General features: G+C 38.4%; 6 protein-coding genes, 1 long non-coding RNA gene and 2 pseudogenes across 7 annotated transcripts; 6 read left to right on the top strand and 3 right to left on the bottom strand.

Moving 5' to 3' along the window:
• Positions 1 to 1,965: 1,965 nt before the first annotated feature.
• On the bottom strand, positions 1,966 to 3,648 carry LOC114092942 (olfactory receptor 1L3-like). The gene is made up of 2 exons (XM_027935606.2): positions 3,621 to 3,648; positions 1,966 to 2,918 (listed from the first exon to the last, which is right to left on the bottom strand). Exons 1-2 carry the CDS (start codon positions 3,646 to 3,648, stop codon positions 1,966 to 1,968), a joined length of 981 nt encoding a protein of 326 aa, XP_027791407.2.
• A 21,854-nt stretch (positions 3,649 to 25,502) lies between these two features.
• Positions 25,503 to 26,456, top strand: Or1b1 (olfactory receptor family 1 subfamily B member 1). Its single transcript, XM_027935826.1, has one exon. It carries the CDS (start codon positions 25,503 to 25,505, stop codon positions 26,454 to 26,456), a length of 954 nt encoding a protein of 317 aa, XP_027791627.1.
• Positions 26,457 to 33,179: 6,723 nt separating this feature from the next.
• On the top strand, positions 33,180 to 35,978 carry LOC114092945 (general transcription factor IIF subunit 2 pseudogene; annotated as a pseudogene).
• A 9,322-nt stretch (positions 35,979 to 45,300) lies between these two features.
• Positions 45,301 to 46,284, top strand: LOC114092949 (olfactory receptor 1M1-like). The gene has a single exon (XM_027935633.2). The coding sequence runs from the start codon at positions 45,301 to 45,303 to the stop codon at positions 46,282 to 46,284; it is 984 nt and encodes a 327-aa protein (XP_027791434.2).
• A 14,654-nt stretch (positions 46,285 to 60,938) lies between these two features.
• LOC114094472 (olfactory receptor 1J21-like) lies at positions 60,939 to 61,880 on the top strand. Its single transcript, XM_027937654.2, has one exon. The coding sequence runs from the start codon at positions 60,939 to 60,941 to the stop codon at positions 61,878 to 61,880; it is 942 nt and encodes a 313-aa protein (XP_027793455.2).
• Positions 61,881 to 82,585: 20,705 nt separating this feature from the next.
• Positions 82,586 to 84,628, top strand: LOC114092960 (olfactory receptor 1J21-like; annotated as a pseudogene).
• A 13,638-nt stretch (positions 84,629 to 98,266) lies between these two features.
• On the bottom strand, positions 98,267 to 99,229 carry LOC114092971 (olfactory receptor 1Q1-like). The gene has a single exon (XM_027935645.2). The coding sequence runs from the start codon at positions 99,227 to 99,229 to the stop codon at positions 98,267 to 98,269; it is 963 nt and encodes a 320-aa protein (XP_027791446.2).
• Positions 99,230 to 114,315: 15,086 nt separating this feature from the next.
• On the bottom strand, positions 114,316 to 115,257 carry LOC114092981 (olfactory receptor 1f45-like). The gene has a single exon (XM_027935655.2). It carries the CDS (start codon positions 115,255 to 115,257, stop codon positions 114,316 to 114,318), a length of 942 nt encoding a protein of 313 aa, XP_027791456.2.
• Positions 115,258 to 119,552: 4,295 nt separating this feature from the next.
• LOC139701533 (uncharacterized) lies at positions 119,553 to 122,510 on the top strand. The gene is made up of 2 exons (XR_011704056.1): positions 119,553 to 119,740; positions 121,881 to 122,510. It is a non-coding gene; the product is annotated as an uncharacterized lncRNA (long non-coding RNA).
• The last annotated feature ends 13,005 nt before the right edge of the window (positions 122,511 to 135,515 follow it).

Genomic DNA, 135,515 nt, shown 5'->3' with positions numbered 1-135,515 from the left:
GAGGAGGTCAGAGCTCTCTCATGATCCAGTCACTTCTCAAAAGCCCCACCTCTGAGCTTTGCTATATTTGGGATCATATCTTCAATATGTGACCATAACGGTACCAAAAGAGACTAGGCTAAGGTGGCATTGGATTTTTGGACAGTAGAGAACTGGTTATTGTCCCAAGTATTTTTCTCCATTCAGAGCACAAATTCAAAGATAAAATTAAACTGTAGAAATAAAGCAATAGAAATGAAGTTCCTTTGCATATCAAGTCACCAAGGCCTGTGGCAATTGAAGATTCATTTGTTAAATGTACCAGTACTTTTTGGTCTACACCCGTAGCTCATAAAATTGATTTCACTCATTCTTCTTTGTTTAACCCAGAGTAGGCACATAAATCTTCTTACTATAGCAATCCTTATCAATTGATTGAAGTTGGAATGAAAGTTATAATTAATTTGCTTGTGTGTAATAGAGGAATGAAACTGAAGAGTATATCCTTTTCCCAACCCTACCTTGCCTTTGGTTCAGGATTATTGTGGCAAAATTAAAGGAATTTAGAATTTCTTTTAAAAATTATTTTATTTTTAATTGAAAAACAATAGTTATATATATTTATGAGATACAATGTAGTTTTTCAGTTCATGAAATGATGATCCCATCAGGAGTGATCATATCAGGCCAGTAACATAACTATCAAATACCATTTATTTGTGGTAAGAACATCTAAAATCTACTGCTTTTGTTCTTTAAAAGTATCCAACACATTATTAAGTATAGTCATCAAGCTGTATAATAGATCACCAGAACCTTATCCTATAATTTAAAAACTTTGAGATCATCTATCTTAGAAAGGACTGCTCCTTATCTAAAATACCATGAGAATATTTTAATTTAATAGTTAATTTTCTAAACATAGACATTAAAATACAAACACTAGGAAAGAATCACTGTCCTGAAGAAAACTGCATAGAATAATTTATCTGACTGCTTTACTAATTACATAATTCATTCTTTACATAAATTGGGAACCTCTTTTAAAATAGCAGGTACTCTGAGCCAAAAGGCCCTTACTAGTAGATCACATCCACTGAGTTCTTACTGTCTCCAGTGACTATAGGAAGCTTTTCAGATTACTTTATTTTCAGATTCCTTTATTCTCAAAAAAGATTGACAGAGAAGAGACAGTAGTAACACAAGCATCTCTAGAGAGAAGAGCACCTAGACAAAAAAACTCAGGGAGAGTTGAGGGGGTGAATGCACCTTAAGTACAGGAAGGGAAAGAAGAGTAGAGACCCAAACACAGGCAGAAGCATTGACCTGTCCTACTAACAGGCAGTTAGACTATTGGTGTAAGCTGTGGAGAGTCTAGTACTCCAGAGACCACGGCATGCAGTTCTTGTGAGCATTTAAAAAAGAGACCATAGTTTTATCATGTCAGGACCAGGAACACAGATTCTGCAGTTGGAGAACCCTTAGTTGAATGGGAAGGTGTCTTTCTTTCTTTCTCTCTCTTTCAAACGCACACATATACACACCCACATTCTGCAAAAAGTTTCTTATGGTTTCAAATAGAATAAGATGCCCAGGTTTGCATACATATTTTTCACACATGTAAATTTGTATATAGACATGTATGAAAACTCTCTTTTATGTTAAATGACCAAATATGGCTGAATTAGTGGAGAGAAATATGAAAGGATCCAAGGAAATATGGAATGAGTGAAGGAAATGTGACTTTCTGGGATGGAGAGCTATTATGAAGTGAGTCTATAATAGGACTATAGGAACAAGACATCCTAACCACAATCATGGGTGACAGAGAACACAGGTAGAAAACTACTAGGTACAACTGCAATTGATGAGTGTTTCTCCACAACAGATTTACATCAGATACATGTACATGCATGTGTATGCACATACACATACAAACACACACACATACACATGCACATACTAACACATACACACACCTTGCAATCAGGGTACATGGATTTTATTGGCCTTTGCAAAACAAAACCTATCCACTTGGTAGTTAATCTTGCTTATCAATTTCTTTAAGCCCCTTTTCATGTCTTTGTTTCTTAAACTGTAGATGAATGGGTTTAACACTGATGTCAATACTGTGTAGTTGATTGTTGCTATTCGGTCCTTGACAGTATAGCTGGACAAGGGATGAAAATAGACAAAGCTAATACTCCCATAAAACAGAGTCACCACAGTGAGATGGGAGCTGCAGGTGGAGAAGGCTTTGCGTTTTCCAGCAGCAGAGGGAATCTTGAAAATAGCAATGAGGATTCTCAGGTATGAGATGATGATACACACAAATGGAGCCATCACAGAGGCCATCCCTTCCGTCATGGCCACAACTTCATTAACAAAGGTAGAAGAGCAGGACAGTTTCAAAACAGGGTTGACATCACAAAAGAAGTGATGGATAACATTTGATGCACAGAAGGTGAGCTGATTCACCAGGAGGACATGCAGGAGGGAGTGGAGATAGGAGAAAGCAACCGAAAAGGCCAGCAGCAGGACACAGCGCCTGTGGTTCATAACAGTGACATAATGGAAGGGATTGCAGATGGCTACATAGCGATCAATGGCCATGGCTGCCAGGAGGTAACTGTCCATGTTGCCGAAGACCAGGAAGAAGTACATCTGTGCCAGACATCCAGCATAGGAAATGGTCTTTTTCTCTGATAAGAAGTTCACCAGCATCTTGGGAACTATAACGGTTGTGTAGCAAATATCAGCAAAGGACAAAATGCTTAGGAAGAAATTCATAGGGTTTTGGAGTTGAGGATCAGAGCGGATAGCCAAGATGATGAGCATATTTCCCAGCAGGGTGACCAGGTATAGGATAAGAAAGAGGGCAAAGAGTGGTTTCTGATCCTCAGGCCGAGAAGAGAGTCCCAAGAGGATGAATTCGGAGACTCTTGTCAGGTTGGACATTCCACAGGCTTGTATATACCTACAGACGGAAACATTGTCAATTAATGGTTCTTATGTCATCTGTGATGAGCATCTCCCCAACTTGTACTTATACTGAACAATTATTAATGGAGTGTTTACTCTGGTGTTCATTTATTTCCCTCTGAGTATGGCAAAATCGAAGCTGAATCGCTTACTTTAAAAATTTTGTTATTATTATTTCATTATAGTTATGTATAATATTGGGGTTTATTTTTGACATAATTATACAAGTATGGAATATGATTTGCTCCAATTCAGTTCCCAGAACTTCCCCTTCCTCTCTCCTCCTCCCCCACCCTGTTCCCCTTCCTTTACTCCATTGGTCTTCCTTCTATTTATTTATAGCTTTTTTTTTTTTTTTTTAAATTAGTGCTTTATAGATACACAGAAAGGTGAAATTCATTGAGGTATGTTTATACATGTACATAACATGGTTTAGTCAATTTCTTTTTCTTTTCTTTTCTTTTTTTTGTGGTGATAGGGATTGAATGGCCTTGTGCATGTGAGGCAAGCCCACTACCAATTGAGCTATATCCCCAGCCCCAGTTTAGTCAATTTCATTCCACTATTTCTTCCTTTTTTTCATCCTCCTCTCTCTCTGTCTCTCTCAATCCACTTCTTATGATTTCCCTTTTACTTTCATGGCATGCTCCCTGTCTTACCCTCCTTAGTTTGGTTTAGCTTCCACATTGAGAGAAAAGTTTGATCTTGACTTTTTGCGTCTGGCTTATTTCACTTAGCATGGTGTTCTTCAGTTTCATCTATTTACCAGTATTCTCCATACTTTCTCTTTTCTTTAAGGCTGAGTAAAACTATTGTGTATATATAGCACACTTTCTTTATTCATTCATTTGTTGATAGGCACATTTGCTGGCTCCATATGCAAGGGAAAGAGAGAGAGGAGGCGGGGGGGGGGGGGCAGGGGTAGAGAGAGAGGACCCTGTGGCTAATAACTGTAGGAACTACAGATGCAGACTATGAAGTGAGCTTCATGTCATCTTCTCATTGATGATTAGCAGTGTATAACTCACATCTTGATAATAAGGAGATGGCAGTGATCTCACCTAGTTTGTAGTTTGTAATTAAACAATCTTTTAATTTTTACTGGTGCTTGGGATCAAACCCAGGGACATGCACATGTGAGATAGCACTGTACCACTCAGCTATATACCTGTACAGATAAATAAATTTTTCTTTCTAATTTAGCTGTTTCTTTCCACATCATTTGCAATGGAGCAAGAGTCACCTAAAGAACATTGAAATGAATGTAAACAGCTATGATGAAAAGAAAGATGAGAGAAGAGAAAGCGAGGGGGAGGGAGTGAACTTGTGTGGTATATTCTCTCTCAAATTCACCTGCTCTTTAGTTGAAAATTCATATCCTGAGTCAGGGGAATGTGACTCAGAAGTAGACTGCGTTAAAAGAAGATTGAACTTTATAGATATAAAATATCTACATTAGGATGGACCTAAGTTAGCTCTCTTATTGGGTGTCCACTGATGACTAATTATCTCTCTGAGATCAGACATTTCCACCTTCTCACCAGTATTCTCAAAAAATGATTTCTTACCTGGAAAGGATGTCTTATCTCATGTATTCATTCCATTCTCTTCACTTCTGCTCCATGGAATGATGAGTCAAAAAGAGAACAAATCTGTGTCAACAAACAGCATGCAGAAAAGGAACCTTGTTGAGGAAAATCTCCTAGTGCTTCTTGAGTCCCAAAACTCCCTTCCCTGGCTTCTTACCATCATTCACAAGATGTAAATACTCATGGTCCCTGTGTCCCTCCTGAGAGTGTCTTCTGAGATGGTACCACTAAGTCTCTGGAGTGTTATGGGTGAGAGAGTAATAAAACAAATTCTCATTAACTGTGTGCAGAATTGTCTCCAAGGATCCAGAGGAATTACAAGTATTCTTCCTCCCCATGTGGCCATGCATCCTGCTCTTGGAACTTCCAGTTATGGCACAATCTCTGCTTAGCTTAGTGTAAATATCCAAGATAGACAGTGAATTTCTGTTCTAGCTCTTGAAGCCCTCCAAGGGCTTACCTGGGAGATACCCCAAGTAATACTGTGACAGTACCAGGCACTGATATTTGGATCCAATTTCCCCCCTGAAACTATAAAATGTAATTGGGCTTCCTTTTTAGTGACTTCATTTCTCCAAAGGACAATTACCTAAGTACCTTCTGTTCCAGCCCTCCCAAGTTTGGATATAGCCACTAGGTTAGTAGGTGTGACCTTGTGACTCTCTCCTCTTAACTAATGGTAGTGTCATGAATTTTGAACCCAATCTTATGCCACCCTTCCCTCGTTACACATTATCCAAGTCCACTGCTCAGATGTTTAATTCTCATCCTTTACTACCACCATCAGGGAAAGCCACTGGCTTCAGGTCTTTTACTCGCCTTGATTCATGGAAGCACACAGAACCCACATATCAGGGTTCCCACAATGCCATGCTGCACAGTGCCTATTTCCTGTCAATTATTGATTTCTTATTACATTCTTCAATTCAACTATTTCACTTCCTTTTATTTGTTTTCTCCAAGATTAATTGAGGTATAATTGACAAATTTATGTATTTGAACTACAATTTAAAGATATGATTTGATATACACATACCTCATGACACATCCACCACCACACATAGTTATCATTTTTTGTTGTGTGTGTGTGTGTGTGTGTGTGTGTGTGTGTGTGTGTGTATGATGAGGATATTTAAGATATATTATCTTAGCAAATTTCATAAAACAACATGATATTATTAACTATAGTCACCATGCTATACTTTATATATGTGAAACTTATTCATGTATAACTAATAAGTTTGTACCTTTTAGCAATATCTCCCCAGTTCCACCAACTCCCAGTCCTTAGGTAACTACCATTATACTCTGCTCCTTTGAGTTCAACTGTTCTGGTTTCACAGATAAGTGATATTAAGGTATTTGTAATTCTGTGTCTGGCTTTCTTCACTCAGAATAATGTCTTCTATGTTCACCCATGTTGTTGGAAATGACAGAATTTTCTTCTTTTTATGACTGGTTAATATTCTATTGCCGTGTGTGTGTGTATGTGTGTGTGTGCGCGCAAGCGCGCCACGCATGCATGTATGATCTAGATATATAATCTATATATCTATCACATATTCTTTATCCTTTCATCCATTGATGGACAATTAGGTTGATTCCATATTTTGTTGAGTGTAATGCTGCAGTAACTGATTTTATTTGAGAGATACTGATTTAATTTTTTTTGGATATATATACCCAGAAATGGGACTGCTGGATTATATAGTAGTATTTTAGTCAGCTTTTGTGTTGCTGTGACCAAAAGTCCTGATGAGAACAGCTTAAAGGAGGAAAAGTTTATTTTGGCTCATGGTTTTTTAGAGGTTTGGTCCATGGTTGACTGACTCCAAATCTGTGAGCCTGAGATGAGGCAAAAATTATGGCAGAAGGGTATAGTAAAGGAAAAAAGCACAGGACATGGCAACCATGAATAAAGGGTAAGGGGGTTACTCTGCTCATTAAAGACAAAATATAATTCCCAAAGACATACCTGCCTACAGTTGCCATCCAGTTAATCCATTCAAGCAAATTAATCCATGGATTAGGTTATATCTTTCATATTCTAATCAGTGAATCTCTGAAAGTTCTTTCATTGTCTCACACATGAGATTTTGGGGAACACCTCATATCTAAAGGTGTCCCTGGTTCTCTAAATTCATGCTCATCTCAAAATGCAAAATGCATGTAGTTCATTTCCAAGAGTCCCATACTCTTAATAGTTCCAGCATTGCCCAAAAATCCAAGTCCAAAACCTCATTTGAGACTTAGGAAAACTCTTAACTAGAAGAGTTAAAATAAAAAGCAAGTCACATATAGCCAATATAAAATGGCACAGAATAAACATTTCCATTCAACAAGGGAGAAACAGGGAATAAAAGGAAGGAGTAGGATGAAAGAAAGAGCAAAATCCAGCTTGGCAAACAAGTCCTGTAGCTCTATGTCCAGCATCTGGGGCACATAGGAATTATGATATTTTTTCCAAAGGGTTTGTGTAGCTTTTATGGCCTTGCCAGTTGCAGCCCACATGGACTCTCTTTTGGCTTATTTCTGCTTGATTCCTACAAACTTTCTTCAGCAGATATTTCATGTTACTGGAATCTCTTAGTCTCCATTGTAATTTTGTATTCTTTCTCATATCTTCATGAATCGCCCTCTCAGGGAGCCAGCAGGGATTCAAACCCTGATACACTTTGCTTGGCCTCCCATACCTTCCTTTGAAATCTTGTTGGAAGCCCCATGAGCCCATAACTTCAGCATCTGCAGAACCAGTACAACATGGTAAATGCCGAGGTCTGCCACCATCTTGATCAGTAGCCAAGTATCCTGAGATCATAGCTGCAGCAGCTGTGGCTGCCTGAACAGTTTTACACAATAAAACAACTTCCTAGACACCCCCATGGGCAAGTAGGGTGCCCCTATCTTTTCAAAGAAAATTTTACTTTTTTTATTCTTCAGCCTGAGATGGGTGTAAGTCTTGCCAATTCCTGAAATGTCCTCAATCCGTATTTTCTATTGTCTCTGTGCAAAGCACTTAGCATCTTTTTAGTGGTTGTAATGTCTTTAACTAGCACAACTTACTTAGCTCTAGTTTTACTCTCACTTTTTTTTAATAAATAAAGTTTTATTGGAACATGACCATACCTATTCATTTACAAATCGCTTGTGACTCTCACTTTTATGGCCAAACTGTAAGTTTTTAAAATCTGTCTGTTGTGTTTTCTGTTCCTGATTATCATGGTAAACTCTGCAAAAATCTGTCAGCAATATCTATGCCACTGCCTGAATGTTGTGCTGTCTTGCAGTTTCTTCCCCCATATTAATTAGTTCATCACCTTTAAATTCAGCCTCAAAGAAAGTCTCAGGTCATGGGCAAAGTGTAGGCAACTTCTTTGCTAGAATGTAACACAAATACTCTCTATCCCATTTTCAACAGTCTTCCTTCTCTGAAATCTTATGAGCACAGTCTTTACTATCCATAGTCCCAATGACATTCTGGTCTTTTGAGCATCCACCAGAATTGCCCATTAAGCGCTGTTTACAACATTATAAAGCTTTTCTAGCTAACATTTCTAAACTTTTCAAAATTCCTTCCTCTGAAAACCAGCTCCAAAGGCTTCTGAGCCATATGGTTAGTGTGTCACAGCAATAATCCCACTTCACAGTACCAATTTGTTTTAGTCAGCTTTTGCATTACTGTGACCAAAAGACATGATGATAAGAACAACTTAAAGGAGAAAAAGTTTATTTTGGCTCACGTTGCAGAAGTTCAGTCCATGGTTGGACTTACTCAGTAGCTCTGGGTCTGAGGTGAGGTGCAACATCATGGCAGAATGTTGTGGCAGAGAAGAGCAGCTCAAGACATGGCAATCAGGAAGTGGGGTGGGGGGGAGAGAAAGAGAGAGAGAGAGAGAGAGAGAGAGAGAGAGAGAGAGAGAGAGAGAGAGAGAGAGAGAGAGAGAGAGAAAGAGAGGGACTACCAAAGGCCAAAGGGCATGCCCCATGACCTATTTTTCCAGACATACCCTATTTTCCTAGAGTTATCACCCTGTTAATTCTTTCAAGTGTATTAATCCACTGATTAGTTTATGCCTCTAAATCTAATAATTTAACCTCTGAAATGATTGTCTCAACACATGAATTTTTGAAGGGTCACTAAGCCATAATAGATAATATTTTAATTAGGTGAATAGGAGGAAATTAAAACACATTGTTTAGTTCAATAACCTCTCAAATCATGGTTGACTCTCAACTTATAATAAGCAGTAACAATATTCATAGTAATACAAGTATTATATATGTATATTTATGCAACCCCATAATATATTAGCATAGGTTGCTGGTAACAGATAGGAACAGATAGTCTGTATGGTGGTTCTAATATTAGGAGAAGATGATTATATTTTTAGTATGTGAGATATTAGATATATTTTTGGCTCAGATGTTATGTGTCAGGGAAAAAGAAGAATCAAGGATAAACTGTGAAAATGGTGGATTTATTTTTCTCAATAAATCTAGGGGAAATAATAAAAAATAAATGAGGCAGTTGAATTGGATGATGTAATGCAAAATCAATAAATGACAGGAAATAAGCAGTATATATCAGGCAGAGAATAGTGCCTTCTACTTAGAGGGGAAGATTTGGTGAAGAAAATGTGAATTTGATAGACTTGGTCATGTTAATTTTGTGGTATCTATTAAATACTCAAATAGAGATGTTTTATAGGCAGTTGGATGTGTAAGTCCTGAGGCTCATGGAGAGTTTCTGAAGGTAGAAATGTCAGGAACAACAAAATGTAGATGATATTTGAATCCATGGACCTGGATAAAATTGCCTGCTAAGAGAGTATATAAAAGAAGAGTCCTGAGATGGGTAAGTAGTATAGCATTTAGAAGTCTAGAAGGCAAAGGAAACAGATAAGTGGCCATTGGTATGAGTAATGTCAGAACCCCCCAAAGAGAATGCTTTTCTAATGGAGGAGTGATTGTTCTCTCTAGATGAGAGGTCATAAATGACAATGGAATTAATTATTTAGACATGCCTCCCCCACTGTACTTACTGTTTTTATGGTGCAAACATTTAAAATTAACTTTTAAAATAATTTTGACATATATAATGCATTATTATTCATTCTAGTCACCATTCCGTGCAATACTCTTCAGCCTTAAAAGAGGGGGGTAATCCTGCCATTTTTGACAACATAGATGAACCTGGAGGACAAAGCTAAGTGAAGTAAGCCAAGCACAGAAATACAAAATGCTACACAATCTCACTAGTATGTGGAATCTAAAAGAATTGAACTCAGAGAAGTAAAGAGTAGAGTGATGGTTACTAGTAGCTGGGGAGGGGGATGCTTGAGGAAAGGGGGAAATACTGACTGAAGGGTACAAAGTTTCAGTTAGAGAGGAAGATTGTGCTTTAGGGATGAAGGGTTTTGATGAGATAAGAGAGGGAGTGCAATCAACCTTATATAATCACAGCAGAAAGAAGGGGTATATTCTTGATGCAGGAGGACACTGAGTTCCCATGTAGAAGACAGGTCTAGTGGAAAGCAGTGGAGTCAGATGTTGTAGGCAAATCTCAGTGCACGTTCCAGGACTTGTGTGGAATCTCAAAAGACCTATTCCTTTTTATAGTTTCAGTCATGCATCTGTAAAGTGGGGCAAACCCCCCTTTTCTTTTCTATAATTATACTTCTATTGTTTGCATGATACTTGAGATTTTCAATTGATAGTCAATTGAAAAATACACTGGGGACTGAAATGGAGAGAATTATATTCCAAGCATGTGTGATTAAGTCAAAATGAACCCCACTATTATGTAACTATATGCACTAATAAGTACATCCAACATACATAGATGAATGAATTTTCTAGTCAATTTTGAAGTAGACTCTCTAATACTTGAGAGGTCTCTTTCCTTTCTAGCTGAGTATCCAGACCATGAGTTGGTGGTGTATTATTCTTGTCATTTGAAAGCCCTTCCTCCTCAATAAGAATGCATTTCTCCAGGAATAACAAGGTAAATAGAGTGAAGATGGGGAAATATGTTTTACAACTCCATTTCAGCCATTGGAGAGCTGTGTGTTTAGAAACAGGCTTGTTTCAGACAGATTAGTTGTTTAAATGAAACTTGATCTTTTTTAAACTTTACACAAGACAGTGGAGACTCCCTAATACCCATGGCTGAAGGATTCCAATAGTAACAACAACCCTTAAATTGTGTTTAGTTCTTGTCAGTTCTTGTTCTAAACATTTTATTAAAACTTATATAATAGTAACAATGTTATAAAGCCAGGGTTATAATCCCTTTTGCATATGAGAAAATTGAGGCATTTATAAATTGAAATATTTATCCAAGATGACAAAGTTGGTATTAGAGCTGGGATTTCAACCTCAGCCCTGTTAGTGTAACCACTAAGTTATATGTCTTTTATGGCACTATTCCAAAATGGATTTGGAGCATGAACTGAAGAAAGCGTGTCCTATCTAGTGTCTGTCAGATGATCAGCACTCAGAAAACATTAACTCATATTTTGTAACCATTTCCTGCTCACTTATATTCCTCAGAAACTGTTCTGTCTTTGAGGAAAGTGTTCCTTTTAAATCTTGGTCAGTTTCCATGTTATCCGCCAAGTTTTCCTTCACGATTCCTATCCCTCACAAAGCATGGTGCTGGTCTGAGTCCTGAGTTTCTCTTTGGCTGCTTTGAACATAGTAGTGCTGGGACTCAAAGTGGTTCCTACTCTGTAAGAAAAACAGCCTGCTCTCACAGGTACCTCAGAGGTCTTTGACTTATTCATGGTGATTATGGGATTGCTACATCCCATAATCTACAACTTGAGTAACCAAGAAATAAAATTTATTCCCCCACACCCTTCTGGTCTCTGGGGATTTAAGCCATATCATTAATCTAATCAGGGTAAATTTTGAATTACTCCTTGATAAATTATCTGGAACTGTAGTCATCAAACTCAAGCAATATATAGATTATTTTCAAAGGAAATATGAATCCCCCCAAAACATTGGGGTTAAAGTGCTTAATTTTAAAGTTAGTAAAAGATATATGAAGAGAAAATTATAAGGCCAAATATATTTACTAATATACCAGTTTAACTGTAACACTGTAATAAAGACACAAATTCAAATAAAATATTGCAGACATATTTCACAATAAGAACACTAATTCATGGAAAAGGTGATGTTGTTTAAATGAAACTAAATCAGTAGTGGTGTCATTAGTAGCGAGGATTTGAAATTCAAGTCCAGTTGGTAATGTTAATTAGTATAGTCACTATGGAAATCAGTTTGGAGTTTCCTCAATAAAACTAAAAAGGAACTACCAAGTGATCCAACTATACCATTCCTGAATATGTATTCAAAAGAATTAAAAGCAGCATACTTTAGAGATACTACATTCCTGTGTTTATAGCAGTATAATTCACAATATGTTATAGAACAAATGTAGGTGTCATAGGAGTCCATCAATAGATGAATGGGTAAAGAAATCATTGTATATACACACACACAATGGAATTTTATTTAGCCATAAATATGCCATCTTTAGAAAATTGGTCATAACTGGAGATCATCATATTAAGCAAAATAAGCTGGAAGGACAAGTGTCTCATGTTTTTTTTTATATGTGGAAGCTGGAGAGATAAAAAGGGGAAAAAAGATTTTATGAAAATAGAGGGGAGACCATTTGGATTGAAGGAGGGGATTAGGTGAGGGAGGAAGTAAAATTGGGGAGTGAAATTGATCAAATGACATTATGTGCATGTACGAGTACACTGCAATGAAACCCATTATTCTATGTAATTAATATGCACCAGTGAAAGGGAATGTTTATTTTAAAATGGTATAAATATCAAGCTTTTGTTTCTGATAATAAAACCTGATGTTTAGCCTAGACCTTTTCAGTAATCAAACATATAAAATCAATTTTAATGTATGTCAATTAACTCTAAGAAGTTAATAAGTTGCACTGTTACATAACTCTGTGTAATCAATATTCACAATTTATTCCTTGAATCAGTAATAGGAAAACAATATCTCAATTTATCTTCATTTCAGGCAGGTGTTGAGAAACACTTCTAATTTCAACATGGAATTTGCTGGACAACTTATGAATGGAATAAAATTTTGGAAATGATTATTTCAAAATTGAGCTTACAACAAATATAAGTTTTTATATTTCTTTCCTTTTTTCTTTTAATTGGAATGTGCCCATGAAGAAATTTCCAGTGTTCGATAGATGTATTATAAAGGATGTTGGATAATCGTTTCATGTTAAAAAGTCATGTTAGATTAAAAAATAAACTGTACTGTCATGCATAACTAAAACAACAACAGCAACTGCAAAAAGACATAATTAAAACATGGGGAAGGAGCCCTTAGAAACAGAACTTGTGACCTTTGGAAAGACTGGAAAGAACTAACAAGGTCCCTTTTGCCTTTCTGTCACTTCTGCATATGAGGCCTACTTTGTGCTACCTTAAAGGACTTGGCCTTTATCTTGGAATTCCCCTCCTCTAGACCATGAAAAAATAAATTTCTCTTCTTTATAAAAAAAAAAATATTTAGAGGTTTTCAAGATGGCAGAATGGAGACCACTTTCCTGGCTGCTCCATGGAGTGAAACCAACAAGGGAGACAAGCGGCTTCTCAGCAAGGCAGGTGAACCAAAGGGTCGGGGGACTATACTGGGATTTAATAATGGGCATTCAAAGGAAATTGGAGACTCAGGAGGTAGGATATAATAGAATAAGGAGGAAATCCTGAGTGGCACAGCCACTGCCATGGCTGGGTGGAAGCACAAGCCAGAGCAGACCCTCTGTGAGATAGTGGATGGAGGAATAAGGGAATTAAAGAAACCTGTACTTTTGGGAGGCCCAAGGCATGTCTGGGTATGGAGTGTCATGGAGAGATCAAGGACGTTGCCTGGCAAACCTGGAAGATGTGCTGCACATTATCTGTGTGTGGGGAAAGAAGCTGCCATCTCTCTGGGTGACATGGGGAGGACTAAGGAAGGAACCTTTTTGAAGCCACTACACAGAAGCCAGCAGCTGAGGGGGTGGATTCCTGGAAAACCCAAGTTTGGTCTGAAATACAGGTCCAGTAAATACACACTGCATGCCATAGAGTGTGCTAAAGTGACCAGGGGAAAAATCAAACGTGGAGAGAGGTTTACATAGGGGGCAACTGGTCACAGAAATCCACCTGGCTCTATCCCTCCCCTCCAATCTGGCTGCCTGCAGGACCAGCTGGGAGAGACACATCTGGGAGGGAACTCAGAAGGGAGAGATTGAATTTGGAGTATGAAACTGAGATCAGGAAACACGTAGAAGAATAAGAATTGGAACCCCAACACATGAGTGGACCCCAGGGGAGATCCCTGGGGTAGTCTTCCAGCATGGACCAGCAAGTACTGGACACTGGAGGTGTGTGATTTAAAATCTCCAGGCCAACTGGCATTCAGCAAAGAGTCTGGAGCCCCCGTAAGCCTAAACCCTGCATTCAGGAATTCCACCTGTGGGATTACCTCTCTCACTCCAGAAATCCAGAGGACAGAGCATCACACTCGAGAAGACCCCACCTAAAACTGCTGAGAAGAGAAGCTGAGAATATTTTGAACTCCAACAGAAAGAATTCTTTAACTTTTCATCAAGATTTTTTAAAAATTCTTTTCCTCTGTTTAATTGTGACCTTAAAGGTGCCCATTTATACATATTCATATTTGTTTTTTCTCATTTCTAGCATTTTTAAAGCCAGTTATTTTTTTCATGGATTAGTTTTTTGTGAACTAGGATGTTTGATTAGCATAAAACTAAAAAGTTTTGTTTTATATTCTTTTATTTTTAAGTTTTAAAATTTTTACCTTATATATGTATATTTTCTCCTGTTTCCCTTGATTCTCTCTTTTCTTCTGCTAACAGCTAATCTCTATTGTTTTATCATTCACTCTTCCTTTAATTTTTTACTACTTCTTCTATCCTCCTCCCTCATAATCATCACATCCTATATCATTTCTGTTCTCTCCCTGTCCACTATTTGAAATTATAAACCCTTTTTCAAACTTGCTATTTTTATTGTAGGCAATCACTGATAATATTATTTCTTCTTGTTGAGATAATTAACACTGTAGATGTCATAGTGGGAACTATTTGATTTAATGCTGTATATTTAATACTCTATTTGCATTGGTTGTTGTTATTATTTGTTGCCCCCTAAACAATGAGGTACTGGAAACTTTCAGGGACACTATAAGTCCACAGGGTAGAAACTCTACTTCCTCAGATCTATACTGTTAGATGGGTAGACACACAAATAATATGAAAAAGCAAGGGAACAAATTTCCCCAAACAAACAATACAATAACAAAACAAACCAAAACAATAACAGAATCCATCAACACCACATTGGAAGAAATGTCAGAGAAGGAGTTTAGAATGTACATATTTAAATTGATCTGTGAAATGAAATCAGAAAGAAAATACAGGAAGTTAAAGATCAGTTCAATAAAGAGAGAGAGATTCTGAAAAAAAAAAAAAAACAAGCAAAAATCCTCAAAATGAAGAAAACAATAAGCCAAAATAAAAATTCAATAGAAAACATCACCATTTGAAAGACAGACCCTCAGGCATTTAAGATAAAATAAATAATCTTGAAAATGAGTTGACCACAGAGAGAAGATGTTAAGAAACCATGAACAGAACTTCCAAAAACTGTGGGATAACATGAAAAGAACAAATTTAAGATATATTGGGATAGATGAAGGTACAGAGATACAAACCAAAGGAATGCACAATCTTTTCAATAATATACCAGAAAATTTCCCAAACCTAAAGGATAAAATGGAAAATCAAATACAAGAGGCATACAGGATCCCAAATGTACAAAATTACAACAGACCCACACCAAGACATATTATAATGAAAATGCCTAACATACAGAATAAGGATAGAATTTTAAAGGCTTCCAGAGAAAAATATCAGATTATGTGTAGGGGTAAAACAATTTGGATCTCAGCTGATTTCTCAACCCAGACCCTCAAAGCTCGGAGATCCTGGAACAACATATACCAAACTCTGAAAGAATGTGCATGCCAACCAAGAACCCTATATCCAGCAAAATTAAGCTTCAGATTTATAGATGAAATAAAACCTTATATGATGAACAAAAGTTTAAAAAATTCACAACTAGAAAATCTGCACTACAAAACACTCTCAACAAAATACTCCAAGAAAATTAAATGAAAAAAAAAAGTGAAAACCAGCAAAGGTAGGAACTACACTAATGGAACAGTCATTTAAAGAAGAAATTATTTCAAATTAAAAACTGGAAATAAACCTAAATGACTGGGAATATAAATCATATCTCAATAATATCTTCAACATTAATGGCTAAACTTAAGACTGGCAGATTGAATTAACAAATAAGACCTAACAATATGCTGTCTCCAAGAGACTCACCTCATAGGCAAAGACATCCACAGACTGAAGGTGAAGGTGGGATTAAAATATATCACTCACATGGAACATGTAAACAAGCAGGGGTTTCTATCCTCATATCAGATAAAGTAGACTTTGATCCAAAGTTCATTAGAAGGGACAATGTAGCCATTTCATACTGCTTAAGGGAATTATACATCAACAAGACATAATAATCATAAATATTTATACCCCAAACAATGGAGTATCTATATAAATCAAATAAACCCACCTCAATTTCAAGAATCAAATTGAACACAACACAATAATACTGTGTAACTTTAACATGCCTCTGTCACTCCTGGATAGATCCTCCAAACAAAAATGAAATAAGGAAGCTATAGAAGTAAAAAAATACAATTGATAATTTAGACTTACCAGATATATATAGAATATTTCATCCATTAATGATTGAATACACTTTCTTTTCAGTCGCACATGAATCCTTCTCTAGTTTAGACTATGTATGTAAGCTATCACATATGTTGGCATATAATTATAATATTACTTTAATATATTTTTAGTATCCATAGGGTTATTTTGATAACCCCTTTTCCATTGACATTAGTTTTTGTTTTCTTGTTTTTTTCTTCATTAGACTTGTTTATTTTATCAAATTTTAGCTGTATTATTTCTTCTCTATTTTGTGTATTTCTGATCCTACTTTTTCTTTTCTTCTTAATACATAATTTGAAAGTAATTTGTTATTGTAACTTCTTTCTGATATAAGCATTTTAAGGTATAAATGTTCATCTGAGTATTGTTTCATCCCAGAAATCCTGATATTTTAAGCTTTTATTATCACTTAGTTCAAAGTGCTTTTTATTTATTTTTCTAGTGCTTTCTTCCTTGACCTCTGAGGTATTTATAAATGTGCATTTAATTTTGAAATAGTTGACATGTCGGGGTGGGGTTCTATATATCTTAAGATGATTGATTTCTAATGTAATAAATCATGCAGGTAACACAGTTTGCATGATTTCAAATTTATTAAAAGTAACAGAAATGCGTTTTTAATATTGATTTTATTGGTTACATACATGTCAAATTGATCAAATTGCATACTTCAAATATGTGCTTTTTACTGTACTTTAATTTCACCTCAATAAAGCTATGGGAAAATTGTAAAAAAATAATATTTAGAATTCCTTAACAGTATTAAAATGAGATGATCTCATTTTATGTTATTCTTTGTTTTAGTTTCTATGGTAAATAAAATATATAAATGCCTACTCTGGAATTTCATTGAGTTTCTGAACAGAGGTTGCCAGAGCCAAATACAGCTCTTGCTGTCAGGGAGCATAGCACAGATTTTTGCCTCCCCTGATTTAATTGCATGAGCATTGTGTCTGTTTAGTCCCACTTATATATAGCTAGGATTCAAGTACCTTATAAGTGTTTAGGAATACATTTTAATATTATCAAAACATTAATAATACATTGATTTCTATTTTTCAGAATTTTAGGCGTTTAGCCTGCTGTACAGATGGAAGAATGGATTAGTTAATTGACTATGAAAACAGATGAAATAAAGAGAAAAACTACTCTCAGTTTTATTTAATCCTACACTGTGTGGGAGGATGATTGGCAAGATCTGGCATTTAATTATGTTTGGGAATTATGATTAATGGAAGAAGGATTGTCACTAATTAGCTATTTATCCAGCTTGGTAAATTTCTTGAGTGACTTCTTTGTGCTAGACACTGGGGTAGACATTGGATTTGGAGGTGAATTCATCATAGCTCTTTCTTCCAGAGGCAGAGAATCAAGTATGGGAATTTAGTTATACAAAGTGCACCTTAGTTACATCTGAAAAATCCAAATTCACTTTGGTTGGACAATATTTATCATTATTGGATCAACAACAGTGGCATTAACAAGAAATTATTATTTAGGTCTTTACTATCTGTCAGGATTTATGCTGAACCCTTCTTACATAATAGTCTGGTATTCATGACAATCATTATAAAAAAGTGTTATTTGAAGTTTATGCATAAATAGAATGGAGCTCAGAGAGATTAATTAGTTGCCAGATTCATAAGCTTGTATTTACTTGACTTCAAAGCCTTGCTTGAGACCATTATGTCATCCTTATTCATCACACCATAGGAAGATAACCAGGTGATAACTTGTGATTTATTAGGGTAGTCTGACACAGTGTCTGCCATTTTGGGTTGCCTGGGCATTGATTAAATTACCTTCTATCCCATTAGCACCAGTGGCAGAGTCATTGGAAGGGACTTGAGATTTTAGCCTTCCCCTGAGAGTGTGTCCATGTTTTCCTGGTTTATGGGGTGGCAGGTATTGTACCTGGCCTCACCCAGGCAGCTCTAGGGGAAAGCTCCCTTGGGCCTCACGACTTATAAATGTCACCAGGCCTCACCAGCCCTAATTTCCTGGTCTGTCCCCAGTCTGCCCTTCAGCACCATGGCCAGATCCCTGAGGTCCCACAGAGGCTGGAGCTACAGAGACCAGGGTGAGGGCAGCCCCTTCTTCCAGCTTGCTTCCTCCTGACCACGTCTTGTCTTTCTCTATCAACAAGCTGTCTCTCACTCTGGACCCCACCATGCTCAACACCGTCTTTTCTCCTTTTTGTCCTCATAGCCATTTATTTTGTCCTTCCTCTTGCCATCCCTGCTTCCTTCTGTTCCTGTTCTTGATGCTCCATTTCTCACCCCTGCCTTCACTTCTCTCCTTTGCTCCATCCCACGACCCCTCCTTTCTGTTCTCCTTTTGTCCACATTCCCATCTGTTTCCCCTCCACATGGCCTTCTCCTTTCCCTGAAAATCTTAATTTCTTCCAATTGTCTCTTCCCTAATAATTTTCTTAAATTCCCATCCTCAATTATACTTCTGCCTCTTGTCATTTCAAAATTCTTCCTCTTGTTTTCCTTATGGTTTCTGAAAATCATTCAAAAACTCTCCCCCTGACCCCAGCCCTGGTGAATCCCCCTTCTCTTCTCCACTTGTGGGTGCCCTTGCATTCTTTCCACTCATCCGTTCAGTCTGCACTCTTCCTCCGCTCTGCATTCCCATTCTCACTCCCCCAGCACTTTGCATTTTTATGTTTTCTGTTGGTGTTCATTCTTCCCTCCATTGCATCTTCATTTCTGTCTTTGAAACCTCTCCATGCCTTTTAGTTGTCTTTCAAAGAGAAGCACACAAGTTTCTTTTTGAGAAGCATAGAACTTTAGAAAGGAAAGTTTAAGAGACACAGCCAGTTAACACTGAATTCTTACTTTTCAAAATCAGTTTTTGAAATTTGTCACATAGAATTTAATATACACACACATGTTAACATGCACATAAGACTCAGAGTACACCCACCATTATTCATTCAGAGTAAAACAGAGGGTAGTTTTGGTATCTCACACCCTCTTGTGGTTGGGTTACCTCCTTGGCAATCTTTTTATAACTTCAGCCCACCATCCCTGACCCCAGCTAAGGCTGAAATGGAACCAGCTCCAAAGAAGCTTCACAAGACCCTTTGCTTATATTCATCACATTGCTCATTGCTCTGTTTTGTATTTAGTTTATTCTTCTTTCTTCTCATGCTGTGGCTTCTTTATGGCAGGGTCTTAGTGTTATTTGACTTAATGTTTCAGTATAGCAGATTAATTGATCAATAGATGTATAAATAAGTGAACAATCTGACATCATATGAAACTTGTTGTACTTGGTCCAGCCAAAACTATCTTCTGGCACCCATAGGCAAATTCAGGCATTCAGAACAATTATCCAAAACTGCATCTGTTCTTTTATCTCATCTCTCAAGTATTTTCAGAGGCATGGCTTACAGTTGCCACTTGTTATTTAAAAGAACATTTGTGCTTTATAAGAAAAATAATTTTGGATAATTTCTTTATACATTACTGAAAATCAGTAAAAGGAATGGAAAAGAGATAACACTGGGGAGAATGAGGGAAAAATTAATTATTTTTAAGTATCATGGAATTTGAAAAAAATTATTACCAATAAGTTTGGGGATAGTAGTTAATAATGACATTCATTAGTGGAGAAGGAAAATGAAAAAGGTTCAGAAAAGTGGTTGTCAGGATGTCAAATGTTCTGGCCCCAGATGGCAGTTCTGCCAGTGACTAGCTGTATAACATTAAGAAACTTGCCCATCTGTGAGAAGTAATAACTTGAAGCATTGAAATATAAACTATGTCGGCTTGTATCCATCTTCAGGGAAACAGAAACCAGTAAATAAACCAAAACATACATCACAGAGAAGGACTACATACTTTGTGGTATATTCATACAAACAGCTATTTTGTAACAGTGAAAAATAAGTGAGGCACAGCTATATCCAATCATGTCAGTGAATCTAAGTAATATAATACTGAGACTTAAGTCAAATGGCTTAAAGCTTGTTGCCTTTTCATAAATTTAAATCATCTCAAAATTAATAATATTCTTTTTGAAATATCTATAGATGTATCAAATCATAGGTATATATTACCACAGACATATATAAACAAAGCAAGAGAATGACTCCCTCAAGATTGTGAGGATTGGCTACCTCAGGCAGAGTAGCAAGGGTAAGTGTTGGAGAAGGTTGATACAAGTAGATAGGAATCACCATCAGTATTCTACTGTTTGTATAGAACAGTAAATTAATGTGAGTTTAATATATGCTCTTTAAAACCAAGGGAGAAAGAGTCAAGCAATGTTTGAACCAATAAAGATGGTGCAGCATGAGCCAAACACTACAATTAATCAATCTTGAGCTCCTGAGGTTGAAGAGATACAGGCAGTGAGGAGTGCTCCACCTCCATCTCCTCTAGTCTTGGTTTTATTTATATATTGCTGTTTTTGCAGTACTGAGGATGGAACCCAGGGCTTGGTACCTGCAACACAAGCGCTTTGCCACTGAACTACATCCCCAGCCCTCTCTCTTCTAGTTTTGTTGAAGATTTCTCTCCTCTGTTCCAGAGTCCTGTGAAAACGTTCTTTCCGACTCTGCATTCCTGAAATCAGGCTGAAGTAAGAGCTGCCATCATAAGCTTACTCTAGAGCTTATTACAGCAAGACAGGGAAATGGAAATGGTAATCAGAAATGTGGGACATGCCTGGATTTAGGGAAGGACAACCTAGGGTAGCATCATGGCACAGTGCACAGGTTCCAAGGTAGTGATTCACATGTATTGGGGCCTCTTTTTGCTTTCTATAATGTGTTAGAAAATTGCTTTGGAGGTAAATCTCTGATTCTACTAGTTCTAAGATAGATGTTACCTAATTCTGGATTTTCCATGATGTGATTTAATTAACTGAGGTTCATATTATTTTGGGATGGAAAGGTGTGCTTAGAAGGAATAAATAAAAACAACCATTAGAAAATAAAAGTTCTTATGTCTAAGTGTCTATCCTTAGCTTTTCCCTATATATCTTCATAGGAAAAGCTTCAAAATATAGAACAATGTGTAGAAAGACAATGAGCTACGTAAGTCAAAACCCCAACTTTAACAAAATTTGTGTTTTGCCATTTCTGGTTTCAATACAGATACAATTAAAACTCAAGCTGCTATTTCAACCTTGGTTATGTCTTTCCTCCTTTCCCAAAGGTACCTACTACACTAAACAGTGATTATTCTCATGCATATTTTTATAATTTCATTATATATGTCTTTTTTTAAATAAAAAAATAACAGAAGCCAGATGTGGTGATACACACCTGTAATCCCAGTGGATCAGGAGGTTGAGGCAGGAGGATCACAAATTCAAAACCAGCCTCAGCAACTTAGCAAGACCTTGCCTCAAAATAAAAAAATAAAAATGTCTGGGGATATAGCTTGGTGGTAAAGTGCCCCTGGGTTCAATCCCTGGCACAAAAACCCAAACCCAAACAAACAACAAAAACACCACAATAATTCTGCATGTTAAAAAAAATCATATTGGTTATACTTTTATATAATTTTGCAAAAGGTCTTTTTCAGCTGTGTTGTGGAGACTTACTCTTATGAAAGCATGTGTCTATTTTCAAGTGGTCTATAGTATGGTAAATGACAAGTTAAAATATGTACCTACAGTTGTAGCACAATATTTAACTGAATAGTTTATCCTTCATCTACCAGGAATGCCAACCCTGTTTATACTTCTACAAATTGTTAGTTTTCAGGGCTGTCCTTGCCTGTCACAAGTCCATTTAGCTATATATCAGGTGATAATGTGAGTTTCCAAAAGCTTCAAAGCACTAACCTCATAGAGATTAAATTCTCTGCTTAGATTGCTATTAAATTAGGGATCAATAATAAAAAGACAGTTTAAGAAAATACATTTGGAAACTAAAAGTATGCTGCAAAATATTACTCAAGTTCTTAAAGGACGCTGTGGAAGGGACTCAGTGTAGACTTCTGCCAGGGTATGGGAACAATTTGCTGCATTTAAAAAATTAGTTGAGATAAAGACGCTTGAGTTTTCCTTTCTTGGCAATTATAAACCATGCTGCAGTGAACAGGAGAGTGCAGATATTTTGATTGGTGTTTCTCTAATGAGTAGTGATTTTGAGCACCTTTTAATATACCTGTTGGCCATTTGTGGATCTTCAGATCCTTTGTCCATTTTTAAAAATCAGATTGTTTTTTCTGTCAAAGGTGAGCTCCTTATACGTTTTGGATATTAACTTTTATTAGTTGTATAGTTCATAAACATTTTCTCTAAATCTGTAGGCCATCTATGCATTCTATTTTCTGTTTTCTTTGTTATATAGAAACTTTTGATGTCCCAGTTGTTTATTTGTCTTTTGAAGGATTTTGACAAGACCAATGTCAAGGAGTTTTTCCCCCTATTTTTTCCCTAGAGTTTTATAGTTTCTGTTCTTATGTTTAAGTCTTTAAACCATTTGCATTGATTTTTATGTATGGTGTAAATTTAATTTTTACTTTCATTCTTTTGCATGTGAATACTAGTTATTTATTTATTTACTTATTATTTTTAAGACTTTTTTCTTTTAATTTTTATTTATTTTTTAGTTAAAGATGGACACAATATCTTTACTTTATTTTTATGTGGTACTGAGGAGCGAACCCAGGGCCTCACGCATGCTAGGCAAGTGCTTTATCTTTGAGCCCCAGCCCCAGCCTAATTTACTTATTTTTTTTATTTATCTTTTTTAGTTATAGATGGACACAGCATCTTTATTTATTTATTTATTTATCTTTATGTGGTGCTGAGGATCAAACCCAGGGCCTCACACCTGCGAGGCAAGTGCTCTAACACTGAGCTACAGCACCAGCCCCTGATTTATTTATTTATATTTTTTTCTTTTTAGTAATACATGACAGTACACTGTATTTTGATATATTTATATAACTATGGAATATCTCTTATTCTGATTAGGATCTCAGTTTTGTGGATGTACCTGGTGTTGAGCTTCACTGTGGCGTATTCATGTATGTATACAGGAAAAGTCACATTGTTTGATATATATATGAGTCCTTTCCTTTTCTCTCTGCAATTCTTAATCCTCTTTTCACACCTTGGTTAATTTGTACTGTCTTCATGTCACCCTCCTTTCTTTTACATCTTTCTTCTGAATATGAATATTTTTATTTTCTGGTAATGTTTTTTTCAAATAGATTTAATTTATCTTTATAATGCCTTCATTATTATTATGTTTATTCCTTCTTTTAGACAATAAGCACTTTAAATATAATTTATAATTCCTAACAGATTGGTTAATTTTATGATGTTGGAGGGGGTTAATGCTATTGTTTGTTGATTGTTGATTATTGTCATAATTAGTAGATTTCATGTGTCTTTTGTAATTTTGAATAGTGAGCTTATCTCTAATAGATTTTTATTTATGGACTTCTGTGGATTGGAATCTGTAAGTCCCTGAGGAAAAATTTTATGTTTGCTTCTATAAGGTACCCCAATGTTTTTACCCATTTAAGCATATTTTTTAATGTTAATTTTCTATTTGAGGGTTTATTTGATTTGAAAATTAGCACTATCACTCTGCATATGGTAAAAACCCATAATTGGATTCCTTTGGGAGGTAATTTTTCCTCTAAATAGTGCATACTGAGAGATCTTGGTTTCCATTTCTTCTTTCTTTTCTTTTTAAAATATTTTTTCAAGTTCTTTCTTTCTTTCTATGTGGTGCTGAGGATTGAAACCATTGCCTTCCATGTGCTAGGTGGGCGCTGTACCACTGAGCCACAACCTCAGCCCTCCATTCCTTCTTTCTTAGCCCAAAGAAATCCATATAATCTCTATCTATCTGTACCTATTACAGTTTGTGTATACTCTTTCCCTGAAAGCTTAACTTTGAATGTTTTCAGTTATGTGGTGGTCTCTACCCTCCCTCACACAGGACTAAGCCCTCTTCTCCTATACTACATGGATTTTATACTCAAGCTTTGGACTCTGAAGACTGATATAGTGTCCTCTCCCAACTACCTAATATCAGCACCAGCTCTACCACCATGAAGTTTAGATATTATTTTTATATCCTTCTTTGATTATAGGCCCCTAAATTTCCCTTACATTCTTGAAAGTTCTTTCAGTTATGAATTTGAAAGGATGATTATTATGTTTTCTTTAAATGTCTATCATTGTTGAATATGTGTGTGGGTATTTCTACTGTTTAGTAACTCTTACTTCAGAGGCTGAAATTCTCAAAATAGTTAAGTATGTGCAGGGAACTTGACATGTTAATTTTGAGCACATGACTTAACATAGCCTGGACAGGGAAGTTAAGTACTAATAATGAAAATTCCATACAAGTCAGATCAACAGTTTGGATTTGAATCTCAAGTCCCCGACTAGTTAAATGTGAAGTCCCGCATCAAAAGTCTTACCGTGGCAACAGTGTGAAGACCTATTGGGGGAGACGAGTGGAGACAATAGTAATGAGGTTGTGGAAATTGGTATCGGTCAGAGATGCCAAAGCTTAAATAGTTTTATGAACAAAGAATAAAGGATGGATATAAGGAAAAACATAGATGGCAAGGAATGACTGGATGTGGGGAGACAAGGGAGGGTTCCTTAAGGTTTTTGTTTGTGCATCAGGCAGATGGTAATGATGGTACTATTTGCCAACATAAGGAATAAAGCAGAAAAATTATTTTATGACAATCTAAGGCAATTTCACTATAGAAGTCTACTACTTTTAAATAACCATTTCTTTACATGTTCTGGGTTTTAATGGTACATTATGCTCTGGACAGGTTCAAAGAGAATAAATCAGGATGGCTGTAGGATCAGGTGTGAATGGAAGATGAGGAGCTGAAGACAGTTGATAGGTAATTATTTCTTGAAGCTTGTCTCTGCAGTGAACAAAAGGAAGAAATACTGGAGAAACTGTTGTAATAAGTTAAGGGAGTGACCTAGAGAAAGAAACGTAGAGTTGAATCTAGGTCTTTAAGGACCTTGCATAACATAACTATTATGTGCACATGTTATGATCCCTAATCTCTGACCTATTGCTTTTCGACTTAAATTTCTTCCAGGAGAGCTCCTCAACACTCATCATGAGCTGTGCTCCTAATGCTTCACATTCTCCAGTCTTCTTGCTCCTTGGGTTCTCAAGATCGAGCATCCCTCACAGTCTCCTCTTTCTCCTCTTCCTGGCTATTTACCTGACCACCATATTGGGGAATGTGACTCTGGTACTGCTCATCTCCCGGGACTCCCGGCTCCACTCACCTATGTATTATCTACTCCGTGGCCTCTCCATAATAGACTTGGGGCTTTCCACAGTCACCCTGCCCCAGTTGTTGGTCCATCTGGCCTCTGATTACCCAGCCATTCCTGCTGCCCGCTGCTTGGCTCAGTTCTTTTTCTTCTATGCATTTGGAGTCACAGATACACTTGTCATTGCTGTCATGGCTCTAGACCGCTACGTGGCCATCTGCGACCCTCTGCACTATGCTTTGGTGATGAATCGCCAGCGCTGTGCCTGCCTACTGGCCTTGAGCTGGGCAGTGTCCATAGTGCATACTATGCTACATGTGGGTCTCCTTCTGCCCCTGTATTGGACTGCGGATGCCGGGGGGCATGTTCACATTCCCCATTTCTTTTGTGACCACCGACCACTTCTGAGAGCCTCTTGCTCAGACATACATTCCAATGAGCTGGCCATATTCTTGGAGGGCGGCTTCCTAATGCTGGGCCCCTGTGCCCTGATTGTACTCTCCTATGTCCGAATTGGGGCCACCATCTTACGTTTGCCTTCAGCAGCTGGTCGCCGCCGAGCAGTGTCTACTTGTGGATCCCACCTCACCATGGTTGGCTTCCTCTATGGCACCATCATTTGGGTCTACTTCCAGCCTCCCTCCCAGAACTCTCGGGACCAGGATATGGTGGCTGCAGTAATGTACACTACCATTACACCTTTGGCCAACCCGTTTGTTTATAGCCTTCGCAATAAGGATGTCAAGGGTGCACTCTGCAGGTTGCACAGACAGGGGAGAGTGGAATCCTGACCAGCTTGCTGTGGGCTGTAGTGGGAAGGTGAGGAAAGGTATGGGCAGAATTTTATCATGATTGGTTTGGGGAGATCAGAAGGAGGATTGGCCAAGATGACTTGACCAGATTTGGCCCTTGTCTGTGCTGTGCTCTGATGGAGCTGCAAATGTGTCACATTGATACACACATGTGATCAGGATGTTTATCTGCATGCCTTTATCTGCATGCCTCTGGGATCCTCCATCAGGCCATTCACCTTCAGTTATCAAAGTGGATATAAATAAGCCAGTAGGTCTTGTTAGCTTTAATTCTAGAGTTCTGAAGTAATATGAGGATAGGATTGTGGAATTATCAACTAAAACAAGGACAGAGAAGTTGGTTAGAGTGACAGTTTACTGTGGTGGGCTTTCTTGTGGGATCAGCTTGGTGCATATCAGAGAGCAAGTGAAAGACAGCAATTTAGACACACAGGGCTGGCAAGTTCACTACTTATTCCATTCAAAACAAGTAGATCCAGCAGTAAGCATGAAATGATAGTCAAGATCTTCGATTCCATATGTCAGCCCCAATTTCTGTGGGTCTGTCTCATAGTGTGAGTTTCAAACTCTGATGAATTTGAATTCTATTTTCTAATTCTATTATTTGAATTTCTATTTTGAATTATTTTCAGTATTAATTTTATAAGTAAAAACTAAAATTGAAAGTCAATGACTTTGTTGCATTAAAGAAGGATTGAGGAACTCTTTTAACAATGAAAAAAATGGCTTTGTTTAGGCTTTTGGTGGGTGGAACCTTGGCCTCTGTTTTGTTATCTCTTAATAGATTAAAATGGTAACTTTGAGCCAGATGTGGTGGTGCACACCTGTAATCCCAGCAGCTCAGGAGGCTGAGACAGGCTGATTGCAAGTTCAAGGCCAACTTCAGCAATTTAGGGAGGCCTGAAGCAACTTAGTGAGACACTGTCTCAAAAAAAAAAAAAAAAAAAAAAAAAATATATATATATATATATATATATATATATATATGGTCGAGGATATAGATCAGTGTAAAGCATTCCTGGGTTAAATCTTCAGTACCAAAAAAAAAAAAAGTAACCTTGATGCTACTCAGTTTCAACTTTATGCATTGATTTTAGTCCTTCACCCCATATGAGACAGAGAGTGACAGTGTCACTCAAACACGTTGTAATCAAGAATTTATTTTGCTGAGGATTTTCGGACATCTATAGATGCCAAGTTTTCGAGAACTCTAGAAGTCACCTTGAGAATCACCAGGTGTACTTGGGGCACCTTCAGCATCATTGAGCCAGCCAAGGTCTGGTCTTTTTTGCTTCCCTGTTTCAGAATTTTCCGACATCTGTTTCTATTCCTCTATAGATTCCAGATCCCCATACCAAGGCACTGCCTCAAGCCAAAGATCTCTCCACTCGGGTTCAATCCCTACACTCCCTTGATCCCTACCATACCATCTTCTCAACACCTCCCACCATTCTTCAACCTCTTGTAAAGTCCAGTGGTCTCATCTCACTTCTTATTCTGAATTATCTGTCTAATAATTTTTTAGGAACAGTCCCTTTGGCTACATGCCTAGCTCCCACGATATTGCACTACTCATGTCCTCTGACTTCAAAGATGTAGACCTTTACTGTATCCCTGACTGACATTTCGTCTCCTACGCTGAGTCCTCACCACATTGCCTGTGCTTGTCTTATTCTGTCACAGAACTTGTCTGCTCTTTTATTCGACATCTTTTATTCTTTCATTATAGTTGTACATACTGATGGGATTCATTGTTACATACTCACACATGCACATGATACACAAGATAAAAATGTGATTTGGCTGATATCACTCCCAATCACTCCCTCCTCCCTCCCTATTTTCTATCCCTTGATCCCTTTCTTCTTCTGATCTCCTTTTGATTTTCATGAGAACCCTGTCCCCTCCAACTTTCTTGTCCTTTTTCCTCTCTAGCTTCTGCATATGAGAGAAGACATATGACCCTTAACCTGAGTTTGACTTATTTCACTTAATATATTTGTTTCTAGTTCCATCCATTTTTTTTCTGAAAATGACAATCTAATATTTCTTTAAGGCAGAATAAAACTCCATTGTATATATATCACATTTTTATTTATCCTTTCATCTGTTGATGGACATCTAGGCTGGTTCTACAGTTTGTCTATCATGAATTGTGTTGCTATAAACATAGGTATGCATGTATCACTGTAGTATGATAACTTTAATTCCTCAAGACAAATGCTGAGGAGTGGTATAGCTGGGTCATATGGTGGTTCCATGCCTAGCCTTTTGAGGAAACTCCATACTGATTTCCATAGTGGTTGTACTAATTCACAATCCAACCAACATTGTAAAAGTATAATTTGTTCTCTCCAAAAATGTCACTTCTCTTTTCAAGTCTTCCAGAGTTCTATTACTGTACAATGACAATATAGGAAATTAAATCCTCACTATAGGTTCATTCCCATAACTCAATTTATTTCCACTACCATCACTGATATGTAAAGGTCCAATAAGTCAACCCCAATTCTTCCTATCTATCTATATCAGTGCTTTTCAGCCTTTACTGTGCATCAGAATCACCTGGGAAGTTTTAAAAAATTCTGTTGTCTGCGTCCTGATTCTAGAGATTTGGACTCAATTATTATGAGGTGAAACTTAGGCACCAGCAACTTTAAAACATCCTCCAAGATGATTCTAACACATAGCTACAATTGAGACCATTGGTCTTAATTTCATGTACTTTGAAACTCCTCCTATTATCCTATTATCAAACTCCTCCTAAAACCTTTTGCATTTGCACAGTAGCTAACTTACATAGTGCTTACTATGTGTCAGACACCATTTAAGGTTCTTTCCACATATCAACTCACTCTTTCCAACAACCTTATGATATGCTATTATTATCCTCATGAGGCATAGAGAGGATAAGTGACTTGCTTGGCCAAACCTTTGCAGTGAGTCTGTAAATCTTCTGTTCATGCAGGTGCTATATAGCCTCCCTAAACGGAACTGTACTCTCAGTCCTTATAATTTCCTCCAAGTCTCTGTCTTGCTCATATCCTATACAAATGACTACTGGGCCTCCCTGCTACCCATCTGCTCCATAGTTCATGGTGTTAACCCTACAGAGCACACTGTCAATCTGCACTTGAGCAGCCCATGTGCATCGGACTTGGAGTCATCAGGCTTTTGATGAGCTCTTAATCCCATCACTTCCTTACTGTATCACTTTTTCTTTTAACTGTATCATTTTATTTGAGTCTGTGTAATCTATGAGCCTTGGTTTTCTCAGATATTAGGAAAACCGGAACTACCTTTTCATCTAACATCTTATATGTGATTGTGCTCTGTAAACTGTTAAGTGGTAAAGAAAAGTTGCCATTATTATGGTCTATTTTTTTCATCATTTCTGAAATTAGATTAGAGTGCTTGAAGATAGAAAAGGTTATGTAACATACTTCTGAATTACTTCTTATAGCTGCTAAACACAAAACAGGTGGAGATATTTATAAGTGCTCACTGACAGCTAGATTCTTTTTTGCTGGGCGATTCAACATTTGTACAACACCGGGAACAAGTTATGTTTTTTATTTCCCCCAAATTGTACACTTTTCCTAGAATCCTGCCCCTGTACCCTGAATTATCTTCTCTGTCCTCTTCTATTGTGTTTGCTTCTTCTGTTCTTCTGCTGATGCTTGATATTTTATTAAAAATTTTTTTAAGTTGTAAATGGACACAACACCTTTATTTTTTTTTATTTATTTATTTTCATGTGGTTCTGAGGATCAAACCCAGTGCCCCATACCTGCAGGCAAGCGCTCTACCACTGAACCACAACCTCAGCCCTTGATATTTCATTTTTAAGTTAACGATTATACTTTACCTTTTTGGCAAACTTTGATTGTATTTTTAATTGGTTCTTTTTAGTTACATATAACATTAGGATTCATTTTGACATAATTATAAAAGCATGGAATATAAGTTGCTCTAATTCAGGCCCCAGGACTTCCCTTTTTCCTCTTCTCCTCTCTCCCCAAGGAGTTCCCTTCCCTCTATCCTACTGATCTTTCTGCTATTTACTTATAGTTTTTTTATTCTATTTTTTATTTTTTTTAGTTAGTGTCTTGTATCATGCTTTTCAAACTTTATGGGAACTTGTATTTCTATCAATTTTCACTTGACACCAATACTGCTAACCAGTAGGCCACACATTGAGTAGCAAGGTCCTAGTGTGCTTTATTTGATTAAAAATTATTGTACTCCCTCTCCTTGGTCTATACCCAAAGAACTTAAAAACAGCATACTACAGGGACATAGCAGCACAATTCACAATAGCTAAACTGTGGAACCAACCTAGATGCCCTTCAGTAGAGAAATGGATAAAAAAATGTGGCATATATACACAATGGAATATTAGTCAGCAATAAAAGAGAATAAAATCATGGCATTTGCAGGTAAATGGATGGAGTTGGAGAAGATAATGCTAAGTGAAGTTAGCCAATCCCCAAAAGACAAATGCTGAATGTTTTCTCTGATTTAAGGTGACTGTCTCATAGTGGGGTAGGGAGGGGGAGCATAGAAGGAACAGATGAACTCTGGATAGGGCAAAGGGGTGGGAGGGGAAGAGAGGGGGCAGGGGGTTAGCAAGGATGCTGGAATGTGATGGACATCATTATCCAAAGTACATGTATGAAGACATGAATTGGTGTGAATATACTTTATAAACAACCAGAGATATGAAAAATTGTTCTCTACATGTGTAATAAGAATTGTAATGCATCCCACTGGCATTCATTTAAAAAATAAAATCAATTAAAAATAAAGAAAATTATTGTACTACTGAACATAGGCTTTTATCAATATGCTTATTTTTCATAATAGTAATAATATTTTATATATAATTTTGCACAATACTTAATATACTGCCAAAAAAGTTTCCATGTCATTACAATGTTCCTATCATGATAATATTCATGACTTCTTAATACCTGGTGGTGGGGACCATTTAATCCATGTACAGAACCAATCTTACCTCACTCTGCAGAAAAGATTGCCAAGAAATCTTCTTCATCCACCATTTATACACCAACTCTTTAATTAGTAATTCTTACATTCTTCTGGCCACAGCCTACATGTGAGTGCCTGAAATAAACTGCTTCCAAGCTATCATTCTCAACCCTGCAGCGCATCAGAAGCATCTGGTAGCGGCAAAAACAGACTGATGTCTGGGCCTAATCCTAGACCAATTAATACAGAATCACTAGTGTGGACAGTAATGTTTTTAGAAACTCTCCAGATTCATGGCCAGGATTGGGAATCGTGGCTTTGTGCAGATATTTGACTATTAAGCCACATTTCTTTCTCTGTCCAGATACAGGGAAGGTTAAGGGGAAATTATCTTCAAGCAGGAGAAAAGGAGAGAGAATGGACTATTTCCCCAAGATTCATGTGTTAAAATCTTACTCCTAAGGCAAAGGGATTGGGAGCTGTATCTTTGGGATATAACAGAGTCAGGAAAGTAGAGCCCTCATGAATGGGATAGGTGCCTTCATGAGAAGAGGTCAGAGTGTGCTTGTTTACCTTTACTCTCTGCTCTTTGTCTATGGGAATACAGTGAAAAGACACCATCTGCAAATCAGCAAGTGGGCCCTCTCCAGACTTCAGATTGCCAGCACCTCCACATTGGCCTTCTCATCCTCTGTAACTCTGAGAAATAAATTTCTGTGGTTTGCGATGTCCGCTCAATGGTAATTTGTTATATATCTGTAGATGACTAAGGCATGCTCTAATTCAGATTTACTTTTTTAAAAAAAAAAATTTTAGTTTTAATTTTAATTTTATTTTTAATTAAAAAATTTGTTTTTTTTTTAAGGTATACATGACAGTAGAGTGTATCTTGACATATTATGCATACATGGAGTATAACTTATTCTAATTAGGATCCCATTCCTGTGGTTGAACATGATGTGGAGTTCATATATGAACATAGGAAGGTGCTGTCTGATTTATTCAACAGATTTACTTTTAATAAAACTTTGATCCCATTGTCTGTTCAGATGGTTGGGAACTGAGTGGGACAGCTACTAATTTCCTACAATAATCTCTGAGCAGGTACATCACCCTATATTTCTCCTGTACATTAATGTCGCCTCCTTTTTTTGTGACTATCATGTCCTTCCTCCATATTTTGGATTACTGCCAATCTTATTTTGGTTTTTATTTTCTTGTTTTTATTATATATCACAATTTTTGTTCTCTTTTTCCCCACCAGCTATCTAGAAGTGTATACATCTTACTTTCATTTGTTAATGGTCACCATCACATTTTTCAAAATTGTTCAGAAGTGTATTTATTTCTTTAATAATATCAAAAACATATCTTAGATGTCTTCTCACATACACTGTGAGATTTATCATCCTTTTCTTCTATCATCCCACTGTACACAGTTTTTATTTATTTAAAATGTCTCAATATTTTATTTATTTGTTTTTTATTTTTAAGTTAACAATCACACTTCATCCTTTTGGAAAAATTTTATTTTATCTTTTTTTAAATTTATATATAGCATTAGGAATTCATTTTGACATAATTATAGATTCATGGAATGTCACAAGCCTCTGTGGGCTGTGTGTGGACTGTGTTGTGCATAGCCTCTTGAGGAGATAAGCCTGGCACTGGGAATTCCCTGGGGCACCCCCCACAGGGACTGACTGCCTGATGCAGGTGAACTCCCGCCTCAAGCTCTACCTAAGATCCCACATAGCACCTGAGATGGGTATGACTTGCTGAGATGTCAATCAACCCGCTGACTGCAAGACATCAGGAAGCAAGACTTTGCCCTTGAAACATTATCCCTGCTTTTGATGTACCCCCTTAAATAAACCACCGGGGCCATTTTCTCTTTGTCCAACCCATGTGGACTAGATCTATCAGGGGCTTCACTGTTTGTAAATATATTTCTATGTGTTTGTGTTTTATTATTTGTTAATTATTTGAGATATTAAGATTTAGGGTGGCTTGGACTCCTCTGGGCAGAAGAACCCCCCATGGGATGCTGGTCATTTTCCATCCTGAAAATAAAATATAATTTGCTCTAATTTAGTCCCCAGTACTCTTCCCTTTTCCTTTTCCTACTCTGTCCCCCTATTCCCTTTCCTCTACTGATTTTTCTGCTGTTTACTTTTAGGTTTTTGGTGTTTTTTTTTTTTAAGCTGGCATCTTGCGGATATACGTGATGGTGAGATGCACTGTGATGTATTCATACACACACATGGGAAAGTTAGGTCAGATTCAGTCCTCTGTTCTTCCCTTCTCCTGTCCCTTCTCCCTCCCCCCAGTCCCTCTGTCTAGTCCACTGATCTTTCTTCTATTTTGATGGAATCACCCCTCTTCTCTTTCTCTCTCCCTCCTTTTCCCCTGATATTTTGGACTTATGATTGATATTTTAAAGCAGCTTTAGGTTTTTACAGCAAAACTGAACTGAGAGCACAGATTTCCCGTGGACTCCCTTCTCCCTTGCAGGCACAGCCATTCCCACCAACAGAGGCTCGCATCAGAGCAGGGTATTTGTCATGACTGATGAACCCACATTGAACACCTCCTCCCCACACCCGCAGTGTACATTTGGGTTCACTCTTGGTGGTGTACAATCTTTGGGTTTGGACAAATGTATAATGACACGTATCCACCACTACAGGATCATACCGGACAGCTTCAGTGCCTTCCAAGCTCTCTGTGCTCTTCCTGGTCTTCTCTCCCTCCCTAACCTTCTAATCAATCACGTATTATTCCTATTTTTAATTTTTTGAGGGATCCACATACCACTTTTCTAATGACCATGGTAATTTGCATTCCCTCCAATGGGGTGCAGGTGTTCCCTTTTCCCACATCCTCCCACCATTTGTTATCTTTTATCTTTTTGATAACAGCCATTCTAACAGCGAGGAAGAGATATCTCATTGTGATTTTAATTTGCACTTCTCTGGTTATTAGTGATGTGGAGCATCATCTAGAGTTATTGTCTGAGTAATTTTGGTACAGAAAGTTAGAGTTCTTGTCTTGGATCCAATAACCCAATAATGAGGCTTTGAGGAAAAGGAGAAAGAAATTTTATTGCTTTGCTAGCAAAGGAGAAAGGCAATGGACTCACATCATGGAGGCTGCCGTTCTTAATGCCAGGGAAACCGAGGGCTTTAAAAAGGGGACAACAAGGGCCGTTTTCCAAATATTATCCATATCTGTAATTAGTGTTCAACTTTATCTTCAAGAGAGCTGTTTTACCACTTACAGGTCTGGGGGTTCTTTGTTCAAGGTGGCAGTAAATGAAAGGACAGATAACTCAGCTTAGGATAGGAAGAATGTTGATCTTGTTTTTCTGCAATTGGGAGTGGGGGAGAAGGAGAGGGAGAAAGAAGAAGTCAGTTTCAACAAAGGCTTCCCATGGTCCATCAGCAAGGTTTACATTCAAGACATAAAGTAGAACCCTGTTACAATGTTCCTTATGAAAATCCTACGTATGTAAGACACATTTTGGATGCTTTACATATGCCATATTATTATGGATTTTGGTTTTTTAATAAAGGAATAGTTCTGGTAAAAAATTTCCATAAAAAAATAATAACCATCCCCCAGCCCTGGGTTCCCAGTATCCTGGCAGTGAGCCACTCTGGCTTTTCTCTGCCTTCCACCACCTTTCATCCTTTGCACACTCGCCCACAGCCCTCCATCTCCGAAGACCCCTGGTAGAGTACTGGGAACTTGACCTAACAAGTGCCAAGCACAACACCAGATTGTGGCTGGTCAAGGTTCCTAAATATTTGTCACAGCAGTGTGCTAAAGCCCCTGGAAGAGGTGAAGTTGGGAAATTGCGGATTGCCAAGAATCAAGGAAGGACTGAGGTGTCATTTACTTTGAATGAGGATCTTGCAAATATTCATGATGTTGGCGGAAAACCAGCTTCAGTCAATGCTCCTGGAGAACACCATTTGTCTTACAAAATGCTGGAGGACAGACATTAGCAGTATTTATTGAAGGCTCACCAGATAAACTCATTGGCAGGAACAGGGGTACAAAGAGCTGAATGTCAACCTCCTGGCAGTGAAACTATATGGGATTAAAGAGACTGCAGGTAGAAGAATCTTCCAAACCTGTAAGGTTATCACATCAACTGGAGAAAGTTGTAACAACAAATGACAAATCTGTTTCTGTTGTCAATATGATATTGAATATGAAAGGAAAAAGAAGATGGAAAGTGAGCTAGTACATGATAAGCAACATGTACTAGTCATGCTGTTTTCAGTCTTTGAGAAACATCAGTATTATAATCTTAAGGACTTGGTGGACATCACAAAACCACCCGTGGGATACCTAAAGGACATCTTGAAAGAAAATGGAATTTAGAATGTAAAAGGGATCCACAAAAACACATGGGAGCTGAAGCCAGAGTACAGGCATTATCAGGGAGAAGAGAAGAGCGATGGAGAGGCCTTAAGCCAGCAGGCAGACAGAACAGCCTGAGGGTGATGCTACCCAGCACTGACACCGGGAAGCTTGAGGAGTATAACGACTGGTCCTTTAGTTTCTTTCAGTAAAATTTTTAACTCTATAATTCCATAAAGTTTCTTAAGTGTTTTTGAGAAAGGACAAATTTAGTTATAGACTTAACTTGTATTAAACTTGTAAGTTCATGATGGGGATAAAGGTTAGAGATTAAGAGGACTTTTCATTTTAAGTGTTAACTTTTAAAATGTTAAGTTCAGGAAATGTTTGCTGAGTGAAGACTCTGTCTTTGCTGCCTCTCTGAGGAGCACGGATCCAAAGTGAATCATATAGTAAGGGAAAAAAAAAAAGGTCAACTATAGAAATCATTAAAAGAATAAAAAGCAAACTTACTTTTTCTGAAATTGTTCAAAAATCAACTTGCCTTAAAAGATGATCATATTTCATTAATAAAAGAACGTTTCAAAAAAAAAGCTTCTTTACCAACTCATTGCCAATATTGTATCATCCCTACCTCAACCCACCCCTTTTCCTATTGTTTTCAACCAAATCTCATGTTTTATGATTTTATCCATAATAAACATATGAATGTGTTATATACACACACACACACATATATATATTTAAAACCAATTCCTAAAGATAGAGACTTTTAAAAAGTCAACCTCAATGCTATTATCATAACAAAATTTTAACAATTTCTTAATATCACTAAAGGCCTCGTTAGTGTTGAAATACTCAATTTTCTCATTAAAATACAATGAAAAATTTTTTTATAGTTTAAAAAAATCATGATTCCAATAAGGTTCCCACAGTGTGATTAGTTCTTTAGTGTACTTTGTCTTTTTCTCTCTCTTCCTTCTTCTATCTCTTCTCTCCCTTTTTTTTTTTTTTTTTTTTTGTCTTTTACAAATTGTGGAAGAAACTGGGTCATTTTCCTGTGGAATTTCCTACAGTCAGAATTTGTCTGGTTTTGTCACCATACTATAGTTTAACATATTTCTCCGCACTTGATATTTTCCATAAGTTGGAAGTCAGATGGGATCCATGCTTGATTTTGGAAGAGGGAGACCTGTCAAGGATAGTTCTGTGTTGTTCCTTGAGCAGGACACATAATATCTGGTTAGGGCACATTTTTGGTGAAATTAGCAGCTATTTCTCTCTAATATCTAGGCCTATTTATTAAAGCTGAAATAAAAATCAAGTCATAGGTGTGGGGTTACCAGAGTTCTAGGCCAGAAGCCTGATTTTAGGCATCTAACAAATCAGATCCGGCCACTCACCCCAAAAAACAAACAGAAAAGGCAATGGTGAGACCGGTGTGATTCTACATCATGTACAACCAGAAGAATGAGAAGTTATGCTCCATTTTTGTATGATGTGTGAAAATGCATTCTACTGTCATGTATAACTAATTAGGTCAACAACAACAAAAAGATAGTGGTGAACAGCACGAGAGGAACTTTAATCAGTGGGTGACACTGGAAAGACAAGGGGATCCATGTCCTTGACATGGCTTCAAGGGTTAAATGACCCTGAGGTTTTATGGAAAGGGAACTGAGGCCAAGAGTTTGGGGGTCTGTATAGCTGAGAGCTTTTCACGGCAGCCAAAGCGGGTGATCTTGATCAGGTGTGGTCTGTCCGTCATTATCTCAGGATTTGTCAGCCAGGGCCTTTTTCCTGATAAGAAAGTTACTGTTCTGGAAGTTATTTTAATTCATCACAAGATGTTTATTGGATCAGACCTTGTTCCTGGAATCCAAGGTGACGTGGAACAAAGGAATAGAAGCAAAATTGAGGTAGAGATGCTGAATGTTTAATCCTGTTTGTAGCCACCCTGCAAACATTTGCATGCAAAAGTGAAGAATCTTAAGTCCTTGTTAGATGGGCAGGGGTGTGGAGAGGGTGGGAGGAAGAAGAATTGTAATTGGTCCCCCTGCCAAGGGACCCTATCTCAATCCCAGATGACTGGATTTGGCTGCCTGCCTATCTGCATAAGAAATAAACAAAATATGGAAAAAAGGAAAAGGGAACTTTATGCAGTTGATCAAACTGGGAGAAGCAGCTATCTTCTCTTTTCTGGTCCCACAGAAACAGCTATAATTGATGAAAACAAAACCAGGCATATACATATATAGATTTATAGTTGGCCTGAGGAGGGACAAAATGGGCCAACAGGCAGGAAGTACACTCAGGGGATGTAGTTAGCCTGTGCTAGACAGGCCAGGGCAGGGGCAATCTCTGTTCTTCACCTCTTTGGCTCTCTAATGAGTGGGGGAATTGTACCTCTTCAGCTTTTCTTCTTAGCATGAAAAATATTGCTCTCAATTCAGAGGGGGCCCCAAAATTATCCTGTTTCAGAAACAGTTGAAACTCCAGGATGATCTGCTCAAAGTGAGACTAGTGAAAATGAACCACATCCAGGCCTTTTCAATCTCTCCGTTGCCTCCTTGGAATTCTGGGGGGAGGGGATTGGACAGCGAAATTATGATTTAGTCACTGTAATACTTTATTCCCTAAAGTAATAAAGGTGCTACCAGAAACTCAAGTAAATCCTCTGCAAACAAAACAACAAATGTCGCTCCATGGCTTTTGATAAGTACAATTCATTTTGGGTTGGGGGTAGGGAGAATATTGGTTAAATCTCTTTATTTCCACTAGAATTTGGTCAGCCTTATCAACTAGTAATTTGGCTTTCTAGCTGGTGATTAACTTTCTCTCATGCAGGCAAATGGTGGAAAAAAATACCACTGTTTCCATTTTGAGGTTATTTCCATGACACATAATCTATATCAATAAGGCATATGTCATTATTATGTCATACAGACCAAGGATCTCTCCATTTGCAAATAATCTTACATTTTTCAATATAGTCCTCCATCTCCTGCTGTTAATTTTATTTCTCAAAGACTTGTTTAAGTCAGATCTTCTAAGAATGGTAGTTGTAAAATAACAAAACGGCCAGATTAAACATAGCCAAAGGATGAGGTGAGCACAGGAAAGCAGAAAATCTTTAGAGAGTAGGATGGAGACACAATAGCAACGGTCAGCACATTCCTATTGCAATCTTGTGAATCTTCATGCTTTGCATCTAATTCACCTGAGTTAAGTAACAACCAGTCATTAATTACAGAGAGGATAGGTTAGGAGAGATGGCTTCTTGAGATGATGAAATGGGAATCCTCTTGGGTTTCTCCTTGCATGGCTGTTGATAGTACACAAGGCCATGGTGCCCCCTGAAGGGTAGAACTTCCCTGCAGGCCCAATTGTTCACAGAGGTTTCATGGGATTTGCTTGGCAATATCTAGGTACAAGGAAGGAGAATGAGTCACAGACCCAGTTGATACAGGGAGGTGGAAGGGCTCAGCCCCCTCCAATTAGTATTTCATCTGAATGCAATTGGAGCCTCCTGGGGTTAGTAGGGTCCCAGAGTGAGTGCATCTCAGTGAGTCTGCTTCATTGTGATGAGCTACCCTCCAGGAAGGCTTTTGTGGAAAATGATAAAAAAAAGGCATCCCTAATGGGCAAGAGGGAGGGAAGCTCTGCCAGACTTTCTAACTTGGTTTATGATATTAGGTACAGAGAACAGGTGAGGTTAGTGTTACACCCTGCCCTAGTAGTAAATGGAAAAGGACAGAAAATAAAATACCACATTCATTTTGTAGAAAATAGCATGATGTTAGTACCAAGAAGACCAAAGAGAATAGCATAAGGTACAAATATCATAGTTAAGGAGCAATAGGTTGGAGGAATTATGAATTAAAACTTGGAAAGATATATTTTTTTCAGTGAGAAGTGAAGGATGAGATGGAAAATATGGTCGTGTCACTGGGAAAGTAATGGAAGATGTTTTATGGTTCCCAGATGCTAGAAATATATAATAGAGGGTCTAATTTATTTTTTTATTTTTTGAGAATTTAGATGACCTATTTATGAGACAGTAAAAAAGGAGGTACTTATTTATACATCTCAGATTCAACCTTTGTGATACAAAGGTTGTGAGCATACTAGAAATAGAGTTTAGATCATGAAGGCACTAATAGATCGTATTCCTAATGTTCATGTCAACAGCTAAGCACGGCTCTGACTTGTCTGAGCCATAAGATCACACAAGCATATCGTTTGAACTATACCCAGTAACACAAAAGGATACAGGAAGAAATAAAGGCTAAAGTCTAGACACTGGAAAAAGTAAGTTTTCATTCTCTTTTAAGCTCCTACCTTAAAGATGTGATCCATTAAGTAAAGATGGTCTGAACTTATATGATTGAGGAGATTTATGTGATGTATTTGTGATGAAAGACAAAGCAAATGTCTTGCCTGCAGATAAGTAAAGAGAGTTCAAAAGGCAACCATGTTTTAGAGTCGTCAGCACTATTCAGGGGAAATGTCCCTTACTAGTAGACTTGAATATCTACTCCTTTTTGTGACTTATTTCCTACTGTGGAGGTGAGGCATCTTAGAATTTTAGAGCTAGGAATGTTGGATTTATCATATATTTTTGTTCTTCCAACTCTCTAGAGATAGCAATAAAATAACAACAAAGGGAAAGTTTCATAATAGTAATAGGAAGGGGAATCATTAGCAGATGTGATATTTCAGTGAGTTTCCAAGAGACAGAAATAAAGTAGTAATAAGATAAAAATTGCTTAGAATACAGGGAATGGATTTCAGTAGAGGAGAGGGCTGATCTTCCTGGCAGCAAACCAAGGCCCAGAGGGAACCAGTTCAAGAAAAGAGTAAGATGGAGGATGGGGAAAGGGTGAGAAACATGGGGTGGTAACCAAAATGAACACTACAATACAACTAAGCCAGCCATTCTATAAATGTCCTTCTCTCTTCCCCTAACTTAAGACTCAGATCATGGTAGCCTGCATTTTATCCTAAAGAAAACTTGAAGATTCTTCTCTGGAATGAGAAAGAGTTAGGGCTAACAAATTGGCCATTATATCTTAAAGGAAAGTTCTCATTTATATTTGGGATAAATAGCAAAAGGATAAACTCCTCACAAGGTATTAAGTTTTCTTATTTCTGGTAGACACTAATATAGGCTCATATATGCAAATACAATTCCATGAGGAATCGGCACTTACTACCTAACAAGCTACTCCAGTGCACCAAAAATGGCAAATCAGCAGCATCAAAGAGAAATACAGTATGAATAAAAGAAAAATTTGATTCCAGAATAAATTTCAGTCATGCAAGATACAAAGGATAACATAAAAATGTATTTTTTTTCAGAGAAATGCACCCACAAAACAAGAATAGAATACTCCTGTAAGGAAACACACAAAATGATAAAGAGCTCATGGATATGAGTGAAACACAATTGTAAGTATGAAAGAAATAATGATGATGGATTACTATGGTTATAATCTGGGGCATAGGCTATAAAGACAAAGAGAAAACATGAAGAAAAAAGATTAATAAAGATTAATAAACAGAAAGAGATTTAAAAAGTCCTAGGTAGAAAGTTAAAGCAACTGCACAAAAAAGATCTCAGAGTTGAAGAGGGGCACATATCTTCATGTTCAAAAGATCTCCTAAATGCATCACAGAATTCATAAAAAACACCTACAAGCAGCACCATCTTTATAAAGTTTAGGGATGAGAGGAATTAAAATCCTAAAAAATTACCAGGTGGAAACCCAGACAAGGAATAGGAGTCAGACTGGCAGCAGACTTATCATCATCAACCTTGAATAGGAAATAAGAACCAATGGTTATTATAAATAAGTGTAAAATGAAAAGAACTTTAGACAGGAAAAGTCTGAGAAAGATTTATGCCCATGATTACATTATTTGATAGTTTCTTAAATATATATAAAGAAAAAGTAGATGAAAGCCAGGAATTAAAGAACTAAAATAATCATCAGAAATTGGGGAAATGAGAAGATTGCCAGCACAGTGCACAGATATATACCATATCCCTGGTAGATGGGGAACTACCTCAAATCCCAGCCTCAGGTGACATCTCCCTGCCTTAGGACTCTCAGTCAGCTTCAGTGAGGTAATAGAGCTGGACCAGGAAGCACCAATACCATATCAGTAACATTCCAGATCTAGTCTACCATCTAACCTACACTCAGCTAGCAACTCAGCTGACTGGAGCGGAACAGATTAGGACAGTAGGCTAGCTCAAAGATCACGACTTGTACAGCCTGTGCCTAAAGGAGTTCATAACACTGGAGGAGATGGACCAGAAAAAAGATGCCAGAGTGTGGGATCTGTTTGAGGACTTGTTCATGGGGACCAATTAGATTTCTGCTGGTGCATAAACTTCCATTACTTGGACCTTACAGATACCCGTTGATGAGGTCCTCTGTCCCTCCTGCATGGAGCCAGTTGATGCAGCCCTGCTTTCACCCAAGAAGACTCATTGAACTAGGGTCTCTCCTCTGACCTCAAGTGAGCCATAATTTTTGGTGGTTTTGATCTCTGTCATTGAGCCCAGTGAGCCAGGGATTAGGAATTAAGATCATGAACAAGTTTTCTAAACATTCCTAGATGGCTGCAGATGTTGAGGAAAGTATGTGATTTTTAGAAATTTAAGGGTAAGGGAAAGTAGGATGTATTTTAAAGTAAATCCTTGACCCATTGTTTATAAATGTAATTGTATTTAGAGCTTGTTGTTGCTCTAGTACATAGGAATTGATAAAATATTACAGTAGCTGTATGTTTAAATTGTGTATTGAAGATTAGGAAAAAATTTTTTTTCCCCTAAATGAAAAAAAACCTTCTCCCCTCCACCATTTTTTTTAAAAGTTATTGGTATTTGGGTTAAGATTTTATTATAAATTACATTTTATACTGCGGACACATAAAAAGTAATTTTAAGCTTGTTTGCACAGTTGTTTTTTTTCCATTGGAAATGAAATTCATTGCCTTAGGCCATTTTATTAATTATTATTATTATTATTATTATTACTTATTGAGAACACTTTGCTCTTTGAATGCTATTTTATCTACATTTCTCAAGAAATTTTAAATTTAATTAAAAAATTTAAATGGCCATTTTAAATGGTGTGTTATTATCATTGGCTCTGGCTCTATGCTTGAAAACCAATTTATTTATAAACTATAAGTGCTACCTCCTTTTTTTCCCAGTTAGGAAATGCAGAATTAAAAAAAGATTTTTTTTAATTTTTTCTTTTTAGTTATACATGACAGTAGAATGTATTTTGACATATCATACATACATGGAGTATAACTTCCCATTTTTGTGGTTGTACATGATGTGGAGTTACACTGATTGTGTATTCATATATGAACATAGGAAAGTTATGTCCGAATCATTCTACTGTCTTTCCTGTCCCCATCCTCCCTCTATTCCACCCATTCCTCCTTGTGTTATCTGGTGAACTTTAACTACCCCCCAACCTCCAACCTGAGTATTGTGAGTCAGCATCTGCATATCCAAGAGAACATTAGGCCTTTTGTTTTACAGGATTGGTTTATTTCACTTAGCATGATACTCTCCAGTTCCATCCATTTACTGGCAAATGCCATAAAGAAATACAGAATTTGAAGTAATCTCCTAGCTTGTAAGCACACTGAGATGCACTATCCCTTTTCTAAAAAAAAAAAAAAAAAAAAAAAGAGTTAATATGTCAAGAAACCAACCCTATCAAAGTGGGTTTAATATTACCTTTTCCTGTGTGCTTGATCTAATTATTTTGGTTGTTAATATGGTGATAATTGAAAGTCTAGATAAATTCAAAATACTATAGTTACTGATTTATTGACCTTGATTTATACCAGCATGTTTATATAAAAATAGAGATGGCACCATCACAAAACTTAACGAGTCAGTTCTAACATTTTGATTTGTTTTCTTTCCTGTGACCTCCTTCCCTGTTGTCCTGAACCAGAGAAAAAGGATATTTCATCTTGCATTTGCTGTAGTACTGAGGTTATTGGAGTTTATAAGTACATCTTGGTGTCTGTTTCTTGAAAAGGAATTAAGTCCTGATAGGTGACTGTGAAGATCAACCTGGGAGAATAGAGGTAAATATGCTTCAGATTTTGCACAGAAATGAATAATTTGTATAATCAGATGACCTCACAGTTGTGATTTTAGGAATTTGTTCTTTATTATGTCTTAATGATGTAAGACTACTCTCAATCTTGAAACTTCTGAAGTGTTAGAGATAGAGGTGGTCTAGGTGAGATGTTACAGTAATGGTTTATATGTTTAACATATAAATTTTTAACATGTTCCTTGGATAAATGTCTTCAGATCCTTTTCCCATTTTTAGTTGAGTTGTTTTCTTCTCTATGTATTCAAAGATGATTTGTTTGTTTAGCTCAGTCAGTGATGTTACAGCTAAAAATCTAACATTAGCAAAACAAGAAGCAGTCTCCATCTAACAAAGAAAACAGAAATGTTTCTTATTATTTTATATTGTGCCAAATATTTGGCTTTAACACATTTCTACATGTAAAAGCAAAAGTTGTTTTGAGGTTCCTCAAAATTGCATTATAGAAAAATTTAATATATTATAAGTACTTAATTTGACATTCAACAAAGTGATCATTAATTTCTATTATGGAAAGACTCAAAGATGAATCTGACAAAAATTGAAAGAAATAATATTATCAAATAATGTAAAATTGCTACACATATCTTATATTTTCCCAAACTTATACCATACTATTTTAAAATTATTTTTATTACATTTATATAAATTTTCATCAAAATTACTTGTATAGCAACACCAAAGTTTCTCTCTTTGTTTTACTTTCCTGATTTGCCTGTGGGGAAAACCAATCAAAAAGGCATGAGAATCCCATTCATTGACAGGTTTGATTTTTCATTGAAAATTAATAATTAATAAAGTCTATGATTAATCACTTCTACTTTCATCACAGATAAGTTTTAGTTGACTTAACGGAATAGAAAAATCCATACTGAAAGAACAAAATTGAGTTTCTTTTTTTAAAAAAAAATTTATTTGTTATTTTTAGATATACATAACAGTAGAGTCTATTTTGACATATTATACCTACTTGAAAGGGAGGGAGAGGGAAGAATAAAAGTATATTGGATTAGACAAAGGGGAATGAAGGGAAGGGAGAGGGATAGGAATAAGAAAGACAGTAGAATGAATTGGACATAATTTTCCTATATTCATATATGAATAAATGACCAGTGAAAGTCCATATCACATACAACTGAAAAAATTCAGTTTCTTGACATCCAAAGTTAGGACCAGATAGATCTTCACTGCAATGGCCCATTGAAGGGTAGAGACTTTGAGATCTGGTTGAGTCTTGACATCATTCTCATCCCTTTCCAACTCTGATCCTCCGTCTTTGCAGGTGATGTAAACCATATTTTATGGCCACTAAAAATAGGACAGAAGTGACTGAATTTGTCTTATTGGGCTTGTCCAGCAGGCCAGAAATGCAGCCAGTTATTTTTGGAATAGTCCTTGCCATGTACCTGGTTGCAGTTATGGGCAATGCCCTTCTAGTAACTGTTGCTTGCTCAGATCCCAAACTTCATACCCCCATGTATTTCCTTCTCAGCCAGCTTTCCTTTATTGACATATTTCTGACAACCATCACTGTTCCTCAGATGCTTGTGCACACACTATCCACGAATCGAATCATTTCCTACAATTGCTGTATGACCCAGCTGTTCTTCTTTATGGCTGTGGGCAGCATGGAAGGCCACTTGCTGGCTGCGATGGCATATGACCGCTGTGTTGCCATCTGTGACCCCTTAAGATACTCTGCCATTGTCAGCCATTGCCTCTGTCTGCGCATAACATTGACCTCCTGGGTGATTGTCAGCCTTAACAGTCTTCTTTACAGTGTGTTAGTCACACACTTAACCTTCTGTGGAAACCAGGTCACCCACTTCTTCTGTGACATAACTCCCCTGCTGCAGCTCTCCTGCACTCGACCAGTGGTCAATGAAATGCTAATATTCACAGAGGGTGTAGCTGTTGTGGTCAGCCCCTTCTTCTTTATTTTGGGTTCCTATGCCCGCATTGGCATTGCCATAGCCCACATGCACTCAGTTGCTGCCCTGCGCAAAGCTCTGTCAACCTGTAGCTCCCACATTTTGGTTGTGTTGCTCTTGTATGGCTCTGTGATCCGCATGTACCTCCTGCCGTCCTCCAGCTATGACTTGGATCAGGATCGTCAGGTTGCCATCTTCTACACAGTGGTCACCCCTATGCTAAATCCACTAATCTACAGCCTCAGAAACCAGGAAGTTAAAGGAGCTCTGAGAAGACTTTTTAGGAAACTCTGGATCTCAGGAAACTTCCAGCCTGGTTCCCAGGCAAATAGAGAATGGAAACATGAATCCTGAGACCAGAGAGTTATGATCTAACCTGAACATGTTTCAGAGAGATGGGTTGTACCCCTAATAACCATATGAACTACCTTCCTATGGAATAATCTTCACTGTTGACCCCCTTGGTTGGATTATGGAAGAAGTGAGTTCATGAATAAATGTTTCTGGTCCCTATTAACTGATTTAGAATATCATCGGATTGGAAATGAGAAGATACTTAAAAGTCACTAAACCTAAGGGGATGGGAAATACTGGGGAATGATATTAACCATATTATAATGTTAAATTTTGTGCACTTATGAAAATGTAACAACAAATCCTACTGTATGGACAACTGTAATACATCAATAAAAATGTGGAAAAATGCACTAAATATTCTCTAAGCCTGAATGTCTCATATTTCAGGAATAATATGTAACACAGAGAACTACTAAGCAAATGAAAACAATCACATGGCTTGCAGAACTTTGATCATTTTAGTGACTTCTCTACTTAAGCTGTCTAGGTCAGATCAGCTAGTTATCCTCAGCATAGAATTGATAGTCAAAACTGTGCCATTTTGATATTTCGTTCTCTTATCCCACATTGGGGACACCATCCTGAGAAGACCCTTAATCGAAGGGATCTACAAAACCTTGTCCACATGTGGCTTCTACATCTCTGTGGTTTCACTGTACTATGGAACAGTTATTTGGCTATATTTCTTTGCTTTCATCCAATAATGCCAGTGACCATATGTCATTGTGTCTGTGTTGTATTCTCTGGTCACCCCCATGTGAATCCTTTTATTCACACTCTGAGGAATTGATATGAAAGTAGCTCTGAGTAACTTTCTCAGTAGAGGAATATTTTCAGCATGATGGGGATTTTGTTTCCTATTATGGATATTAGACTTCTCAGTCCCTTACATGCATCATTTTCTCTCTGAATTTCTATTTCTTGGTGAATCCTGATGTGGGAGTCTATATTCAGCCTTGTTTCAATTTGAATTTAGTTTTTGTCTCTATTTAATTTTCTTGTGGATCTTAGAGTCTCAGGAAAGGTTTTCACAAACATGTCTGCACATTTTTACTTTTCACTTGGTATCCTTTTTTATGGGCCAGGCTATATGGGCAATGACCAAACAGACTCCATTTTACCCTGAGACTTCATATCATGTAAGAAATGCTTCTCCCATGGGAAAGGCCTGCCTCTGTACTCATTAATAATTACCTAGTATAACATACTTGCAACACAAAATAGCAATTTTTATACAATGTAAAATTGTTCTCTTTGGTTTCCATTTTTCTGGGGCAATGTACCTTGGCAGAGATTGATTGTCTAGATGTTAGTAACCATTCTCTAACGTGTATTGAACGAGGGTCATTTTGATCCCCTTCCCTTCTGCTTGCTTGCTGCTATGCCAACCTGGAAAATGTGTGGGAAATACCAGTGTACCCATTGCATTGTCTCGCTAACTGCCCAATCCAGCTTCTGTACCTGCTTGCTTACAGCTACGTCAACCCAGATTTGGTTTTTGCCTTTAAATATCCTAAAAAGCTCAGGCTTGTGGCTTTTCCTTGCAGAGACAGTTATGGGTCCTGTGGGGAGTAGTCACAAGCTGGCTGGCTAAATAACTCTTCAATTTGGACAAAATTGGGACTTGGTGTGTTTTCTCAGCAACCTGCCCCACAACACCTTGTCTTACCAACATTGGAATTTTCATGTAGTCAAAGCCATTATTCTTTTTAAAATATTGCATGGTTTTCTTTTTATAGCAAAGTTTTTTGACTCTTACAAGATAACACATTTAATTACAAATTATTTTTTGTGAATAGTATGTATAAATTTATTTTTATTTAAAATTGATACATAAAGTTGTACATATTTACAGGTACTCTTGTTCTTTTTTGTATTTATTAGTTCCTTGTACATATTACATAATGTTTAAACACAGGTAGGCATATCTATTTTCTCAAATATTTAAAATTTATCCTGATAAAAACATTCCAAATCCTTTCTTGTAGGCTTTTTTTTGTGTTTTGAATTATGCAGTATGGTATGATTATCTTTAGTCAAGCTACAGTGCAATAAAACACAGAACTTATGTAACTAACTTATGATTCATTAATCCACTTTTCTCCTTCCCTCTTCTCCCATATTTTTATCATCTATTTATAATTTCTAACTCAATATCTAATTATTAAGTTATTTTACTAGAGAGATGGTAACCAGGTACATAACCTTTTTTTTTTTTCTCAAAAAGAGATGACATGGTCATAAATGTAAGTGAGACGGATAGATGCAAAAAGCCATGGTAATTTTTCAAACAAAATAAATAGGTACAGGACAAAAGTGTGAACAGAAACCTGGTTGGAGCACTCAAGGATCTAGAAAGTTAAACTGGGTGTGAGATACAGTATCAATAGTAGAGATTTTGAAAAGACCTGCCAGGTGGTGTGGTAATTATGAGAAATCTGAAATGGGGGTTCAGCTTCTGAAGGTGTGGGCTGAAGAATGGGTTGGCAGGATGTGAGGAAGTGTAGGCCACCTAAACTGAGTTCAAGCAGTTCTTCAGGGGAGTTTAATCCACCTGTAATTTGTTACAAACGAAAAAAAGGTACCTTCCTGCACCCAATATGTTATGTGCAACAGATCTGGTCATTTGTATTCTCAGGAAAATAATGGGATTGTAGAATATGCATTTATTTCATTTAACTATTACTGCTGCATTATTCTACAAAATAGATACACTAAGAAGCCTGTCTGAAAAAGTTACATACGAAATCATTGTAACTGACAATAACATCATAGAAAATGCAAAATAATCAAGATAATAAAATGATCAGTGAATGCTAAGACTTTAGTGTACGGGATGGGAGGGATGAATAGGCAGAGCAAAGAGGATGTTAGGGTAGAAAATCTATTCTGTCTGATGGTGTAGCAGTGGGTATATGTCACTATGCGTTAGTCAAAAACAAAGCTGAAACAACCAACCAAGGGGAAAGTAACTACAACTGTACAATCCCAAGCATGAATCCTAATGTAAGCTATAGATTTTAGTTAATAATGTAACAATTTTGGTTCAATTGTAACAAATGTGTTACAACAAAGCAAGATGTCAATAGAAGGGGGAAAGATATCAACAGAGGAACTGGGCCTAGGGGTTAGGAAAAGAGCTGTATGAACAATTTCTGTTCAATTTTTCCATAAATTTAAAGCATATCTTAAAAATATTTTTTTTAAAATTTATACTATTTTAAACCTGTATCCTCCGAGTTCCTACTACTTTACCTCTTAAACAAGTGGTATTGATAAGGAGATTTTTAAAAATGTTCTGTAAGTATGATGAATGACAAATTAAATGTCATTGTACTTTTATTTTCTACTTCACTGATTGTCAATGCTATGAAGCATCTGACTCTATGTTTGCTGGCTATTTTGGACAGAGATATCTGGCTATTCACTCAAATTTCACCATTTGTGAAGTTTCACTAGGAGAGAGCTTCTACATTTTCAATTAGTCTAGGTCTCAGTGACATTGTTCCTAGTGGAAGAAAATGTGTGTTATTTCCTGGTCAAGATTTTGAAAAACAAACAAACAACAACAACAACAAAAAAAGATTTTGGAAAACAAATGGATCTACTTATCTATTGGAGGGAAGCAGATTATCCTCATTGCTTAGAGATAATGGAGCCTGGTTCCTGAATTTCCACATGATGAAAATTCATCTACCCACCAGGAGATCTACCCTTAACCATTACAGCAGCCATCATTACCCTTTTTACTACAAAATTCCTTCATGTGAAATAAACGATCTTATCTTTCTCTTGCTTTTCTATCAGGTGGTTTGTCTTTTACTTACTGTATTGTAGACAGTCTTCATATAATGTGGATGTTAATCCTTTGCCCTTTCTATATAATGCAAATGTCTCCCATTATTTTGATATTGTTACTTTAAAAATATATAACAATGTCTCAATTTTAATGTGCTTAAAGTAATTAATTCATCTATTTATTTGTTCTTGATTTTAATGGGATCCGTTGAGGAAATCACTTTGCAATAGTCACCATTGTGTTTTCTAGATACTAAGGAAGAGACATGGCATCAGGAAGAGCACAGTCTGATAAAAATGAACTTCTTTTCAAGAAAATGCCTTTCATTTGCTTATAGTAGACATATCCCAGTGAAATCCCTTCTAGGACAACTCCATATTAACCCCAATTCAACACACACAATGCTTTATGAACAATTTAGTTGTGCAAGATATTGTCAGAGTCTAGGGGATATTTGTGTCTATGGAAAATAGGAGTCAATTGAGCCCCTTGAATAAAACACATGCACTCAGCCTAATAAATACTGTGTGACAAGAAAGTGAGCCAGATTTCATAAGTTAGCATATCACTACAGATATGTTTTGATAATTATTCAACATTACCCATTTATGATAGCACTTGAACAGTCCAATCCCTGGATAGAATTTTAGAGTAGCTTTGCCCAGTTAATCATGTCATTGTTTCAACCAAATATCTCTGAAGTATTAAAAATAAAAATATAGGACATCTCCTCTTATGTACCTAATGAGAGTTAGTTGTATTTTCACGTGAAATTTTAAATCTTTCCTTCTAGGCCTTAAAAATCCTTAAAATACATGCAGGTGATTATTGTTAGTGTAATGTGAAGTATAAAGTCATTTAATCATTTTAAATGTTAATAATGAAGTATTTAAAATTATTTTCATAGTTTATTCTTTCCTCACTCCTCTGATATGCTAACGGCAACATATCTGATTTTTGTAGATGTATCAGTTGTTTCTAATGTAGCTGTTATGTCTACATGGTTCTTATACCATATCCTAATTTGTTAATATGCATTATTACCCTATTAAAAACTTTTAATTTATGATAACTTCTCTTATGAGGCAAGATGACTGAAAAGTAATGTAGACTCGACTGTATGACTCATCCTTTCTACTGCTGGCTATAAAGAAATAAAAAACTGAGTGCTTGTGCTGAATACATTGAATACATGAAATGGTTTTTAGAAGCATTGCTTCTTTTTATTTTGTAAGGGGGGGGGGGGAGAGAGAGAGAGAGAGAGAGAGAGAGAGAGAGAGAGAGAGAGAGAGAGAGAGAGAGAGAGAATATGAATCTTTTTTGTAGATGGACACAACACAATGCCTTTATTTTTATGTGGTGCTGAGAATTGAACCTGGGTCCTGCCTGTGCTAGGCGAGCGCTCTACCGCTGAGCCACAATCCCAGCCCCTACAAGCATTGTTATAGATAAATAGAATTGCATAAATACTTATACATGCAAGCATATGAGAGAAATTAAACTTTTATTTCATGGAATAATTTGAGAAGGATTGGCATTGGTTCTTCTTAAATGATCTGTTAGAACTTCATGAGAATCCTGGGCTTTTCTTTGTTAGAAGACTTTTTGTTACTGCTTTAGTGTTGTTGCTTGTTACTGGTTTGTTTAGGTTTTCACCCCAAGTACAGACAGGGGGTGCCCTGGCACCTGGGGTGAAGAGGAGCTGCCCAGCACAAGAGGGCAGAGCTCAGGGATGTGTTCAGGGCTGAGGTCTGCTGTAGAGGGCAAGCTGGGACATGGTGGTAGCTATGTTCTCTGTTCTCCCACTCATCCCTCCCTGTGCCAGATGCTGAGTGTGGCGGAGCCCTCCGCAGATGCATGCAGATTCCCAGGCGTGGCTCTCTCTGAACAAGGTTGTGGCGGTGGCTTCAGGGATCAGATGTTTGAGCCATCTCTTGGCCCTGCCCTCTCTGGCAGCTGTGCTCTATCAATGCACCTACAAAGGTGCAGAGTTGCATGTTGCTTTCTGTCTTTGCCCCTCCTAGTGGAGACTCACAGAGGGAGGGAGGCAGTGGAGGTGCATTCTGATTCCCGGGTGTGGCTCTCGCTGTCAGAGGTAGTTGCAGTGACTGCCAGCATCCGAGGTGTGTGCTTCTCTGTAACCTCAGCCCTCTCTAGAAGAGGTTCTGGGGTTGGAGGAGGCCCTCAGTAGATGTGTGAAGCTTCCAAAGCTTGACCCTCCCTACCAGAGGCTCTCACTATGGCTGTGTTGGTGATGCATGCCACAATCCATCCTTCCTTCCTTCCTTCCTTCCTTCTTTCCTTTTTCTTTAAATGAAGCTAAATAACTTTTATTTATTTTTTTCTTTCCACATTTTTATTGGTGCATTATAGTTGTACATAATGATGGAATTTGTTGTTATATATTCATACATGCACACAATATAACAATGTAATTTGGCAAATATCACTTGGATGCCACTCTCTTGGCACAACCTCTTTGGCAGATGTGCTTGATGGAGGTGCAGAGGTGCATGACATGTCTCAGGCTTCACCTTTCTTGGCTTAGACCACAGGCAGCCAACTTTTATCTTACTAAGTCAGCCTGCCTCAGAGGCATCCTCAATGATATTAACTAGTGTTCAACCCAGGACTTTAAACATTCCAGCATATTGTCTTCTGACCCCAAAGGAAGAACTTGTAGGACTCAACAGAGAGATTTTGGATATGTTATTATCCACTTCTAGGGATACCCTCCCATCACCTCTCAGGAGGAAACAGCTAGTCCAAATTTCAAATTTGGTTTTGTAATTTATTCCCATATGTATTTGTTTATCTCTGAAACATATATTTATATTTCATGTATCTATGACCATGACTTTACTTGCTTGGGGCTATCATAAAATTAGATGATGGTCTAGTTGGCTTAGACAAAGACAATAAAGAATTATTTTTCCACTGTTCATGAGGCTATAAACACATGATCAATGTTTCAACTCATTTGGTTTCTTGTTGAGGACCCTCTCTACCTGCCATACCATACCATAGTTGCCTTCTCATAATGTCTTTCTATCAGAGATATTTCCCTTAATATTATTTAATAATTAGCAACACTGATGGGTAGGGCTTCAATTTATAAATCTATGGGGAGGGAGAGACAAACATTCAGTCTCTAATAATATATTTACATGAAATTTTTTGTTTCTCTGTTCTGCCATATTATTGGAGACTTGCATTTTTCTTCCATTATTATTTTTTAAAATTTATTTAGTATGACATAGAATTGTCATACTACAGTATCTCTTCTGTAAAATTATCACAACTTATTGATTGCTGAACTTCCCTCCACCCCTGCTTTTCTAATAGAATTGTCAGTGTTGCTGTGAATCTGCTTATTTGTTTTCAATTGTACATTTGCAGGACATATTTGGGGTTTAAACTGATGTTAGAATGCATGATCCATGGCAATGTAAGTTTTTCAATTCTCAATTATAGTACTACATTGTTTCTATATTAAAATGATTATGACATCCAAATAATACATACTATTGTCTTCAAAGACAATCTTCAAAGCAAATTTTCAATCCATTGATATAAAAAGGATTGTTACTGAGGTTTCAGTATGGCTTTTTTGGTTAATTTTTAGGTTGATCATCTTTGTAGGTAGGGATTAGCTCATTTGAAGTTTGTTTTTCTGAAATCCCTGTTCATCTTATTTGCCAGTTTTTCAATTTTGCTGTGGCTGCAACTTTGAGTGCATTCTATTACTGAATCACAAGCTAAAGCATAGGGCATGTTTTGAATAAAATTCAGAAAGATGAGAGAAACCTGCTGTGGAAGAAGACATAGATGAAGATCATCTAGGTAATGATATTAAATACCTGGGGAAGTAATAATGTCATTTGTCAATTCAAGGAGATACTTTTCCTCATGCTGTTAAATGAGAAACCAAGCAAAGTCATGAACTTACTGTTTTCTTTTCTAAGGGTGTAGTTGGAATCATTTTGACATAATCATACATGGATAAAATTTAGCTTACTCCATCTCACTCCCCAGTTCCCCAGGTTGCCTTTTCCCTCCACTAATCCTCTTCCTCTTTTCTACTTGTCTACCTTCCACTCAATTATTCATTTATTTATTTGTTTTGGGTACTGGGGATTGAACTCAGGGGCCCTCAGCCACTGAGCCCCATACTCAGTCGTTTTTTGTATTTTATTTAGAGACAGAATTTCCCTGAGTTGCTTAGGGCCTCACTGATTGCTGAGGCTACCTTTGAACTCATGATTTTCCTGTCTCAGCCTTCTGAGCCACTGGGATTACACGTGTGCACCACCGCACCTGGCTTCATTCATTTATTTTTAATTAGTACATTTTGCACATACATAAAGGTGGAATCCACTGGCATATTTATGCATAATATAATTTTGTCAAATTAATTCCACATTTTCTTCCATTTCTAAGACCTTCTCCCTCCCCCTCAGTCTCCTTCTTCTCCACTGACCTATCCTGTCTTTATGATATTAAACACCCCCCGCTTTGTTACACTCTTGCTTCTACATATAAGAGAAAATATTCAATTCTTGATTTTCTGCATCTGGCTTATTTTAGTTAGCATGATATTCTCTAGTTCCACTCATTTACCTGCAAATGCCATAATTTTGTTTTTCTCGATGGCTATGTAAAACTCTCTTGTGTATATGTACCATATCTTATTCATCACATAGGCTAGATCTATATTTTGGCTCTTGTGAGTTGCACTGCTATAAACATTGATGTGGCTGTATCTCTATAGAATGCTGATTTAAGTTCCTTTGAATAAATGCCAAGGTGTGGGATAGCTGAGTCATATGGTGGTTCCATTGCTAGCTTTTTGAGGAATCTCCAAAATGCTTTCCAGGATGGTTTTACTAGTTTGCAGTCCCATCAATAATTTTCCCCCACATCCTTACCAGCATTTCTTATTATTTGTATTCTTCTAATTGTCATTCTGATTGCATTGAGATGAAATCTCAGTGTGGTTTTTATTTATAGTTTCTTGATTGTGGGGGATATTGAATATTTTTCCTATACTTGTTGGCTACTTGTGTTCCATCTTTTGAGCAATGTCTGTTTAGTCCATTTGTCCATTTCTTGATAGGTTATTATCATTTTTTGGGGGGGTTTAAACTTTTTGAATTTTTAAAATATATTCTGGATATTATCCTCTGTCAGAGGATTCTTTTGTCAACACCATAAGCTCTGTCTTCAAGCTCTTTATCATTTCCTTTGTTATGCAGAAGGATTTTAATTTTATGCTGACCCCATTTATTGATTCTTGTATTTGCTTTCAAGGTCTTGTTAAGGAAGTTGGTCCCTGCATCAAAAAGTTGGAGTATTGACCTTAGGTTTTCTTCCTGTAGTTGCAAAGTTTCTGGTTTTAATCCTAGGTTTTCTAAGTCATTGATCAACTTTGATTTGACTTTTGTGCAGGGTTAGGGACAGGGATCTAGTTTCATTCTTCCACATGTGAAATCCCATTGTCCAGCAATATTTGTTGAAAGGCTGTCTTTCCTGCAACATATATTTTTGGCATCTTTGTTAAGTATCAGATGACTGTCACTATGTGAGTTGTCTCTGTCTTCTGTTCCATTGGTTTTAATGTCTGTATTAATGACAGTACAATGCTGTTTTTATTACTATAGCTCTGTAGTATAATCTGTGATGCCTCCAGGATCATTCTTTTTATTCAAGATTTATTTTGTTATTCTGGATCTTTTATTCCTCCAAATGAATTTTAGGACTGTTTTTTTCCCTATTTCTGTGAAGGAAGTCACTGATATTTTGATGGAGATGACATTAACTCTGTATAGCATTTTGACAATATTAATTCTGCTAACCCAAGAACTTGGAAGTTTTTCCATCTTCTAAGTTCTTCTTTAATTTATTTATCCAGTATTCTGTAGTTTTCATTATAGAGGTCTTTGACTTCCTTGGTTAAATTCATTCCCAAGTCTTTTATTATATTTTTGGTGTTATTGTAAATGGGACAGTTTTCCTGATCTCCTTCTCAGCAGAATTACTATTGGAGTAGAGAAAAGCTATTGATTTATGAATGTTCATCATTTATTCTTCTACTTTACTGAAATTATTTATCAGCTCTAGAAGACTTCTGGTGGAGTTATTTGGATTTTCTAGATAGAGGAAAGTTCCATCAGCAAACGATAATTTGACTTCTTTTCATAGTTGTATCATTTTAATTTCCTTTGCTTGTATGATTGCTCTGATGAGAGTTTCAAAAACTACATTGAAGAGGAGTGGTGAGTTGGACATCAGACCTAGTTGTCAGACTGGCTACTGGAATCTTTGTAGAGCTCATATGGGATGCCAGCACCAAGATGGGCTCTCTCCTCACTATGGCCACCCAGTGCCACCCAGCACTGTCCTCTCTGTGCTGTTTCAATCACGTTGGCCCAGGCATACTCTGGACCCTACAATCAGCAACTGCTAGGTCAGGCTGGTGTCTTCCTATGGTTTCCTAATCTCACAACTCACTGTGCTCACTGTCACATGGATATTCAAAACTGGTTCCTGCACAGGAACTCTGACTCCTGTGGACAATCTGCCCTTCAGGGAGTGAATTGAAATACTCTTCACCCAACTTCTCCCACCATCTCTGTATCAGTTCACATCAAACCCCCTCTCTATTCCACAGGTTCTCCCAAGTCAATTTTACTCACCAAGGTTTTCTCTCTCTCTCTGTGCTTCCCATCCCCTCAGTGGTGGGAAGTGCATCTGTAACGTACTGTCCCTATGTTATGATCAAAGTTTCTAACTTTCTGTGTCTCTGAGATTATTTTGCTGTCCAACATTAGATTTCAGTTCATTCTCTTGTTTGCCCATCTTGCTGAGGAGCAGTTTTCCCACTTTTAATTTCCTGAGCTACAGAACTGCTGTGGAACTGTTCCTCTAATCTGCCATCTCATGAACTTTTTTTTTTTTATATATTCTTTAATGTCAGAAAAGAGGGAGGTGTCAATGATATTGTTGTGTTTGAGATAAAAGTTTTTTGTCTACCTGTGACTTCTACAAAACAGACAAATTAACTGGAGTATTATCATAAGGGAAACAGATGATCAACCATGATTGACAGGAGCTAGAAACTATTCTGGAAGTTTAAATATCTTATAGGACATTTCTACTTGAATAGCAGTTCTCAGTAAAACTTGAATTTAACATAAATAGAAAAAAATTAACAACATCTACAAATATTCAAACATCTTCACATGAACAATGAATGCATGATATTCATTTTCTACCAGCATTGAAGAAATTCTAGGATGTACAAAATGGATTAGGGATTGATTTTGTAAGTTGGGTGAAAAAATAAGCATTAAAGATTATTTCATGTTATCGTAGGAAATGTGCATGTTCATGGTATCTAGAAATGTACATTTCTTGAATAGACTAGAATAGAATGCTTTTAAGAAAGAGATTGAAATTTATAGAGACTATATTTTATTCATTTTTAATCCATTATTAATAATGATGATATTTAATGTTCTAAATTCTTTTAATCATAGTGATAGTATTTGAGTTTTTCTGAAGTTCTTGAAATAGCATAGGGTCAAAAGCAAGAAACTTTTGTTCTCAATCTCAACCTCCAGCCTGGCTTGTTATAGAATCTTTTCTCTTTTTTAAATTTTTTTAAGAGAGAGAGAGAGAGAGAGAGAGAATTTTTAATATTTATTTTTTAGTTTTCGGTGGACACAACATCTTTATTTTATTTTTATGTGGTGCTGAGGATTGAACCCAGCACCCCGAGCATGTCAAATGAGTGCGTTACCTCTTGAGCCACATCCCCAGCCCTTGTTATAGAATCTTAATCATACTTTCTCCAAGGTCAATTGAGATGACAAAAAGAATTATGAATCACCAAGTTCCTAACGCCTGTTTTGTGGTTATTGTCATTATTCCTCCAAGGATGAACTCTTACTCCTGCTTCAGCCTCTGACCCCAAGAGAGCCAAAGACAATGAAGCAATTAGATCTTATTGGTCTCTAATTTAGATCTGGGATGGGGGATTGCCACCCCTCCCCAGGTCCTCCCCATGGTTTGAAAATCAGAGTTCACACTGATTTCTCAGGAGTTGTGAACAAATGTATATCCTATGCGCATTCTAAATGGTTTAGAAAAACTTGTCTCCTTGTTGCAATGGACCGTTAAGCTCTTTAGAAATGCCACCTGCTTACTCTATTTTGTGCCTTCCAGAAGAAATGGAAGAACCTTCTTATGACTTGCTGCTGAAGGTATCTCTGTTCATCATGTAAGGGACGATGTCATAGCAGATATAGAATTTACATTCAGTAGTACAATCTTCTGGGTTTTATGTCTATGTGTATTTGTCCAGTTTGTACAACTGATGCCTAAACACTACCCCACTCATAGCACACTCTGACAGACAGCTCCATGTAGAGTGATTTATTTTGAATTGAGTGTTGATCCAAAATTTAAGATAACAGGAAAAAACTTCACATAGCATAGTTTATCTCTAAGCTTTGAGAAAGATGTGGGAAAACATACTTCATTTTCTTAACTTTAACCCCATTAGGTTTGTTGGGGTTTCTTCCAAATTGTATCATAAGTTTCTATTATTTTCTTCATCTCTGCTGCCATAATACAGGTACAGGTAGGTATTATTTTGTATTATTATTTTGTACCTGAGCTGCTATAATTACCTCCTACTCAGATTCCTGCTGACACTCTTTCCTTGATATAATCTGATCCCTATCTAGCCAGCAAGATTAATCCCTTCTTTATTTAATTCTTTACTTGAGTGTACTACTGTTCTAGAATAGATTAAAATTTCTGTGATAGTGTAAAGGGTTTTATATACTCTGACTTCTCAATTCTCCACCTTGTGTATTTCCCAGACTGACTATGGTCTACTATTTTCTGTTTCTTAAATGCTCCGGCTCTGTTGTCTCCATATACTAAACTGGAATTCCCATTTTCATAATCTTCTGGTTATATGTTCTTCTATTACAGACTCCTTTTTAAACAATAATAAGAATTGACTTCCTTTTCACATTAGCCACTGGTAATTTGGCACTCTATCAAAACCATGAATATTTTCCCTCAAATTCCATTCCTAAGAATTCCAGATATATATGCTGTTTGTGAAAAATGATATAAGAACAATGTTTATCATATGCTGAAAATAGAAAAATATTAGAAAAAATCAATATGCCCAACTGAGAGCTAATTACTATTTTCATTGTGATGAACTTGATTGTTACTAACATGGTGATGAGTAACAACCAAAAGTATAATCCATGTCAGCTCACAGGGTCACATTAATATAATTTAATAACATAGTGTGCTGAAGGATATAAGAATTTTAAAGATAATTTCAATCAAGTTGTGAGAGTTGTTATGTAAACTTTAGTTAAATTCCCCAAATGAGTTTATGAGTTTATGATAAGGCAGATAGTGAGACACTTCCTTAGCTATCAAATGATAATTTCCTTCACTTTCCCCCACATTTTCTATTGGTACATTATGATTGTATATATTAACAGGATATATCATTACATATTTGTACATGCACACAATATAAGAATAGAATTTAGCCAATATCATTCTCCAACAATTTAAACAAATTTTACAAACATTACAGTTTAAACAAACATTACAAAGAATATGTATTTTAATTTTTAGTATACAGATTATAATCTATTTTCCTATTATTTTGTGTTAGCTTACATGGGTAGGTCCAAGACTAACTGCCCTGAAGGAGTAAAAGAGAGGAATGATAATTTATGCAATGTAGAAAATATTGAAATATAACAAAGATACTGGTTAAGATTCTTTGGTATAGCATCAAAGGATGAATGGATAAAGGATATATAGTATGTTTTAACATGTGTGAATATGCCATAATGAAACCTATTATTATATATAATTAAAATGTGCTAATTAAAAAGAATCAAACCTAGGCTAAGAATCATGAAGAAGAATTGTATCATTTGTTTTTGTTTTTGCTAGGCAGACACCAAGAAACTCTGGCAGATTCAAGAAGTGACTGGAAAAGTCAAGTAGTTCCCAATGTTATAAAGACTTCAACAGGGTGATTTGGTTTGATTGAGGGAATTCCCAAGGTGGTTAATTTTGGGTTTTATAGGCGGACAAATAACATGAACAGAAGTTTTATCCTCACCCCTTGAAAATTCCATTAGAAAGAGAGATGGAAAATTAAGAACCTTGAGTGGAAAAGGACTTCCTTAAAAGAAGAACAGATAAACCTATTGCAAGGTGTGTCATTAGATATTTTATGTTATAGACATTAATTCATAACTTAGCATTCATGCCTCAACCTGTCCATATGATACTTCCACCAAGTCTTCAGATCTTAATATCCTGTAGATCCAAAGCAGTCCACTGTGTGCTCTTGATTCAGTCTGTGGAAACAAATCATTAGCCAAAGTGTATTTCAGAGGCATGGGGAAGGCTAAGAGAGGTCAAAAACCATTAGACATCACATCATCTAATAGTCTTTCCATTAGCTGATAACTGACTTGGTCATGCATACTAATTCCCTAATCTCAAATTTCCATACTGAGCTCCTCAAGTGGAACTTGGTGTGATTTGATATTCATTCTGATGTTTCATGGTACCTCCAAAAGATGTTCAGTTATTTTATAGGTGGACAAATATCATCCTTTCCCTGACCCTCACTAGCCAATCAGTATGGCAAAAAGCCTGAGAGATTCAGGTTAAAATGCACTTACTGACTAGTTCAAAACCATGATTTTCTTGTATAATATTCCCAAGGACTTCTCATTCTTTCACATTTCCATCTCTTATTTTGTCTCCAGAAAAAGGTAACAAGAAGAGCATGAGGAGGGATAATCAGAGCAGTGTGTCCGAGTTCCTCCTCCTGGGGCTCCCCATCCAGCCAGAGCAGCAAGGCATGTACTACGCCCTGTTCCTGGGCATGTACCTGACCACGGTGCTGGGGAACCTGCTCATCATCCTGCTCATCAGGCTGGACTCTCGCCTCCACACCCCCATGTACTTCTTCCTCAGCCACTTGGCCCTCACTGACACCTCTTTCTCCTCAGTCACGGCTCCAAAGATGCTCATGAACATGCTGACGCACACTCAGTCCATCTCCTATGCTGGGTGCATTTGCCAGGAATTTTTTTACGTATTGTTTGCAGATCTTGACAGCTTCCTTCTGACCTCAATGGCCTATGACAGGTATGTGGCCATCTGTCACCCACTGCATTATCCCAGAATCATGAGTCAGAACCTCTGCTTTCTGTTAGTAATTGTGTCTTGGGTTTTATCCTCTGCCAATGCCCTTTTCCAAACTCTCCTTCTAGCCCGTCTCTCTTTCCTTAGAAGCAACATTCTTCACCACTTCTTCTGTGACCTCTCTGCCTTACTCAAGCTGTCCAGCTCAGACACCACCATCAATCAGCTAGCTGTCCTTACTGTAGGATCAGCAGTTGTTACCCTCCCCCTCATATGCATTCTGGTCTCTTATGGACACATTGGGGCCACCATCCTGAGAAGACCCTCAGTCAAGGGCATCTGCAAAGCCTTATCCACATGTGGCTCCCATCTCTCTGTGGTTTCTATGTACTATGGAGCAATTATTGCACTATACTTTGTCCCCTCATCTAATAGCACTAATGACAAGGATGTCATTGTGTCTGTGTTGTACACTCTGGTCACCCCCATGCTGAATCCCTTTATCTACAGTCTGAGGAATCGGGATATGAAAGGAGCTCTCAGAAACATCATCAGGAGAGGAACCATTTCAACACGATGAGCATTATCTTCCTTATCAGGTGTATCAGTCTTTTAAAAATTTGATAGTTTGTAGACTTCTGTGACAGTTTTCTCATTTCTTAAATAATAAGTCATCTTTATCCTAGCTTTATAATTTTATTTTTGTCTTTAATTATATTCCCTTTGAATTAATTTTTGGGTGTAACCTTAATTAGAAATCTAGATTTACTTTTGTTTTTAATGACTTTTTGTATTTTTAATATATTTTTATTTTATATATTTATTTATAAAAATATATATTTTACATGTTTTTACTTTTAATTGACAAATAAAAATGGTACATATTTATAGGGCAACATATGATGTTTTCATACATGATATATATCACGTATACTATCCAAATCAAAGAAAGTGTATCTATCTCCTCAAATATTTATCACTTTCTTGGGATAATTTTTTTGAAATTATTTTTGAAATTATTCAGGACTGTTTCTTCTAGCTTTTTGAAATACATAATATTGTATCATTATCACAGTTACTATGCTGTGCCATAGGACACAAGTTATTTTTCCTACTATAACTTAATATTCATTGAACAATATTTACCCATCCTCTCCCTTTTAGTCTTTCCAGGTGATTATAATTTCATATTCATTTTCCAAAACATTTTTACTAACTGACAGAGGATGGCTTTCTGTCTGTGGAATGCCAGGACAATGGTACCCAGATACAGGCGCATGCCCCAAATGTCAAACATAAACTTGAACGGAGCCCTTGAGGTCTCAGATATTGTGTGGGTGTGAGGCAAAGTTGTGAGAGGAGAGAGTTTTAAAGTCCTTCCAGGTGGTGATGTAATCATGGGGGATGAAGCCCATTCAGATCAGGGGCTTCAGCGAATCTGGGTCAGGACTGGAGAATGGCTAGAAAGGATGTTAGGAAGTCTAGGCAACCTGAACTGAGTTCAAATCAGGCATCAGTGTAATTTAATTCACTATATTTTATTATGAAAAGAAAAAAGACATTTCCCTCCTTCAACTATCTAAATGTTCTGGTTTCCATCTGAAATGGTAGTGTGTTGTTTAGTCTTTGAGAAACTGCCTCTACTCAAGGCAAAGTTACTTAACTTCATTGCTAAACATTCATTACTGTGACAAACATGCTTGCATGTTTGTCATGCAAGCATGACAAAAATTGTTATTTACTTTAACTCTAGTATTTGATATGAAAAAGGCAATTCAAATTTATTAGAAGTTTTTTTTTTTTTAACTAGGCATCTAGCACTAAGTTAGCAATATCATAAAACTGGAAATCAGACTACTGTATGTAAAGTCACGTCCTGAGACCTACAAGCCACTTGAATAATTTTCAAATCCGAGTAATATTTTTACCAATTTTATTGGAAATTTTACTTTAATCTCTACTAAATATTGAAATAACATATAGGCAAAATAACATATATAATATAATTGCAGTTTATATATATGTGCCAGGCATATTTTTTCTTATTATTTGGGGATTTTGACATCTGTAGCATGCTTATATATAGTATGTATTCATATATAGATGATATATGATCACATTTTAAAGAAAAATATTAAAATAAATATTCATTAAACAATATCTTGGCTAGAAATATCTAGAAAATTAACAATATGTTGAAGTTCCTTTGGTCATTTCTGAATTGTAGTTTCATTCCTTTTGAAGTTACCTGGTATTCTTACTATCTTCTCTGTTCCTTTACTTTTTGTAAGAATTTTAACATTTAAAAAATCTTTCCTACTCTGTAATGCGTGTGTATAAAATAAAAGATTTATTCTATTTTCCTTTATTTTTCTTACTATCCTTGTCAAATTCATTTAAATATTTTCAACTTCTGCTGTGAGACTATAACACATTTATGTCCTCTATTTTTTGGGATCATTTTTTTTTTGATTCACTGTATTGGTATTATGAACATTGATGCTACCAATTTACATGCATTCATACAGTGTGTATATGCAAAGGGTTATGTAAATTATATATACAGAAGAATTACTTGATTGTACTGCAAGGTATATACAAATTATCACTGCTAAATTCTTCTAGAAAATAGTTATACCAAGAAACCTTTCTGAAAAGGCTACACAGGATATGATTACAGCTACATATGACATTCTAGAAAATGCAAAACAAGAATCAGCAATTACCAAGGTTTTGTATGGGAAAGGGCAGGATGAATAAGTAGAACAAAGGGAATTTTTAGGGCCAAAAGTTATTCTGTATGAACCTGTAACTTTAGATACATGTAATTATGCAGTTGTCAAAACCAAACTAAGAGAGAAACAATTCAAAGCAAAACCCTGTAGAATAAAGAGTGATTCACCCTAGTGTAAACTATGGACTTTCACCAATTTTAGCTTACCAATATTGATTCAATTGTAACAAAGTCACTATACCAATGTAAAATATTAATCATGGAAATGATAGGCCAACAGGGAAAATTTTCTGCTAAATTTTTCATATCTCTGGTTGTATACAAAGTATATTCACACCAATTTGTGTCTTTATACATGAACTTTGGATAATAATGTCCATCACATTCCACCATCATTTCTAACCCCATACCTCCTCCCTTCCCCTCCTACCCCTAAATTGGTGCTTTATAGATATACATAAAGGTGGAATTCACTGTGGTGTGTGCATATGTGGAAACAGCATAATTTGGTTAATTCATTTGTTTCCCCCTTTTTCTGTCCTTCTTCTCTCTCCTCCAGTTTCCTTCCTCTGCTCCATTTATTGGCCTCCTGTTTTCATGTAACCTCCACTCCTTTTTTTCCCCTTGTTTCACTCATTTCCACAGATGAGAGAAAACATTCAACCTTTGATTTTCTAAGTCTGCCATATTTCACTTAGCATAATGTTCTCTGGTTCCATCCATTTACCAGCAAATGTCATAATTTCATTCTTCTTTATGAATGAGTAAAATTTCATTGTGTGTATACTACATTTTGTTTATCCATTCATCTGTTGAAGGGGACTTGGGTTGGTTTCATAACTTGGCTACTGTGAATTGTGCTCCTATAGATATTGGTATCTATGAATTATTATCCTATGTTGATTTTAGTTCTTTTGGATAAATACCAAGAGGTGGCATAGTTGGGTCATCTTACTCCCATTAGAATGATAATCATCAAGAAATACAGATAGTAATAAGTGCAACAAGGATGTGAGGGAAAGGGATACTCAATCATTGTTGGTAGGACTGTAAATTAATATAACCACTTTGGGAACAGGATGGAGATTCCTCAAAAGACTAGGACCATTTCTATTTGTTAAATTACACTAATTTAAACATGTATCTACAGGGCTTGAGAGTTCCTATTACTTTTTTCTCAAGACTTTAAATCAAAGATTTCACTTTTGATTTTTTGCAAATGTAGCAAATGGCAAATTACATCTCAGTATGCTTTTACTTTCTATTCCCATGATCATTAATGCAATAAAACTTCTAACCTTATGTTTCCTGTCTATTTATGACAGAGATGACTGACTGCCCACCCAACTCATGATCTGTAAATTTGTCACTGGGAAGAAGCTGCTACATCTTCCCCCCTCCCCTGTTCTAGGGAGTCTAAGAAACACATTCTCAACAGTGGAAAAGAATGTGTGCTATTTCTGGCCAGAATTTTGAAGAAGCAGATGGATCTTCTCTATTGAGAGGAAACAAATTACCTGCTTCTCTCAGAAAAATTGAGCCTGGCTCTTGAATTGCCAGATAGTGAAAAGCCTTCTACCTACTGGGAGACTCACACTGGATCATGAGAACAAGCACCATTATCCTTGTTGTTCTAGAATTTCTTCATGTAAAATGTATGATCATGTTTTTTTTCCTGCTTTTCTATTGGGTGGTTTGTCTTTTATTTATTGCATATAGACTTTACATAATTTGGAAATTAGTCCTTTGTCCATTTTTAAAATTTTAATTTTATTTTTTATTTATTCTTTTTAGATAAACCTGATGGTAGGGTAGATTTTGACATATTCTACATACGATCAGTTATTCTAATTAGGATCCTATTTTTGTGGTTGTACATGATGTGGAGTTTCACTGGTGGTGTAGTCATATATGAACACAGGAAATTTGTGTCCAATTCATTCTACTCTCTTTCCTATTTCCCATCCCTTCCCTTCATTCCCCTTTGTCTAATTTGCTGAACTTCTATTCTTCCCTGTGGAGAGTGGTGATTCAAACTATGGTTTCTGATTTCCTCATGGCTGCACTTGCAGTGGGAGCTGCCTATGTAATAGTGTGGGGTGAGATGCTCCAGTTGCTATGGTAATGCCAGCCAGGGGTGGCTACGTGCAAAGGTGAGCAGCTCTAACAGTTGGAACCTTGGATTCAGACACCAACTCCCCGGGGTAGAGAATTCTGGGCATAACAAGAGGACCTCTGTGGGAAGCCATTCTCACGTGTGACTGGGTGACTCCCGGTTTGGGTCTGAGGCTTCTGGCTGTGTCGGAATTTTCCCGGCCCTCTCCTGATGAGAGAACCCGTCCGTGTGGGGGTGTGACTGACCACTGACCCTGGGGGCCCAATCACTGACCCTGACCTTGGAGTGCAGTCCCCCCTCAACCTTCATTGGATGGAATTATCCCCTGAATTTCTTGTTCCCCAATAAAAGGCTACTCCCAGGCGTGTTCACTCTCTCTCTCTCCTGCTAGCCCTGAGTAATCCTTGCTGCCCTGCTGGGCGGTTAGAGGTCGGAGCCAGAGAGGGGAGCCGTCTCGGACCTGGCAATAGAAATAAGGTAACTGAGTCTGTGTGTTTTATTTCGATCTCTTCTAGCTAACTTTTATGCCAAGAACCTCATTAATGAAACCATTGCGCAGGCCGCTTGGTGGAGACCTCGATGTCTTACAAGTTTCCTGTGTCCTTCAGACTGCCTGCTTGGCCAAAACTTTCTCACAAATAACCTGATGACAAAACCTGTATAATAAACATGTCAGTCAAACCTCATCAGGGCGTGGCTATCCACCTGGTCCCAGCTTTTTCTCTATGTGTGTCTGTCTTTTCTTCATCCCCTCATGGCCCTCTGGTTTCTCAATTAATGGCTATGCTGGTGGGGGCACTTCTCTTCCCCGCTGGTTGTGTGTTAGCATCCACATATCAAAGAGAACATTCAACCTTTGGTTTGGGGGGTTTAGCTTGTTCACTTACTTGACAGTCTCTAGATCCATCCACTTACTGGCAAAAGTTATAAAGTCATTCTTTTTATATTGCAAGTGTGTTCATATAAAGATTTTGACTTTTTAATCTACCAGTAGTAAAAATAGTTAATTTTAATGTGTTTGAAGTTATTAATTCATCATTTTATGATGAATTGGTGTTTTTTAAGTGATTTTTTTAAGGAAATCACCCTGACAATGGCAATCATAATATTTTCAAGACAATAAGTAAGGGATGTGGCATCAGGAGAAATGCAGAAGCTGGGGAAGGGTAGATTTATATTCCTGGTATGTATGCAAATGTAGGGGTGCATTGTTTGCTTCAGTAGTAGGAATACCCCAGTGGAATCCCCTCTAGAACACTTCATATTAATACCAATTCAACACACACACACACACACACACACACAATGACAGACAGTTTATATGTGCAACAGATTCTTGAGAATCAAGGGGAAGTTTGTGACTTTTGAAAATAGAAGTGAATTGTGTCCCTAGACTAAAACACATGCACCCGATCTAATCAATACCATGTAATAAGAAATAAGCTAGATGTCATCAGGAGTTAGTAAAATTGAACATAAATAGTATCTGCTTTGGTAACAATTCAACAAGACTCGGTGATTATATCACTTTGAGATTTCCATCTCAAAAGAATATTGTTCTGGCATTAGCTAGTAAAATAATGTGATTTGAACTATTGTTTAACCAAATATATGTGCGATTTTTTTTTTAACAAAAGCACTCCCTTAGCCTATGTACCTAATGAATAGTGTGCCATGTTTTTAAGTAAAAAATTTAAACTTTATCTTTAGTCCCTGGAAATCTTTGAAATAAAGGAGTTGATTATTTTTACTGTAGTGTGAGGTAAAAATTCCTTTAAATATTTTTTCTTATGCATAATGAAAGACCTCAAATTAATTTTACTATTTCAACATTTCTCCACTCTTTTATAATGCCAACACTATCATTTAAAAATTTATGTATATAAATTATTTATCATGTATGTATACTTCTGTATAATCTGTGTATCATGCTTTTATATTTTGATATGTATTACTCCTTAATTTGCTTAAAACAGGGAATTTATGATATCTTAATATGTGGGAAGATGACTAACGCTGAACAATCTATACCATGACTCAACATTTTTACTCTGAATTTAAAACTATAGGCTTTGTAATTAAATTGCATGTATTTTTATGCACATACATATAATAAACCTCTTATTAATCTTCAAAGCTGGTAGTTGTGTTTATTATCACAGCATGACTCAGTGTATTCTTTTTCATAGCAACAGATTTTTCAAATGTAGAAAACAATATTAACAACAAATATGTTTCTTTTTTCAAGTCTCCTATAATTTTAAAAAATATTAACACATATTTGTTGACCGTATGTATTTATTTTTTTGAGAAGTGTCTGTTTAGTTCTTTTGTTCATTTTTTGATTATGTTATTTGTGTTTTGGTGTCGAGTGTTTTGAGTTGTTTATATGTTCTGCATGTTAATCCCCTGTTGGAGGAGTAGCTGGCAAAGATCTTCTCCTTCTACAGGCTCTCTCTATGTGTTTGTGTTCCTTTGCTGTGCAGAAGCTTTTTAATATGATGCCATTCCACTTATTGATCTTTGGTTTTATTTCTTGCACTTTTAGAGTCCTGCTAAGGAATTTGGTGTCTGCTCCAGTATGTTGGGGTGTTGTTTTTGTCTCTCAACAGTTGCAGTTTATGGTCTAATTTGTAAGTCTTTGATCCACTTTGAGTTGACTTTGTGCAGAGTGAGAGATAGGAATCTAGTTTCATTTTTTGACATATGGAAATCCAGTTTCCCTGGCACCATTCATTAAAAAAGGGCTATCATTTCTCCAATGCATATTTTTGGCATTTATAATTTTTTTAGTTGTTGATGGACTTTTATTTCATTCATTTATTTATATGTGGTGCTGAGACTTGAACCCAGTGCCTCACATGTGCTAGGAAGAGCTCTACTACTGAGTCACAACCCCAGCTATTTTTGGCACTTTTGTCAAGTTTGAGATGGCTGTATACATGTGAGTTTGTCTCTGTGTCTCCTATGCCATTGGTTGTCATGTCTGCTTTGATGACAATACCGTGCTGTTTTTATTACTATAGCTCTTTAGTGTAATGTGAGCTTCTGCAAGTTCGGGTATGTTCCTTTTTCACATTCATTTCTCTCAAGAAAATTTTCCACTTCCTCAATGACCCACATTACTTGTTCAAAAGTGTGTTGTTCATGGCAATATGTTGATATAATTTCTCAAGGTTGTCCTGCTGTTGACTTCTAGTTCTACATTGTGACTAGAAAAGACCCAGGACATGACTTCATTTAAAAAAAATTTGTTAATTCCTATTTTGTGGCCTAACCTATGGTCTATTCTGAAGCTGTTGGATGGAAGATTCTGTAAATGATTGTTAAGATGGTTTGATCTGCCAGATCTGACCAGATGGCGGCTTGCAGAGGCGCTCCCCTAATGTGACCCAAGGATGGCTGCCCAGTGGCCGCCTGCTGGCCTCACTGCCGCCTCCCAGGTTCCCTGAGTGCCCAGCAAGCAGGCCAGGGCGGGGGCGGAGGCCCTGGAGGACGGGGCACAGGGACAGCAGGCTGGCGGGCGGTGGGAGCTCCAGTCTCTATATGGCCGCGGCTCTGTAGGGCCCGGTTGCCGGCTCCTGTGGGGTCTTGTGCAAGGGGCTGACCGCACACTGCTTATCTTTTTCCACCTGGCCTCGCGGCTGCGATCAACTTCCCCTACCTCTACTGGTGGCTTCCATGATGCTCAACGGGCAGGTTGTCATTGAGATCCCCGGAAGTCCCTCTCCTGATTGACAAGGTGTCACTCTGAGCTCACCGCATCAAAGAACACAAAGCATGAGGGACGGAGGAGGGACCCTGGGCACCTGCCTGACAGAAGCAAAGGGGGAGGGACAGTGATGTAGCCCTAAGGAAAGATCACCGAAGGGGAGCCCTTGCCTGCAGATGTGCCCTTCTGGATGGATAAGTCTGTGGTTGATGTAAATGGAAATTCACAGAGTAAGTCGTTATCATTGGAATGAAAAACGAGCCGAGTGACACTAATCTCTTACTTCACCATGGCAGAAAGAGCTTCCATATTTGAAGAAATCAATGGGAACAAATTTAGCTCCCGCAGCTGCTCCAACCAAAGCCATGGGTCTGTTCTCAGCTCTGTGTGACCAGGCAGGGAGTCAGCCGAGTTCACTCACCAAAAGCTGATGGATGCAGAAGGAAATTTTTTTTTTAGAATGTTTGAAATTGTACTTAAAAGACACCCAGAATTGGGAAGCCCTTTCAGGTGATTATTGATATAGCCAGTTTAAAATCAGACGAGCATATGGTGATTTAACATGAAATCCTTTATGCATCTTGAGATCTCTACTCTTTCCAAGGACTATTGTCCCAGACATCATCTTGTCTCCTCAGCTTGTCTCTGATCACCTCCTGCATGTGAATGTTTGTAAAGTCTACCCACTGTACTTTTATTGAACCTTGCTGAGCGCATGGCAAGTGGTTGCCATCTCTGCATCTCATAGAATAATTTTGATCTGCAGCAAAATTTGATTTTTTTTCTCATACTCCTTCCACTTGAAATGCTGTTTAAATGTGGGCTCTATGGTGAAAGTTGCAATATTAAATTTAATCCTCTCAAACTAGGAACCTAGCAGTCAGTGTTACCTTAAGTAAAAAGGAACTTGAGACTCTTTGCTCTGGCTCAGACAGAGAGAGGCAAATCAAGAATCTTCTTTACAAAAGTCCTAAGTGTTGAGGTCTTATACAGTAAGATTTTTTTTGAAGTGACTCTTTGTTTGTTCATTGATAATTTTATTAATAAAGGTCATTTAAAAGTATAAGTTTTTAAGGACTTAAAAGAGCTATTTGTGGGATAATTATTGCATATGTTAATTTATATCGTGTGTTGTGCTATTTTTAGTGTTTGGGGAAAATGGAGAATAAAATCTGTTCTTTAGCATAATAAGTGTCTTATTTTATGTGTGTGAAAAGGATTATAGATCTATAGTATAGATATATTATCATGTTTCTTTGTAGATTTTTTTAAAGTCTGGATGGTTTACCCATTAGTGATAATGAGGTAGATCACTATTGTTTTATTGGAGCCTATCTTTCTCTTAAGGTCTAATAGTGTTTTTTTTTTTTTTTTTTTTTTTTTTATAAAAATGGGTGCTCTGACATTTGCTGTATATAGATCTGTTGATCCCTTGATCATTATGTATTCATGTCCCTTATTTTTTTGTCTTAAAATCTGTTTTGTTATATATATGACAAAATACTCCTGCTTGCTTTAGTTTTCTATTGGCTTAGATTATTATTTTCCATATTTCCCATTTACTCTGAGTGTGTCTTTACTGGTAAAGTGACTTTTTTATTGTCAGCACATTATTGAGTCTGTTTTTAAAATTTATTCAGCCACTGTGAAAATTTTAATTTAAGAATTAAGAGCACTTACATTCAGAGTTATTGTTAAAATGTATGGATTTTTTGCCTGTCATTTTGTTGATTTTCTTGCAGTTGTTTTGAATATGCTTTGTTCATTTTTCCACTCTTACTGTTTGATGGTTTACTGCATTGATAATGTTTGATTATTTTCTATTACTGTTTTCTGTGTCTACTCCTCTTGTGGGATTTATACTTTTTTATACTTCTTTCTTCTAGTTCTGAGTATAGTATTCCCTCAAGCATTTTTCTAGGGTTCTTTGGTTGGGTATGAATTTCCTCAATTTTTGCTTATTTTCACATGTCTTTATTTCAACTTTATTTCTCAAGCATAACCTTGCTGTGTATAGTAATCTTACTTGACAGTTATTTCTCTCAGGACTCAAAATGTCATTCCATGTCCTCTTGGCCTGTAGGATTTCTGTTGAGAGATCTGCTGTTAGTCTACTGGATTGAAATTAAATGATTTCATGTCAACTGAAACTGTAGTTTCAAACTAGAACCACGCCTGGCATCAGTATAGTACTAGCTATGGAGCTAGTGCTGGCTCCAGTACAAATTCTACATCCAGTACCAGAGCCACAGACCCCCCCCCAACTTTAATGCATTAATGTATTGTTAAAGCAGTAAAATTGCTGGTGCTTCTGGATGATATTGGCTGAGAAGGAGCTCAACAAAACTTTCTGAAGTGATGTCGATATTTTGTGTATTTTTTTTTTTTTTTTTTTTTTTTTTTTTTAAATTTTTTATTGTTGGCTGTTCAAAACATTACATAGTTCTTGATATATCATATTTCACAATTTGATTCAAGTGGGTTATGAGCTCCCATTTTTACCCCATATACAGATTGCAGAATCACATCAGTTACACATCCATTGATTTACATATTGCCATACTAGTGTCTGTTGTATTCTGCTGTCTTTCCTATCCTCTACTATCCCCCCTCCCCTCCCCTCCCCTCCCCTCCCCTCTTCTCTCTCTGCCCCCTTTACTGACATTCGTTTGTCCCCCTTGTATTATTTTTCCCCTTCCCCTCACTTCCTCTTGTATGTACTTTTGTATACCTCTGAGGGTCTCCTTCCATTTCCATGCATTTTCCCTTCTCTCTCCCTTTCCCTCCCACCTCTCATCCCTGTTTAATGTTAATCTTCTTCTCATGCTCTTCGACCCTACTCTGTTCTTAGCTACTCTCCTTATATCAAAGAAGACATTTGACATTTGTTTTTTAGGGATTGGCTAGCTTCACTTAGCATAATCTGCTCTAATGCCATCCATTTCCCTGTAAATTCTATGATTTTGTCATTTTTTAATGCAGAGTAATACTCCATTGTGTATAAATGCCACATTTTTTTTATCCATTCATCCATTGAAGGGCATCTAGGTTGGTTCCACAGTCTAGCTATTGTGAATTGTGCTGCTATGAACATCGATGTAGCAGTGTCCCTGTAGCATGCTCTTTTTAGGTCTTTAGGGAATAGACCGAGAAGGGGAATAGCTGGGTCAAATGGTGGCTCCATTCCCAGCTTTCCAAGAAATCTCCATACTGCTTTCCAAATTGGCTGCACCAATTTGCAGTCCCACCAGCAATGTACAAGTGTACCCTTTTCCCCACATCCTCGCCAGCACTTGTTGTTGTTTGACTTCATAATGGCTGCCAATCTAACTGGAGTGAGATGGTATCTTAGGGTGGTTTTGATTTGCATTTCTCTGACTGCTAGAGATGGTGAGCATTTTTTCATGTACTTGTTGATTGACTGTATGTCCTCCTCTGAGAAGTGTCTGTTCAGGTCCTTGGCCCATTTGTTGATTGGGTTGTTTGTTCTCTTATTGTCTAATTTTTTGAGCTCTTTGTATACTCTGGATATTAGGGCTCTATCTGAGGTGTGAGGAGTAAAGATTTGTTCCCAGGATGTAGGCTCTCTATTTACCTCTCTTATTGTATCTTTTGCTGAGAAAAAACTTTTTAGTTTGAGTAAGTCCCATTTGTTGATTCTAGTTATTAACTTTTGTGCTATGGGTGTCCTATTGAGGAATTTGGAGCCCGACCCCACCGACTGTAGATCGTAGCCAACTTTTTCTTCTATCAGACGGCGCGTCTCTGATTTGATATCAAGCTCCTTGATCCATTTTGAATTAACTTTTGTGCATGGCGAGAGAAAGGGATTCAGTTTCATTTTGTTGCATATGGATTTCCAGTTTTCCCAGCACCATTTGTTGAAGATGCTATCCTTCCTCCATTGCATGCTTTTAGACCCTTTATCAAATATAAGATAGTTGTAGTTTTGTGGATTGGTTTCTGTGTCCTCTATTCTGTACCATTGGTCCACCCGCCTGTTTTGGTACCAGTACCATGCTGTTTTTGTTACTATTGCTCTGTAATATAGTTTGAAGTCTGGTATCGCTATACCGCCTGATTCACACTTCCTGCTTAGCATTGTTTTTGCTATTTTGGGTCTTTTATTTTTCCATATGAATTTCATGATTGCTTTCTCTATTTCTACAAGAAATGCCGTTGGGATTTTGATTGGCATTGCATTAAACCTATAGAGAACTTTTGGTAATATCGCCATTTTGATGATGTTAGTTCTGCCTATCCATGAACAGGGTATATTTTTCCATCTTCTAAGATCTTCTTCTATTTCTCTCTTTAGGGTTCTGTAGTTTTCATTGTATAAGTCTTTCACCTCTTTTGTTAGGTTGATTCCCAAGTATTTTATTTTTTTTGAAGATATTGTGAATGGAGTGGTTGTCCTCATTTCCATTTCAGAGGATTTGTCGCTGATATACAGGAATGCCTTTGATTTATGCGTGTTGATTTTATATCCTGCCACTTTGCTGAATTCATTTATTAGCTCTAATAGTTTCTTTGTAGACCCTTTTGGGTCTGCTAGGTATAGAATCATGTCATCTGCAAATAGTGATAATTTAAGTTCTTCTTTTCCTATTTTGATGCCTTTAATTTCTTTCGTCTGTCTAATTGCTCTGGCCAGTGTTTCGAGAACTATGTTGAACAGAAGTGGTGAGAGAGGGCATCCCTGTCTTGTTCCAGATTTTAGAGGGAATGCCTTCAATTTTTCTCCATTCAGAATGATGCTAGCCTGAGGCTTAGCATAGATTGCTTTTACAATATTGAGGTATGTTCCTGTTATCCCTAGTTTTTCTAGAGTTTTGAACATAAAGGGATGCTGTACTTTGTCGAATGCTTTTTCCGCATCTATCGAGATGATCATATGGTTCTTATTTTTAAGTCTATTGATGTGGTGAATAACATTTATTGATTTCCTTATATTGAACCAGCCTTGCATCCCAGGGATGAATCCTACTTGATCATGGTGCACAATTTTTTTGATGTGCCTTTGTATCCGAGTGGCCAGAATTTTATTGAGGATTTTTGCATCTAGGTTCATTAGAGATATTGGTCTGTAGTTTTCTTTCTTTGAAGTGTCTTTGTCTGGTTTAGGTATCAGGGTGATGTTGGCCTCGTAGAATGAATTTGGAAGTTCTCCCTCTTTTTCTATTTCCCGAAGTAGCTTGAAAAGTATTGGTATTAGTTCCTCTTTAAAGGTTTTGTAAAACTCTGCTGTATACCCATCCGGTCCTGGGCTTTTCTTAGTTGGTAGTCTTTTGATGGTTTCTTCTATTTCCTCAATTGATATTGGTCTGTTTAGGTTGTCTATATCCTCCTGACTCAATCTGGGCAGATCATATGACTTAAGAAATTTATCTATGCCTTCACTATCTTCTAATTTATTGGAGTATAAGGATTCAAAATAATTTTTGATTATCTTCTGTATTTCTGAAGTGTCTGTTGTGATATTGCCTCTTTCATCCCGTATGTTAGTGATTTGAGTTCTCTCTCTTCTTCTCTTCGCTAGCATGGCTAAGGGTCTGTCGATTTTGTTTATTTTTTCAAAGAACCAACTTTTAGTTTTGTCAATTTTTTCAATTGTTTCTTTTGTTTCGATTTCATTGATTTCAGCTCTGATTTTAATTATTTCTTGCCTTCTACTTCTTTTGCTGTTGTTTTGCTCTTCTTTTTCTAGGATTTTGAGATGAAGTATGAGATCATTTATTTGTTGGTTTTTTCTTTTTTTAAGGAATGAACTCCAAGCAATGAATTTTCCTCTTAGAACTGCTTTCAATGTGTCCCATAGATTCCGATATGTTGTGTCTGTGTTTTCATTAATCTCTAAGAATTTTTTAATTTCCTCCTTGATGTCTTCTATAACCCATTGATCATTCAGTAACCTATTGTTCATTCTCCAAGTGATATATTCTTTTTCCTTCCTTCTTTTATCGTTGATTTTCAGTTCCATTCCATTATGATCAGATAGGATGCATGGTATTATCTCTACTCCTTTGTATTGTCTAAGAGTTTCCCTGTGACATAATATATGATCTATTTTTGAGAAGGATCCATGTGCTGCTGAGAAAAAAGTGTAACTGTTTGATGTTGGGTGGTATATTCTATATATGTCAATTAAATCTAGGTTATTAATTGTGTTATTGAGTTCTATAGTTTCCTTATTCAACTTTTGTTTGGAAGATCTGTCCAGTGGTGAGAGAGGTGTGTTGAAGTCTCCCATGATTATTGTATGGTGGTCTATTAGACTCTTGAACTTGAGAAGAGTTTGTTTGATGAACATAGCTGCACCATTGTTTGGGGCATATATATTTATGATTGTTATGTCTTGTTGGTGTATGGTTCCCTTGAGCAGTATGTAGTGTCCCTCTTTATCCCTTTTGATTAACTTTGGCTTAAAATCTATTTTATTTGATATGAGTATGGATACTCCTGCTTGTTTCCGAAGTCCATATGAGTGATATGATTTTTCCCAACCTTTCACCTTCAGCCTATGTATGTCTTTTCCTATCAAATGCGTCTCCTGTAGGCAGCATATTGTTGGGTCTTGTTTTGTGATCCATTCTACTAGCCTGTGTCTCTTAATTGGTGAGTTTAAGCCATTAACATTTAGGGTTATTATTGAGATATGGGTTGTTCTTCCAGCCATATTTGTTTATTTATGTTACTAAACATGGTTTGTTTTCCACTTTGATTATTTTCCCCCCTTTAGTGTCCTACCTCCCACTGTTGGTTTTCATTGTTATTTTCCATTTCCTCTTCCTGTAATGTTTTGCCAAGGATGTTTTGAAGAGATGGTTTTCTAGCTGCAAATTCTTTTAACTTTTGTTTATCGTGGAAGGTTTTAATTTCATCTTCCATCCTGAAGCTTAATTTCGCTGGAAACACAATTCTTGGTTGGAACCCATTTTCTTTCAGTGTTTGAAATATGTTATTCCAGGATCTTCTAGCTTTCAGAGTCTGTGTTGAAAGATCAGCTGTTATCCTGATTGGCTTACCCCTAAATGTGATCTGCTTCCTTTCTCTTGTAGCTTTTAAAATTCTCTCCTTGTTCTGTATGTTGGGCATCTTCATTATAATGTGTCTAGGTGTGGGTCTCTTATGATTTTGCACATTCGGCGTCCTGTAGGCTTCTAGGATTTGGGGTTCTGTCTCATTCTTCAAATCTGGGAAGTTTTCTCGAATTATTTCATTGAATAGATTGCTCATTCCTTTGGTTTGAAACTCTGTTCCTTCCTGTATCCCAATGACTCTTAAATTTGGTCTCTTGATGTTATCCCATATTTCTTGGATGTTCTGCTCATGGTTTCTTAACAGTCTTGCTGAGCTGTCTATGTTCTTTTCAAGTTGATATACTTTATCTTCATTGTCTGATGTTCTGTCTTCTAAGTGTTCTACTCTGCTGGTAGTATTCTCAATTGAGTTTTTAAGTTGGCTTATTGCTTCCTGCATTTCTAGGATTTCTGTTTGTTTGTTTTTTATAACCTCTATTTCCCTGTATAGTTGATCTTTTGCTTCTTGGATTTGTTTATGTAATTCATTGTTGAAGTGATCTTTCATTGTCTGATTTTGCTGTCTGATGTCTTCCTTGAGACTCCAGATCATCTGAAGCATGTATATCCTGAATTCTTTATCTGACATTCCATCAGCTGCAGCTATTACCTCTTCTAAAGTTGAGTTGACCTGCAATGCTTGTGGTCCTTTCTTTCCTTGTCTCTTCATACTGTTCGCGTTCCTTTCTTCTTGGTGAAACTGTTGTGCTATTGAATTTTCCCCCTATATATTTATATTGGTCTTGTATAGTTGCAAAGTCTCCCTCGCAGGCACGGGCGGCGGCTCTGCCCCTCCGCCAATTGGGGCAATGTGCCTACCACGCCGGCAGGCCGCTGGGCCTGCTCTGCCAGTCGGTAGCAGGTCCGCCGTCCTTGCAGGCGCGGGCGGCGGCTCTGTCCCTCTGCGGGCCGCTAGGCTTGTTCTGTCGGTGGTCGCAGTTCTGCCTACTTTGCAGGCGCAGGCAGCGGCACTGCCCCTCTGCAGGCCTCTGGGGCTGTACTGCCAGTGGGTCGCAGGTCCGCCTACTTTGCAGGCGTGGGGGGGGGGCAGCTCTACCCTTCCTCAGGCCACTGGGCCTGTTCTGTCTCTCGGTTGCAGGTCTGACCTGTTCTGATGGTGGTCTCAGTTCCGACTACCTTGCAGGCGCGGGGGGGAGGGGGCGGCTCTGCCTCCCAGCAGGCCGCTGCTCCTCTTCTGCCGGTGGGTCGCAGGCCCGCCTACCTTGCAGGAGTGATTGGAAGCTCTGTCCCGCTGCGGGCCACTGGGCCTTTTCTGTCGGTGGTCACCCTTCCCCTACCTGGCAGGCGAGGGGGGTGGGGGGCGGCTCTGCCCCTCAGCAGGCCGCTGGGCCTGCTCTGTGTTTGGTCCCAGTTCCCTCTACTATGCTGGCGCAGGGGGAGGGGGCGGCTCAGCCTCTCAGCGGGCGGCTGCTCCTCTTCTGCCAGTGGGTCGCAGGCCCGCCTACCTTGCAGGAGTGATTGGAAGCTCTGTCCCGCCCTGGGCCACTGGGCCTTTTCTGTCGGTGGTCACCCTTCCCCTACCTGGCAGGCGAGGGGGGTGGGGGGCGGCTCTGCCCCTCAGCAGGCCGCTGGGCCTGCTCTGTCTTTGGTCCCAGTTCCCTCTACTATGCCGGCGCAGGGGGAGGGGGCGGCTCAACCTCTCAGCAGGCGACTGCTCCTCTTCTGCCGGTGGGTCGCAGGCCCGCCTACCTTGCAGGAGTGATTGGAAGCTCTGTCCCGCCCTGGGCCACTGGGCCTTTTCTGTCGGTGGTCACCCTTCCCCTACCTGGCAGGCGAGGGGGGTGGGGGGCGGCTCTGCCCCTCAGCAGGCCGCTGGGCCTGCTCTGTCTTTGGTCCCAGTTCCCTCTACTATGCCGGCGCAGGGGGAGGGGGCGGCTCAGCCTCTCAGCAGGCGACTGCTCCTCTTCTGCCGGTGGGTCGCAGGCCCGCCTACCTTGCAGGAGTGATTGGAAGCCGATATTTTGTGTATTGATATGTATTTCCCCAATTGGATGGACTGGTTCATTGGTATCTGAGCACATACTTACATGAAATTATATAAAACGGTTTAAAATATAAAAAGAATACAGACTTTGTTTGCATTTCATTTTATGAGGTAAAAATCAGCCAAGAGTAATTGTGGTAGTAGAATAAGATTTACATTCAGAAGAAATGACTAGGAGGAACAATCTGGAGGATTATTTCATTATCCAGCTGATATTTACATAGTGTATTTCTATTGTCATAATTCATGAACTTGTGCATTTCCTGCATGCTCATTTTTATCTATGAATATTAACTTCCATTAACAAATGTTTACTTTGAAAAAAGCTTCATTTGAATCTACTTTTGAGTTATCCACATACTATCTTCCTGTCTCTCTGCAGGAAGAAAGAACCAGGCAGAATTTAATTATTTTATTCTATTGATTATTTTCAATTTATTGCTATGTATATGCATATCTAAAATATATACTTGTACAAATGTACATACATAACTCCATTTTCTTGGTTTGAGAGCAATACACCATACACTGGTTTGCTTAAACAACATAAATTTATTTTCTCAGTTATGGAGGCGGTAAATCCAAGATCAAATTTTTAACTGATTTGATGCTCTTGTCTTTGTTTTCAGATAGGTAACTTATTATATCCTCACACTGAAGAGAGAGAGAGAGAGAGAGAGAGAGAGGAAGAAGAAAAAGATGAAGATGAAGATGAAGATGAAGAAGAAGAGGAAGAAGAAGAAGATGAAGATGAAGATAAAGATGAAGGAGGAGGAGGTGGGGGAAGAGGAGGAGAGAAGAAAGAGAACGATCACTGGCATAGTCATTGAATCAAAAAGAAATTAGGAAAACTATCCCATTTACAAAAGTCTCAAAAAAATTGGGAAAGCAGTCTAACAAAAGAGTTGAAAAACCTCTACAATGAAAACTACAGAACACTAAAGAAAGAAATTGAAGAAGACCTCAGAAGATGGAAAGATCTCCCAGGTTCTTGGAGAGGCAGAATTAATATTGTCAAAATGGCCATACTTCCAAAAGTGCTATATGGATTTAATGCAATTCCTATTAAGATTCTGATGACATTCGTCATAGAAATAGAAGAAGCAGTCATGAAATTCATTTGGAAAAATAAGAGACCCAGAATAGCCAAATCAATCCTTAGCAAGAAATGTGAAACAGGAGGCCTCACAATACTAGACCTTAAATTACATAACAGAGCTATAGTAACAAAAATGGCATGGTATGGTACCAAAACAGACATGAAGACCAATGGTGCTGAATAGAAAACACAGAGACAAACCCACATAAATACAGTTATTTCATCCTAGACAAAGGTGCCATAAACATGTATTGGGAAAAAAGATAGTCTCCTCAACAAATGGTGCTGGGAAAACTGGAAATCTGAATAATAATATTTATAAATATTCATAGATCTTCACCTTGAACAATGAGCACATGACATTCATTTTCTACCAGGAGGAAATGGAACTGGCAATGTACTTAATGGATTTGAGATCAGTTTTTGTAAGGTAATTAGTAGAATGTGTATATTGAGTGATCATTTTATGTTATTGTAAGAATGTTGCCGCAATCTAATGATGACGTGATAGTTTTCCACCAAAAGTTAGGTTCATAGAAATTCTATTCCATTCCTCAGGGTCCAGTGGTGACCATGACATATATTCTTCTTCACTCTTTTAGTCAGAGAATGAAGGTATTAGAGGGTTTCTGGTGCTTTTTAAGTAGTATGGAGTTCATCACCAAGATCCTTGGATTATCATGCTCAACCTTTACCCTGGTTTATGATGCACTTTGACTTGCGTTTTCCCCAAGGTAAACTGGGAAGGCAAAAAGCCTTGTGCATCACCAGGTTTTCAGTAGCTGTCTTGCCCTTAATCTCAGCATTCTTCCAAGAGTTAAATCCCTTAGGCCTGCTGCAATATCTAGGTCTTCTCCCAAGGGAAGAGAAAGCAATAAAGCAAGTGTATCTGCTTTTTCCCCTCTAATTTGGAGATGGAGATAGAGGTATGGCGTCCCATGACCTCCCCATAGTTAAGCTGTGAACAGGTGTGTGTGTGTGTGTGTGTGTGTGTGTGTGTATGTGTGTATATAGTTTGATTCTGAACTGATAACTCGGTTTCCTGTTGCTTTGGAAATTTAAGCCCCTTAGAGACTCCACTTGCTTTACTGCATTCGGTGTCTGCTAGAGAAAAATGCAAGAACATTCTTGTGGCTATTAGCTGAAGGTGTCTGTGCTCATCATATGAGCGGCCCAATCACAACAGGAATGGAATTTACATTTGGTAATATCATTGTTTGTGTTTCTGTGCTATATGTGTGTGTGTATCCAGTGTGTGCTTCTGATTCCTAGACGCTATACCTCCTCACACTGAAACCTGACAGATGGTTCCCTGAAGGGTAATTTATCTCCAGCTGAGTATCTAATCAAATTTTGAAAAGATAGGACAAAATCAAATATCTGTATAGAATTATTTATCTGAAATTGATTTATATTTCATTTTGAGAGGATTTTGGAAAACTTTTTATTTGTCTATCTTCAAACTTCATTAGATCTTGTGATATCTTCCAAATTTTATACTTAATCTCTGGAATTTTATTCATCTTCATTGCCATAATCCAGGTGTAGACAAATATTGCTTTGCATTTAAACTGCTGTAATTACCTCTAATTTTGATTCCTGCTGACCCTCCTGTCTTGCTATAATCTGATCTTGACCCAGTAAACTGCAAGCTATTTTAAAAATTTTTATGTTATTTACTTAAATCTCTAGCTCTCCTATAGATGGTCAGATTGAATAGGTCTTTGTATAGAACATGGATTCTATTGTTTAACAGACAGACATCATGTTCTCTGTCCTTATTTCTTTATAATTGTTCATGTGGGTATGTGTAAGTCCAATTGACTTGAAGAAAGAGAGAGGATTGATGATTATAAGGTAAGAAATCTTAGGATCATGGCAAGAAATATATCAGTTAAAAAATTTCAGCGTAAAAACTAGGTTAAGAAGAGAAAAAATGGAGAAGTTATTATTTCCTTATGCTAGATAGACATTTACAGTGTCTGTTCTCTGGCAGATCCTCGGTCTAACTTGAAATGGCAAGTATTTACTGTTGTTCAAAGGACTTGAATAAAAATGATCTATTTCAAGTTGCAACCAAAATGGGAATTTGAAAGAGAAACCTACTTTTCCTCTGTGTTCCTTGGAAATTCCTGTAGAAAGGGCGTTGAAAGATTGAATGTGTTGAATGGGAAAGAATTTTCTTTAAGAAAGAACTGATGGGTGTATGACAAGGTATGCCATTTGATATTTTGTTACTGACTCATGTTTACGCCCTTAAATCTGTCCATAGGATATTTCCACTACCTCTGTACATGCTGAAATCTTACAGATTGAAAGTTTCCCACTTGACTCTCTGCATTTGATCTGGTTCCTGGAATTAAAGCATTAGCCAAAGTGTATTTCAGAGGCAAGGAGATGGTTAAGACAGAGAAGTCAACAAATCATTAGAGATCGTCCACTCATTTTTCTATTAATTGGTTACTGATCTGCCCTTCCACCTTGTTCCTAATCTCAGATCTCCATCATGAGTCCTTGAGTTGATTTGGCCTGACATCATGCTCTGTCGGAGACCAGCTCCAACAGGGGGTCTCAGGAGACGAACAGATGGTGAGGAGTCGGCGAAAGAGGGGTGGAGAAACAACACAGACACCAAAGTGAAGGTGTTGATCCCAATCTTTACTTGTGAAGCTGATCATATATACTTTTCATTTTGGCAGGCTCACAGTACTTTGTGGTTACAAAACAGGAATCATTATTCAAAGAAACAAAATATTACGTAGCTACAATTAGAATAGAAGAATGTATCTTGGCTTATGCATAAGCAAGCATTTGTACTTTCAGTTCGTGTTTTGCTTTGAGCTGTTTCTGCTTAGTTAACTTTTAATAATAGTTAGAAATGTCCCAAACTATTGGCCTATACCTTGACTATTCTTTCTTGACTTACTGACTGGAACCGGTGCCATGGTTACGGCAAGTGGTTGGCTTGTTATTAATTTTAATCAAACAAGAGTAAGAGCACAAACCATTGTGCACAGGAACAAGAACAAGTTGCCCAGTACCAAGCACTAATCTGTCTTCTTAACATTTATTTTTCTTCTCTAGATTTTAATTTAATTTCTCAAAAACTTCCTTGACAGGAATACAGGGAGTTTTTCATTAGACATTAACAATTTACACTCCACAGCTGAATCATTGCATTTAGAGCAAACAGATCTATTCTTTAGAAGTAGTTGCATTAATTGGGAAAGTCATGTTTTTTCCTTCATACTTAATGGTCATATGAGAAATCGCAACTATACTTATTAAAGGAATACAAAAACAAATCAGCCCATTCCCAGAAACATACTGCGCTCCTCCAGAGGATGGACGCCTTGCGCCATCCACCTCAGTAGGGCCTTGCCATTGCCTGAGTCAGGGGAGGGGTGCAGCAATGCTCCTTTGGATGTTTCATGGATTCTTTTTTAAAGATGTTATGTCTTCCTAGGTATACACATCACATCCTTTTTCTAAAATATCATTAGTCCACAGGTGTGGCAAAAAACATGAGATATTCAAGTTTTGGAATGCACTTACTGACTAGTTTAAAGCCATGTTTTTATTACATAATAGTCAAAATGATTTATGATTCTTTCACATTCCATCTCTTTTCTGTGTGTAGAAAAAGTTAACAAGAAGAGCACGAGGAAGGATAATCAGAGCAGTGTGTCTGAGTTCCTCCTCCCCATCCAGCCCGAGGAGCAAGGCATATTCTATGCCCTGTTCCTGGGCATGTACCTGACCACGGTGCTGGGGAACCTGCTCATCATCCTGCTCATCAGGCTGGACTCTCGCCTCCACACCTCCATGTTTCTCAGCCATTTAGCCCTCACTGACATCTCTTTCTTCTCAGTTATGGCTCCAAAAATGCTTATGAATATGCTGATGCAAAATAAATTTATCTCCTGTTCTGGGTGCATTTGCCAGGATTTAAAAAAAAAATTATTATTCAGAGGTGTTGACAGCTTCCTTCTGACCTCAAGGGCCTATGACAGGTATGTGGCCATCTGTCATCCCTTCCACTACACCACCATCTTGAGTCAGAGCCTTTTGTTTGCTGCTAGTAATTATGTCCTGGGTCTTGTCCTTTGCTGGTGCCCTTGTGCACACCCTCCTGCTAGCCCATCTTTCTTTCCTTAGAGACAACACTCTCCACCACTTCCGCTTGCTGCCTTGATTAAGCTGTCCAGCTCTGTTACCACCATCAATGAATTGGTCATCCTCACTGTAGGAACTGTGGCCATTTCTGCACAATTTGTATGCATTCTGGTCTCTTCTGGCCACATTGCGGCCACCATCCTGAGAAGACCCTCAGTCAAGGGAATCTACAAAGCCTTGTCCACAGGTGGTTCTCATCTAGCAGTAGTTTCTTTATACTATGGAGCAGTTCTTGCACTCTACTTTTTCCCCTCATCCAATAGCAGTAAAGACAAGATGTCATTGTGTCTGTGTTCTACACTCTGGTCACCCTCATGCTGAATCCCTTTATCTACAATCTGAGGAATTGGGATATGAGAGGCGCTCTGAGAAACGTCCTGAGTAGGGGAATATTTTCAGCGTGATGGCCACTGTTTTCACAATTGCCAGATGTGAGATTTTCTTTGATACTGTACATGTATCATTTCCTCTCTGAATTACTCTTTCTTAGCAAATCTTTTTTTTTTTGACTACTGCAAATGGAACCCAGAGCCTTTCACAGTACTAAGCAAGCTCGCCCATTGAGTTACACCCCCAAACCTGTTCCTTAGTGAATTTGATGTGACATACTTTATTCAACTGTGTTACATAAGGAACATAGTTTTTGTCTATGTTTAATTGTTAATGTTGAAAATCTTATAAATATTACTGCCTAATTACCTACTCCTAATTTTTCTTATTCATTTGTTCTCATCCTAAATACATTTAAAATTATTATGTAGTCTCAGCTTTTATCTTTGTCTCCCCCCTCTCCACACCCCCACTGGTTGTATCAAAGCTTTTTTTTTTTTTGGCTTTCTGAAGATGATTATAATTTTACTACTGGTGGGTTTATGATTATACTTTTGTGTATAATTTTGTAATGCTTTTTGTATTTTATTTTCTTTTGTAAGGGAAATAAGAAATGTTATTCTTATTTCTAATTTGTTATTCATTCATTTGTTTTATTTTATTTTTTAATACATTTTTTAATTGTAGGTGGCACAATACCTTTATTTTATTTATTTATTTTCATGTGGTGCTGAGGATTGAACCCAGGGACTTACACATGCTTGACAAGTGCTCTACCACTGAGCTATAACCTGGGCCCATTATTCATTCATTTATTTTAAATTACTCCTAAAAAATCATACATATTCATGCTGTGCTGTGTGAAGTTTTGATAATTGTGTAATGTTCAAATGGTGGCAAACATATTTATTTCCTCATTTTCCATTTCTTTGAAACATTCAAAAGCCTTTATTATAGCTTTCTAGAAGTACATAACATAGCATTACTGTCTCTAGTCAATGTACCAAGTAGTAGGACAGTAGAACTTTTGATTAATTTGGTACCAGACGACTAGCTTTTCCTTATCTTTTCTTCTATTTTTCTAAACTATTGGTTATTTCTGAATCATCATCAAAAATTATTTTGTATGTGTTATTAGAGTGATGATAAGTAGGCATGTAACTTTTTTCTCAAAGAGAACGGCCCTTGTCACAAATTGAGAGTAGCCCAATGGTCTACATAGAATGGGCCCAGGACTCAAGTGGTGAACAGGAAGTTCACTGGAGTCCTTCAGGCCCTACGGGGGCCATGTGGGTGTGGGGCGTGGCAGTGAGAATGATGGTTTTTGAAAGGCCTTTCAGGTGGTGATGTTATTTGGGAGATGGGCCCATTCCAGTAAGGGGTCAGCCTCTCTGGCTGAGGAATGGAGAATGGCTGGGCAGGAGGTCAAGAAGTCTGGGCAACATACAGTGAGTTCAAGCAGGTCTTCATTTTAGTTTAATCCAACTATGTTTTGTTTTAAAATGAAAATAGTTACTTCCTAACCCAACTACATAAATGCAGTGTTCTGTGTTCCCATCAGATACGGCCAAGTTTTATGTTTATTCCTTGAGAAACTTACCTCTGCTCCAGGCAAAGGTACTTAACTCCATTGCTATAAGCTGCTTACTGTGACAGATGTTTCTGTATTCCTTTAACTCTTGTTATAAAGGAAGAAATTCACATTTGAGAGACATTTAGTAACTAGCCATGTGCCAATAAGCCTCCTATATTTGTGAGAAGTCAAATCCTGAGGCCTGTTCGACATTTGATGCTTTTCAACCCAAAGAATATTTTAAACAATTTACTAAAAATTTTACTTTAATTTTTAGAAAAATATTGAAATAACATACATAAAATATATAATTTAATTATATGTGTGTGTATCCATGATGTTGTAATTGCATGTATGCATTTATGAGTTCTTCATATGTGAGGTATGATAGCATTTTAAATAATTTTAATAGAAATATTCACTTAACAATCTGCAGGCTTAAACAATAAAAAACTAACAATATCATCGAAGCCTCTTCAATCCCTCCTCTATTGTGTCTTCTTTCCTCTTGGAGGTACCTAGTAGCTTCACTGTTTGCAATATTAACTTCTCATGTGAGTTTTAACACTTTAGTTATCCATAAATTTCGTCTGCTCTAGATGTGCATATAAGTGAAAGAGTATGTGTGTTCTGCTCCATTTGGCTTTTGTTGTCATCTCTTGCCTTTGTGAAATTCGTTTCTGTATTTTCATCTTCCTCTGTGAAACTATAATAGACTTCTCTGATCTGTTTTAATGGTTTTTTTTTTTTTTTGCTTTCAGCATTCAGCTATCATGAACAATGCTGCTAACATTGTATTGCATGCATCCAGTGTGCTTATCAGAGAGATTCTGTAAATTTTACACACAGAAGAAATATTGGAGTGTATGGCATGTGTGTATCCTACTTAATTCCTAGTTAATGCTGAACTCTTCTACAAAACACTTATACGAGTAAGCCAGTCTGAAAAGACTACACAATATATAATTTCCACTATGCGGTATCATAGAAAATGCAAAACTATAGAGATAATAAAATGATCAGTTGTTGCTAAGGATTTAGTAATAAGATGAGTGGATAAACTAAAGGGGATTTCAGATGTAGAAAATTTATTCCATATAGTGCTTTGACTTTGGATACATGTCCCTATGCATTAGTCAACCAACCCACAAAACCGACAAATTGGAAAGAGAGAGAGAGAGAGAGAGAGAGAGAGAGAGAGATTGTTCAGAGTCAAGTGATTGTTTGTGACTTTGGAAATTAGAAGCCAGTTGAGTCCTCTGAGTGAACACATGCACCTAATCTAATTTAAAACCTTGTTTAGAAACTGAGCTAGATGTCATCAGGGGTTAAAATAGTATATCATCAATAGTATATGATTTTATAACAATTCAACAGGATCTATTTATTATGGCACATGAATATTCTATTCCCAGATGGAATTTGGTGCTGGCATTGGCTAGTAAGTCATATGATTTATACTATGCTTTAACCAAATATATCTGAATTTAAAAAAACAACTCCCTTGTCCTACGAACCTCAGGATAGTATTCCATATTTTTATGTAAAATTTTAAACTTTGCCTTTAGTCCTTGAAAGTCTTAAAAAATGTAGGAAGGTGGTTATTTTTAATGTAGTTTGAGGTACAAACTCATTTAAATGCTTTCTTTTTAACATAAAGTATTTAAAATTGTTTATTTAAAATTTAAATTTGTTTTAATTAGCTACACAGTGCATTGCAATATGGCATAACCTCTCAACTAAAAAGCAAAGCATTAGAGGTGTAGAAAGGGTTTCTACTATGGGGTAAGTGATTTTGTTTTAAGTAAGTCAACTTACGTTTTTAAACATTTGTACAATTAGTTTTAAATAGTTATACATGATAGAAGAATTATTTTTAATAATTCATCTTTTGTCCACTTCTCTGCAAAGCCAATTGAATCATTTAAAGTTTTTGTATGTACTTGTTTCTTATATGGGTATACACCTATTCACCCACAGATCATACTTTTATTTTTTTTTAATATGCATCAGGACCCTATTTACTGTTGGAAGAAAGTGACCAACTCTCCACTGTTCTTGACCCAAGTGCAAATGTGCCCACTTGTTCAGTTTCTAGGTTCTCTCTGGCTGCCGCAGTCTGGCTGGGCACAAATCACGAGCCACTGAAGCAGGAACAAACTTTATTTTTAAAACGCAGAAAAACACTTCACACAGCTCCCGGGGAAATCCTCCCGAACACGCCACGAGGCTTGTCCAGGAACCCCCAGCCGGAACTATATCTCCCGGAAATCCCTCCTCCTGCACTTCCCCAACCAATGGGAACTCTCGGGGAATCCCCGGAAATCCCCACGAGAACTCCAAAATAGTGCGAGAACTCAAAAGTTGCGGCAGAGGCGGACAGGCAGAGGCGCCTGTCAATCAATACTGTTGGCAAAATGCCAGGGGCCATACAGACTCAGCCGTGGCTCTCAGCATCTCCCCCTTTTTGTTTAATTAAACAACAAGCAATGTGGCTTAGGGACCGTGCCTGTTAGGCAGTCCAATTCAACATATGGTCCTTACCCGTCATCGGATGAACTGACCTCTAGGCGTCAGCCTCCTGTCTTAGGTTGGTACCACTGCAATTGGATCATACCCGTCACTGACTACCGGTCCAGCATACAGCCATACTTGTGGATAGGTCTATGCACCAGTGGGGGGGTGAGGTTCTTTGCCTCACCTCTGTTGGCCCCCAAATTTGGCCTTGGTGCCAGTGGGGGAGTGAGGTTAATGTGGCTTAAGGACCGTGCCTGGTAGGTTGTCCAATTCAACATATGGTTCTTACCCGTCATCGGAAAACTGACCTTTAGGCGTCAGCCTCCTGTCTTAGGTTGATACCACTGCAATTGGATCATACCCGTCACTGACTACCGGTCCAGTATAAGCCATTGGCCCCCAAATTTTAGACCATCACTAGCAGAAGGGAGGAGGATGCAAAATGCCATGACACTAAGCCAATTGAGGGCTCCTTTGAAAAATTGTACCACCGGTGACACCATCAACAAAAATACTCCAGCACTACCACAATTCGCTGTACCAACAGATAGTTCACAATGCATACAAGTGATACATAGTCCAGGCAAGGTCTGCAAGCAATTCAAAGCAGAGGAATCTGTCAATATGTCCATTTCCTCCCAAAGTAAATCGACTCCTTGATTGAGCATTACTTGTGGAGTTATTATTCATTGATGCATCAGTTTTTACAGTTTGTTGTGATAACTATCGAAGAAGCTGTAGTTTGGTTTTATCTTTGTCTTCACCGGCACTGGGATGAAGATAGGAGTTCTGGCAATGATGCTAAGAAAAAAATTATGTAACATTCCAACAGGCACTAAGAAAACAATTTTTTGAACAATTTACATTATCCTGAACAGAATTATTAAATATAATGAGAAGGAAAGGTGAAAGTAAACAAACAGATCTGTTAACCTCCTATTTGTTCACATATTAAAACAATTTTCAACAGCTGTTTACCCAATCTAAATTAAACCATTAAAATCACGTGAATAAAAAAATTCGGATCCATTTATTCATGAGCGCTCCTCATATATGATATATGGACATACACACATACAGACATACAACACAAAACAGAAGTGTGCACACATAACATACAACACTTAAGACAATAGTAAAGGCCTTGAAGCTTTACCTAGGTGAAATCTCCATTGCAATGCTTAAAAACTCCACAGTCAAAAAATAAAACTGATCAGAAAAACATTAACCTAGGTCTGTATGAGCTCAAAAATAAAATAGAACTTTATGATGTGGGAAAAGGCAAATAATAAAATAAATATTGAAAAAAGCATCCTGGTTAATCACTGTCGCAGATGTAAGAATGGCCAAACTGGAGTTCTGGATATCAGCTGTTATGGATTTGAGTCAAATCATCTTCCTTTTGGCCTGTAGAAATTGTTTTAGTTAATCTCTCTGGAATCCAAATCGGCTGCTGTTCTCCCTGTGGAAAAACACAAACAGAACCCCGACTCCAGACAATCACTGGGTCAGGACCTTTCCATTGTCCTGTTAGAATATCCTTCCAAAGTACCTTAGGCTTATGTACATTTTTTGGACACATATGCCTTTCCGCAGCACTAAGCCCTGAGGAATCCAAATTTAAAAAGTTTAGAGTAAAAAGGGTTATTTTAAGTTTATCTTTTGGTGACATATACCCCTTTCCAATTCCCTCTTTTTGCTTTAGTAAGTACATTTTAATAGTTTGATGAGCTCTTTCAACTATGCCTTGTCCTTGTGGATTGTATGGAATTCCTGTTATATGAGTAATGCCAAATGATGAGCAAAATTGTTTAAAAGAGGTAGAAGTATAACCAGGACCATTATCTGTTTTTAACTGTTTTGGAACGCCCACAGTGGCAAAATTTTGTAAGCAATGAGCTATAACATCTTTAGTTTTTTCTCCGGAATGAAGGGAGCCCATCAAAAATCCGGAAGAAGTATCAACTGTAACATGCAAATATTTTAATTTTCCAAATTGTGGCAAGTGTGTGACGTCCATCTGCCAAATATGGTTAGGTATCAGTCCTCTAGGATTGACTCCAAGATTAACTTGTGGTAAAAAGGTCACACAATTTTGACATTGTTTTATTATTTGTCTAGCTTGTTCCTTAGTTATTTTAAAACGCTTTTGTAAAGTATTAGCATTGACATGGAACCTTTTATGAAAATGTGTAGCTTCTTCTAGTGTAGAGAAAATATGTATGTCATGTGTAGTTTTATCTGCTAAATCGTTGCCCAAACTAAGGGCTCCAGGCAATCCTGTATGTGCTCTGATATGTCCTATAAAGAATGGATCTTTTCTGTCCCAGATTAGACTTTGTATAGCAGAAAACAAAGAGAAAACAGTAGAGGAAGGGGAAATCCTGCCAGCATCTTCAAGGGATACTATAGCATTAACTACATACTGACTATCAGAGAATAAATTAAATACAGAATCTTTAAACATCACAAAAGCTTGTAAAACTGCATTAAGCTCTACCTTTTGAGCTGATTGTTTGGGTACTAAAAATGTAAAAGTTTGATCAGGGGTAACTACTGCTGCTGTACCATTATTTGACCCATCAGTGAATACATTTGGAGCATTCATGATAGGGGTTTTTCTTGTCATTTTTGGAAAAACTACAGGATGCGAAGACCAAAAAGACAACAAAGGATTAGATGGTAAGTGATTATCAAATGAAACATTAGATTTACACATGATTATTGCCCAAGTATTTAACTCATTAGCTAACTCATCAATTTGATCCATAGTATATGGAGTAATAATTTTATTGGGAGAAATTCCAAACACTCCCTTTGCTGCTTTTATTCCTTTGAGTATTAATTGTCCTACAGCCTCAGGATACCTAGTAAGAATAGTGTTAGGAGAATAAGATAAATGTATCCACAATAATGGACCTTCTTGCCAAAATACTCCTGTAGGAATATTTTTTGTTGGTATTACAATAAATAATAAAGGCAAAGTTATATCAATTCTATCCAAATGCATATTTTCCATATATGTTTCAATAATTTTTAATGCCTTTCTTGCTTCAGGCGTTAACATGCGGGGTGAATTTGGATCTGATGGACCTTTTAGGATATCAAATAAAGGTCCCAACTCTCCTGTTGGTATGCCTAGATAAGGCCTTATCCAATTTATGTCTCCTAATAACTTTTGAAAGTCGTTAAGTGATTTGAGTTGATCTACTCGTATTTGAATTTTTGGTGGACGGACCATGGTTGAGGATAATAGAACTCCTAAATAATTAATTGGAAAATTTAATTGTACTTTATCTATTGCTATCTCTAGATTATAATTTTTTAATAAATTTGTAAGTGTGGCATAACATTCTAGCAATGTGTTTTTATCTTTGTGTGCTAACAATACATCATCCATATAGTGAAATATTTGTAGTTTAGGATTTTGATTTCTAAGTGGCTGGATTGCTTTGTTAACATAAATTTGACACATAGTTGGGCTGTTAGCCATCCCTTGAGGGAGTACTTTCCATTCATATCTCTGATCAGGACCTTCATGATTCAGTGCAGGGATAGTAAATGCAAAATGTGGACTATCCTCAGGATGAATTGGAATTGAAAAAAAACAATCTTTAATATCTATAACTAAAACGTACCAGGTTTTTGGCAAAGCAGACAATTGAGGAATCCCCGATTGAGCAGGTCCCATAATAACCATCTCATTATTAATGGCTCTTAAATCTTGCAATAATCTCCATTTACCAGATTTCTTTTTAATGACAAAAATGGGAGTATTGTAAGGAGATACGGAAGGTTGTATATGTCCCTCCGCTAATTGTTGCTTGACCAGGTCATGGGCTGCTTGTATCTTTTCTTTAGTCAGGGGCCACTGAGGAACCCATACTGGTCTATCTGATTTCCAAGTAATTTTTATTGCCTCAGTGACCCCTTCTGAAAACCCAGTCCATGTCTATTTATTCCCTGATCTATTTGAATGGGTGCTGCTATGCCTTGTTCTCCTAATCTTTTTTCTTTCCTGAAACCTTGTCTAGCCCTAATAGTGGGCGCATTTGGATTGATGTTATTTGTTAATGTCAAACCTAATTGATCTAGGACATCTCGTCCCCATAAATTTATAGGAAGATGATCCAATACATATGGCTGTATAGTTCCTTCGCATCCTTCAGGATCCTTCCAATCTAATACCATTGCACTTCTATGGGGATTAGTTGCCACTCCTAGGCCTCGAAGCGTTTGAGTGGCTTGTTGTAGCGGCCAATGTTGTGGCCATTCTTGACGAGATATGATGCTAAGGTCTGCACCTGTATCCAGTAGCCCATTAAATACATGTCCTTGAATATTTAGTTTTAGCATGGGGCGAGAATCTAAATTTAAAGACAGCATAGCCCAATCTACACCTGTGGAGCCTAATCCCCTGGAACCTCTTTCTATAGTACTACTGGAAAATTTATCATGTAGGCTGGGTATTATTAATAACTGTGCTATTCTATCTCCTGGTGAAATTACTGATATACCCTTTGGAGAACTAGCTATAATTTTTATTTCACCTTCATAATCGGGATCAATTACCCCGGGACTTATCATAAGTCCTTTTAGCGTAGAAGAACTGCGTCCTAACAATAAGCCTACTGTTCCTTGGGGAAGAGGTCCTTTTACTCCTGTGGGAATGATTTGAACTCCCATCTCTGGAGTTAGTACTGCTCTGGCGGAGGCGCAGATGTCCAACCCTGCGCTCCCTCTGGTTCGTCTGATGAGAGATCTGATGGATAATGTGTCCTGGGCACTACCCTGATGGTGTTGCTGGGTTCCTCCATGGTGTTTCTGGGTTCCTCCAGTGCCCCGTACATTTGTGGTCGTGGGCCCCGGAGCATTGGGCCCCCCTGTCCGTTTTTTGGCAATGGAGCTCGATGCCTTTCTCCACGATATCGTGGGTAAACACTTGGTCCTTGTCTGTTTTTTGATAACGGAATACCCTCTATGGTGGTTTGAGAACGGCATTCATTAGCCCAATGTTTCCCTCTACGGCATCGTGGGCAAATACCCGGTATTCTATTCGTTTGATATCTAGCTTTGTTAAACCCTCCTCCTATGGGGCAACTCCTTTTAAAATGTCCTGTTTGATCACAATTATAGCATGTTTTTGGCCTGGCATCTAAAGCCTGTTGTACTGCTGCCAAGACTTGCCCTTGTTCATTAACGTCTCTACATAATTTAATATATGTGTTTAAATCTTCATGTCTCCATGGTCTAATGACCTCTCTGCAACAACGATTTGCTTGGTCATAAGCCAGTTGTTTTATAAATGGCATTGCCTGTTCTGTATCCCCAAAAATTCTGGAAGCTGCTTGAATAAGCCTATCTACAAATTCAGCGTAAGGTTCATTAGTTCCTTGTATTACCTTAGATAATTGACCTTGTAAACCTCCATGCCCCTGTAAAGTTTTCCATGCCCTAACCGCATCTACAGCAATTTGTGCGTATACACCAGGATCATATTCAATTTGTTGCCGTTGACCCTCATAAGGTCCTTTTCCTAACAACATATCTAGATTTCTTTGAGGGTAACCGGCTGCTGCATTTCGCCTAGCTGTCTCCCTGCAAAATTCCTCATTGGCAACCTTCCATAACAAATATTGTCCTCCATTTAGCACAGATTTACACATACTAGCCCAATCTGCTGGCGTCATGTCCAAGTTGGTAATGGATTCGACCATGCTTACAGTGAAGGGTGCTTGAGGACCATAGGTTGTTACAGCCTCCTTTAACTGCTTCACTGTTTTGAAATCTAAAGCACGGTGAATTCGCTGCCCTCCTGCCTGCTCAAGTACAGGGCATGCTAATCTTTGAGGTCCTGTCTCAGGATCCCATCTATCAACTACGGGGTTTGAGGGCCACTCAGCTATCTCCATAGGGGGTGCTGTTGGTTGAATTACGCCCTCTGGTGATAGAACGGTGTTAGTAGCAGCCTCCTGTTGTAGCTTTTTCCCTAATACCTGTTTCTCCTCTAAGCTTTCTTCCTTTAAATTTTCTTCCTCTGTCTGACTAGCTTGAGAGACCTTCTCTTTTGCTTGATCTAAAATGTCTTTCTCCATGGTCTGAACCTCTAACAATTTACTTAACACTCTTTCAGTTTGTTTTTTACTAATTTCTAATCTGTTATAAAGATAACGCAACCCAATAAGATAACACAAAACAAAACCGAAACAGAATGAAACAAAAACGGAACAAAAAATCGTTGTATCAATTTTCCTATTTTCTTGATATGTGCATTTGTGGTCTATTTCTATCTCTTCCTCAGGGGCGAACAACTTCAAACCTTGAGCCAACCATTTTTCCCAATCTGCCTGATAAAATTCTAGGGATAGGCAGCTTGAAACAAACACAAAACAAATCAAAACAAGAACACATTGTTTTTTAAAATGGTCACCCATTCTCTCGCCTTCCCTTAGGGGCAATCAATTTCACTTACCCTGAAGCTTCAGACGTTCCCCGCACGGGCCACCAAATGCCGCAGTCTGGCTGGGCACAAATCACGAGCCACTGAAGCAGGAACAAACTTTATTTTTAAAACGCAGAAAAACACTTCACACAGCTCCCGGGGAAATCCTCCCGAACACGCCACGAGGCTTGTCCAGGAACCCCCAGCCGGAACTATATCTCCCGGAAATCCCTCCTCCTGCACTTCCCCAACCAATGGGAACTCTCGGGGAATCCCCGGAAATCCCCACGAGAACTCCAAAATAGTGCGAGAACTCAAAAGTTGCGGCAGAGGCGGACAGGCAGAGGCGCCTGTCAATCAATACTGTTGGCAAAATGCCAGGGGCCATACAGACTCAGCCGTGGCTCTCAGCATCTGGCTAATTCCACAAGCCTCCTAACCCCAAGGGAAAGTGAGCCTCATACTGCTCCACTCCCCCAGCCTGAGCACTCCCTGGTGGGAAATCCATTCTGTGCTAAGTTAGTGGACCCTCCAGATGGACCCTAGATCTCAGGGCAGGTGCATGCAGGGGCAGTTGGCTAAGCTTGTCGTGAATTCTTGTTCCTGCAACAGAAAGTCCCCAAAGGGCCACTTGGAGATGGTGTCTTGCCTCAGCTCTCTGCCCTCCAGTCAAATGCAAGGACCCTCCCACACCAACTCCCCACCCTGCCTCAGGTCACTCAAGTTCAGACCGCCCCTCTCTTCCATGGCTTCCCCCCATGCCACATTTTCTTGACAGTCTCTGTCTCTCTTTTTGCCTGCGTCACCCCTCCCTGGAGCTAGCATTATGGGCTTGGTTCTTGAGGTATTCTTTCCTGTTCTATGTTCCAAGCACCTGAATTTATGCATCTCTATGATTCTAATATTGAATTTTGGTGTATTCCTTTGTCATCCTCCTTACTGGGAAGCAGTATCCCCACTGCCTGAATCTGGAGTCCAGAGCAAGTGAAAATCACACCCTTCCTCTACTCTGCCATCTTTCCCTTCTGGATTATTTCTAATTTTCACTGTCATGAATAATAGTGTATTGAACATAAAATGTGTATTGTGCTATTTGTAACAATTGCTCAATTAACCTTAAAAATGTTGTATAGTCCACTTAGTGAGAACCTGTCTCTAAATAAGATATTTAAAAAGGGGCTGGGGATGTGGCTCAGTGGTTAAGCATCCCTGAGTTCAATCCCCAGTATCAAAAAAAAAAGTTGCATATTAGTCTACCCTTCATCATAGAAGATATGTTCCCCAGCTCCAGAGAATGCCCGGAACCACGGATAGTGGCAACTTGCATATTATGTGGTTATTTTTTCAATTTGATAATCAAAAAGGATACTAAGTGGCTAATGGGAGTGTAGCATATGCAGGAAAGATATGCTGGTCAAAGGGGTGATTCATGTCCTGGGCAAGATGGAGGGGGACAGTGTGGAATTTCATCATGTTCCTCTAAACATCAAGCAATTTAAATCTTATGAATTGTTTATTTCTGGAATTTTCCATTTAATATTTTCATACAGCAGTTGAAGTGGGTAGCTGAAACTGGAAAGCAAAATCATGGATGGCGTGCATGACTCCTGAATTCATATACTCTCATGTTTATTTCTCCAGCTTTAGACATTTCTTTAATGGAAGAAGGGGGATTCTTAGAAAAGGCTCCAGTGTTAAGAATCGAGTCTAATCAGAGAGTAAAGAATAAAAGGGATCAGTAATGGAACTGCCTGCCACCTTGAGATGGAGATACAAAGTAGGAGGAAACAAAGAATCCAGCAGAAAAATGTTGAGTACGTAAGATATTTTCTACAAAATATGAGGAACCAGAGTTAACTAATCAAAACTTGGCATGATTTCTTTGTTGTCATCAACTTATAAGTGTCAGAGCACCCTTTACCTTGATGGAATTTATTAACTTGGTGCAGAAAAAGACATAGGAAATATAGCTTCTCAAATCCACCCCAATGGAATAAATTTTTATTAATATATAATTACGCTACAAGAAATCATTTTTTTCTATCATATGACAAATTACCACAGTTTTAGCTCCTTCTAATTCAGTGTCATAATTACCTGTATTCCGTAAGGAACTTTATAGAAATCAGCCTGTACTTGCATCTTCTGCCCCATGCCCTGGGAGGCCCCTCTCACATTCTCCTTTTGGCCCTATACTTATGAGATTTGGCTCCGGAACCTGTTATCCATGCACAGGATTGATTAGTCAGCAATCATCTGGTATTAGTCAAGCTCCACATATCAACTGCAGAAAAGACCAGAAGTATGCTGTGACAGTGGGAGTTTTAGTCATCATTGTGCAGCTGAAGAAGGTTGAGAAAATGCAAGTTGGAGAGCTGTGGTCACACCTAATTCTAAGGTACTGAGAGCATTTGACCCCATAGAGTGGACATTGTCCTTATGTCCCTCTTCCCATATCGAAGTAGTTAATCCATTTCACCTGTCCTACAGAAATTTATATTAAATACAAACATTAATATTGTTCTCTCAGTTTCCTGGCAGATATAATATGGGCAAATGACCCATTCTTGGCCAGTCAGATGCACCATCGCACTATCTCATTTTGAATCTAGTGGTGAAGAGAACAGGTGGGCAGGTGTTTCTGGAGGTGGTGATATCCAGTTTGTAGGTCTCTTAGGGCTATGCCCAGAGACTGTTGCTGGAAATGCTGGCAGGGGTATAAGTTGCAAGTTGGCAGGGAACAGAGTTTGGAAACTACAGCCTGGACTAGTTCCTGATTATGATTTTGTGGTTTTGACTATGTGACTTTTCTCATTCCTATCCATTTTCTTGTTTCCTCAGTCTTGGTAACTCCTGAGCTCCACTTAGCCTTTTGAGATACTCATTTCCTCCAATAAATCAGCTAGCATTGATTTTTGTTGCCTGTGTCTAAGAACTCTTGAGAATTACAGCTGTTTTTAATTGTAGGCCCACAGAACACCCTTAATTACAGTTGAAGTCACGCTGGTATTTTGTACTAATGATACGATAGTCTATTTTGTTTCATGTTCTTTGGGTTTATGAGATATCCCAGGAAAATATTTGGTGAGAAAATTTATAATATGGATTTAATTAAGATATTTCTGAGACATTCTAAAGGAAGAAGATCTGAGGGACGGAACAATTTTCCTAGAATCATAGTTAAAACTCAGAACTGTGTTTTGGGGTTTTATCGAAAGAAAAAAGTCTCATCCATTTCCGGAAACTTCCCTTGATATCACCATTCCTCAGGCTATAGATGAAGGGGTTCAGCATGGGAGTCACCACAGTGTACATGACTGTCACAATGCGACCCTTAGTCACCGAATAGCTGGAAAGGGGCCGGAAGTAGACCCATGTGAGGGTTCCATAAAATATGGCCACCACAGAGAGGTGAGAGCCACAGGTAGAAAAGGATCTCCACTTGCCATTGGCTGAGGGGATCTGGAGGACCGCTGAAATGACACAGGCATAGGAGGCAATGATGAAGGCCAGAGCTCCAATGATGACAATCACACCTTCTGTCTGGATCATCAAGGTGTTAAGGTAGGTGCTGGTGCAGGAGATCTTCATCAGAGGGTAGAGGTCACAGAAGAAGTGGGGGATCCTATTATCTGCACAGAAGGCCAACTGGCCCATGAGAAAGGTGTGCAGCAGGGCATGAAGGTGGGAGAGGACGTGGCACACAGCCACCATCTGTGCACACAGCCTTCCTGTCAGGATCAGGGGGTAGCGGAGCGGGTGGCAGATGGCAATGTACCTGTCATAGGCCATCACAGCCAAGAGGAAGTTTTCCATGGCTGCAAAGCAAATGAAGAAATATGTCTGGGCTAAGCAGCCCATGTAGGAAATGGCCTTTGTAGGGGAAAATATATTCTGCAGCATCTTGGGGACTGTGGTGGAGGTGAAGCAGATGTCTGCCAAGGCCAAGTGACTGAGGAAGATGTACATGGGGATGTGGAGGTGAGGAGCAGAGATAATAAGCATGATGAGTGCAAAATTGCCAGAAATGTTGATTGTGTACATGAGTAGAAAAAGAAGGAAGAGTGGGATCTGTTCTTCTCGGTGAGTAGAAATACCCAAGAGAACAAAATGTGACACACTGGTCCAGCTGGTGTTGCCCATCTGTTGCCATAAAAACAAACAAACAAAAAAAGATTATTTTCATGGACTCATGAGCAGGCTATTTAGTTACTTTTACTGTTGTACCCCAGTATAAACTACACATGGTGCTGATAAGGGAGGGGATTAAGTAAGTGCTTTATAGTTTCCCAAAACATTTTATAATTTTTCATGACTGTTACTAGCATCACTATCACCATAGCTAATATTTATGGAGCATTTACCTTGAGCAGGGACTTTGCTGTATGCTCTTAAAATCTTAGAATAGGATTATTATTGTTGTTATTATTAGTTTTGTAAATTAGAAAATTGAGGTATAGACACTTTAAGCTCATGAAAGGCAAAATTTAAGTCATGTATATGTGGCCCCAAATGTTACACTATTAACCACTAAATACCACGAGTCTACAAACTAAAACCAAGACATCTTATTCATGGTAGTAGACCTGTTGATTAGTTACATAATCAAGGAAGGAATATTTAGTTTTCATTTTAGGAGATGCACACAAGGGTATTCTTGCTGGTGCCCAAATATTTTTCAATGAGTACACATTATTTTAAGAGACTAAGTTTCCAGATTATTAGGAATATAATTTCCTAATAATTTCCACATAACTTGTCTCTAAACTCATCTTGTCTTCATGATGGCTCCTTATGCATTATCCTGTCTTCCATGTAACAAAAGAAAAAAACATTAGTAGTTAGATTTATCTAGTAATAAGTGATACTTCTGGATACATGAACTAATAAAAAAGAAAGCATTGTTCCATTAGGTATTTTTACATAAAACTTTCTTAAAGTCATGCCTTTGTATCTATAAGTTCTATCACCATGGATTCAACCAATTATGCATCAAAAATATTTTGTAAAATTTCAGAAAATTCCCAAAATCAAATCTTGAATTTGCCAGGTTCCAAATATTACACTGAGTCCATGTAAATGAAGTGATGAGTGGGCATTATATAGGTATTATAAGTAATCTAGAGGAAGTATATGGGAGGGTGTGAATTTGTCATATGCAAATACTATACCATTTCATATAAAGGTCCTGAGCATCTATAGATTTTGGCATTCACAGGAATTCTGGATTCACACCCTAATGGAGATGATGAAATGACTATATTTAAGTTTGATAGTTATTTTTAAAAATTATGATATATTGCCATATGAAATTGCCATTTTGCTATTTTATAGACTGTAAAATTGGGTAGGAGTCACCAGACCAATAGATGATTATTTTCCACTTTCTCAAAATATATGTTACTAAGACTTTGCAGGATTCTGAAAATAATTTTATGCATAATGATGAGACTCAGATGAATATGAAGAAAATGGTAATGTCAACTTAGGAAAACTAACATTAAAAGTTTTTAAAGTAAAAAAAAATTACCATTTGTAGGTCAAAATAGGTAAATTATTGGCAATTTCATATAATTGAGCTTTGTAATCATAATTTTGGTCAGTTTTTTACTACTAATAATTATAATAACAATTTGATTCAGATGAAATATTTCTGATTATTTTTAACATAAAATATTATAGCTACCAGAAATTAAATATTAATTTTGTAGTCTTCTTCACTGTAGAAAATAAAATAGGTGGTTAAAAAGAATTTTTAGCATAAAATTTTGTTACAACGGGATAAAATGCACAATAGGAAGAAGTACCAAAGTACATGTTTAAATTGAAAGAAAATGATGTAAAATTGTAGCTTTTAAGGATTATTTTGTTGCTTTTTAAAAACTTTCACAGTTGAAAATTTGATTTACATATTCAACACATTAGAAACACATGAAAAAGTAATATAATTGATTTAGTAGTTTTCCTAAGAGTTAGGATTATTCTACTTGTTTAAAAAGTTTTTCCAATACTTGAATTAAGTGCAAAAAATCATTTTCCTTTAATATTATCCTCCATGTTGACAAAACTTGATTGTCTCTTTTAGCAAAATTGGTTTGACTGCAGGAAAAACACATCATTTTCAAAGCAAAGGCTGTCCAAGCGAATTAAATAATTTTGTGTCAACTCAATATTATTAACATAAAATTGAGAGGAGAATTGTATAAATTTAAAACCAACTGTAAACATTAATATTAAACAGTTTCCTTCAAATGTTTCTTTCTTATAGTGTTTATAAATATACAAAACATACTATCAATCACAATTAAAAGTATATATTGACTCATGTTGGGAAAATATGTAATATAGTTAATATTGATTTGTTTTATGGAAAGTTTCAATTTTAACTGGAGTTCATACTTGACAAGCAAAGTTGTAGATAATCATTTCTTTTCCTTTGATGTTTCAAACTTATTTGTGTACAGTGTGCATATTGGTGAAAAAATTTAAATGACACTCTCATTTTTGTCTTTGATTACTGAACATTCACTAACCATTCCTTTTGTTTAGAAAAATCATGAACTGGAGTAACAAGATAGTAAATCTTTTTTTTTTTTTAAATTGCTTTAGTTATACATGGCAGTAAAAACTCTTCCCTGAGTCAATCAATCAGCATTTAAAACAATATAGGATCATTTGTCTTCTATTTATTTCAACATTTTGTATATATTGATTGATTCCAATAAAATTACTCATGAGACATTTTTAGAATCTGCTTTACAAAGCCAAACATTTTTTTCACAAATATTTTCAGTATATCACACAATTGAACAAAGCAAGAAGGCAAATACCAGTCTCTTGTTTTAAACTTGATTTTGTTTTTTTTAACTAATTTTTTCATGTTGGTTGAAAGCTATTCTTTGATAGATGCATAAGATTTAAAATATCTATGCCAAAAGTGTAATTTTTAGGTCATAAGTTGGTAACAGTTCTTTGTAATTATGAAAGGTTTTAGAGACAACACATGTCCACAGTATTAATTGGAGAGTGTCTTAAATTATGTAATTCAGTGAAAAGTACAAAAACCTTATAATTTCTAAATGAAGAAAGAATGGCTATTTGGTATTAAAATAAAGTTTTGCATTCTATATCCAATATTTTGATGACTTAAAAAATGTTAATATTTTCATAAAAATACTTTTAGCCTTTCTCTTATAATTTTCTAACAGAATTCCCATAACTAAAATAATCATTTCCTTACTTATCTGGGTAAAGGAGGTTTATACAAGCATTTATGCCATGTCATAACAAACCAGAGTTATAAGTTTGACTTGTGTTAAAAATGAATTCTAAATGGTTTTTTTAAAGCTTGATTTTAATATCAAGTGATGAATTTTATTGATCCTTTTTGACTGTTTGAATAAAATGTTATCAACATCACTATGTACTTACTGAAAAGAATGGGTGATATCAGTATCAGGCATCTAAACACTCTGGTATTAAGATGCCAATGGATATGCTTTAAGAAATAATGTAAAGGGCTGGGGATGTGGCTCAAGCGGTAGCGTGCTTGCCCGGCTTGCGTGCGGCCCGGGTTCGATCCTCAGCACCACATACAAACAAAGATGTTGTGTCTGCCGAAAACTAAAAAATAAATATTAAAATTCTCTCTCTCTCTCTTTAAAAAAAAAAGAAATAATGTAAAGTTTATTTTAAATGACCAATACATTGTATATTCTATATTTTAAACTATTAAACATCTAATGAACAATTTTATTTGCCTGTTTTTTAAAGCCCATAGGTTTTCATTAGGGGGGTATATGGGTGAAAAACACAGATTTAACTTGACCTCTCAATCAGTGCTCAATCTACTTTTTTAGGATGATGGAAATGTGAACAACCTTACTATTCTAGAATGCTTTTAGTGGTGAAAGGCTCTAGCCATCAGAATTTTTCTATTGTATGATTGCTTCTTGTTTTTGTACACTGAAAGGAGAGTTTGGTCCTCTGAGGTCTCATAGAGCAAGCATATTATTTTTCAATATGAAAGCCTTCAAAACTCTAAACATTAATCAACAAAGGCAGTATCTAAAAGGCCAGCCTCAATGAAGACAGGTAAAAATGTAAACTCAAGCATTGTCGGTGAGACTGCAAATTAGTAAAATCATTTTGGAAAGCAGTGTGGAGATCCTCAAAAGACTAGCAATGCAACCATCATATGACCCACTCTTCCTTTCCTTAGTATTTATCCAAAAGAACTGAAATCAGCATCCCACTCAATTCACAACAGCCAAGTTATGAAGTCAGTCTACACAATGGAGTCTTCCTTAGCCATAAAGAAGAATGAAATTATGTCACTTGCTGTAAATGGATGGAACTAGAGAACATCGTGCTAAGTGAAATAAACCAGACTCAGAAAGTCAAGAGTTCAATGTTTTATCTTATATGTAGAAGCTACAAAGAAAGAGGAGAGAGAGGATGAGGGGGAGAGAGAGGAAGGGAGATAGAGGGAGGAGCAGTGAAGGATGGAGGGAGGGAGGGAGGGAGGAGAATAAAAAAGATCTTATGAAAATAGAAGGGAGAGCAGTGCAGTACAGGAGGGGGTTTGAGGGGGAAGGGAGGAACCATAGAATGAAATTGACCAAATTATTCTTTGTGCATGTATAAATATATAAAAATGAATTCCACTTCTACATATAACTATAATGCATCAATTTAGAGAAATGAATAGAAGGAAGACTGATAGAGTAGAGGAGGGAGAAGAGGGAAAAGGAGACGTACTGACATTGAGACGGAGCAAATTATATGATGTATGATTATGTCAAAATGACTTCCACTGTTATGTACAACTATGATGCACTAATAAAAACATAAAATATAAAGAGAAAGAAGATGAAAGGCCAGCCTCAGTTTTCTCATCTGCAAAATGCAGATATGAAAGTTGTTATGAGGATTAAATGAGAGTTCCTGGTCCCTGCCATATATTCAGTCAGTGCTGGTAATTTTCCCTATCAGTTTTTCAGGCTTGTTAAACAGAGATTTTTCTGCCATCCGGTTCTCTCCATTTGTGGGCCTGTTTCATTTCACCACAGTCTCTACAAATGTGGTTCCCAGAACTAAGCAATGTTCCATGAGTCTGGTTTTCCATCACAGAGTAATCTGATTGTCTGATCATAAATAATAACAAAATAACTATTTTGGGGTGGTGGTCAGAGTTGGGAGGCCACAAATAAGTTGTGTCCATGGCTATTCAAAAAATTCTTTAGGCTTTGCAATTTGGGTTTGGGGAGGAAAAAAAAAAAAAAAACAAATGAAAGAAATGTCCCTGAGTAAGAACTGTATGCGTTACATCATGCAGTCTTATGGCTACACCAGGACATTTCTAGCTGTGTGCAATCACTTGGGATCCTCATTGCACAGATGAGAAAGCCAATCACTTTGGCTTAGAAAGGCAAAACAATTTTCTCAGCATAATTTAGCCTTAAGTGATGGCTGGATTTCACACTTAGACCTGGGTACCTGGTATGCTCAGACGTGTCTGCCCACCCATTTCATGTGCTTAGATTCTTCCCTATGGAATTGGCTGTCTTTCTCACTCCTGGTCTGTCTGCTCTCATGCTTCAAGTTAAAGGATGCCATCGTGTTACACTTCCAGAGAACAAGCATTAGATGTTTCAATTACAAAATTTGGCAATTCTTAGTATGATATTGGATTTCCTGAATTGATCTCAGTATGTAATGATGATGAGAGGACTGAAGTGGTAGCCAAATTTATAGAGCATTTACTGTATGTCACAAATTGTTCTCAAAGACACATGTTTTTCATGTGGTGATCACGGCAATTGTGTGATGCAAGTATTATTATCCCCACTGTACAGATGAGAACATGCCACAGAGGGATTCTGTAGCATGCTCAGGGTGCTTGGGTTAGTAAGTGGTAGAACTGGAATCAGAATTCAGCTCCACCTGATCACAGAGCCCTTGCTCTTAACTACTGGGCTCTGCCACCTGGTAAGCTTTCCCTCAACGTCCAGTTTCTACTTTCCTCTTTGCTTGTTGCTTTTACCCTGGATTATTCTGTGCATTGGCTAATGTTGAGTACCTATAACATATGCTTTCTAGTTTAATCCTCATTTAAACTAAAGAGTAGAAACGATTATTTCCATATTTGGGTCATGAAACTAGGATGAGAGGGATGAGTTAAGTTCCCCCAAGGCTATGGAGAGTAAAGTTAGAGTCAGGTGGGTTACAGATCTATCTGAAAAGAGATGCTTTCTCTATCCCTCCCCACCTGTTTGACACCCACATCCCACTCTCTTCCTATGCTGGTTTCCCCTGTCAGCCTGCCATTGATTGGACTTGTTAAATGTTACGTTGCAATTCCAGCCTCCAGGTTGGGGCATCAGTTGTTTTGGGTTGGGGCTCTGATTTTATGATGTAGAAAACATGGAGTATCTCTTCTCAGGTCTTAGGAAAGGCATAGACTGGTCGGCACCCTAGGTGACAGTTAGCCCATAGCAGCTCCTGTGTCAAAGTTGCTCATAAGGCTGGAGAGCGTCCTGGAAGTGATTGAAAGGTGAGCTGCCTGAAAGCTTGGAGTCCTCCCTGTCTTTCTCACAGCTGGCAGAGAGGATGCTGCCTGGCCCATTGGGCAGCACATCAGTGAATTGACCCCTTATGAGCAGAAGTGAAGAAAATGGTATGGATAAGGAGGTGGGACGCCAATAATGGGCAACTACCAGGGAAGAATCTCGTTTTATGAAAGGGTGCGGGTGGAGAAACAGCAGTGTGGTATGCAGGGATAGGCCTTGACGCAGGAAATGGAACGTCTGGACTTTGGTCCCAGGTCTGCCATGAAAATTTCCTGAGGCCTTGGTAAAATAGTTTGCCTTCCTCATCTGGCAAATGGGAAGACTGACAACCTGCTTTCAATAGAGAAGCTTATAAAACAGAAGAGACTCTAGACATAAAGGTCACTTAAAAATCCTATGAACCAGTGTGGACCTGTTTGTTTTAAATTTCTAGGAGAATTTGGGCTCTCTGACACAGAATAGGTACTGCCGACAACCTGATTCACACACAGTCCTTTGAAAATAGAGGAGGACCTTGTATAACGCAGCTAAGTCAGTTCTCTGAGTTCCTATTTGATCATTAATTCCCAGAGAGGGAAGAAAAATCTGCTTCAGTTGTTAAGAGGAGAAAAAGTGGACAACTATGTCCAAGCTCTGGGATTTCTGGGTCACTTAGCCCTGATTATTCACAAATACTTCCCCAACTGATTGAAGCTGTCTGGAATTCCATTAGATTTTTCTCTGGCTCAGAGACAGTTTCCCTGAAGAGGATTGCTCTCCACTGTAAATCGCCCGTGCTGTTCGGTGGCTGTTTTAATAGGCTGAAGCAAGAGTCCATGAAGATAGAGCATATCTGAGGATGATGGAGGAAGAGACACTATGAAGGGAGAGAAAAGATGTCTTAGAGGGTCAAAACCAACTTCACAATACTCACTTTTTGCCCAGAGGATCAATTGTGATAAAAGACAGTCCTGCTTCCAGACATATCTCGAAAAGCCTATCTCAGAGGGATCTGAGGTGTCTGGAAACTTCTGTGTGCGGGTGTGCAGCTCTCTAGGAGCACCGCCCTGCCTTGCTGTGGATGCTGGCTGGACTCGAGTGGGCCTGGCCTGGTGCTTCCCTCAGGCAGCGTGCATGGTCACATCTTGCTTTGACAGCTGCACCTGGCAGACCACTGGGTGAAGGCAGAAGATGCCCAGCACCAGAGGAAGACATCAGCGTGGGTTGGAGGGGCAGAGCTGTGAGACTCCTGCAGGTGCTTCTGCTTGTCAGGGGCAGGAGGGCGACTGGGGAAGGGGCTGGGAGCTGAGGTTTTATACATGCCTCTGTATGGCTTGCATGGTTCTCACTGGCATGGAGTCCCTCATGTGCTATCGTCCAACCTCGCTGCCTCTCTAAGGAGTGGGACCCATGAGGCAGTGTTCCCAATGTCATATTTGTGACTGTGACTTGGCAGCTCAGCTCTTCCCAGGAGAGCCCCCAGGACCTGGGAGATTGGCCTGGACGTGGGGCTTGTTAGAGTGCTCCAGACTTACCGAGCAGGAAGCCCGTAGAAACTCAGACGGTCCAGGCAGGGATGGATTTCTCCCTCCCCCGAGTCCTTGGATATGTAGCTACTCGTTTCACTTTCTTTAAGCAACACACACACACACACACACACACACACACACACACACACATATATATATATATATATATATATATATTATATATATTTTAAATAGCAATAAAATATGCATCAAGTAGCAAGTGAGAGTCTGGTACTTAGCCTCCCCATTCTCTCTAGGCGTCACTGCTGTCACAGTGTAGACACACACCCTTTGAGACACTTCTTTATGCACAAATGAACATGTATGAAAGTTTGTGATTACGAAAATAAGAACCTAAGACAATAAGATCCTTTATTCAGGAGCTATCTTTTTTTCTGTTCATCAGTATACATGGCTTCCTATGACAACATCAGACATATGTCGTTATTTTAAAGATAGTTCATGGAATATTAAATGTATCACAAGTTATAAACATTTCCCTACACATACCACATACTGATCTCCTTTCCTCTGACTATACAGAGACAGTGCTACAGCGAATTTTCTTTTACAGGCATTTGTACCTACCTATATTTCTATACAGATAGAAATGCTGGATGAAAAAAAATGTTCATCTTTTTAAACTTCAGTGGATACCCCCAGATTGTCCTCCAAAAGGTTTGTACCAATTGCACAACCTCTGAGAGCACATGAGAGAGTAGTCTTTTCCTCATAGTCTAATAGCACTGTTTACAAACTTTATTTTTCTCAATTTAAGGAGAAAAATAATACTTTATGATAGGTTTGCTTTTTATTTTCCTAATTGATGGAGACAATTTTTTATATATATGTATGTGTATATATATATATGTGTGTGTGTGTGTGTGTGTTTATATATGTATATATAATTATATACATATATAATCATATATATTTGTAATTTTAGTTTCTTCTTTGAATTTTTTAACCATATTCTGGTTCATCTTTTCTATGTGGTTGCTGTTTTGATTATTGATTTCTAGGGATTATTATGTGGCTGAGAAGTATTGTCTTCTGCTTTTCTTCTTGATCTGACTCATACTCTCTGCTTTCAGTATCCAGCTTGAATGGATGTTTGCTCTTTTGCTTATGCTCTGTTCATTCTGAGAACACAGATCTTAGTTACCCTAGCAGGTAAAATGCAACCATTGTTACCAGCTGTCATATGGATTGCATGAACACAGACACCACTGAGGTTATGTATTTAGCAATAATAAGAGGCTACATTTGCTGAGTGCTTATGATATGTCAGGCATTTCATTTGAAGTTCTTTAAACTTTAGCCAGGTGTGGTGGTGCATGCCTGTAATCCCAGCCATTTAGGAGGCTGAAATAGGAGGATCACAAATTCAAGTATAGCTTTAGCAATATAGCAAGATCAAGAGTAAATGGGCTGTAGGTGTAGATACAGTGGTATAGCACCTCTGGGTTATATCCTCATTCCCACAAAAAAACTCCTAAAGACTTTTATGTAATTTAATTCTCACAACAATCATATGAATTAGATACTACTATGATCTCAAATATTCAGACCAACAAACTAAGGCTTAGAGAAATTGACACGCTCGATGTCACCTAACTAGTAGGTGGGTATTCCGCTTCGAGTCTAGAGACTAACCTTGTAACTGTGCTCAACCATGATGTGCAATAAACATTTGATAATTCAACCTGGACCTTAAATATTTATTTAGTGCCTATTATGCATGGAGGTCATATAACTTAATCTTTCTAATGCTATGATTTAAATTTCATCAAATCCTAAATCATAACCAGAAGAACCAAGGAGCTGGTTAAGAAATTTGTTAAAGTATCACACAAAATAAATGGGCTAAATTCAGGGTCAGCTCTCCTTCCCCCCAAATTGGGGCATTTCTCAATTATATCACATCGCCTTTCTACAAATGCTGTGATAACAATGACCTCAATACCTTGATTTGAGATGAGCCTCTTGAAAAATAAGTGAGATCAATGGATCAATGACAGGAGTTTTGATTCCACACAATACTGGGATTCATTATGCCATATTTGTTTGTGCATGTAACATAATTTTACAAATCTCACTCCCCGGTACCTTCCGTTTCTTTACCCCGATCTTGTTGCTGTGCTCTGCGGATCTCTCTTGTAATATTATTACTGCTTTGATTAGTGCATTATAATTATATACATAAGCAGGTTCATTGTGGTCTATTTGCACATGGATTTCAGATAATCTGGTGGATTTCATTCTCCAGTACTTCTCTGTGCTCTCTTCTCTTCCTTTTTCAATCTCCTTCCTCTCCTCTGTGGGTCAAAACCTATTTTTAAATTCAACATTCCCACGAACTCATTCACTTACGGGTTTCTTCGTTTATTTGGCTAAATCCTGTAAATTCAGGGGATGATGAATGGAACAGATCTGTGCTTTCATGGAACTTATAGTATAGCATGAAATCTGTTACCTTGTGTTTTCTGTTGTGCACAAGAGAAGATGTGTTGCTAGACTACATAAGCTCCAGGAGGGCAGGTGCAAGGTGCCTTCTGATCTTCTTCAAGATAGCCCCAGATCTAGCAGAGTGCCAGGCACACAATAGAAACTTAGTAAATATTTGTAGAATGAAGGGAAGACTAAATTGCCTCATTGCTTAGGCAATTATTTATTGACATATCATTGAGAGAAGCACATTGAAAAATAAATGTTGGGATTTTAGAAAATATAAATCACAAAAGTCTAATCTGACCTTCCTGAATATCTTTTAGGCTGCTGTAACAAACTATCACAAGTTGGGTGGCTTATAAACAACAGAAGTTTTTATTGCTTCATGTTCTGTAGGCTGGGAAATTCAAGGTCAAAGTGCTGGCAGGTTCCATGTCTGATCATGGCCACTTCTAGATGGCAGCTTCTTTCGGTGTCCTCAGTGGTGTTGAGGGGCAAGGCAGCTCTCTGGGCTTCTTGTATAAGGATACTAATCCCATTCATGAAGGCTCCACCCTCAGGATCTGATGCCCTCTCAAAGATTCCACCTCTGAAGCTATCATATGTGATTGTTTCAACATATGAATTTTTGAGCACGCAAATATTCAGATCATAACTCCCTCATTTATGTCTTTGTCACATGCAAAATACAATCATCCCATTCCAATAGCCTCCAAAGTCTCAAGTCATTCCAACATCAACTCAAAATCCTAGCCTCATTCAAATACTATTTATTGATTCTTTCTTTTAGACATGACAGGAGAGTGTAGTGTGACATCTTGTACATACATGGAATATAACATTTTCTAATTAAGATTCCATTCTTGTGGTTGTACATGATGTGGAGTTTCACTGTGGTGTGTTCATATACGCACATAGGAAAGTTACGTCTGCTTCATTCTATTGTCTTTCCTATTCCCATCCCCCTTCCGTTCTTTTCATTCCCTTTTGTCTAATCCAATGAATTTCTATTCTTCCTCTCCTGCCCTCTTGTTGTTTGTTAGCATTTGCATATCAGAGGGAACATTTCTCTTTTTTGGGGGGTGGGGATTGGCTTATTTCACTTAGTTTGATAGTCTCCGGATCCATCTGTATACTGGCAAAGTCATTCCTTTTATGGCCGAGTAATATTCCATTGTGTATGTATACATATACCACATTTTCTTGATAAAATATAGGTGAGATTCAAGGTGTGATTCATCTTGAGGCAAACTGATCTCCATCTGAATATGTAAAATTGAACTTGTGATATGCTCCAAAATAAAGCGGTGAGACAGGCAGAGGATAGCTATCCCCAGTTCAAAAGAAATAGGAAAGAAGAAAGGGGTAACATCCTAAGTAATTAAAAAACTTTAAGACTCAAGAACAACCATTTTTGCCTTAAGGTGTTTGCTTGCAGACCCTGTGGGGTGAGGTCCTGCTGCTACCAGTCTTGGAGATCAGGAATGGAGCCTTGTTCCCTGGTGTTAAAGATTAAACATCTGAGAAATGCTGAGACAAGCTAGAAAGCAAATTTACTTAAGAAAGCGATAGCGACAGACTTCTCCAAAGAAAAGGGGCCCAGAGCTGGGAGTCCGCAGGAGGGGGTGTGTCTTGCTGTTTTACAGACCCCAGAGTCTCCTTTAATCATTGCCTCTCTTTTTTCTCCAGGTATGCCCCTGAGAGCAGGGACTTGGGGGTTAATTGTTAGCAGCCCAGAATGCCCAGGAGCAGGATCACCGAGGTTAACAACCCATTGTTTTCTGTTTGATAACCAGTGATGACCAGCATCATCTTCTCTGGACCCCTATTATTCATTACCTACACTGCCTGACCTTCGCCCCTGCCTCAATTTGCTGAGGAATGTGACATATCCTGTCCACTCGGCCAGGCAGGGCTGCAAGCAGATTACTTTTTGGCAAAGAAAGCATGTGGGGGATCAGCACATGAGCTCATTTTTTAGAGTTGTTCTCTTAACCTTATGTTCCCCCCATTCTCATCTCTGTATCCCCTTATGCTGCCTCTGAAGCTTTTCTGGGAAGGGGTTGTGTCCCCAAGGCTCTGGGAAACCTTGCCCCCACAGCTGTCTACAACTCAACCACCACAATTCTGCCGGGTACAGCCTGCTCTGCAGCCCTCACGAGCTGGGCTCACACACCAGTGACTCTGCCACTGTCACCACAAAAACACGTTCACAAAGATGTTTATAGCAGTTTTATTCATAATTGCCAAAGCTTAGAAGCAATCAAGATGTCCTTTAGTGGGTGAATGGATAAAATGTGTTACATCTGGACAGTGGAATGTTACTGAGCTCTAAAAAGAAAATGAACTATTAACACTTAAAAAGCCATGGAGGAACCATAAAGCATGTTACCAAGTGAAAGAAGCCAGTCTGAGAAGGCTACACCCTTGATGCGATATTCTGGAAAAGGCAAAACGATGTAGACACTACAAAGATTAGTATGGCAGGCATCAGCGGTAGAGAGAGATAAATAGAAGCATAGATTTTTAGAGTGGTGAAAATGCTCAGTACTATACTATAATTGTGGACACATGTTTTTATATGTTTGTTCAAATCTATGGAGTGCACAGCACCAGAAGTGCACCCTAATATAAAGTGTGGACTCTGGGTGATAAAGTATCAATGCAGGTTCAACAACTGTAATAGATACATCATTCTGGGGTAGGACATTGGAAATGGGGCAGGTTATCCATGTGCAGGGGCCATGAGATATCTTACACCTGCCTCTCAATTTTGCTATGAACAAAACTGTTCTAAATGATAAAGTCTTAAAAACTTTTATATTTACTTTGTTTTGATAGACAATGAAACTCAAGAGAAGTTTAACAACTTCCTCTAGAATCACCCAGCCCCTAAGAGATAGAGCTGTGAGTTTTGGATTATTCAGAGTGTTTGAGGGAATTCAGCAAAGAACCCTTTCTTTCCCACTTGAGTTATTAATCAATTCATAACTTAGACAGGTAATACCAGATGGAGGGCAAACTTCTCTACTATTGCTAATGTTCAGGTTGCAGGCCACAACTTGGAGCGAGAGTCTCCATGTTTCCCAGTCATCTCCAGAAGGAGGTAGTGCTGAATCTCTCTCCCAGGAGTGTTCATTGAGTGGCTGCTTTGCCCTCGGGGTTACACACTGAAGCATTTCCTCCCTGTGAGTAGCCTTGTTCTCAAGAAGAAGCAGGGAGGAACCTGCTGAGCTTACCCAAAGCAATCAATAGATGGGACAGAGTGAGCAATGGGACAAAGGAGGATGTTCATTACCTAATTTAGTTTTCTCCGTTTGGAAGCACAGAGCATGAAACTTCAACTCACAGAGATGAAGTTGCCTCAAGTTACATTACTGTGGAAGTGGTGGATCAGGGTGCTGGCTTCTAATTTATGAGTTCCCATCTTGAGTTCTGGTCACTATACCTCTAAGTACTGTTACAACTGGGGTTTGTAGTCCAATAGCTTTTTTTAAACAAATGCAGAAATCAGGGCTCAGCATCATTCGGTCACTATGCAGCTGCCACAGAATTTACTCAGAGCAAAGCCAGCACTGAATCCCAGGACTTCAAGCTGCTCCTGTTCTTCCATGTGGCATTGCCTGTTTTGAGTGGTCTCACAGGGCTCCCTCCATATCCCTGCTTCTCAGACTGAAAATGAAAGGGCTGGACATGGGGTGACCACTGTCCACATTACTGAGAGGACTTTGTCCTTCCAATCTAGCCAGATGATGGAGGACACTAAAAAAAAAACTATTTAAAAATCTGAATTCACCAATGAGGCCTCAGTTGTGTGACAATTACACAGGGAAGAAATTGAAAGAATGTACAGCAAGTGCCAAAATTTCTCCTATGAGCTGTGAAAAAAATCCTCTGGAGGTTGTCTGCATGTAACCCAAGGAGAAGCAATAATGCACTTGCAATGATGGAATTGATGTTCTGTTTTGAAATAAATCCAAACATGGAATGTTAGTGTCAAAGGAAATTTGGTAAGAGTTCAGAATAACCTGGTTCAAGAATCTTTACTCATGTGGCCTGATTTGTAAGTGATTCCTGAATATCTAAACAGTACTTACACTCAAACAGAGGGCTTGGGGAATACTGGAATCTTCTTGGGATTTTACACTTCTCTAGTTTCTCCTTTGCTTTGCCCCATCATCCAGTCATGGTAGTATTTGGAGACATTGTTGATGGGAGTGGCATATGTGCATGATGTGAAGGAAGCAAGAAAAGAAAATGAATGGCTGAGAGGAATATGTAGATTTCATGCCCACCTCAGCCTAAGGTCATCATTGAGAGTATGTGCTTTGGAATCAGATACCTGGGTTCAGATTCTGGCTTTGTCACTAATTAGCTGTATAACTTCAGGGAAGTAATTTAACCTCTCAGAGTCTCCATCTTCTCTTTAGAATGATGAAAAGGATGAACATAGTTACTTCAATGCAATATGTTGAATCTTGCTGAAGATGACAAATCTCCAAGCCCAAGACCTGGGACCAGCAAATATATCAGACACACTGCATGATAGACATTATGTTACCACCCCCTTTTGCGAGATGAGGAAATTGCAGCTCAATGAGATTATTTAACTTGCCTGGGGCTGGAAAGCTAGCAAATAGAGATTCAGGATTTGCTGCAGGTGGCTTTGCCCTGAGTTCCTCAGGGGACGCTGTTGGCCTTACGGAGATCGCAGTGCCCCCTTGCTCAGGAGTCTGCCCAAGGCACACTTCATGTCTTTGTTTCTCAGGCTATAGATGAATGGGTTCAACATGGGGGTCACCACAGCATACATCACTGCCGCGATTCTGTCCTTGCCCACGGAATCAGCAGCAGAGGGAATGAAGTACACCCCGATAGCAGACGCATAGAACAAGCAAACTGCAGAGAGGTGGGAGCCGCAGGTGGAGAAGGCTTTCCACTTCCCTCTTGCTGATGGGACCCTCACAATGGTGGCCACGATGCGGGCATATGAAGTGATGATGAGCAAGGGGATCAAGACTGTTAGAGCCCCTCCCCAGTACATCAGCACACACTGGTTGGCGTAGGTGTTGGAACAGGAGAGCTTCAACAGTGGAAGAAGTTCACAAAAGAAATGAGAGACGATGTTGTCCTGGCAGAAGGATAACTGAGCCAGGAGAATGGTGTGGGTTAGAGAGTAGGAATGTGCAAGGACGAGGGATGTGGCCACCAGCAAGATGCAGCGTCTGAGACTCATGACGGTGGTGTAGTGAAGGGGATGGCAGATAGCCACAAGCCGGTCATATGCCATCACTGCCAGGAGGAAAACATCCAGACCAATGAACCACAGGAAGAAACAGACTTGGGACAGGCATCCAGCATAGGGGATGGTGTGCCTGTGAGCCTGGATGTTCACCAGCATCTTGGGGACCGTAGTAGATGACAAACACAGGTCCGTGAGGGAGAAGTTGAACAGGAAGAAGTACATGGGGGTGTGGAGGTGGGGATCAGAGCCAATCGCCAGGATGATGAGACTATTCCCCACCACGGTGACCAGGTAAATGACCAGGAAGATGCCAAAGAGGAGAGACTGCTCTCCCTGATGCTCAGAAAGGCCGAGGAGGTAAAATTCAGAAACACTGGTGTGGTTTCCTGTCTTCATGCTGTGGTGAAACTAAAGAGTGAAATAGAAAATGACCCTTTAAAACCTTTCCATGCTCTAGTATTGCCTTGACGGAAACAAAGGCATAAAATAACGGTGACACCAGAATATGGAGGGCTGTGCATCCTCCCACTGAGAAATGCAAGAGCTCTATGGGGTGGTTATTGCTATGCCCACTTTGTTGGCTTCATTGTCACGACAACAAATATTTGAGACAATTGACTTAAAGTTTTGAGAAAGGGTTTGTCTGGCCCATGGTTGTGGAGGCTTCAGTCCACAGCCGTGGGCCTCATTGCATTTGGAACTCTGGTGAGAAAGCCAACATGGTGGGGAGTGGCCAGTGGAACAAACCCTCTCATCGTATGGCCAGGACACAAAACAGAGAAAACAGAGAGACTGGGGTCCCACAATCCCCTCCAAAAGCATGCCCCCCCATCACCTAAAACTTCCCACCACATCTCATCCCTTGAAATTGTCACCACTTCTCAGTAGCACCTTGCTGGGGACCAAACCTTCAACACATGCACCTTTGGGGAACATTTCAGATCCAGATGACAGTACCCACCTTCTTGGAAAAGGAATCAAGTCCCTAGAAAGAAGATGAGGTAAAGTTAAAATCTTGGCACTTCTAATTTACAGTCTCTGGACTAATCTACCTCTCCTGAGACCTCCAGAACCAATCCATTCACTCTCTGTGCATTGAGTACTTACAATGTGTCACTGTTTCCTTTAGGTGCCAGAGAGATAGTGGTTCAGAATATGGCAAGATCCCTTCCCTCATGCAGACAATATTCTAGTCAGAGAAGTCATGTGGTCAGCAGGAGCAAGAAAACAAGATGCCATGGTGGGTGGCACATGACTTTGAACTGATGATCAGCAAGTCATGCACCGTGGAGGAATGGATGGGAAGGAGCCAGCCACATAAAGAATTGGTTGGGAGAGCATTTTAGATGTAGGTCACAGTGAATGCCAGCGTGCGATAGAGGAGGAGGAAGGTAAGGGCTCAAGTGAGGTTCACCAAGGGGGCAGGCAGGAAGGCAGGAGGAGGTGGAGGAGGCAGTACAGGGCATGTAGGGCGGGGCCGCGCAGATTAGAGAGTTTGGATTTTATTCTAAGTACAATTAGAGATCTGATGGTGGGATGTGTGGGTGTCAAGCAGCAGATCATGAATGACTTATGATATAGAGAGACCATTCTGCTACTGTGTAGAGAAAGACTGTGGGAACACAAGGGTCCCAGGGAGAGCTGTAAAGAAACAATTGTGGGACCCAAATGGATAGCGTGAAGTGGATGGATTCGGGTTGTGTTTTCAAGAGTTTACAGACTTGTCCAAGGAACAGTAAGTGCTGGATCAGGGCCCTAGAGTAAAAGCAGTTTCCCCTGTCTGGCTGCATCCTTAGGATACAAATATTAAAATTCTCTAAAGTAAACAGGAAAGAATTAAGGTGATTTTCTCTATCAACATAGAAATAATCTCTAGAGTATTTCTCAAATGGCAGAATACCTAGAACTCCTTGGAAACCTAAGACTGAGAGAAGGGGTGCCAAGATGTGGATGATTCTGAATTATTTTCACAAGGGGCGGGGTGTTGAAAAAAGACAAAGACAATTGCAGGAGCGAAGATATTTATCATAAAAAACTACTTATGATATATAGACTGTGTATCGGTGGCATAACATTTGATCCACACAAGCTATGTGCAATGTATCTTTTCCCCACATTATCAGATCAAGAAACAGAGACAAATTATATAGCCTAAGATCATATAGTTAATAAGGATCCCCTTATTATGCAACATTAAAATTAAGATTTTCTACCAATCCTGGAATTTAGTCCAAGATTCAATTCCATCCCTGGAACAGGGAAACTCTCAGTTTTCTCATAGGTACTAGAGATATTTGTTTCCTATTTTGAGAATGTGACCTTGCAGAATAGATCCATTTTTAGAATGCTTCCACAGAGGGTCTAGGGCACTGTTTTCATAGTGTTTCCTGTATTCAAATATTAGATTGCCTACTTAATGCCAGCAAGGCCTGTGGACACTGAATAGTAAGGTTAATCAAAAAAGCACAGTCTCTGAGCTTATAGGCTAACTGGGGAGACTGACAATAAACAAACAGGTAAATGTACAGTCAGAAACTCTGATTTTCATCAAAAAGGAGTGTTATGGCGAAACCATTGAGAAAGTATAATTGGAACATCTGTTAGACTAAGTTCAGAGAAAGCTCCTTTGAGAAATTTAAATCTATTTTGGGACCTGAAGTGGTAATTAGCTATATCAAGAGTGGAAGAAAGAAGAGAAGCATATACATGCAAAGGTCCCAAGGTAGTAAAGGGCCCCACCAAAACAGGAAGGCCACTATGGCTGGACGGTGGGGAATAAGATGATGAGTTACTTGAAAGATCTGGGTCCTCTGGCAGGGAGCCACGAGTCAGTTGAATCAAACAGCGTTGGTTGCCTTGTCTTTCCAAAATTTAGAGTTACTGACACAGTGAGTTTAGAGCTCTGAAGTTACTCTAGCCTTGTGGAGTCACATCCTGGCCACCACAACTCCAGGTAAACCTCTCTGAGATGTATCTGCAGGGGGAAAATTGAAAGGAGCTTGGAGAAAGAGCAGTGGAGAGCTCTAACTTTTCAGAAGGAGGGAAAGTAGATGTCTCTTGATTTTCCATTGAATTCCATGCTCTTGAATCTTTGTGTTTCATGTAACAAGAGAATGGAATGACTTAGTGCTCAAGAGTGCACACTCTGGGGGAAGACAGACCTTGGTGTAAATCCTGTCTCTGTTGATCATTAGCTAAGGGGGGAGTTGCAAAACATGTCATTGCTCACTGCACCAACAACGACAGCAATAGGAATAGCAAAAAGACTAAGCCTGTATTGATTGTTAACCTCCTGCTTAGGCACTGCATTAAAAGTGCTTTTCTTATCTCATTGAATTTTCACTGTTTTCTAAGATAAATTAGGACACTTATTTGAGGTTTAAAGAGAACAATTTAAATAATTTGTCCAAGGTAGCTCAGCAAGTAAGTGGAAAAGCTCAGACCTGAATTCTGGTCTATCTGATTGAATACTTACTTACCCAATTGATATCAGCGAATCTCAGATGCTATTGATCTGTGGGGACAGCTTCTTCTCTTTATGGGATAGAAATGAAATTCAGGGTTGTAGGCAACTGAGGGTAGACTTTTGGAGTCACAATAAATGGAACTGAAAAGCCCTGCAATGGCCCATGGGGGAATATTTACCAGGTTTGGAAGCCTCAGATTGTTATTAGTGGGAACAGAGACTAATTGTCCCTGAATCCCTAAAGACAGAAGGTGCACTACTGTTTTCACATGAGATTTCTGTTCTTCTTGTAGATTCTCCAAGAGTGTTCCTCTTGACAGTCACCTTGGGATGCTGCTCTGTGCTTGCTACTACTATACCTAGTCAATCTGTGACTCAAGTGGAAAAACTGGGGTAAATGACCACAAGGAGACAGCTGAGAGGGGTCATCTATGCTCATCAGATCTTAACACTATCTTAGAAAGTATCTTGGCCAATGTTCCAACTTATTCTGTGTCATTCTTCTTATAATATGCAATTAGAGTGTCTACTGTGGAAAAGAAAAGTTTTAATTTAAATCAGTTTATCGGTTGCATCTGACTTACTTTGTTCAACATTTCGTTTGTGTGAGATTCACTGAGGTTTAGTGTGTATTGGTTTGTTCATTTTTTTTCTGTTTAAAATTCCTTTATATAAATATGCCATAATTTAAAAATCTATTATAGTATTGACATTTAGGATTTTCCCCCCAGTTTTGATCTATTAAGAATCCAGCTTATGTAAATATTATATATTTTTAAATATCTTTCGCTAAGTGTGTATATTCTTGGGAGTGGAATTACTTATATGTGAGCCAAGGAATGGAGATGCTGGTTGGGAGGAATATATTGATATAACCCAATGGCGTCTCAAGGATTTTCACGGATATATATTCCCATTTACAGCAAGAGAAGTTTTTAGTGCTTCAAATACACAGCAAGACTTGACTTGTTAGTCTTTTAAATTTTATTTTTTTATTTTTGGTGCTGGGGCCTTGTGCATGCTAGGCAAGCACTCTAACACTAAGTCCCCACCCTGTGGCTAACCACCATCTTTTAAATTTTAGCTATGCTGAGAGGTGTGATATAGTATCTCATGATGATCTTATTTTTTATGTTTTTTTTTTTGGGGGGGGGCGGGTGCACCCAGAAGTGCTTTACCACTGAGCTACATCCCCAGGCCTTTTTATTTTTTTGAGAGAGAGAGGATCTCAGTAAGTTGCTGAAAGTCACATAAAGTGGCTGAGGTAACCTCAAGCCTCTGATCTTCCTTCCTTAGCCTCCCAAGTCTTTGGGATTACAGGTGTGTGCCATTATTCCTGGCTTTAATTCATGTTTCTTGGACATCAACTGAATTTGGACATCTTTGGAATTTGCTCATTTGGAGATCTTCTTGGTGAGGCAGCTATTCCAATCCTCTTCTTCTCTGTTGCATTTTCTCCTTTTTTTTTTTTTGCCTTGATTTGACGTTTGGATTTGATTTTGTTGCTGAAGATAGAAAGGAAGAGAGAGTTGCCTTTCACCATCTAAATGATATATGTTTCTTATTATAATATTAACATGTTTTAATTGGTATACATATATAAATTTATGGGATTCGCTGTGGTATTTCCAACCTGGGGGTGTTCTGTGTTGATGTGTCCGTCCACCCTCTACCCTCTCTCTGCCCTTGCCCTAGTCCCCTTTCTAGCTCCTAATAGTCATTTTTCTATTTTCAGGTCATTTTTTTCCTCTTTAGTTTCTACAAATGAAATAAAACACACAACACTGGTCTTTCTGTTCCTGGTTTCACTTACTATGATGATGACCAGTTTCATCCGTTTTTCTACAAGGGACAGGATTTCAGATATATTTTGAAGAATGATAATTCTTTCATGTTTTTGTTTTTGTGTTCTTAGTGCCACTAGAGTCATGGCATTTTTACTTTTTTTTAATTTAAGTATAATCTGTCTATTTGCTTCCTTTATGGTCAGTAATTTTTGTGTTTTGTTTGGCCAAATATGTAATATATTATCCTATGTTATTTTCTAAAAGGCCATTTTACCTTTTTATACTTATATCTATGATACCTCTGGAAATAATTTTTATTCATGGTGTAAATTATAATTATTTTTGTCCGATATTGATACTGATTATTCCAGCACCATTATTGAAAAAGGAATCCTTTCTTTACTGCTTGTAGTATCACCTTTGCCGTTAAGCAGGCAATCATACAGGTGGAGTCTGTTTGTTCCCTTGGCTAATATAACACCACACTGCTACAATTACAGTATATTTATTTTTTTCTTTTTTAATACACTTACAATTTATTACTATCAGACACTTTATATCCTCCCATCCATCCATCCAATCAGCCTGCCAACCAACCATACATCTAACTATTCATCCTTCCTTCCTTCCTTCCATCCATCCATGACTCCAACTAGTGCTTTATCTGTCCATCTCTCTATTCATACATCCACCACCACCCCAACCCAATCAGCCAATAAAACAATTAACCAACATTAAGTGAAAAACTCCTGGGTATTAAGTTCTGTAGTAGGCACTGGGCATCCAAAATTAAATAAGATCCAGTCTGTTCTCACTTAAGATAGTTCATTGGCTAGGAGAAGTGCTTATAGCATAGAAGTTTGACATGTGTGGGACTTTGCTGTTTATCAGGGCCCTTGGTTCATTGTGGTTTGTTTCTTATAAAGAGATCAGGTGGGCCTTGGTTCAGCTTGGCTTGTGTTCTTAGAAGGAGAGAGCATAAGCTCTGATTCCATGTGACTTGCTTCATTATATGATTATATCCTCTCATATTTAGTTGATAATTATAGTGAAACATTTTAATTCCCTTACCTCTCATTTTGGGCATGCTCTGCATGTATTTCTTGGGGCTTCCATTTAATGTGAGAAAGAGATGCCACTGTGATGTGAATCTATAGTACCACGACTTCAGTCATCTAATGATGCCGTTGCTGTACCTCTCCAACCCCTTCCCCTCAGTTACTGATTTTACAGTGTTTTTATGATATTTATATAATACCATAGAATAAAATTGGGGTGTTTTGATACATTACTCTCTAACATCTTGTAGAAAACAAAAGTAGCCCTAGCTACTTTGGTTATGAATTTGTTTACCAGGAGGGATCATTCTGTCTTCATCAAGATCTGAGTTCCTGTCTAATGTCCTTCAGTGCAACCTGAAGGACTCCCCTCACACAGGGCACATCTAGTCGGGTCCCACTCCTTGCACTCTAGTTTATCTCGTGCTGTGGTCTGAATGTGTGTATCTCTCCAAAATTCCTGTTATAGTTCAGCATCCATGCCACAGTATTGAGAGCTTGTTAGGTCAGGAAGCTCCCACACCAGAAATGGAATGTGCACGTGAAGAGAGCTAATCCATCATGTGCAAAGACCTGGTTTAGCTCCCAGCACGTGAGCACATGTGCACACACACACACGTACATTTGTCAAGCTGGGTGCAATGATGTATGGCTGTGATTTGATTAGCTTTTTTTTGTCTCTATGACCAAAACACTCAACAAGAACAGCTTGGAGGAGAAAAAGCTTCTCTGGGGCTCACAGTTCCAGAGGTCTCAGTTCATAGACTATTACATTGAGGAGGCCAAGCAGTCCCAGGTTAGAAGGGTCCTGGAATGCCAGTGTGCCTGCCATCCGGCTCTGCTTCCTCCATGTGGACAACCACCCCAGCCTAGCCTCCCAGCAGGACTCTGTGCCCAGCAGCTCATCCTCCCAAGACACCTCCACAGGGCAATCCCTGTGGACAGCAGCAAGGGCTGGAAGAAGCTGAGGAGGAGCATCACCAAATGCATTCAGTAACTGTGCTGCATACTTTGCTTCCATTGGCCAGTTCCAGAATAGAATGGCTCTAGTGGAAATGTAGAGCCCAGACAGAACCAATGGGCAGCCAGAAGACCCTGGGCTCTGTGGATGTTGAATCATGGTGTGGGAATGAGGTGTGCCGAATGGCTCAGGCGTCTCTGCACGGATTCCAGGCAGGAGCGCATCTGTAGCCACCAGGAGTCTTCTCTGCTTCCCCCCTGCAAAACACATCATAGAGACTTTACCCTGGGACGCTTCTCCTTCCCTGCTCTTTGGGAGAAATTTATTCTTAAATTAATTTTTCTCCACAAATGGTATAATAAAATTGATGTTTCAAAGATTTTCTTTAAAAAGGCAGTTTTTATTTGTTTGTTTGTTTGTTTGAAGAGGGAGGCCTCAAGGAAAATGCTGGAGCCCAGGAGCCACGCTCTCCAATGCCTGAAGCACTCACTGTGCCTCCCTGTCCTGCTCAGTGTAGACACTCACTCACCTTGAGCCAGTGTGGATGGGAACTCACTTGTCTTGAGCTGATATAGATGGGGACTTGATTCTCTTGACATAGTGTAGACAAAGGTTCTCCCCTTGAGCCAGGGTAGACTCGATTCATTTTGAGCTGGTCTCTTTGGTCAGAAGGAATCTTTACCTGGTCTTCAGGCCCCTTCCTGGAGTGTGTGGGGAGGGTGAGTCGCGGTGTTGGAGAAGACACTTTGGCAAGGCACTGGAGACTCCAGAGTTTCTATGTCTCTTTAAATGTAAACTCTGTAAGGTCTGAGATTCGACTCATCACAGACATTCAATAATTTTTTTATGTATGTAGGTGTATAAAGTTCTTTGTATTATTTTTTAAACTTGTTCTTTTTACATACACTTGGAAGAAAACTGTGTTTTGATATACTATACACACATGGAGTATAACTTCCCATTCTTGTGATTGTACATGGTGTGGAGTTTCCCTGCTCATGTATTCATATACGAACATAGGAAAGTTATGTCCGATTCATTAGAATCATTCATTAGAATCCTATTCCCACCTCCCTCCTTTCCCTTCATTTCCCTTTGTCTAATACACTGAGTTTCTATTCTTCCCTACTGCCCTCCTTATTGTGGGTTAGCCTCCACATATCAGAGATAACATTTGGACTTTGGTTTTATGCAACTGGACACAGTTTATTTATTTAATTTAGCATGATATTCTCCAGTTCTATCCATTTACTGGCAAATGCCATAATTTCATTCTTCTTCATGGGTGGGTAATATTCCATTGTGTGTATATAAACCACATTTTCTTTTTTTTTTTTGATTTATTTATTTTTAATTTTTTATTGTTGGTTGTTCAAAACATTACATAGTTCTTGATATATCATATTTCACACTTTGATTCAAGAGGGTTATGAACTCCCATTTTTACCCCGTATACAAATTGCAGAATCACATCAGTTACACATCCATTGATTTACATATTGCCATACTAGTGTCTGTTGTATTCTGCTGCCTTTCCTATCCTCTACTATCCCCCCTCCCCTCCCCTCCCCTTCCCTCTTCTCTCTCTACCCCCTCTACTGTCATTCATTTATCCCCCTTGTATTATTTTCCCCTTTCCCCTCACTTCCTCTTGTATGAAATTTTGTATAACCCTGAGGGTCTCCTTCCATTTCCATGCAATTTCCCTTCTCTCTCCCTTTCCCTCCCACCTCTCATCCCAGTTTAATGTTAATCTTCTTCTCATGCTCTTTGACCCTACTCTGTTCTTAGTTACTCTCCCTATATCAAAGAAGACATTTGACATTTGTTTTTTAGGGATTGGCTAGCTTCACTTAGCATAATCTGCTCTAATGCCATCCATTTCCCTGCAAATTCTATGATTTTGTCATTTTTTAATGCAGAGTAATACTCCATTGTGTATAAATGCCACATTTTTTTATCCATTCATCTATTGAAGGGCATCTAGGTTGGTTCCACAGTCTTGCTATTGTGAATTGTGCTGCTATGAACATCGATGTAGCAGTGTCCCTGTAGCATGCTCTTTTTAGGTCTTTAGGGAATAGACCGAGAAGGGGAATAGCTGGGTCAAATAGTGGTTCCATTCCCAGCTTTCCAAGAAATCTCCATACTGCTTTCCAAATTGGCTGCACCAATTTGCAGTCCCACCAGCAATGTACAAGTGTACCCTTTTCCCCACATCCTCGCCAGTGCCGCAGTCTGGCTGGGCACAAATCACTAGCCACTGAAGCAGGAACAAACTTTATTTTTAAACTGCAGGAAAACACTTCACACAGCTCCCGGGGAATCGTCCCGAACGCCACGAGGCTTGTCTAGGAACCCCCAGCCGGAAATATCTCTCCCGGAAATCCCTCCTCCTGCACTTCCCCAACCAATGGGAACTCTCGGGGAATCCCCGGAAATCCCCACGAGAACTCCAAAATAGTGCGAGAACTCAAAAGTTGCGGCAGAGGTGGATAGTAATGCCTCGCCTGTCAATCAATACTGTTGGCAAAATGCCAGGGGCCATACAGAATCAGCCGTGGCTCTCAGCATCTCTGCTGCAGTCCAGCTGCAGCAGAATAATCAGGGGGGGTGACGAATAACTTGTGTACGTTGATACAGCAGGAGTGGGAGCCCTTTATTGCAGGACAGGAGCAGTATTTATACATTCCACAGAGCTTATCTAATTAGCATAAACTAGATACATCAGTCAACCAATAAGGAATCTCTACACTTAATGGCTCGCTTTTGTTACTTCTCAAACCATTCCCTCTGGCATTTTGCCAGGCACCATCCAGACTTGTTTAAGAACTCTAACATTCCCCTGGCTAAATGCCAGGTGTTATTTTGACTTGTTTACAGACTCTAACATTTCCCCCTTTTGTTTAATTTAAATAACAACCATAGTGGTTTTTACAGAAACACCATAAATAACCTGCTACAAACAGAAAGGGAGGATACAAAATGCCACAATACCAAGCCAATTGATGGCTCCATGCAAGAAGCCCTTGGAAAAATTATACCAGCAATGACAGCGTTAGCAAACATACCGAGTTACAATTTGTTGTAGATTACAGTTTGTTGTCTCAGTCCAGATAAAGCAGTGTCTCAATAGATTAACTCACAGTCCAGGTAAATCACAGTCCAGGTAAGTTCTGCAGGCAGCTAGCTTAAATCACAGTCCAGGTAAGTTCTGCAGGCAGCTAGCCTAAGCTGTAGTAGCAGAAACAGCAACAGCTCCGAAGTCTCTTCCGTTTTTCAGCCGAAGTCTCCTCCGGTTTTCAGCAACACAGGAAATTCTTCCACTTTCGTTTTCACCGGCACTGGGACAAAGGCAGGAACTCCGGATGGCTAAAGAAAATCCTGTAGCATTCTACTAAGAAAACAACCTTCTGAACAATTTAGTACATTATCTCAAGGTTTTTTTGCATTTGAAATAGCATTAATAGTGCTCATTACTCATTAGCTTCTAGGTGTGGGAGAACCATTGTAGCTTAGTTATTGGCATTGAAAATGACCAAACATCAGGGACACCAGTAGCGTCTTCTGCTGGCTGTAGTGCCTGGGCAGCCCCAGATGGCCCTGGGGAGTGTCCCGGACTCAAACTGCTACTGGGCACAGGGAGCAAGAGCCTGCGAGACTGTGCCTCCAGGTCAGGTCTAGATTTGGGCTCCCGGCAGTGGAAGAGCCAGCTCCCCGGCCAGGAGGCGGGGAAGGGCCAGTCGCCGCCGCCTCTTGGAAAATCCTTGCCGCGCTGTGACTGGCTTGCACACTCGGCAGCCGCCTCTCTGCTTCACGCACCCTCCGGTAACGAAAAGTATTCAGTAATAGCCTTTTGCTGCAACTTTTTTCCTGATAATCCTTCTTCTTCTGAACTTTCTTTTTCTTTCTGACTAGAGTTCCTGGGCTTCTAGCAACACATGCCCTAACTATTCTTGGTTCCACTGGGGTGCCTTCTTCCCTTAGTAATTTACTTCTCACCCCTTCCATATTTTCATCATAAAGACAATACAATACACTGAGACAAAACAAGACACAAACATACTGTATCAATCTTCTCCATTTTCTCGAAATGGTCATTTTTCCTCTCGCCCTATCTGCCTAGGGACGAGCAGATTTGCTCCCGTCCTATCTATGGACGGGCAGCTTTTTTTTCGTCACTTACCCCCGAGTGTCCTGGGGCTCCCCGTAACGGGCCACCATCTGCCGCAGTCCGGCTGCAGCAAACTAACGGGGGGGGGGGGGGGTGACGAATAACTTGTGTATGTTGATACAGCAGGAGTGGAAGCCGTTTATTGCAGGACAGGAGCAGTATTTATACATTCCACAGAGCTTATCTAATTAGCATAAACTAGATACATCAGTCAACCAATAAGGAATCTCTACACTTAATGGCTCGCTTTTGTTACTTCTCAAACCACTCCCTCTGGCATTTTGCCAGGCACCATCCAGACTTGTTTAAGAACTCTAACATTCCCCTGGCTAAATGCCAGGTGTTATTTTGACTTGTTTACAGATTCTAACAGCCAGCACTTGTTGTTTGACTTCATAATGGCTGCCAATCTTACTGGAGTGAGATGGTATCTTAGGGTGGTTTTGATTTGCATTTCTCTGACTGCTAGAGATGGTGAGCATTTTTTCATATACTTGTTGATTGATTGTATGTCCTCCTCTGAGAAGTGTCTGTTCAGGTCCTTGGCCCATTTGTTGATTGGGTTATTTGTTATCTTATTGTCTAGTTTTTTGAGTTCTTTGTATACTCTGGATATTAGGGCTCTATCTGAAGTGTGAGGAGTAAAGATTTGTTCCCAGGATGTAGGCTCCCTATTTACCTCTTTTATTGTTTCTTTTGCTGAGAAAAAACTTTTTAGTTTGAGTAAGTCCCATTTGTTGATTCTAGTTATTAACTTTTGTGATATGGGTGTCCTGTTGAGGAATTTGGAGCCCGACCCCACAGTATGTAGATCATAGCCAACTTTTTCTTCTATCAGACGCCGTGTCTCTGATTTGATATCAAGCTCCTTGATCCATTTTGAATTAACTTTTGTGCATGGTGAGAGAAAGGGATTCAGTTTCATTTTGTTGCATATGGATTTCCAGTTTTCCCAGCACCATTTGTTGAAGATGCTATCCTTCCTCCATTGCATGCTTTTAGCCCCTTTATCAAATATAAGATAGTTGTAGTTTTGTGGATTGGTTTCTGTGTCCTCTATTCTGTACCATTGGTCCACCCGCCTGTTTTGGTACCAGTACCATGCTCTTTTTGTTACTATTGCTCTGTAGTATAGTTTGAAGTCTGGTATCGCTATACCGCCTGATTCACACTTCCTGCTTAGCATTGTTTTTGCTATTTTGGGTCTTTTATTTTTCCATATGAATTTCATGATTGCTTTCTCTATTTCTACAAGAAATGCCGTTGGGATTTTGATTGGCATTGCATTAAACCTATAGAGAACTTTTGGTAATATCGCCATTTTGATGATGTTAGTTCTGCCTATCCATGAACAGGGTATATTTTTCCATCTTCTAAGATCTTCTTCTATTTCTCTCGTTAGGGTTCTGTAGTTTTCATTGTATAAGTCTTTCACCTCTTTTGTTAGGTTGATTCCCAAGTATTTTTTTTTTGAGGATATTGTGAATGGAGTGGTTGTCCTCATTTCCATTTCAGAGGCTTTGTCACTGATATACAGGAATGCCTTTGATTTATGCGTGTTGATTTTATAGCCTGCCACTTTGCTGAATTCATTTATTAGCTCTAATAGTTTCTTTGTAGACCCTTTTGGGTCTGCTAGGTATAGAATCATGTTATCTGCAAATAGTGATAATTTAAGTTCTTCTTTTCCTATTTTTGTGCCTTTAAATTCTTTCGTCTGTCTAATTGCTCTGGCCAGTGTTTCGAGAACTATGTTGAACAGAAGTGGTGAGAGAGGGCATCCCTGTCTTGTTCCAGATTTTAGAGGGAATGCCTTCAATTTTTCTCCATTCAGAATGATGCTAGCCTGAGGCTTAGCATAGATTGCTTTTACAATATTGAGGTATGTTCCTGTTATCCCTAGTTTTTCTAGAGTTTTGAACATAAAGGGATGCTGTACTTTGTCAAATGCTTTTTCTGCATCTATCGAGATGATCATATGGTTCTTATTTTTAAGTCTATTGATGTGGTGAATAACATTTATTGATTTCCGTATATTGAACCAGCCTTGCATCCCAGGGATGAATCCTACTTGATCATGGTGCACAATTTTTTTGATATGTTTTTGTATCCTATTCGCCAGAATTTTATTGAGGATTTTTGCATCTAGGTTCATTAGAGATATTGGTCTGTAGTTTTCTTTCTTTGAAGTGTCTTTGTCTGGTTTAGGAATCAGGGTGATGTTGGCCTCATAGAATGAATTTGGAAGTTCTCCCTCTTTTTCTATTTCCTGAAGTAGCTTGAAAAGTATTGGTATTAGTTCCTCTTGAAAGGTTTTGTAAAACTCTGCTGTATACCCATCCGGTCCTGGGCTTTTCTTAGTTGGTAGTCTTTTGATGGTTTCTTCTATTTCCTCAATTGATATTGGTCTGTTTAGGTTGTCTATATCCTCCTGACTCAATCTGGGCAGATCATATGACTTAAGAAATTTATCGATGCCTTCACTATCTTCTAATTTATTGGAGTATAAGGATTCAAAATAATTTCTAATTATCTTCTGTATTTCCGAAGTGTCTGTTGTGATATTGCCTTTTTCATCCCGTATGCTAGTAATTTGAGTTCTCTCTCTTCTTCTCTTCGTTAGCATGGCTAAGGGTCTGTCGATTTTATTTATTTTTTCAAAGAACCAACTTTTAGTTTTGTCAATTTTTTCAATTGTTTCTTTTGTTTCGATTTCATTCATTTCAGCTCTGATTTTAATTATTTCTTGCCTTCTACTTCTTTTGCTGTTGTTTTGCTCTTCTTTTTCTAGGATTTTGAGATGAAGTATGAGATCATTTATTTGTTGTTTTTTTCTTTTTTTAAGGAATGAACTCCAAGCAATGAATTTTCCTCTTAGACCTGCTTTCAATGTGTCCCATAGATTCCGATATGTTGTGTCTGTGTTTTCATTTATCTCTAAGAATTTTTTTAATTTCCTCCTTGATGTCTTCTATAACCCATTGATCATTCAGTAACCTATTGTTCATTCTCCAAGTGATGCATGATTTTTCCTTCCTTCTTTTATCGTTGATTTTCAGTTTCATTCCATTATGATCAGATAAGATGCATGGTATTATCTCTACTCCTTTATATTGTCTAAGTGTTGCCCTGTGACATAATATATGATCTATTTTTGAGAAGGATCCATGTGCTGCTGAGAAAAAAGTGTAACTGCTTGATGTTGGGTAGTATATTCTATATATGTCAATTAAGTCTAGGTTATTAATTGTGTTATTGAGTTCTATAGTTTCCTTATTCAACTTTTGTTTGGAAGATCTGTCCAGTGGCGAGAGAGGTGTGTTGAAGTCTCCCATGATTATTGTATGGTGGTCTATTAGACTCTTGAACTTGAGAAGAGTTTGTTTGATGAACATAGTTACACCATTGTTTGGGGCATATATACTTATGATTGTTATGTATTGTTGGTGTATGGTTCCCTTGAGCAGTATGTAGTGTCCCTCTTTATCCCTTTTGATTAAATTGGGCTTGAAATCTATTTTATTTGATATGAGTATGGACACTCCTGCTTGTTTCCGAAGTCCATATGAGTGATATGATTTTTCCCAACCTTTCACCTTCAGCCTATGTATGTCTTTTCCTATCAAATGCGTCTCCTGTAGGCAGCATATTGTTGGGTCTTGTTTTGTGATCCATTCTACTAGCCTGTGTCTCTTAATTGGTGAGTTTAAGCCATTGACATTTAGGGTTATTATTGAGATATGGGTTGTTCTTCCAGCCATATTTGTTTATTTCTGTTACTAAACATGGTTTGTTTTCCTCTTTGATTATTTCCCTCCCCCTTTACTGTCCTACCTCCCACTGTTGGTTTTCATTGTTATTTTCCATTTCCTCTTCCTGTAATGTTTTGCCGAGGATGTTTTGAAGAGATGGTTTTCTAGCTGCAGATTCTTTTAACTTTTGTTTATCGTGGAAGGTTTTAATTTCATCTTCCATCCTGAAGCTTAATTTCGCTGGGTACACAATTCTTGGTTGGAACCCATTTTCTTTCAGTGTTTGAAATATGTTATTCCAGGATCTTCTAGCTTTCAGAGTCTGTGTTGAAAGATCAGCTGTTATCCTGATTGGCTTACCCCTAAATGTAATCTGCTTCCTTTCTCTTGTAGCTTTTAAAACTCTCTCCTTATTCTGTATGTTGGGCATCTTCATTATAATGTGTCTAGGTGTGGATCTCTTATGATTTTGCACATTCGGCGTCCTGTAGGCTTCTAGGATTTTGGATTCTGTCTCATTCTTCAAGTCTGGGAAGTTTTCTCGTATTATTTCATTGAATAGATTGCTCATTCCTTTGGTTTGAAACTCTATCCCTTCCTGTATCCCAATGACTTTTAAATTTGGTCTCTTGATGTTATCCCATATTTCTTGGATGTTCTGCTCATGGTTTCTTAACAGTCTTGCTGAGCTGTCTATGTTCTTTTCAAGTTGAAATACTTTGTCTTCATTGTCTGATGTTCTATCTTCTAAGTGTTCTTCTCTGCTGGTAGTATTCTCAATTGAGTTTTTAAGTTGGTTTATTGCTTCCTGCATTTCTAGGATTTCTGTTTGTTTGGTTTTTATAACCTCTATCTCCCTGTGTAGTTGATCTTTTGCTTCTTGGATTTGTTTATGTAATTCATTGTTGAAGTGATCTTTCATTGTCTGATTTTGCTGTCTGATGTCTTCCTTGAGACTCCAGATCATCTGAAGCATGTATATCCTGAATTCTTTATCTGACATTCCATCTGCTGCAGCTATTACCTCTTCTAACGTTGAGTTGACCTGCATTGCTTGTGGTCCTTTCTTTCCTTGTCTCTTCATACTGTTCGCGTTTCTTTCTGCTTGGTGAAACTGTTGTGCTATTGAATTTTCCCCCTATATATTTATATTGGTCTTGTATAGTTGCAAAGTCTCCCTCGCAGGCACGGGCGGCAGCTCTGCCCCTCCTCCAATTGGGGCAATGTGCCTACCACGCCAGCAGGCCGCTGGGCCTGTTCTGCCGGGTCGGTAGCAGGTCCGCCTACCTTGCAGGCGCGGGCGGCGGCTCTGCCCCTCTGCGGGCCGCTAGGCTTGTTCTGTCGGTGGTCGCAGTTCTGCCTCCTTTGCAGGCGCGGGCAGCAGCACTGCCCCTCTGCAGGCCGCTGGGCCTATTCTGCTGGTGGGTTGCAGGTCTGCCTACCTTGCAGGCGCGTGGGGGGGGCGGCTCTACCCTTCCGCAGGCCGCTGGGCCTGTTCTGTCGGTTGCTGGTCTAGCCTGTTCTGTTGGTGGTCGCAGGTCCGCCTACCTTGCAGGCGCGGAGGGAGGGGGCGGCTCTGCCCCTCAGCAGGCCGCTGGGCCTGTTCTGTGGGTGGTCACAGTTCCGTCTACCTTGCAGGCGCGGGGGGAGGGCGCGGCTCTGCCCCTCAGCAGGCCACTGCGCCTGTTCTGCTGGTGGGTCGCAGGTCTGCCTACCTTGCAGGCCTGGTTGGCAGCTCTGCCCCTCTGCGGAATGCTGGGCCTGTTCTGCCGGTGGGTTACAGGTCCGCCTACCTTGCAGGCGCGGGGGGCGGCTCTTCCCCTCCGTGGGCCGCTGGGCCTGTTCTGCCGGGGGTCGGAGGTCCGCCTACCTTGCAGGCGTGGTTGGCAGCTCTGCCCCTCCACGGGCCACTGGGCCTGTTCTGTCGGTAGTCACAGTTCCGCCTACCTTGCAGGCGCGGAGGGAGGGGGCGGCTCTGCCCCTCAGCAGGCCGCTGGGCCTGTTCTGTGGGTGGTCACAGTTCCGTCTACCTTGCAGGCACGGGGGGAGGGGGCGGCTCTGCCCCTCAGCAGGCCACTGCGCCTGTTCTGCTGGTGGGTCGCAGGTCTGCCTACCTTTCAGGCCTGGTTGGCAGCTCTGCCCCTCCGCGGGCCACTTGGCCTGTTCTGTGGGTGGTCACAGTTCCCCTACATTTTCTTTATCCATTCATCTGTTGAAGGGCACCCAGGTTGGTTCCATAGCTTTGCTACTGTGAATTGAACAGCAATAAATATTTATGTGGCTGTATCGCTGTAGTGTGCTGATTTTAGGTCCTTTGAGTATAAACCGAGGAGTGGGATAACTGGGTCAAACAGTGGTTTCATCCCAAGTTTTCTGAGGAATATCCATACTGTTTCCGAGAGTGGTTGCATCAATTTGCAGTCCCACCAGCAATGTATGAGTGTACCTTTCCACCACATCCTCACCAACATTTATTGTTATTTATTTTCTTGACAATTGCCATTGCGACTGGAGTGAGATTGAATCTCAGTATGGTTTTAATTTGCATTTCTGTAATTGCTAGAGGTGTTGAATATTTTTTCATATATTTGTTGACCAATTGTATTTCTTCTGTGAAGTGCCTGTTCAGTTTTTTGCCCATTTATTGGATTGGATATTTTGTGTTTTTTTGCTTTTGTTTTGTTTTGTTCTTGTTGTTAAGTTTTTTGAGTTCTTTATATATCCTGGAGATTAATGCCCAATCTGAGGTGCAGGTGGCGAAATTTTTCTCCTATTCTGTATGCTCTCTCTTCACATTCTTGATTTTTTCCTTTGCTGTGGAGAAGCTTTTTAGTTTTATACCATCCCATTTATCGATTCTTGATTTTACTTTTTGAGCTTTAGGGGTCTTGTTGAGGATTTTGATTCCTAAGCCAACATGGTGAAGATTTGGGCCTATTTTTTATTTGAGTAGGCCTAGGCCCCTCATGCTCCTTAGACACTGATAAGTGCCCTGTACCCATTTCTGGAAGCACAGCACCATACCTGCCCAGTTCTTCCAGAATGGGCCCACTCCTAGTGGCTCTCAGAAACTCCTGGGTACCTTTTCTCTGTTGTTCTGTTAGGCAGGTCTCACCCTTGTAAGTCCACCACAGTGGCCCCGCTCTAATGTGCTCCTTAGAAACTGAGGGATGCCCTACACTCAGAGCTGTGTGTGCTCTACCCAGAAACAAGCACACATCTAAGATAGTACATCCCAGTTAGTGATGTCATCCTACAAACTCCTATGGCTGAAGACAACTGTAGGCATTGCTAATGTTGATTATGGCTGAAAAAGCTACATGAGGACTATACTATTCTTTACATCTGGAATTGTAACAGTGTCCACTTCTTTTGAATATAGCTCTGAATCTTATTTTTAAAAGGGACAAGTTTTTCTTTTCCTCTTCTCCCTCTCCCCCTCCCTAACCTGGGGGTGAGGAACAAGATTTCCTTGAGTTATCTGTGCTCCACAGTAAGGATATGTCTGCCAGAGGATCTAAATAGTGACAAATTAACAAGTGAATCCTCACACACCATCAAAGTGCCCTGGGCCCACTGTCAGGGCACACCTGGAATGTAGCCTTTCAATAGCTCCTTTAAAAGCCCCCTGTTCTTCCTGATGGGTAGAATCACAGCCTCTGGGACAGGAGTCTCCTGTGTTTCTCTTTTGCTAGCAAAGCCATAAAACAACTTTTTCCTTTTTCTCAAAACCATGTCCTCATTATTAAATTGGCATTGGGCACAAGAATGGAGCTTTTGGTTACAGAATCAAAGACAATATAGCATACTCAATTGACATCCTAGGACACATTGTCAGCAGAGAATCTTTAAATATGGAAGGCAGCCTATAAAATTGGTAAAGATACTGACCATCAGAAGCACAAATATCAGTGTAGGAACACAAGAAGAATGAAAAACATGGTAACAAAACATGATGCCAATAACACAAAAACCATCTAGCACCATAACCCAAAAAGGAAATAAATAAATTGAATGGAAAAGCACTCAAATTACAAGCTTGAAGGAAATTCAACATGATCAAAGAAAAGGCAAACAACACTCATACAATTCTGGTGGGACTGCAAATTGGTGCAGCCAATATGGAAAGCAGTATGGAGATTCCTTGGAAAACTTGGAATGGAACCACCATTTGACCCAGCTATCCCACTCCTCTGTCTATACCCAAAGGACTTAAAAATAGCATACTACAGGGACACAGCCACATTGATGTTTATAGCAGCACAATTTACATAGCCAAATTGTGGACCAACACAGATGCCCTTCAGTAGATGAATGGATAAGGAAACTATGGTATATCTACACAATGGAACATTACTCAGCATTAAAAGAGAATAAAATCATAGCATTTGCAAGTAAATGGATGGGGGAGTTGGAGAATATCATGCTAAGTGAAGTAAGCCAATCTCAAAAAACCAAAGGCCAAAGTTTTCTTTGATATGAAGATGCTGATTCATAATGGTTATGTGGGGAGCATGGGAGGAATGGAGGAACTTTAGATAGAGCAAAGTGGATGGAAGGGAAGAGAAGGAGTAAGGGGGTAGGAATGATGGTGGAATGAGTTAGATATCAATACCCTAAGTACATGTATGAAGACATGAATGGTGTAAAAATACTTTGTGTTCAATCAGTGACTTGAAAAGTTGTGCTCTATATGTGTAATATGAAATGAATTGCATTCTGCCATCGTGTATAACAAATTAGAATAAATAAATAATTTAATAAAAAAAGAAAAGGCAAACAGACAATTCAATAAAATTAGGGACACAACTCATTATATGAATGGGCACATCTCATTATATGAATGAAAAACTCAGCAAAGATATAAAGATAGTGAAAAAGAACCAAGAATGTATTCTGGAGATGAAGAACTCAATAAATCAAAGAAAAGCATAGTTCAAAGCCTCAACAATAGACAAAAATCAAGCAGAATTTCTGAACTTTCTGGAAGGCATTTTGAAATAACTCAGACAGATAAAAAGGGAAATAATTGGAAGAGAAATAAAACAGAATAAAGAAATTCTACAAGGCTTATGGGACACCATTTAAATGACAACTTTTTCTTTTAGTTTTATTGATTTTATTTTTTTACATACACAACAGTGGAATGCATTACAATTCTTATTACACATATAGAGTAAAATTTTTCATATTTTTGTATATAGAGTATGATCACGCCAATTCATGCCTTTATACATGTACTTTGTTTTGGTTTTTTTTGCATAACAGTTCTTATTACACATACATATCACAATTTTTCATATCTCTGTATATAAAATATGTTTACACCCAATTTGGGTCTTCATATATGTACCGTGGATAATGATGTCTATCATATTCTACCGTCCTTGCTAATCTCCTGCCCCCTCCCTTTCCCTCTCACCCCTCTTACCTATCTAGAATTCATCTAGTCCTCC

The sequence above is a fragment of the Marmota flaviventris genome, chromosome 13, assembly GCF_047511675.1.
Source record: "Marmota flaviventris isolate mMarFla1 chromosome 13, mMarFla1.hap1, whole genome shotgun sequence".
Taxonomy (NCBI): Eukaryota; Metazoa; Chordata; class Mammalia; order Rodentia; family Sciuridae; genus Marmota; species Marmota flaviventris.
Note: the sequence above shows the minus strand (reverse complement) of the source record. Positions and strands in the feature narration are given on the sequence as shown.

What these genes read in the sequence shown, in the direction of transcription:
- LOC114092942 (XM_027935606.2), bottom strand. Translation starts at nt 3,648, where the DNA reads ATGTGGAAGCTAAACCAAACTAAGGAGG. An exon ending in GCTAAACCAAACTAAGGAGG is followed by an intron (nt 2,919 to 3,620) that starts GTAAGACAGGGA and finishes ACCTGACAAGAG; the next exon opens with TCTCCGAATTCATCCTCTTG.
- Or1b1 (XM_027935826.1), top strand. Translation starts at nt 25,503, where the DNA reads ATGAGCTGTGCTCCTAATGCTTCACATTCTCCAGTCTTCTTGCTCCTT.
- LOC114092949 (XM_027935633.2), top strand. Translation starts at nt 45,301, where the DNA reads ATGGCCACTAAAAATAGGACAGAAGTGACTGAATTTGTCTTATTGGGC.
- LOC114094472 (XM_027937654.2), top strand. Translation starts at nt 60,939, where the DNA reads ATGAGGAGGGATAATCAGAGCAGTGTGTCCGAGTTCCTCCTCCTGGGG.
- LOC114092971 (XM_027935645.2), bottom strand. Translation starts at nt 99,229, where the DNA reads ATGGGCAACACCAGCTGGACCAGTGTGTCACATTTTGTTCTCTTGGGT.
- LOC114092981 (XM_027935655.2), bottom strand. Translation starts at nt 115,257, where the DNA reads ATGAAGACAGGAAACCACACCAGTGTTTCTGAATTTTACCTCCTCGGC.